This window comes from Panicum hallii, chromosome 9 (genome assembly GCF_002211085.1).
Source record: "Panicum hallii strain FIL2 chromosome 9, PHallii_v3.1, whole genome shotgun sequence".
Taxonomy (NCBI): domain Eukaryota; kingdom Viridiplantae; phylum Streptophyta; class Magnoliopsida; order Poales; family Poaceae; genus Panicum; species Panicum hallii.
Window position 1 is genome coordinate 5,091,307 of NC_038050.1, and position 120,594 is coordinate 5,211,900.

Genomic DNA, 120,594 nt, shown 5'->3' on the forward strand with positions numbered 1-120,594 from the left:
CGTTCGGCAGATGGACCGACCTCCTGCCGTGCGCCTCCGTCGTCGACTCGTCGGTGTTCGACAGACAACCCTGCTGCCCTGACGACGCTACACGCACGAACGCCGGCCGGCACGCGCGTTGGTTGGCATTGCCCGGGCTTAAACTAGCACTAGGTCCCACGTGAAGAGAGAGAAAGAGGGGGGGTTGCCGGTTGGGTTGGGCTTGGTCCAGGCGGGTGGTCAGTTCAGGGGCTTAGCAGGACGGGCCGTAGGTAATTTGGGTCCGGTTAGGGTTAGACACAGCTTATGTTTTATTATTTATTTGATTTACATGGGCAAACTGCAAATACATATGAAAACCAAATGAACTCCAACTCGATCATGCAAAGTGGTTAAATATTTTAGTGCACAATTCAATTTACTAGGAATATTTTGGAGGGAGCAATTCACTAATATTGCAGATCAATTTTATAGCTTCAGAACAAATCATTCAAAAACTTCGAAATCCAGATTTTTGCACATATTAGCATTCCACAGAAATGTGGGATCTAATGGGCCGTACGGTACTCTGTGTGGCCTGTCATGAAACGGGCTTCTACATATGTTATGGGGTTCAAGCCGAGAGCCCATCGGCCAACCAAGCCTTTCCGGTGTCGCAAGCCTTTTTATTTATTTATTATGAATGGTATGAAGAAGCCTTGATGAGTGCTGGAGATAAGGTTCTGGATCGTCAGAAGAGGCTCGAGGTGAACCAAGAACAAGGTACACCGATCGAAGCTACGCTCTCTACCCGCGAGTCGCGTTAATCAGCTCATGCCATCAATCCATCTCCACTAAGCGCGGCATCTGTTGCTGCTGCACTGCCAGTGGTCGTAGCTAGGATCAGCAATGCTTTCCCCTCCGCCGCCTCCGATGCCCACGCTGAGCAAGTGCTGCCGCTCGTCGCCGGCGCCGAAGCTGCAGCGAGCTGCGGAGACCGGGAAGAAGCCTACCTGTACGTGCCTGCCTTGCCGTCATCGCTCTCCCCCTACTCCTCGGTCGGGTGCTCTCGCATTTGATTGATTCCCGCGTGCCGTCGCGCAACAGAGCAGGCACCGGAGCAGCGAGGCTGCCGATCACAAGGAGAGCCCACGCCGCCTCCCTCCTCCTCGGCCTCGCGGGAATGGCGGTGGCGGCGCCGGCGCCGGCGCCGGTCAGGGCGGACGATGAGAGCAACGGCGGCGAGGAGGGCGTCCTCAGCGCCATCAAATCCATCTTCGACCCGAACGAGAAGACCAAGGCCGGGAAGGTGCTCCCCAAGGCGTACCTCAAGGCCGCCAGGGACGTGGTGCGCACGCTCCGGGAGTCGCTGGAGGAGGACGACGGCGGCGACATGGCCAAGTTCCGGCGGAACGCCGACGCCGCCAAGGAGTCCATCCGGGAGTTCCTGGGCGGGTGGAGAGGCCAGCAGACCGTCGCCGCCGAGGTACCTCGCGTTCATGTCCCGTCCATCCTTGCGTCTGTTGGCATTTCAGTTCAACTCTGCTGCCTCAGTTCAATGCGTGACAATCTGTAGTGATCCTCGTCCTCCATTTTCACCCTGCTTGTTGATCTGCACTTCTGCAGGAGTCGTACGTTGCGTTGGAGAAGGCGATCAGATCACTGGCGGAGTTCTACTCCAAAGCAGGGCCCTCCGCTCCGCTCCCACAGGATGTCAAGAACAAGATCCTCGATGACCTCAGTACAGCGGACGCCTACCTGTAGATTTTGCTTTCCACAACATTGTTCGTGCACATCTCAACGATGAGGAAGAAATGATTCTGCTCCACTATTTCTTTTTTACCTGCAAAGCTCCCTTTCACCCAAACAATAAACACATTCATGCACGATGCCCAGACATTTTTGCGGGGCATTGTGGCATGGTGTATGCACGCAAGCCACGTTCTTCCACACTTCCACGGGAACACAACAGGAATTTTGCAACCAATTTGGCATGATGGATCAGGCGGAAAATTTCTAGCTTGCGCATACATTAGTTTATCTTACAGACATGAGAATTATGTTACAGAAATGAGAGATGATTGCAGGAATGCGCCAGCAAAAAGCTTAAAACTATCAACTAAATAAAAACCGATTTAACATTTACGACTATTTGGTGGCTCCATTGGCCCTCGGAGTTAACGACCAGAAAGGAAAAAGGAACAGAACTATCATCCACATTCTACATGCTGAGTTTTCAGCTGCACATGAAGTTAGATGGTTGGAGTTAACGCTTTTCAGTACTGCACAGGCTGACTCTGAAGTCCAGGCCGACGAGTCAATCGAATCATCAATCTCTGGGCAAAACAACTGGGCTACCACTGCAAGGGATCTTCAAAAAAATCGCAAACCTCTTTCTGCCAACGGATGGGTGTCATGCTAACTGCTGAGCCAAAACTCAAAAGGTACAAAAAATATGGACGTTCATGGCTTCGTCCATGTAAGCTTGGGACCCTCTCTTGGGAAGCAAGCACACCGTTTGATTGGTCCAAGAAGTTGCAACCAGAGCTTACCCATCTGCAACAGAGATTAAAAATCATGAGACCTATACAAAGGTGGAGGGATTCAGTGAATATAAATTTATGGATATTTCCTAGGCAACAGACAAAGATATACTCTTATCTTAAACTATATCAATATGTCAACAAACATGTAAGCTTTGCTTGCGATTACCAAGGATGGGAAGATTGTTGTGAAACATCACCATTGCAAGTACCATCACCATTTGTGTCCATATGCTCTGTGACCCCAGAACCTAGGGGATCAGGACTTGCAATGGAGCAAAGAGAAGCTTCAATGGCCACATCAGATGGCTTCCCGCTCTTGTTTCCAGACAAAATGGCACCAGCTGTATAAATGGCTACTCACCATTAAATAAAAGGAAGACAAAAGAACTGGGATATCAATAAGGAATAAGTCATCTGTTCTGACCTCCTAGGGGGCATGGGTCTTCATCAGGTAAAGCCTTCTTCAGCAATGGCTTTTGGAGAAGACCTGTACCAGGAAAAACTAGCATGCTAATAGACTTCACTTCTTGTTTCTCAGAATCGTCAAGTGGACTAAAACCAAATTTAGATGTCCAGGTGTCCACAAGTTCTGATATCGCAGGAATGATCAACTTCTCAACATTGAGGGATCTGAGGATCTGAAATGGAAAAACGAAAGAAAATAACAATAACATCAGAAAAGTTCAATTAAGCAGGATATCAAGTTAAATCTATAGCCTATTATGGCCATCATCTATATAAGGTGCTTAGACAGGTTAAATATGCTATTGATAGCTGCCCACTCTTTTGAAAATAAAAGTATTAGTCCCCAATGGGTTCAACAGTGCAAGATGCACACTTGTACAGCAGTACGAGGATTGCACATGTTCGAACTTTGAAAAGGCACACATTAAGGGAACTATCCCTGAAAAATTAAGGGGCTCAGTGCACTTCAAATAAGCACTACATCCTACATTAGCAATAGCATCATGAAGAATGCAAACAAGGGTCTGGATTCTGGGCTCATAATCAAGATACCATTTCAATTCCATCTAGAAGCCGGCGGCACATTCCTTGACGCCTGTACATATTCCGGGTACCAATGAACGGCATCTCAGCTAACTTGGTTCCATGTATTCTGTTTCAGAATAAAAGATGGTAGCAATAAATCGTATCAAAGTAGCCAAAGCATGTCTGTTTATGTTTACTCATCCTATAATTCATGTAATAATAAGACAAAACAGCAATGCAAAGAAAAATAGAAGGTAAATAACATGTCCTGACAGATGTTAATTAGCAAGCTATAGAAAGTTCACACAAAGGTGTTATGAATTATGTAAGCTATAGATTCATCTAACAGACATTTTATGCACCTCCCTAAATGAAGCACTGCAGATGACTTTTGAGCACCATAAAGCAACTATATATATAACAAAACAATGGGCATTTCATTAAGGATATATTTTCCTTCAAATTTTGGAACATAAAATGGTTATACCAATCATGTAGTGTATTTAGTGTACATTGGTACTAAACCAAAAGGCATTTCGTTTAAAAATCAGAAATAAATTGATTCAAATAACAATGGTTCCTACTATGTTTGCTTTTAGGAGTATCTTTGTGCCTGGTATACTGAGACAAACTTTAGTCAGTTTAAGGGTTTTCTAGAGCACATTGTATGATTCTTATGATCTGCTGCAACACACTGGCATTCAGCTTCGATATATATCTGGCATATGCATCTCTCTGGATACAGCAATCAATTCCATATATATGCCTAGATAATCATAAGATATAGCAAGCAAAAGAAAACAAGAGGAGACAACTCACCTGACAGATGCTGCGGCTATCATTTCATCTCCACGTTCCAAAATAAAGATATAGAATCCATGGAAATCCAGTCGCACAAAATTTGATCTGCACGCACGAAATGACAAAAATAGAGAACAATCAAACATCAATAAGAAAAGTTGGCACAATAGTTTCTTATCGCATACAGAAAACAAGCTGTAACAAATGTACATAAAAACTAGGCCAATTTATAAAGAAACCAAAAAAATATTCCAACTTCCAAGAAATAATGCAGGCCACTAAATCAACATAACAGGAACTAGCCCCCCACTCAAACCACATTTATGCCCATGTAAGCATTAGTGATTAGTCCACCCGTCAATCACTTTTGAGAAATTACAATAAATCAGGGTTCCTGATGCCACTAATGACATGCTATATTGATCCTGTTTGTTACTTTATGTATGGATAGGGGAAGTTTTAATGCTTACATCCACTGCTTGCTATCGCCTATGTATGGTGTATGTTTGGCATATATCCCATGTCAGTATAGTAATAGTGGTTCCATGAAACTTTGTTTACGAGCTAATAGCATGCGTAAGGCCACATACCAGCACCAAGTGGTATGCACCCATAGCAAGCTAAACTTTCACATATTACCATATTAAGGGACTTCGTCCAATTAGGTCTGAGTCGAGCTGACACCCAGCCACACCTATTGCTGAGGCCATAAGAGAAGACAATGCAATGGATGGACTAGATGAGGAAACAATGCATTCAAAAGTTCTATGTAGGTCAACAGTGGTTAAAAGCACCAAAGGTGTTGTGTGCACTATATGCTAGTAAATATGGTTTACTACGATATGTACCTCTGAATATTTGTGCAAGGAAACTGGCTTAAATTATGGTCCCATGCTACTTCCTAACCATTTCATGATGACATGATCGAAGTCGTTCCAGGTGAAATTAATGAACATAATGAAGATGGTTTTATCATTAGATAAACTCAAATACCTAAATGTCTAAAATTGAAGGGACCAAATTTTTATTATCTCCAGAATATTATGACAACGGTTAAATTCATGCCGAGGAATCCCATTTAATGCACTCAAGGTCAATTTATGCCTTACGCAAAGATGGTAAGTTAACAATGATCACTGACTTCAGTAATAATGCCAAACCAGCTCATCACAATGGCCCCACCAACCAAAACACAAGCACCGAAATACCAAATACATAAAGGGAGGGAGGGCAGGAGAGAGTTGTGGAAAGGATTAAAAGGCCAAAGTAGTAACAACGATTTGCACGCTTTATAAATGATACTTCAAATTGCATGGACTATTGCGAGCTGGTAGAAAGAAGCATACCCACAGCTATACACAACATTGCGTATCAAGTTGATGCCAGTTCTCTGGTCAACAATCGGAAGAAAGCACTCATCCATTAACGAAAGCGCAACAGCAATCTTGGAGTTACACTCAACCCTTTCATCCAAAGCAATGACTGTTTCTGGTACATCTTCATGGATGCGCTGAACAACTCGGCATGAAAATTCTTGTTCAAGATCCTTTTTGACTCCTAGAAGATTCTGCAATTCCTCAAACAGCTGCATCACATAAATAATGATTTTAGATTCTATAAATATATCATGAGAACTCAATGGACAGGGTGGTGCTTGGGAGGAGGGTACACATCAATTAAACAAAAAACAAATTAAACGAGAAGATAGAGGGCATCTAAACAGGAAGTCTTAATGGTAAAAATAATGCAGATAATAGAGCACTTTTTGAAAGACTAAAAACCAAGTACGTGTTCATTTCCTCGGTGGTTTGGCATTTGACATTTCTTTAGACTAAATATCGATAGTCTAGTTTCAGAAAGTAAAAGATCAGCATGAAATTCAATAGTAGAGAAAAGCTTTTACTAGTTGAATTAAAAAGTACAAGATTCCCAAGCCACTAGATAAGAGTTTATATCACATTTGTACAGTGCCATACGATATGTAGCCGCATATGATTATGGAATTCAGGAAAATGAAGAAAAAACAGTTACTTGAATTTCCATACATTTTTTATGATAGTGATAATGTGATATCATATGAAGTAAAGATAGTCAGACATAGAAGGAAAGAGCATAATCAAAGGGAAACCCGACAGAACAAGCCCTGATAGATGACAGATTGTGCAAATATTTAATGGCTGAGTGCAAACTAGAAATAGAAGATGCAAATACCATCACAAGAACCATGCTCATAGAAAACTACAAGATAGTATATCAAGAAAAGAAAGAGGCCGTGGTGGGAAAAAGAACAGGAGTCAGAGAAGTAATACCAGTCTGCAACTTTGTTGGCAGAATAAATTGCATGATTGATCTGAATCGCTGGTTATGGAATCAATCTCAGGAGAGCAGGCTTGGTGATCTGCAGACATCATCATTATGGAGTACTCAAAAATAATATTAACCATAAAAAATACAGTAGAAAATAGTAATAAGAATCTGGTGTAAGAATTGTCAAATACTTTAAAGTTGAAAGAACTGTGAAGAAATAATAAAAAGAGATCACATACACTGTTCTTCGCACTGGGAACAACTACGCAATGAAGAATCAGCATCAGTAATGTCTTCAGCATCATCACTAGAATGTTCATGACAAAATTTACATGAGCAGTTTGCACAACACCAATCATCTGCGGGAAGTGCCTGAAAAATTGGAAGTTCATATCAATTAGAGAACATATCACTGAAAATATTTATCAATTCTATCAGTACAGAAAACTAAAGTACAATTATTTGTATTTCAAGTTTTCGATCATGTCCTAATGCAGGAACAGCCAATTTTTAAAAAAATGGGCACATGAAATAAAATGCTGTAAAATTTGCTGATTCAATCAAAAGAAATGTAACGGTTAGTAAAAAACAATTAAGCAAATGGCCTCTCACGATACTCATGTGAAAAATGAAAAGCAATAATATATACCTCCAGTCCTAGACAACTCATGTGGAACGTCGAGGGGCATCCATCACAGCAGATCAAATTGCCTCCATCACCGCAAATACCACATGTGTCATCATTGGGGTCATCACCCTCGATGCTAATAGGAAAGAAATCCTGCCTTTCAGAATCAGATTGCTTATTCCATGCATTAGTAAGACAGTGCAAAAGGTCGATGTCCAGCCCATCTACAACTATGTTTCTGTATGGCTTCTTCACTTCACCACCAGCATGAGCCACAAATTCAAGCACTGAAAGGACCTTACCACAGCAGCTGCAGTTAATCCCATCCCTAGTGACTATACCCTCCAGTAAAACTTCCAAGTGGCTTTCATCCATACATTTCAGCTTAGTGTTGACTGATATAACATCCAGGTCAATCAGCCAGGAGAAAATCGTACGTTTCCATTCATACGGAACAAAACCATCAGCGCTGCTGTCAGACTCCTTATTTGATCCACGAGCAAGTAGAGCACAGCCACCACGCTTTTTTCTTTCATTTCCTCTCGAATTTGTAATCTTATTCTTCTTTTCCTTTGATGTACCCTTTTTAAACGCTTTCTTTCTCAGCCTTTGAATCTCTACTTTGGTTGTTCGTCTGTTTACAACAACCCTTTTTAATTTGCTAAGGATGTCCTCTGTTAAAGTACAACCTGAAGAACTAGAGGCCTGCCTTTTGCCAGGGCTACCAACAGATTTTTTTGATAAACTCTGGACTTTAGAGCTGTCCTTTTGCTCAGATTCCATGGTTTCACGAAACGCATAATATGCTTTTGTGACTGACCAGTAAGATCCTTTGCCATTAGGAGGTATATACACAGAATCCATGTAATTTCTACCATTTCTGGGTCTCAAATCAATCGTCCAACCAGCATCTACAAGTATGGCCTTTATCTGATCACTTATTTTTTGCTTTTCTTCACGAAGAGTTCCTGTATTTGTCTGCCCACTTGGGCTTACAGTTTTCATAATCGGAGCCCTGTCTGACTTTCCCTTACCTTCAGCCACCTTCACTTTCCCCTTTCCTGCTGGCAGAGACAAGGGGCTAGATTCAGAACTGTTCAGAATAGATCTACCCAAACGGCCTGCTTTGGAAGGAGCAGAAGTATTCTTCAACTTAGATCCAGCTGTGCGATCAGATTTTTTCCTTTTTTGCCAATTCTTTTTCACGACAAAGTCTTCTTCTGAGTCACTAGAGTCCTCTTGTTCTGGCACGACAGGAGGAGGAGCATCACGGCTACGTCCTCTACGAGTTCTCCTGTAGGAAGTATCACAGCCGACCTCGTCATCATCAGATTGCTCCTGTGTCAGCTTGATAGCATTTTGATTAGTGTGGTCAGAAGATCTGCTTGACAAATTTGTTTGATTGCGACGCTGCCGTTCCCTCAGAACACGTTTATTTCCTGAATCACAGTTCTTCCCACCAAGCTTCTCTCCAGAAGACTTATTTAGTTGCTCTATATCTGGATCAGAAGATGTATTTCTTGTCTTTTTCATGGATGGCATGGCAATTGGTGACCTTCCAGCAATTTTGTCAAGCCCTGATTCCAATATCCTCTTCTTGCTAGCAACAATCTTCGCACCAACAGACATCACTGGTTTCTGCACAGGAGTCTTATTTTCAGATTTAACTCCATCAGAATCCGTATGCTCCGTATCATTTTTCTCAGTGATGGCTGAGCCAGAGATATTCTGATCCATCGCAGAAACAGCAGCTTCAGTTGTTTTCTTAACAATGCTGATGCTTCTCACAAGTGGTTGTGACTTCGAATTTACCTTCGTTTCATTTTCTGAATCCTTATTCTCTGTGGCATTTGCATGATTATCATTCTCAACCTTTCCTTTCACTGTTTGCTTCTTCGCATTGGTATTACGTTCTACCAGCGCAGCATGGTGAGGTTTCAGGGATACTGTACTGCTCACTTTCCTTGTATAGTGAGCAACAATATCTCCTTTCCTCCCTTTGCTTCCTAATGTAGCCTCATTTGCAGTAGCTTTGCATGAGCTCCCAGAAACTTCTCTCTGTCTAACTGTAGCTGACCTTGTAACTCGTTTCTCAAATCGCAACTCCTCTTTGCATTTCACCTGCTTTGACTCACATGCTTTTCTAGATTTCGACTTTCTCCTTGTAAAGACAATGTCATGTGGTGAAACATCATTGGTTTCATTCGCAAGGCTGCCCTTCTCATCCTGCTTAGAGCACTCGGTTAGATCAGTGTGGTTGTCTACTGTGCATCTTCCACTTTCAGTCAAAGATATCTCAGTTTCTGTACATACATCGTCAATGTGAGAATGCTTCTCGACTTCCTGATCTCCGCTGCGGAGTACCACTCCCTCAGTACAAACCACTGTATCCTCATGCTCAACACATTCTGATCCGCTGGTGGGGCTGATTCTTCCTAAATCTGTGCTCTTGTTGTCATCATTTGCAGCTGCTGAATCTATGACCTCACCCTGGAAAGGCCCATGGCTCACCTTGTTAGCTTGGGACTCATCAACACTCAAACTGCTTGTTCCAGCTCTAGACTCATTCTGCTCTTCACCAGTTCCAGCGGAGATCTTCTCATCTGACTTGACTCTCTTATCATCTAATTGTGCAATGCTACCTCTAGTGCCTAAGCCATCCCCTTGAGGAAATTCTGTCGCAGCAACACCAGACATTTCCATATTATTCTCAGGACGCCTAGCCGACTCTTCCGAGATATTGCCCACATTCCCATTAACCAATATGTTGCCTTCCTCACCATTGCAAGTATGTGTTGTCAGCACCCCGCTTTTGCAAGCCTCCACAACAGCCTCACGGTGTTTCTTGTTCAAACTGTCCGTTTTGCTAACCTCCACAGCCAGTCCACTGGCTGTCTCAGCTTCAGCACGCAGCCTCATGGCATCGGACCTCAACACCCTTTTTGTCACAGCCCCATTCTCATCAGCAGAACTCCTCGTCCAATCCTTCCTTTTCCTCCCAGTCAAAGCAGGCCCTCCGCCAAGATCATCATCACCAGAAGACTTGTTTGCCTCCAAGGAGGCAGGAACCTTCTTCAAATCTTTTGCCGTACCATCTTCCATTCCTGCCATTGGAGTTCCCTTAGAGCCGTTGTGGCCCATTCCAAGCCCCTGCAGAAGATCAAAAACCACATGAGATGATCAGACCGTGCTATCCCTCTCATCTACTGTTCACAAAATAGTAAACCAACTAAACAGCGCGATCTAGCCTAAACCCTAGTCTAAACCTACTCCGCCACCCCGACCTGATTAGGAAATTCCGGGCAATGCAAAACAAAATGGACCACAAGTGGCTACTTTAATTCGTTTCCCACAAAAAAAACCCTAGTCTGAAGCCAAGACCACGCACCAGCAACCCTACCGAGAGAAAGGAAGCTAGCTAGCAAAACATCCCCCAGATAAAAACGCATAATTCCTGGTGAAATTTCGGAGGGGAAGCAACTCACAGTGGCGTGGGGCATGGGAGTTCGGTTGAACCCCCAAAATTCCTGGGGAATTCGGCACCACGGAGCCCGGTGGCGTCAACTGCCGCCGCCTGCCGATCTCCAGCGGCGACGAGCAACCACCTAATCAAACCACCCAAACAGAGGAATGGGTCAGTACGGCACCAGCCGGCGCAAAAATCCGCGTCAAACCGAACGGGAGTAGAGGGAGATTTGGATTCCTCCCAGAACAAAGAGGGGGAAAAAATCACTCCTCGAAACAGAGAATCCATCCATCCACCCCCTCCCCAGCAGAAGGCCGGGACGAGCCACTCACCTGCGGGAGCAGGAGCGACCGGCCCGCCTCCGCCCTCCCGGCGGGCGGATCTCCGTGCAGGCGCCGCGGCGGGGGCGCGGAAGAGGAGGCGCGGCGGGCGGAGGATCCAGCGGCGAGCAGTGGGAAACTGGGAGGGAGAGAAGGGACCGGCGGCCTGGTGCTGTGCTCGCTCGCGTTTTCCCCTGAGGGGGGGGGGTGTGTTTATTTGTTTGTTTTTGGGATCATCCTGCGTTGATAGTGTGCGCGTCGGGTGGGCACCGGTAACTGACCCGCGGGGCCGGCGCGGCGCGGCGCGGCCGAGACGCGGGGCGGGCTGCGTGCCTGCGAGGCTGCGAGGGGTGGAGACGTTGGGTGGGGTTTGATCTGGGCTCGTGCCGGGGGTGCGAGAGGTCAGAGTCACGATGGGTTTTTGAATGTTTGGGGTGTGGGCTGGCATTTTCCCTCCAGTTTCTAGCTCTGCTGGCTGTCAGACTAGAGTGGCTTGGCGCTGGCTGGCCGGCTGCTGTGCAAGCAGTGGCGGCGGCTTGGCGAGTTGGCGAGGCTTGGAGGAAAAGATACGCGAGGATTCAGAACATGCTCGATTTGATGTCCGGGATTCCCTCTGCTGTGCGAGTGGGACCTTTTGAGCCTTCAGAAGCTATGCTGCCGATGGAAGTCGACGGCGCGGGAGTGTACCCTTCGTTGCTCCCATGTGCGGATTTGATTGAATTTAGATGGTTTGAATCATGTGGCGTTTGATAGGTTAGAAATTTCATCAGACTATGGATTTTCTAATTGGTGTTTAGTGACTTATAGATTGTATGAGATACGATTTTAGCCTGCTAGTGTTTAGCGACGTTGAGATTGCATGTCTGCATGGGATGGAGTTTTCGGAGTTTACCTACTTATAATATGGTTGTGCATGGATGAGTAAATGATGTTATACGTTAGATGCTCATTGAGAAGCTAAAAAATAACTACTTGCACGGTAGGCATGTAGGCATGCATGAATAGGTAACGGACCGTCACTTACTCATTTCAAATAGCTCAACGATTAACGGCTCACTCAAGTGTTTATGATTTTATATAGCGAGATATGCATGATTGAATAAATCTATAGGGAACATATTATGATTTTATAAATTTGTGTTATATCTTATCTTGTGGGAAAAATTGATTCAGCTAAGTTAATAATTGTTTTCATTTGGGTCTGTCTACCGCACACTCGGGTATATTTGAACCCCCTGACACCCGAGTGCCAGCAGGTGGAGAAACACCTGAAAACATAACCAGAAAAGATTCGGGTGTTTCTGGGTCTTTGGACACCCAAAATTAACACCATCTGATTGGAATATGATGGCTTGATCTGAACTAAGCAAATCTGAAAAACTGGCATGCTTTGATTGTCAGATTGTTAAAAGGCATTAATTCATACAAGAGTTATTTTTCCAAAGAACGCGTGGGGGAAACCAGGGAAACCAACACATGAGACTACATAAATGTTACAGACCACATCATAGGTAGCAGCATAGTGCATAAGTAGGATCACTATTGTACATTAGACATCAATAGAGTTTGCAATCCACATATATTTATTCCACAGTCAAGAGATGACAACAAAACGCCAAACCTCCTCAAAACTCTTGAATGTTCATTTCACTTCTGACACAGCTTAGAAATATACTGCTAGTAGGCATACAATAATTAGTGACATGCATGAAAAAACAATCATGTTATAGCAAAAAAGGTACAAATCATATTATGACAAAAGGTACAATAGTTAAAATAGAAGATAACTCAGTAGGCATGCAGGAAAAAATAGAAAAAACTCATGATCAGGAATATAACTAAGCAGAACAATTTAGCAAAAAAAGTTGATATTTAATTACTACGTGCAGAGTAATTTAACTAACAATTTAGCATATGCTTTAATTGAATTTAGGCTTACTATACCTAAACCTAAGAATAAAAACTACATAGAAAAGCTAGAGAAATAAATACAATTTGTTGATACATCAACTCCATTTATTAAAGTGAGACTGAAGACTAATTAATTAATTATGACACTTCGCATATCTATTACCGACAGTTGTATAACCTGGAAAATACAGTATGCAACACACTGTCAAATCCACTTATGCAAACTGTACTTTGAGTGTCATACGGCCAACTCAAGATCAGACTGATTAGACAAGCACAGAAGTGGAGCAGTTCATACAGTTTGGTTCATCTTGTAAATAAGTTGAAAAGGAAAGTAGGAGCGAGATCTAAGAGTAATCACCAACAAACACTAAAATAGACAAGTTCGAACGGAGAACAAGGCAAAGCTAGCATCGATTCACGCCTCAAATGAAACGCACATCCAAGTAAAAAAATAATCAAATAAACAGAGAGGGATGGGAGAAGCAAACAATCAAAGCAAACTCTTGTAGTGCCACTCGTCTGTATCCTTGTGTCACTCGCAGCTGGACGAAATGGGGAAGTAGCATACAAATCACACAAAAACGAGGGTGGAGGAGGATTCGATAGGCATAAACATCACCATATGAACTACTGCCCATGCCAGAGGGAAAATCGACGACAAAAAACTACATCTACTGCGATCAAACAACGAGGAAAAAGGATGTTGAAGAGAATCGACAAAGAAACAGATGGATTGAGATGGGGAGGAATCGACAAACCCTAGAATCGTCGTCGTCTTCTAACCTCAGACCGTCTGCTCGGCACTGGCTGGTGGAGATGAGCAAAATGAAAAGACCACAACGAGGCTTCCATGTCGGGCCAGTTTGTCAACAAAAACACACAGAGAGAGAAACCGCTGGCAGAGCAGCACCAAATCGGACGACGCAAAAATGAACGAGCCACGTGATCAGACGGACAAAATATCGAGTGCCGAGGAGGTCAGAAACACCCGGGTGTACTTTAGCTTTTCCCTTTTATTTAGATGTCTTTATTAGATGAATTGATAATATGTTCCTATTGGGTTTAAAAAGTTACGATTAATTAATCTGCGCGTATACTTGGAACAACACTCATCGTGTACAATAACTTAGGGCCTGTTCGTTTCCCACCCTCTAAACTTTAGACCCATCACATCAAAGAGAATCTTACTATTTAGAAGTATTAAATAAAATCTGTTTATAAAATTTTTTGCACAGCTGTGTGCTAATTCGCGAGACAAATTTAATGAGCATAATTAATCCATAATTTGCCACAGTGATGCTACAGTAATTATTCGCTAATCATGGACTAATATACCTCATTAGATTCGTCTCGCGAATTAGCACTAGAGTTCTGCAATTAGTTTTATAATTAGACTTTATTTAATATTTCTAAATGACAAGATTTTTTTTGATGTGACCCCTCTAAACTTTAGGTACCCGGAAACGAACACACCCTTAGATTTGTACAAAAGGTGCATTGCTCTTAAAAAGATGTGTTTAGGTGAGCAAAGAAGAGCTTCCAAATCTGCTATTTTGCATATGGAGTCCCTCTTACCATTGTCAGCAACCGATACGCTTGAGGAGCATATGTCTAGTCACTGTTAGAGGACGAGTAATGAATACGAGTATTATCTGATCTGATTTGAATTGCTATCATCGCTCATATCCACCGGTCGAAAGAGGTAACAGCGAGGGACTAACACAAATCCGCAAAAGGAAAACCATCCGGATTTGCAAGAAGGTGACGACGTTGAACTCCACGTGCCATTCCTTCGTTCACGTCACCGCTGAACTGCTGCGTCCTATAAAAACGGTGGCGCCGCCCGCCGCCGCCGCCGCCACAGTGGCGAAAGTGCGAAACCATCGGATCGGAGGCCACAGCGAGTAAGCGATGGAAGCCCGACCCAGCAGGATAGAATGCCCAGAGCCCTCCGAGCAGCCTGAGCCGACGAACCCCGGCCGGGTGTTCGACACCGAGCGCGTCGCCCCGAGGGACGCCACGGAGTCGATCACGGAGCAGCTCGGGCGAGGCGGCAGCCGCGACGACGGCGCCGTCGACGAGACGTACGACACCAGGGTCAAGATCGGGGAGGCGCTGGAGGGGTCGGCCAGGGCCATCGGGGACAAGCCCGTGGAGCGGTCCCACGCCGCGGCGATATGTGCAGCCGAGGCGTGCGCCGTCGGCGGCGGCGGCGCCGGGCGCGGCGCCATCCCCGGCGGGGTCGCCGAGCGGGCGCGGGCCGCGGTGGCGGCCAACGCACGCGCCGCCCGCGGCGAGGACAAGGTCACCATGGCCGATGTCCTGACGGTAACCACGCCCTGCACGTCAACTCGATCTGATCGAACTCGTCCATCGGTTAATTTTGATGTCGCGGCAACGACGTGGTCTCTTTTTTTTTCAGTGGGATTCTACGACGAAGCTGCCGACGGGCAAGGCGGTGACGAGCGAGGTCGCCGCGGCGGCGGCGGAGGCAGAGGCGGCGAACGACCCCCGAGGGAAGACGGATCCACGCGGGGTGAGCGCCGCGCTCGACATGGCGGCGAAGCACAACTCTGAGCACGAGCGCGCGGCTTGAATGGGGAGGTGGCCACGCATGGGCACGGCCATTCCGATCGGCGGCCGGGCAGCTTGATCATAGATCTTCCGACGAATTTCATGGTGAAAGCTTCACCACAGACCGTCCATGGACTAGACAATTAGCACTGAATTCACCGTGGAAAATCCGTGCTCTTGCACTGCTGCCATGGAACTTGTAATTGTTGCCCCGAAATGCTAAAACCGCCGTGGCTTTTATATTATGAACTCCGATTCTTATACCACATCTGGCCTGATGCAAACGCAATGCGCTGCAATGGATATCGCGCGTACACCGAGAGGCAAACGTGAAACCAAGCCGAAAGGCCGAGACGCCGGCCAAGCGCGCACCAGTGCACTACTGCGGCACGGCGATAGGAGCTAGCGGCGCTGCGGCGGAGCGCCACAACACGAGACGCGAGGGCATGGGCGCTTGTCCGCGCGCCGCTCGCCCACCTGCTTCTAGCTAGCGCGGGCGTTCTTCAAGGCTCCGCATGGATGGCACCTGCCGGTTTGCCGACCCCACCGCGCCAAGCAAAGGCAAGCACGGCCATGCCGTGGACGCGCCCCCCGGAGGCCGCTCCACGTAGCCGCGGCACCCTGCCTGTCCCCGCCACGCGCCTCCCAACCAGCCGCCGCTCGCGGCCTACGAGTAATCGTGTATAGATAGAGCGCGCCAACACGTTGACACGCACGCCGAGGGGTGACGAGCTCACATCCCAGCGAGACGCGCTAGCCACTAGGTAGCACTAAGCCAGGCAGCCATACGTACGTGGGAAAGATCGGCATGAGCCAGGGGCAGCCGAGGCGGCCGCAGGCGCAGGGCGAGGCCCTGCCGGACCAGCCCATCAGGTACGGCGACGTGTTCGACGTCTCGGGCGAGCTGGCCGGCCGGCCCGTGGCGCCCATGGACGCCGCGCTGCTGCAGTCGGCGGAGCAGGCCGTGCTGGGCCAGACGAAGAAGGGCGGGCCCGCCGCCGTCCTGCAGTCGGCCGCCGCGCTCAACGCGCGGGCCGGCCACGTCGGGAAGGGCCAGGTCACGGGGCCCACCGCCGACGCCGGCGCCACCGTCACCGAGGCCGAGCTCGCCGGCCGCCGCGTCGTCTCCGAGTCCGTCGGCGGGCAGGTGGTGGCGAGGTTCGTGACCCCGGCGGCGGTCGTGCTGGCGGACCCGCCGGACGCGCTGGACCAGGACGCCGTGACCATCGGCCGCGCGCTGGAGGCCGTGGCCGCGACGGCCGGGGACAAGCCGGTGGACCAGAGCGACGCGGCGGCCGTACAGGCCGCTGAGATGTGCGCCACGGGGGCCAGCGTCACCGCCCCCGGGGGCGTCTCCGCGGCGGCGCAGGCGGCGGCCGACCACAACGCCCGCGCCGCGCGCGACGAGGACAAGTTCAAGCTCCGCGACGTGCTCTCGGTGCGCTCTACTCTACTCAGACCTTGTCTTTTGATTCACACAGCTGCAGTGAGTGGTGACCGCGCTGACCTTGGATCGCGTTACCGCGCAGGACGCGAGGGAGAAGCTGCCGGCGGACAAGGGGGCGACGGCAGTGGACGCCGAGAGGGTCGTGTCCGCTGAGATACGGAACAAGCCGGACATGGCGACCACGCCGAGCGGCGTCGCGGAGGCGGTGACTGCCGCGGCGAGGCTCAACCAGGAGCGCCCGTAGCGAACGCCGCCGCGTCCACCGCGAACGAAAACGAATGCAGCGCCCGTGGATTAGGAATGAAGCCACCTACGTATGCAGGAGTAGTAGTACCCTTGTTCTGTCTTGTACTGTAAAAAGGTGTGTAAATCACTGTATCAGAAATGTAGCGGATATATGAGTTTCGTGAATTTTATCTGTTTCAGTGCGATCTGCGAGCTACTCGTAGAGAAGAAGTGAATCCGACTTGAGCAAGGGCTCACTGTAAGCATAGAACGAAACTACTACATGATGCATGATGCATCGTCTTAAAAGAAGAAATAATATGATGCAGTGTTTTCAATCAGGATGATGCAGGCGGCAGACCTGGTTCTCTCGATTGCTTTTATGGCGGATTCTATGAACAATTTTTTTTCAGTGTGAAATGAACCCGCTGTTCATTGCCCGGCAATGGGCACAGCATCCCAATGGGCAACTGAGAGAAGTGTACCCGACTTGAGCGCAGACTGTCAATTCAAGGCTTGAAGCATAGTAGAACGAAAGACCAAAAAAAAAATAGCAATTGATTGGCACATGCAGCTGGCCTCTCCTCGCCGCCGGTGCAACGACAACATGAAAATGACGGTGCTTGCTTGAGAGGCCAGAGGAGCATCTTCCTCTGGAGACCCAGGCGAAGCAACGAACCAAGACCTTCCTTCCCTCGATGAAATCAGGGGAAGGCTCGAGGTGTCGAGCAGGTTCATTCTCCTCATCCGTGAGCGGCACGGCCATCATCCGCGTGACCCGCAGCCCGTCCCCAGCGCGCTCCACCACCCGCATCAGCGTCCCGGGGGGCAACGCAGCGGTCCGTGGCGCGCCCTCCTCGCCGGCGGCAACACGGCAGACTGGAGCTCCACGTTGGGGATGGCGAGGCCGGGGCGGCAGTCGGTGATGAAGGGGATGGATCGGAGGCGGAGCTGGCGACCGAGAGGGTGTAGGTGAAGGTCGGGGTGGAGGAAGAATACGTGATGGCGGCGGTGGCGTCTTTGATGTCCCCGAAGTAGAGCCGCTCGCGAACGAGGTGCGGCATGGCGGCGGCAGCGGAAGAGACCGGTGAGAACCAGTGGAATCCGGCGAGTGGAGGAAGACCTCTATTTTTAGAAAAGATCCTTCTTTTTTACAAATAACCCCCTAATTCGGATCGCTATTAGTAATTGCGATCCGATTATTTACATTATACCCCCTACATTTTTCAAATAGACCTCTAATTTGGATCGCAATCCAAATATTTTCATAAAGACCCTTACAGTTTTCAAATAACCCCCTAATCTGGGTCCCGGTTCTTATCTAGCCGGGCGGCGGCCTTCCTCGGCGTCGGCGGCGATGGCAAGGCCCAGGCAGCAGTCGGTGATGAGGGATACGGAGGAGAAGACGCCGAAGAGGATGCCTCGGGTGAAACGCGAGGCGTCGGACGGTTGGAGCCTGCGTCGGCAGCGAGGACGGCCATTGCAACGTCGATTAATCTGCGCTGAAGAAGACGACTCGGGCGAAACGCGAGGCGTCGGAGCCTGCGTCGTCGACGAGGACGGCCATTGCAACGTCGATTAATCCGCGCTGAAGAGGAGGACTCGATCGACACGCAGGGCGTCCGAGCCTGCGTCGTCGGCGAGGACGGCCACGGCGTCGTCGATTAATATGCGCGAGGTACAGCTGCTGATGCGCGATGCGGCATGGCTGGGATTCCATCTTGCAACTATCAATCACTGAAGAACTCGAAGATTGCACTGCATTGCATTACAGATCTTAATCTCATGACTGAGTAGCGGTTCGTTATACTATACTGCAGTCTGCAATGGAGTTTCATGACTAGTTTGATTCATATTCCTGCCTCCGTTTCCGTTTTCTCTTCCTTCATAATCGCCAATCTTTCAGGTTGTTGAACTGTCACAGAAAGCAAGGACAAAGAATTAGTAACAGTTGTGCATGATTTTCTGCACTGTTCATCAGCAACTTAGTGAATCAATGGGATTCTCTACAAGAATTCAACATATCTTGACAAATCCAAGCGACATACGAATATGAATCAGAATCGGGAAACCAAATGTAAGGTGATGGGTTGATCGGCGTTGACATGGTCTCTTGCATTTAGCTTCATCCCCTGGTGAGATCATTACTAGTTTCTTTGGCTTGAGTTTGTTATAAAGAATCATAGTGATTATAAACAACTGCGTGCTGAGAGCGAAGTGGTTCTGAGCGGATTTCAGAAGGCATAGCATCAGGATACCATGACATTAGCAAACCACATGCATAAATAAAGCCAGACTTCAATGTACCCAAACGACTCAGAATTCATTACTCCTACTCTTAAAACTCGAAGTACATTGAGATATCAGCACAAATCCAGGTACTTCGAAGAGGATATCATGACATGGTGATGCCCATACACAATGGTTTTCAGGTTTTCACATCCAGAATGCCACCGGATTGCTGAGCAGAGGTACAGTCGACCCTCTTGGCACCCTGTAGTATCGAACTCGGCAGCTGCTGCCTGTTGTCAGGTCTCCACTCTTGTCACATTTCAAAGTGAAACTAGAGCCTGTTTAGATCAGGCCATAAAGGTAAATTTTTTTTGCAAAAATAGCGTTTTTGTCTTTACGCATCTAAACGGATCGGCGTATTTTTTTTTTGGCATTTGGACCCTGTAAACGCAAAAAAAATTTCGACGGAATCTTGCCAATTTAAAGTACTAAATGAAGTCTATTTACAAAACTTTTTGCACAGATGGGTTGTAAATCGCGAGACGAATCTAATGATGCTAATTAATCCATGATTAAGCAATAATTAGCGGATGGTTACTGTAGCATCACTGTTGCAAACATGGATTAAGTAGGCTCATTAGATTCGTCTCGCAATTTACAGCCCATCCATGCAAAAAGTTTTGTAAATAGACTTCATTTAGTACTTCAAATTGGCAAGATTTCTTCGAAAATTTTGCGTTTATAGTTTTTTTGCGTTTAAGGGGTGGGAGCTGTAAACGTAAAAATCTGTAAACTTTTACACCCCTTATTTTGCGTTTACACCTTTTTACGTTTACAGGTCATCTAAACAGCCCCCTAGTCAAACGAACCAGGTAGCGACGGTGCCGGGAGGTCACGTCTTGCTCGTCCTGTTTGCGGTCAGGGCCATCTTGCTTCTTGAGGTCGCAGTCCTTCCCCTCGTCAGATGCAGAGCCGCCGTCCTCCTCCATATCACCGACATCCAGTAGGTCATCATCGCAGTAGCAGTAGTATTCCTCAAGATGGCAGCCATTCCTCTCATCGGCGAGTCGTCTTCGTCATCCAGGTTGCAGTCACACCTCTCGTCGGCACGATCGCGGATCGCCGTCGATCGAGACGCACTGCACGAGGCAAAACTTGCTTCTGCCTCCCATGTACACGAGGGTGGCACCAACGTGCCTCTCGGTGGGGTCATTGCTGAACAGCTTCTCCTTGCTTAGCATCCGGGCTGGGCACTGCCCCATACAAACGCACGGCGAGCCCATGCAAAGGGCTTGGTTATCCTTGCCGTCGGCGTCGAGGTTGGCGGGCACCACATCGCAGGAGCAGAGGTGGCCGATGCTGTCCAGCTCCCCGGAAAGCCCAACCCAGGCGTCCAGCTCGCTGTCAAAGTGCGCGCAGCCGGTGAACGGCAGCGCCCACTTGCCGTGGCGGTGCCAGACGCCGCCATGCTCCTCCGTCTCGAACGAGAATGTCGCGGCAGAGGCGCCCTTCTTGATGCTGACGAAGATGGTCTGCCCGTCGGCGTGCATGGCATAGGAGGTGACGTCTGACATGCCTGCGCTCGAACGGCGGTCGGGGATCTCAAACCACGACCACTCCCTGGCCTCCTCGCCGTAGGCCGGCGTGCCAGGCGGCGGCGGCAGCGGGTCGAGCCAATCGAAGGTGCCGTCAGCGAGAGCAAAGAGCCTGCCGCCGGCGGGGATGTAGATGGGGTCGGGCCCGGACGTCTCCGGCCGAGGGGCAAAGAGGCAGCTCCGCGTGCGGACGTCGAAGACGTTGACGTGGTGCTCGAGCACAGAAGGAAGCGCCGTCCCGGCGGCTATGGGCTGCACAGCCAAGCGGCGGCGAAATACATGGGCAGCCCGCGATGTATCTCGAAGCGGAAGATGGCCGACGGCAGGCGCTGGCCGCCGGTGCAGACCATCTCCCATCCGCCTGAGACGCGGGCAGCCATCTGCCAACCTGGGGGTTCGCCGGAGCCGAAGTCATCGGGCGACAGATTTACCTTGCGGATACTGTAACCCCTCGGCCAGTCGTCGAAGAGAAGATAGAGGTGCCGTTCCTTAATCTTGTAAAAAAAGGAAATCAAATAAATCCCCAATCCAATTCGTCGACTCTAACCAAAATCTGAACTTTGGGGGAGGGGTGAAATGAAAATGAAAAATCTTACCTTAGGATCGAATGCAGATTCGTTCAACCTTCTTCGTTTCCGGCGAGCTCCCCTTCTTCTCCGGTGAGAGCCAACTCCGACGAACCCGGTTCTGGTTAGAGGGTTGCTTTGGGGTTGGAAGGTTTTATGGCTTGCGGCTAGAGAGGACATGGCCTGGGAGGCTGGGACTGGGAGCGGTCGCCGGGGCGGCGTCTTGGCGGCGGGGGCGGCCGGGCGCCGCCGGGGCGGGATGGCGGAGGAGGCGGGGGAGCGCGAGTGCCCGACGAAGCCGTTTCTTTCTTTCGTTTGAAATGACGAAGCCGTTTCAGCGCGCTGCTAGGTAGGTAGGGTTAAGAGGAGATCCATATCCAACGGTTAAAAAAACCTACAGATTTTTCCAATAGAAATCCGTCACAAAAAAAAATCTGAATCGGAAGGCCGAAAAGAGATCGAAATAACAGGTCCGTCCGCAGAAAGGAGAGGGGCCCGCTGCAAGTAGATTGGATGGTCCTGCTTCGTGAGTGTCAACGGATAAGGTTTTGACCCAATCACCAAACTCTTGCAAAAGATTCAAACAACGGTATTGGGAACTGTGAAGCAAAGTATCTGAAATGATATGTAAACTACGGGTAAAAGAATTGAACTCAAGAAGAGAGCAGAGGAATTTAGCATAACGCAAGTGCAGGACACTGTGAAAGATCAATACAATTATTCAAAACACCGAGCAGGAGTTAGCGGAGGATAAGTTGATGTATATTCACCATATGCTGTGCAACTTGATTTTGCTGTCTTTTACTCTTTACACGCTAACCAAGTAACCAGGGTCCAGGGCTCGCTGCTCCAAACTGTTAAAAAAAATTTGATGAACTTTTGGCTAAGGTTTCTAACACCAGTTTGTGAATTTCCTTCTCTTAATCTACACTGGGGAGGTAGCATTAACTCTTCGAGAACATGTCTACGAGTACACCAAAAGCTTGATGAAATGTCTAAACATCTGTCAGAATTATGGATGATACAATCATGACATAGGCCAGGAAGAAGAACATAACAATTTGGATGAAGAACTTCGGGTTGTCCCTCAAACTTGGTCCCGCCACTGATCTACTGCTTGAGAATACAAGAATAAACTTTCAGTCAAGTACACTCGGCAGTGAGCAAGAACAGTGCAATAGAAATATGGCATCTCATACCTAGCAATCCGCTGTGAGAGCCGCTGGAAGGGCAGACTCTGAAGGAAAACAACACCTGGTCCCGTGAGAGATGCTGTTAGTTGGTTGTCACCCTGCGTACAACGATGTTTCTCAATGCAAGGAAAATAATGAAATCTGAGCATGAGCAATTAACAAGGAAACATGAAGCATGGGGTGGAAGAAAAGGCACTCACCCCAAAGACTGCTCTTCTAAGTTGGTTAGGGCTCTTCAATTGGAAGTTAATGGTGGTTGTCATAGCCACAATACAAGCAGCATCAACAGTAATAACCTCTCGAGGAGCAAGGATTTTCTGCATGACTAGGAAAATTGACAGCAAAATCTTCCCAGTTAATAAGAGGATCTCCCATCCACATGTTACCAAAGTCAAGAATAACTTGATAGAGTAAAAAATTAGGGTATGAGATCACATCTTGTTCATGGAAAACAAACTGAGGTCTCGTGCCAAGTGGCTGGTCTGCTACTATAAAAGTTCTATGTTATTACCAGAGGATGTACACAGCAAGTATGTTAACAACATCTATATCTGTTAATGTAACATGCCAACCTAATGTTGCATGTAAAATTTACTACAAACCATATCATCTTTCAGCAGTGTATCCTAAACCATTTACAACATTAAAACTCATCTTTTAAAGTCCAATACCCAAAATTTCTTACACCCGTTCAATTTGCATTGTTAAAGTGCAGAATGACATTACATTTTCAAACACTGATATGCATCTCAGTATGTGCCACAAGTGTGAAACAGTCTGTACCTGATCCACCACCAACAAGAAAGGCCATCCCCTGGCCCCTAAGCTTTTGTTTAAGGATCATCTGGAGAAAAAATGTATGGCTTTCATATTACATTATGCAACTTAACAGGGAAACATAGAGAAAAGAACCGAAAAGGTACAGAATCATATCCAAAGTAACAATATAACTCCATAGTTAACCAACCTCTGCACCTATTTCAATATTCCGCGGTCGTGGCTCAACTGTACTAGTGACTGATACATCATTGACTGAACACAGAAAAGCGTCTGCCTGAAATGATAATTCAGTATATGAAGTTCTCTTGAGTTTCAAGCAAGGTTATCTTGAATTTCAAGCAAACTTTGCTAAGAACTCACCTGGCAAAGAAGTTCTCCACCAAAGTTTGCTAGATCTACCTGTAACAAACGCGATCAACTGCGATCAGACTAAGATAACAAAAACGTATTCACATTAATGCACAATTATAGTACTGATGCCTCTAGCACTGAGCACATGCCATAAATGCAGGTATGCTTTACATGTATAAGGTAAGAGGCAGCTAAATGGCTAACGTTAACCAAAAGTGTTCTTAAACTTTGTTAATTGGTACAACCTACCAGTAAGGTTAGTAAAGACTGGAAAACAATCTAACGATGGAATGTATTTAAGCAGATAGTTAAAATCGAACAAGAAAACTAACAGATCCTTGTTTGGCAGATAACAGTTCAAAAATTTCAAGCCACAGAGCAATCATGGAAATTTTCAACAACTAGCACATGCAATCTCAAACTTGTAAATGTATGAGGATAATAGTGATGTATTTCACATTAGAAATTATCAATTTTTTAGGCAGGGGAGCTAGGGTAGGGGTAGCAGCTCATAGTTACATTACAAAAGAAAAGGTGAAACTAAGAGGAATGCTAACAAACTACAAGAGAAAATACTAACCGGCAGTATCCTTCCAGGAAATGGTGCGGCAATCCCAACATATCCATCATCGGATCCAGGATTGAAGAAAACAGTGCTGCTTACGCTTCTCCCAAAAATCCACTGCCATACGCCTCCATCATTTTCAGGCAAGTAATTATTGTCCATCTGCATGTTCCCGGACATGTAGCACATTGTACCTAAAGAAAACAGCAACTATGAGAAAACCGCATGCTGACGGTCTCTAGGACTATATGATTATATGATACATTTTTCACAGCACAATATGTATGCAACAGATCGTTCACAGTAATCAACCAGAAGGTAATCCTTTGTGAATTACAGGCTGGGTTATGGCCAAAAATAAGTATTGAGTAGGACTGCAATATAAGATGACTCACAAAATAGACACTAGACTCACGTGCTTCTGTCCGAAGATACGTAAAACTTACAATTTCTGCTACATGATGACTAGTTTAGCACCTTATTTACTAATTTTAGTTTAATTGAAGGTCACATACAAAGATACTTCAGCAGGCAAGCTGCAGAGCAGGACTGATTTGAGTTACCTGGTTTTGCAGTCAACTTCTCCTGAGACTTCAACATCACCTAAAAATCATTCGCCCCAAACAATTTCAAAAGAGTACGGTTCAATTCGTGTGAAGAAAGGAACTGCGAGTGGGCAGAACAGATTTGAGCACCAGAAACTACCTGCAGGACCTGCACATCTCCTCCGGATATCTGGAACGCCGTCACAGATCCTTGCTGACTCTGAAACCGACCCACACAGTTCAAAGCGAATCAGACGGGACAAACACTATCGGTGCCCACGAGCATGGATCGGGTGGATCCAGCCCCACTAGCTCGAATCGAACCCTAACATCGTACTCCTACGCGAAGACGAGACCATCACGCGAAAAAGGGATAAGATCCTGCCGGTGAGGGGAGGAGCGCGGACCTGGTAGACGTAGGGCTGGAAAGGCGTGGAGAAGAAGGGTGCAGCCATGGCGGGGGACCTTCTGGAAGCTTCTCGAAGCGGTCACTGGGCGCCGGCTCGGAGAGTCGACGACGGGTTCGGGAAAGTTGCCATTCGGCGAAGACGGCGAGCTGTTCTTTGGGGTTCTCTCTTCTCGAGCGTCTTAATTACGAGAACTTTTTTAATTTTATTTCTGTGCCACGTAAGCTTATCTATGCCGTTAATTGTACGATGGGCGGTGGTTGGATGCGCCGTGCGCGAAAGGTGCTCCCCTGGCCTGTCCACGCAGGCTTCCTGTAAACGTGGCGGCATGCTGTTGGTTCGAGTGACTTGCCACGACGTGTCCAGTGTACGTACTGCTGCATTCTCATGTCGAACTTATGGATTTTTCTCGTTTATTAATGCAGAACATCGATATATATCTCGATTTCTGTCTCGGTAACAAAGTGAGTATAAAATGTAATGGTACGCATTGCAAACAAATATCGCTCATACTCAACGATTTGGTGAAAAATCATGTAGGCGAGGGATAAAGGTACTTGAAAAATCATATTCCATCCATTTTAAAATATATATCGTTTTGTAGGTTTACAGTATTTGATATGTACTTAGATATAATATATATTTAAATGCATAGCGAAATTCAAATTAAAATGATCTACATTTTGAAACGGATGAAGTATTTAAATTCTGGACTCAGTATGTCTACTCTAATTTTAATAATAAACGCAATATAACGGTTGATGCTGTGCTTGGTATGAGTTGGATTTCTATGGAGTTAAAAATGGTGCTTGAGTGGCATTACAGGACCGAAATATGATAAGGGAGAAGAAAGATATAGTACATGTGCCTTTCTAGGAGAGATAATAGAGAGAGAAAAGATGGATAAACCTCAAATATAAAGTCAGTGCTAATCCTTCATTTCAGCAAAACTGACTTAAATTGTACTTAGATTCTTATAAAAATAACTCGTAGGGAACTCGGCGTTCGATATGGAGTTGTCTAAATATTTGTTTTTTAAAATGAAAAATCTGATTTATGGTTAGAGAGAACTAAATAGGTGAAGTAAATAGTTAATGGGATAAGATGCCAAAATTCTCCTATCATTATTTGACTCCAGAAAAGAACATGTATTATGTCATTTGCATAATAATTTATGCAAGACTAGGATAAGCCCAACATGCAAAATTAGACGTCAAGCCCGGCCCAACGTATAATTTCAGTTTATTCAATAATATAAATTGTTTTCATAACTGATCGAGATCAGAAAAAATATTAGAACGATGAAACATCATATTAGCGGGCTAGGGGCCTGGACATCCAGCCAGCTCAGCCCAGATTGGCCCGGCTCGGATCATAACTCTGGTCACCCTATCCACACTATCACCTTGCCCCATCTCTATTTTCCCATCCCGTTCTACAGCGTAGCCCTGCCAAACAACTAATGCTGTCACCCTAATTAGCTATCTCGTCTACCTCCATCGTCTCTCTCCAAGTGCCAACTAATCCTCCGTCGGTCGCTCCTTCTGCCGGCGTGCGCCTCCTCCCTCGATTCCATGAAAGGGATTGGAGGTTCATCTGGCCGTCGATTGATTTTCTCTTTTCGATGGTGAGTAATCCTTAGTTTGTCTGTGCGAACTGTTCCGAGGACGAGTTAGTTTTGTTCAAGTTCTTCCATTTGGCAGATGCCGCATAGCTCACTACTAATCAATCCACGTGCCTGTGGTTCCGTATTTTTGTCTTCCTCAGCGTGTAGGATCAATATAGCTGAAGCTCAAACAGTGGCGGACCTAGACTTTAAAAATTTGGTGTACACGATCTCTAAAAATATTTTTTACTTAACCATATTCTAAATAAAAGTCATCATAGTTAGTTTGAAATATATATTAGCTAAAAATCATTACTTAAATATACATCCCATTCCTCTTTAGGCACTAGCTTCACAAGAGTAAATAATAAAGATTTCACATATCTTGTGTATGTTCTTCTAATACTTTATTTATAGATGATGTTAGTTGTTACATAGGTAACATACAAAATATCTATCAATGTGATATTTTGCTCCACTATATTATATGTTTTGAAGTGTTGTAGATATGTTTTCTAATACTTATGTAGAATAAGATTTTTTAGCTGGAAAAATTTGTTATAATCCTAGTAAATATATCCGTACGTTGCTACGGGTGATACATTGAAACATTTATTGATCTTATCGATTTAAATATCATTACGATATAAATAAATTTCGTATGATAATATTCGTTCAAAATTCTTTCAATTAAAGTTTTGATCTCTAGCACTTCTTAACACTTTCATACGTACCACCCATCCCCCTTCCTTAAAAAATCTCTCTAGTATTCTTCACGATGCTGACTGTCGCGACCTTGATTTTAGCAACGACGAGGATACTCACTATATTAGCATGAGTGCTCGTCCCAACACTATAGTCTCATGACCTGCTAATTTACACTTGCTGACCTGCTGAGCATTCACGGTTCACCTCTATCCCTGTCCTTGAACAGGGTTAACAGAAAAGCTTAAGACGTACGAGCTATTTATATTTAACTTGCTAAAAGCTCAATTAGTTAAGCTATATTTAAAATTAAGCCAAATTCGGACCTAACCTGGAGCTTGCGAGCTCCAATAATCAAGATTGAGTTATTTGATGAAGGTCGATTATTTCAGTTTTGCATGGCATGCACATGTACCTTGCTATCTCTATTAATTAAATTTCTAACCATCGAAAGTAAAATAATATAGCCAGAGGTTAGGGCTTGCAGTAGCTAGCGAGCTACTGTGTTGCACAAGCTATAAAATAATACTTCCTCGTTCTATTTCATCTTAGTATAATAATAAAGAAGAAAAACCATACGCATCATCTCATTAATCACGACTTCTCATTTTCTATATTATTATGTACACACATTAATCTTTTTTCGAGTGAAGTCCCTCTGCACAGGAATCGAACGACTATCAAAATAAATAATTCAATTTTAGAAATAGAACTATCAAAACAAAATAGAGAGAATAAAGTTAAATATCTAAATATGCTTCCTTTTTATTTATTTATTAAATTAAATACGGATCTCAGTGCATAGTTTTATTACACGGATAAAACTCATCACATGCGTCTCGTATCTCCTCAGGTTCGTCTCCTCCCTCTGTTTGTTAAACCTTGCCCTTCTCTCGGACTCTCTACTCCCTTGCTCTTCCTTCCCCGGCGGCGACGACGGGGCGAGCGGCGGCGCCATTTGTCCTGTCTTCGCCCAGCCCTTTGCCGGCGACGAGCGCATCCTCCAGGTATGCCCGCCGCTTCTCTTTCCTTCTGCTGTGCGAGACGGAGCACCCCAAACCCTAACAAAACTATTTGTATTCGGATTTGAATCCAGTTACAATATATTACCTACTAACTTCGATTTCGTTTGCAAGAATTATTGGGTGTACATGTGCATGTCCTATGCTGGGCCCGCCCCTGAGCTCAAACTGCCGGTGAAGTTTATTAAACCAAGAATTTGGGGGTTCAACGGAGTCCCCATGTCCTACATTAAACCCGGCCATGCTTCAGGTCGGGATGCGGTGTTCTGGTCGGATAAAATGAACGAATATCTTATCGATTCGCTGCTTCACCAGCAATCCATTGGGAACAGGGGTGAGGCCAGGTTCTTCTCGGCAGCATATGACAGCATCATCACTGGTGTTGGTGAAAGGTTTGGGGTGGCGATTGACCGGAACAATATAAAAAACCGCCTCAAGCATATCAAGGAAGCATTTTACGAGTGCAGGAACATCCTTGGCGAAGATACTCGGATTAAGTGGTGCCCAGAGAGCAGAAGATTCAATGCTGACCCAAATGTTTGGAGGGAGTTGATCCAGGTTCTTGTTCTATCAGTCAGTCAAGAATAGATGCTGACTTCTTTGCTTGAGAAAGAAAGACGTTGAAAGTCACTGACATGCTATAAACCATTTCCTCTGTTCTTGTAGAGAAAACCGGAGGCAAAAAAATGGATGACGAAGACAGTTGATCATTATGATAGGTTAATGGAGTTATTTGGTAAAGGCAGGGAGAAACGTCTTGCTGTCGAGAGTCCAAAAGATACTAAGAAAAAAGCGCGAACAGAACCACTAAAGGAGAGACTTCAACGTACTCCATTAAATGGCCGGGTGTTAGCTGGTGATGAAAGTTTAGATAAGATGGTGAACAAAAATGAGGTATCGATCTTTAAACCTTGTTAATTGTTAATCAAGTATGAGTTTGTTCTACTTATTCTCATTGGTTGACCAAGGAAGTGCCTTTGGCCGCCATGTCTCCGTATCCCAATGGTTTGCGTGCTACAAACCAAGTTGTTTTACTAACTATGCTGCAATCATGTGGTACTGGGGCAATTTGGTCGTGGCAGAGCATATGGCTTGCTACACTTTGCCTAGCATGTAAAGTTGGCTATGAACCAAGTAAGCGTGGAATCAAGCCCTTTTGCTTACTGGATGCTTATACAAATGCCAAAACATGTAAATATGATATCATCTTGTATCTGTTCTTGCATGATTGTGGTACATAGTTTGTTTGCTTACTTTTTTTTTACATGTCAATTTGTCCGGTTCACTTTTATGCGCTGCTTATTTTGATGCCTTTTATATACTAAAAAAGTAACACAACTGTTAGTGGTAATTTAGATGCCCTTTTATATGCTTGCTATTTTTTATTGATAAATGTATTATCTCTAATTTCTGGTTTCATTGTGAATACCAGTTTTCTTCAAACAGATAAAAGTTTAATTTAAGCACTACCTGTATGTCACCTGGTTTCATCTTACAAAAATTTCTAGCACTTTAAACCCTTTTTGATCGAAATATTCTATATGTTGATTGTTCTATTGATTTCATTCGCTCGGCCAGTGAAGGATCAATTAAATGCTTATCATAGCTCTGTAACTGTAATGTGAAATGGTTATCGGGACCATTGTATTTAGGGTTCACTTGGTGACTGAAATAAGTTCCCTTTACCCAGACTGTTGTATGAATTTCTAGTATTTATCCTTCTTTAATTATCATAGGAATTTTTAGCGAGATATTGACATAGTGGAAGTACGCACCATGTTGGCTCAATTTAGTGCGATTTTTACTTCGCTCTGATGAGTTCTTTTTTCCCCAGATGCCTGATGAGGCAATGGCACCTGTGGAGCTTGATTTGTCAGAATTGTGCAGAACTGAGAATGGCATTGTTGCCATACCTGTACGTGCCAATGCATATGGTAAAGGTTTGCCCTATGCTCCTGAAAATTGGCCACGTTCTGGAGATATATGGTACTGGAAAGTGGGAAGCAGGGCTTCTGGAGCGGGCCATTGGGCTGACAGGTGATGCTCTATCATGTCCGGTAGGTTAGATTTGAATTTTGGCAGCACCATGTAAAGAGGAAAATGAATAGAAGCTACTAATTCCTTAATTTTGTAGTTGAATATCCAAGTTTTGCTCTTAAATTATTCATTCTATATTGGCTGTGCCAAGAAAATGAAGTACATATATGCTGTTTGACTTTTGTGATGGATCAGGTATCTTGCGCCGCCATCACGTTTCCGTGAAGCTACTCGTAAGAGGTTAGGATTTGCAAGTAGAATACAAGTTGAAGAATTTGTTAAGAGAGAGTTTCCAGATGTTGATCCTAGCACATTCTTTTCTATGTTTATCTGGAAGATCCCTGCTGAAGGATACAGGATACAAAAAGGTTAAACCTTTCTGCTGCATCTTTATGTTGTTTAGTTTTCATGTAACTAGTGTTTAAATAGTAGTTCATTGAGGTTCTGACAGCTGTTATAAATAGCTGTTTTAGTGAGCATTTTAGTGACTTATAGTGAGGCCATTACAGCTCTTATAGGAAGTAAATATAGGTGCTCGTGTCGTGGCATGTGGAAGCTTTTTGGAAGCATTTTGTTTTATTTTTATTCTCTATACATCTGCGCAATATCAGCAATAGGTAATAGCGTTGTAGGTATGTTTTTGTTGGATCTTGTATCTGATTTCTCTAGCAGCAATTAACATGTAATACTACTTTCTGAATATGCCTGAGGACCTTCCATATTCCTTTGGACCAACTGATAACTTCTTCTGTTAATGGCTTCATATTAGTGTGCCTTTTCCATTGTTGTAGTGGCCTTAGTATATTAGACCTTATGTTTACAGGTGTATATATATTGATAGTGTCTTAGTGAACATCATTGTCCTGCAACTGTAGGCATCTGCAGTCTGTGGTTCAAAATATCATTTTTACTGTATAATGCAACCTGTTCATTTTGGTTCCTTGTTGTAGTATATCCTACCTTTTTTTTCCCTTTTGTATTTTGGTGGGCGATGGTTGTTGGTCACAGGATTAGTTCATTCCTGACCCTATCACTCCATTCTTCCTAGGAAAGATGACCCATTTTGGAATAGGCGGTTATTTGAGTGGATACTAAGATAAAAGGCACGAGTTCACATGAACATGTAGTATAACCATGCTTTTTGATACCGCTATTTTCTGACACCTTCCACATCTGCTGTTCCTGTGTATTGAATATCCTTTTACAATTACCTTTATTGGTGAACCCGATTTAGTGCCCTTGCCGTATAATTTAGTCAAAATCATGTCTGACTTCAGCTCCTTCATAAAATCTTCTGTGTTCACATCTTATATGACGAGTATTTAGATATTTAAATACTTTTTGGTTGCGGGCTTGTTTGGCCATATTTTTGTGCATGTATAAGTTTTAGGCGATACAACATTTCAGCGAACAAGGACATATCATGTTTCTATATATAGTGGTCTAGAGATCCATCCTTTACATCCCAGAATCCTCAAACCCTAGCTGCCAATCTATTTCACCCTCGCTTCCTGCCAACTCTTGGTGACGATGAATCCCTTCTCCCTAATGCGGCGCTGCGAACTGAGGCAGCACTATATCTGTCCCTGTCAGCCTCCACTCCACCAAATCCACCTCCATCGGCTCAGACTCCATCTTCCCTGGTGCTCCTGACGTGGGTGACTATGAGATATCGTCTCCTACATTAAGCAGCGTTTTCCCTAAATCCTGGTGCATACAGTAGGGATAATCATTTTGCCTTTTATGAAGCATCTGAACTAATTTTCCATCATGTTTCGTTCCTTCATATATCTAGTCTAGAAATTGCTTAGCATTACATCTGCTGATGTGGTGGTATACAGAAGCATTTTTTGGTTTCATCACTTGAGATGCTAGTTGTTCTGGCTTTACATGCTAATGGATCACAAGATACACCATATATATTGTTTTTGTAAACCATTTTTTTGGGTGGAGGGTATTTCATCACTTGAGATACTAATTGTTCTGGCTTTTACATGTTAATGGACCACAAGATAGAGCATATATTGTTACTGTTTTTGTGAACTATTTTTTGGGAGTGGAGGGTGTTATGTGGCTGCTAGGGTTGCGAGGGAGAAAAGGGGGGCCGGCCCCCGGTTCTTCCTTCTAATTCTTGCCTGATTAGATTGATACACCTCCTCTCCTTATATAGAGAGGTTTACTTGACCCCTAAGCAAGCGACCCTTATCTCTCATTAACCCTAACACTAACGGGCTATACCGCCAGCCCAGGCCCAATAGACCCATGACGTACTGTACCAGAGGGTATTTTGTCACTTGAGATGCTAATTGCTCTGGCTTTTACATGCTAATGGATCTCAAGATACATCATATATATTGTTTTTGTATGTTTCCTGCCTTTTCTTTTCTAGATTGCTTGCTTCGGGCTGCACTTTAATACCTGAGTATTTTCAGGCACCAAACAAGTCACTGAACAAGTGAGGCTCCATGAACCTGAACCTGATGTGGCTGATCCAGCTGGCCCATGTAAGGCTAGGAATAGCTTGTGCAACCTTGAAAGAGAAGGATTTATTGAATCATCACCAGCACAGGCTTGTAATATTTGTTGCACAGTGCCTGGTTTCTGTCGTGAGTGCTGCTGTATTCTCTGTAACAGGACCGTTGACTATTCTTTTGGAAGTTACAGCTGCATAAAATGTGAGGCAGTTGTGGAAGAGAACTACATATGTGGGCATGTTGCACACCTTGATTGTGCTCTTCGATGTTACATGGCTGGAACTGTTGGAGGAAGTATAGGCTTGGATGTCCAATATTACTGCAGACGCTGTGATAACAAAACTAACTTGATGATGCATGTGGAGAAACTCATGGAAACATGTCAATCTCTTGGGTCAAGGGATGAAATCGAACCTGTGCTGAATATGGGCTTATGCCTCTTGCGAGGCTCAAGACAAATGAGAGCAAAAAGCTTGGAGAACCGTTTGGGATCAGCGATGGCTAAGGTATAGTGTGATTCTGTGATGTAATTGATCATGTCTTGTCTTAATAGCACAGTGCTCTAGCTGTCATGGTTTTGTGCTCCTTTGATTGCTGCTGAACTGGTGATACCACACAACACATATTGTCCATTTTGGTGGTAGTTTACCCTAGTCGTCCTTCTTTTCAGTAATTTAAAGTCACTGGATGAAGCTTTTTAAAAAAAATAAAAAGAAAAATCATGGACCAATGATTTATTGCTTAATGCAGCTGAAATCTGGGGTTGACCTTGTTGAAGTTTGGAAAGTGGAGGACAATGAGGGCAGGGCAACTCCCAGTGGAGGTAAACTTATTTTTTTGAGTGGAAGTAATCATAGGAAGAGCAGAACTATATTTAGCCCCAATGCTGTTATAGGATTAGATGCCAGTCCAAAAATCTCAACCTAGTGTGGTGCCTTGGCCTTTGTTGTTCAATGTAATTCTTAAAAAACTTAACTCCTTTTCTCGAACATAAAAAAAACTTTGGTGCTCTATGTAATTCTTAAAACCTCCATTTTGTAGATTGCAGTGAACTTTGGGATCATACAGACAACCTGTCTGAGAATATCCTGCAGATATTATATATTAACATGTACTCCCTCCATCCTAGAAGAATGCAATCCTATTTATTTTTTTTTCAGACAGATTAGTGTTATTGGCAAATGACCACGCTACCCATAATAACTGTCTCAATCCCATTGATTAGGCATGGAAGGTGTTCAATTTTCACAGAGTTAGTTACAACATGCAGATAATTAAATCCTGAAAAATATATTGAAAGGATAAGACAGGTAGTTGTTGCTAGGATTGCACTCTTTTGTGCGATTTGTTTTTTAATCTCAGAATTGCACACTTCATGGGATGGAGGGAGTATGGCTCCTTTGGTTACCACATATGCTTGGCTCATTGCTGTAGAAATGACTATTCTTCATGTTTAAGCACACAATTTGAATTATGTCATATGATGAAACCATGGTGGCCTGACATAGCCCCACCTTTTGGGACTTGTTGCCCCATTTTTTTTTTTTGCATAATGGGGTTATTTTATTGATATGTACAATGCAGGAGAAAATTCCCCACCAACCAGTGGTGTGACTGTGCTTGGGATTCTGCAAATTCCAGAAGCGGGTGCACTTCCAGGGCATCCTGATCTAATAGATCCACTGGTTGATAATGATTTCCAAACGGCTGTTGAAAATCTTCCAGTGTACATTACTGGGGATCACAATGTCATGTCTGCCAAATTTGAGGATGAGATAGATCTTGCCCTTCAAGAACTGAAAAAATCTCAGGAAGTGGAACATACGGTGGCAGAACAGAGGCTTTATTCTCAAAAAGATCACATCCTTTGTCTGTATAGGCAGCTTGAGTCTGAAAGAGCTCAGCTTGCAGATCCCATGCCCTTAGCTGACACTTCAAATTATGGTGTGATGCTTGCCAATGTATTAAGCCGCGTGGACCAAGTAAAGCGTGAGGAGGAGAAGTTTAAATCCATGCTGAAAATTGCTGGTGGATTTGCAAAAGCACCAGAAAGCGTCACCAAGGAGTTCTTTGGGTTGGCTGCTGATAGGTAGTTAGAAATCTACTAGCTCAGGACTTGCAATTGGTAGGTTACCACAGAATCGAACTTAGCTGTGGTACTGCAGTTGTATGGGTTGTATAAATCCTAGCAAGGGGTCGCCCTTTTAGGGTTACCCCATCAGTCTGGTTTGGACGAAACTGTTAAGTGCTGTGGATGCGCAGGTTATCCGTGGACATGCCTTGCCTAAGAAACAGTCTTTCAATGAGATGTGAATCATAAATGTGCTCCCAGGTTTTCTGCGTCAGTTTACTAGATTCATGCGATCATAAATGTTTTAACTTGTGTTTTGCTGAGCATATATTGTTCACTGACAGGTTGGTGCAACACTTTTTCAGTGCAAATGTCAGCGAGGTTGCTGCCATAGTGCTGTTGTGCCGTTTTCAAAAATAATTTGAAAGGGGCGGATAGGTTGAGGTGATTTTACCATTTGCAACTGTTGCTTGTATGCTGTGTAATCTGGTGCTGTTTGAAATTGTGATAAAAAAATTTTTGTGGAGCTAGAGCCTAGAGGTGGAATGTGCGATTTTTTATAAAAAAGTAATTGTTTCAATCGACGTGTTAATACAATCAATAGTGTGGTAGATCATAGATCAATCCAATTTGGTGAGTCGTCACATCCAGTTCAGTGCGTGGCTTGCTTCCTAGCTTGGCCCAAGAGACCAGCTGCAGCTTGCAACAGACTCATACACGTATGTGCACTGACGAACAGCAATTTTTCTCTGACGACGATCATGTGTACACCGTGTGGAGAAAGGCAGCACGTAGAAAAGATGTAGCATCAGGCCATAAAGACGTACAGATCGTATATTTTCATAACAACATTCTGCAAAAACAGCAATAAGTACCTACGCTCGATGTCTCAGGAGTTCAGGGTTTGAATAACTGGCTGTAACTCTACAGAAATTTGCTAAGGTTGGGCCAAGCAACCGGGTATGTCTGTTAGACTAGCAAATGAAGGAAGATACACTTTAGCATTCAGTGAAATTATTTTTAATCCAATTGCTTGAAACTGTACAAAGTACCGGCCGTTTGTTTGAACTTTCTCATACTAATAGAAATTGAGGAGAATCCATCCTTGATAATCAACTGCCGCTTATGATTCTCTGTTGTTCGATAAGAAATTCAGGCACGGTAATCATATTTCAGATGTGAGCTGTGAAACCAAGGTTGCAAATAGCTGGCTATCGCTCTGCTATACCTCCGCTATTGCTTTTTCACAGGCATGGCGCTACGATATTACCAATTGTTCCGCTATTGCTGCTAACGACTCTTTAACACCGCTAAATACCGCTATTTGGTATAGCCGCTAAATTTTTATAACCCTAATGTTATTTTCCGGTACGAATACCGATGATACATTATTTCCTTGCATGGAAGGCCTGTAAGCCTATTACTGTAGGCTAAATATGCTGCCCGCTTAAAGTCCTAACTATATTCATGGTTATTAAGTAAGAGATATGAAGACTTATACTTATAGAGCCCAAAATATATATTCAAGTATTTGCATTCATATAAAAGTTACTTAATTCCAAGTTTCCATGCATAATTAATTGAAAATTTTTATTCTTTTTGCAAAATCGCTAAATGAAATAGTTGCTGCTATATCCGCTAGAGCTGCCTATAGCCTCTAGAGGAGTCCGGCGCTAAATGTTATATTTTCAACCTTGTGTGAAACAAAAGGTCATCAAGCACACATCCAATGGATCAAAGATTTACAGCAAAGTTTAATTCAAGAAAAGGACGCAGGAGGTGAGTGCGAGTGTGCAACTGCATTACACCATACAAATCATTGCCCTTTACTCGAGGACGATGAACATGTAGAAAGGCAATTCTACAGTGTTAAAGCACGCAACACGTTTAGCATATACAGATATGTCGAGTTTATGTCCAGCTACCAGGAGGCATCAATCATATTCACCAAATTCCTAAGAAGTTCCAATTCAGAACTTGTTGTAATACAGCGGAGTGAAACTTGTAACATTGCCGCCAGGAAAGGAGATAAAACCTGCAGCAGGTAGCACTCAGCTTGAAATGTAAAAGGGAAAAACTCCCAACTTCAGAATTATGTATAGTATTTTCTAAACTAAAAACGTCTGGTAGGACAAGCAGCACGTTTCAAGCTATTAGAAATGCATGCAGGGATCCGGGGTCCCGGCGGCCGCCGTCTCCAGCGCGGCGCCTCCCGCCGGCCGACTCCAGCACTTCTGCCTCCCTCAGATCTCCCGACTGCCCTCGACCTGTCTGCCTCCCTCCAACCTGCCCGCCGGCGCCCACCAAGCTGCCTCACTCCGACCAGCCGCCGGCCTGCACCAAGCAACCCGCCGCCGCCACAGCCCGGCCGCGCCGCCGCCTCAGGCCGAGCACGCCCCCGATCCAGATCCAGGTAACAGTTAGTCAGACCGTTGTTGGACGGATTTCTTGGACGCAGATCTGCCTCCTCTGCTTGGTTAGGAATACAAGTTCTATACTCGATTCAGGTGTCGCGCTAACTAAAGTCACAAATCATATCGTGAGGTCAAAACAACTTTGCATCTGTTTTAAACCAGATTACATCAGGCGAGGTTTGTGCAATTGAGATCCTGAGGACATTTTCTAGTTGATTTCGTTTCTTATTTAGCCACAAGATATGTGTACTACTAGTGTGCATAACATGGTTACCAGTCTGAAACATTTTGACCAATATTGACAGGCAGCACGTTTTGCATTTACTTTGTTGATTCTTAGAGTTTAGACTAGATACCATGTACGTGTTCTTGTCTTGTTCCTGAATTCATCCCATTCCTCGTCTCCTAAAGAGCAGATGGCTCGTGCTGTTTCTTACATACTATGATGATTGATTCTTAGTGGATATTATGCAAATTGTTCCTATCAGATTAAGTACTAGTGGATATTGTGCAAGCCTTTATGGCTGCTGTTGGTTTCTCATGATCATGTCACTTGCCACTTGTCAACGCCAACAAGTGGTACAGATTCAAATCATACTGATTTGCTCCTTCCTACCATCTTTATGCAGCATGTTTTTTTTGAACTATCCTTGCATGATAATGCTCCAATTGTCCTGATTTGTTCTATTTCCTGGAAATTTTTATATTATTCTGAAACAGATAAGGTGTAATGTAGCAACAATTTTGGAATGGTGTTAAATTGGTGCGTTGTCCCAAGCAAGATATTCTCAAGTCACCTTCCTCTTATTTTGTCTCGTGGTTTAATTTGTTACTGGTTCCAACTCAGCATGAGTATATTGCCTGTATGGCTGCCGGTGTGTGATCTTGTTAAATGCAAAGTGTTCAGCATCACAACCATAGTGATTGGTACCATTTATCCTCTTTTATGCTGTTTGAATTATACTCACATGATCTTATTGCAGTGTATTGTCATGTGTTTGTTATATTTGTAAAATTTCGTGTCATGGAAACATGAGGCATAATATTGGGTTGGTCACCTTGTTCTGTTTCTTCATTTTGCCACTGGATAAATGGATGGCAATGATCATTCCACATCCACTCACCTTCACAGTTTTATACTGAAAAGTATCTGCCCTCCACGCACTCTTTTTTTTTGGCTATCCTTGTGCTTGTTATTACATGCAATCCTTTTTTTTGTAATGCGAACTGCTCCCTACATGCACCTTTCTCTATACAAAAACCTTGACATTCAGTGCTACAGGTTACTTATGTCTTGTTTAAAAAGGTGCATAACATATTCAGTGTAACTGATAGATTTGTAATTACTGTCCGCACATTCTTGAAAGTAGTCAGCACATCACAAAATTGTAATTAATGAAACCCACCTAATTGCCTAGCAAATTCTTTATATTAATTTCAAGCATATGTCATCTAATTGTTGAATTGTACCGTCACTGATTCCTTTTTGGAGCTTTCATATCTCATAAGTTTAAGCATCTAGAGATGTAGTCTCACAATAGTTTCTGTTGCACCTGCGTCCTCTGCAGGGAACTACCTGTGCCCACACTGGCATCGTCATCCACTTCTTCGTGCTCTCCCCCTCGAGATGTGGACAGCCCTCCGAAAAAGAAGAGTGGCAGCTTGGTTCATGACAACCTAATCTTTGGCAATAAGGTCCGAGCACTGAAGAAGGAATGGAGAGCCATACGTGATCTCCAGATCAAGGAAACCGGATTGGGCCGTTCCTCTGATGGTTCTGTCAATGCTTCTGACCAATGGTGGGAAGAGAACAGCAAGGTGCACCATCTTCGTATGTGTACACAACTACTAAATTAGCTTTGTAGGTTTTCTGACAAACTCTATTCATTTGCGTTTGTTGCAGGACCAGCAGAAGGAGCTCAAGCATGGCCTTCCTGACTACCTCCCAGAAATGGACAAGATGTTCCAAGGCGTGTGTGTCACAGGGGAAACTTCATATGTTCCTGGCCGCCGCAAAGGGCCACAGACCATTAGCAGTGACGAAGATGAAGATGGCGGCGACACCACTCCACAGAGCACTCCACACAGCAGTGGCAGCAAGAGGAGCTTCAGCAGCCGCACTCGCAGCACCGGCAGCAGCCCAAGCAAGAAGTCCAGGAGCCCAGCAGTGCGTGCAATGCAGTCCAACATGAGGGAGCTCAACGTCATTCTGGAGAACAGGACTGCAGCACAGAACCAGATTTGGGCGGATAGGCAGAAAAGAGAGGAACAACTTGAGGAACAGAAGAGAGTCAGGAGGAAGCGAGTGAGGGAGATGGCTAGGCAGCTGGGGGTAGCTGGAGATAGCCGCCTTTGGGTTGGAGTTCTCAAGTTAGTCCGTTCTGATGAGGACATGGAGTCTTTTGAGGAAGCAGATGAAGAAGGAAGAAAATGCATCCTTGCACACCTATCTGGGGTCGGCAACTAGAACCTCTATTCCATGCATGCACCTGTGTGTGGTTGTGTGGGTGTTGAACCCTGTGATGTTCTTAAGTTTATTGTGTACGCTTGTGTTGTGCTAATTTGTTGTGTTGTGCAACTTTATTGTGGTGTTGCTTGTTGCTGAATATTTAAGTTATGTGGGTCCCTGTATGTGCGCTGTGTGCATGTGACAGTAGGTTACATAAGGCAAGGTTCTGCTGCATCATTCCTTTTCTATATGTGATTATGTACTGATTAGAGCTTTTTCTCTTTGTTTCATGTGTGCAGGAAGCTGACGAACCTTCAGCAGTGGTGGAGGCTGATGCTGGTAGGAAGCAGCTGTGGGAGCAGGATTTTTTTGGCATGCTGGCAGAGGAGGATCATGAAGACATTGCATTGATATATGGTATGTACTCTCAGTATGCCCTCCATTTGGACAAGTTCTACAATAGGGTAGAATACAGAGTGCCCAAGATGACTGGGTTGGAATGGGTAGAAGACAAACTAGCCAATGAAACCTCCTGCTACAACATGTTTAGAATGACCGCAGAGATGTTCTATAGTTTGCATACTCTGTTAGGAAATGAATATGGCCTGAAGGACACTGGAAAATCGACCTCTATTGAGGCTTTAGGGATGTTCCTCTGGATTGTAGGTACTCCACAATCAGCTAGGCAAGCCGAGGACAGATTTGAGAGGTCACTAGGCACAGTACACGCAATGTTCTATAGAGTGTTGGAGTGTGTGGTTAAGCTTGCGGACGATATCATTAGACCTCAGGACCCAGAGTTCAGCACTACGCATCCTAGGGTGCTTAACCCTCGGTTCAACCCTGAATTCAAGGACTGCATAGGAGCTATAGATGGCAGCCACATGCCTTGTGTAGTACCTACTGATAAATTTGTACAGCACTTATATCGCAAGGGCGTGACGACACAAAATGTCATGGCTGCTTGTGACTTTGACATGTTCTTTACATTTGTCCTTGCGGGATGGCCGGGATCTGTTCATGATACGAGAGTGTTTGATGATGCCATGACTACGTACAAGGATGAATTTCCTCACCCACCTGAAGGGAGAGTCTTAGGTGCTACTACATTTGGCATTTCTAATTCATGTACTTAACACTTACAGGTAGTTGCTGCTGTAGGGAAGTTCTATCTGGTGGACTCCGGATACCCCAACCGTCCAGGTTACCTGGTTCCGTACAAGGGAACCATGTACCATATTCAAGACTTCCAAAACGTCGCAGAACCACGAGGTAAAAAGGAGACTTTCAATTATGCCCATTCATCTCTTAGAAATGTCATTGAAAGGGCATTTGGTGTACTGAAAATGAAGTGGCGCATATTGATGCTAATCCCTTGCTATCCTCCCGGAACGCAAACGAAGATTATTGTTGCTTGTATGGCTTTGCATAATTTCATAAGATTGAGTGGGCTGGACGATAATGACTTTGGGCTGGTAGATCAACATGTGCATTATGTGCCGCCAGACGCCTCTATTGATCAGCTTGAAACTGTTGATGCCCCAGATATTGAAGATGTTGCACAGATGAATTCATTTCGTGATTATATTGCTGACCACCTGTACAATAGAGCCTGAGGACTTGTATTTGCATTAGTTTGCTGAGAACTTGTACTTTAGATTTATTTGTTCACAAACTGTAATAATGCTAGTTCTTTCGGATATTTGTTGATTGTATCAAATGTTTGCTCAGAAGTTGCATGCGGTGTGTAATATGGTCCAGTTTTCAAAACTTGTAATATTGTCTGTTCAGAGGATTTGAAAAAAAATCTGAGCTTGTGAGTAGTGTTGCATTTGATATAAACATGCAAGCAATGTGTGATGCTGTAACTGGCATCTTTTTGGCACAGAGGGGCATTCCAGACTTTCAGCAACCTCATTTAAAGCAATTCAAAGAGTTGGAATTTTTTGTTGCAAAGTTGGGGTTCAAAAGTTTCCAACCCATAGCTGTACTTGCAATTTGGGTTAGAAAAATTTGAAATCTAAACAAGGCCTATGTCAGAGACATCTCCAAAACCGTGGCCATGCGAAGCCAGAGACGCCTTAGCCGTGAGCAAGAGGAGGTGGATCTTGTGAAGCAGAGTTTAGAACAACACGGTATCGGGGAGGAGTCTGATCTGTACTGCATGGCAACAAATCTATGCAAGAATGCAGTGAATCGCCGGGTCTTCACGACGATGAAAACCAAAGAGGGCCGCCTGCATTGGATCCATTTCAATTGGAAGAACAAGTAGTCCCGTGGATCGGCATCTGCGCAGCCAAAACAAGAGCAGCCGAACAACTCGACATGAACTGCTCTGAAGTTTGAAATGAAACTTCTGCTTCATTGGGTGAAAAGTATGAACTGAAGCTTCTGCTTCCCTTGGTTGTTGAAAAGTGATCTTATCAAGCAATCTCACGGCTAAAATGAACGAATTCTCACATCTAAACCAGCAATATATTTCAAGGGAATGCTAAAGCTGGATAGGAAATTATTTAATTCCTGAAAAATTGGGGAGAAAATCCCAAGGGCCCTGTACCAAAGATTATTTGTGATCCTAAATAATACTCAAGACAAAAGATTTCCAGCGTTCTGATCCGGCTGTCTGCCTACACGTAACTGCAACCAACCAAAAAGAACACAGAAGTCCTGACCAATCTCACAGGAGATGAGATGAATCTAATAGAACTAGCTATAAGCATCCTAGACAGCAAATCGACCCCCGGCCAGGCCAAGTCAGGTTGGGCTCGCCTGTGCGCCACCGAAAAGCCGCCTCTTTGACTGCAGCCTTCGCCGCGCCATCGTCGAGCACCTGGACGCGAGCAGCTCCGCAGCGGCCGGTATCAGCCGCGTGCCCTCGAACAGCGCGCTCCTCTGGTACTCCAGCACCCACGTCTCTGGCTCCAGCCGCACCGCCGCCGCGCTCTTCCTCCGGTAGGCCCAGGAACTGCCGTTGCTCGCCCGCACCGTCGGCCACACCCTCCCGTCGGACCACTGCAAGCGAATGCGAGACGCCGGAGAGTTCAGCGACCTGATGGTGCGTTAGTCTGGGCAAAGAAGGGACTGGATGTTGGGGATTTAGTTACCTCGGTGATCTCGCCGGAGAGGAGGGTGAGGTGCCGCGCCGAGAGCGCGGCCGGGAGGAGGCCGGAGGTGCGGAGAGGGCTCCCCCAGACGCTGACCTCCTCGGCCACGGACTTGTACACCGTGCAGCGCCAGCGGAACACTTGCTGATCATTCTGTACAAACAAATTACAATTTTCTTATCAGCGGATTGTCTCTTCGACCAAACCAAGAATGTCAGGAGGCGCAAGAACAGCAGGAATGACGAACCTGGAGGAGTCGCCAGACGGAGTCTTGCGAGCTGCAATTGGCGGCTCTCTCGCCGCCGACGAGCTGCCCGACCCTTTGCTCCAGGACGCGGAGCTTGTGTTCCAGGCCGCCAGGCGCGAGTCGCGCGTCGGCCCCCACCCTCGCCACGGCCCCCGGCGACAGCTTGGGCCCAAACCCCCTCGCCGCGGCCTCCGGGACGAGTCCCGTGTCCACCCAGAGCAAGAGCAAGAACCCAAGAACCGTGGCCGCGTAGAGCGCCCAGTCATGCGGACTCCCGGCGGCCCTCGCCCCGCGGCCCGCGGCCGCCGTCTGCCCTGGCGGCAGCCTGGATTTGGCCGTGGACCGCATCGGCGGCGTCGACGGTGGCTCGGTGCGCTCGGACCCCGCCCCGGCGCCGCGGTCGCGGCAGAAGAGGGCGGGCCGCCGGCCCCTGCTGGCGGCGGCGGCGCCCGCGAAGAACCTGCGCGCGGAGGCCGCCTCGGGCGCGCGGACCAGGTCCCGCGTGGCGTCGATGCTGGCGAGGCACATCTCGCAGGCGCAGTTGGCGTCCTTGCGGCACCCGGGGTAGTAGCAGCTGTCCCCGGCGCGCGCGGCCCACGGCACGACGGCGGACGGCGGCGTCCCCGTGGAGGCGGGGGCAGACGGGTGGGAGTTGGAGGAGGAGGAGGAGGCCGTGCTGGAGCCGCGCGACGCGGTGGGCGTGCCGCCAGCGGCGGCCCTCCTGGGCGCCGCCGCCGCGGCCACCGGTGGGGGCGGATCCGTCTCCCTCCTCTCGGCGTCCATCGGTTCGTCGTCGGTAGGTTGGTGGGCTTGGTGGGTTGGGAATTTGGGATCGGTGTTATGCGGTGGCCCTGCGTGGGGTTCCAAATTTGAAGCGGCGTGGCGGCGCAACGGCATCTGCGAGCAACGGTCGACTCTGGGCAGGCTTCCCTTTATTTTCTTCTCGTGGCAGGCAGGGCCAGATCTGGACGGGAACTGGATGAACTCGTGTTGAATTGAACGGGATGGCCGATTGAGCAAGAGATGCGGCCCAGTAACCGCCGGCCTGTTAAGCTGTGGTACGATGCGAGTACAAAAGGCCCACGAACCATCTGCAGATGGCGGAACCAAATCGAACAGGCCAGGGATGCCGCCGCCTCTCCCCTCGACGACTGCGCCGGAGGGTGGCGGGGCCGGGATGGCCGCGAAGTCGCGACAAGGCACACGCGCTCCGCCCTGGCCGCCTCCGGTTGATCCGGCCGGCGCGGGGCGGCGGCAAGGCAGATCGTGTGGGCGTGGAGGACGGCTAACCGCCGGGGCCCTCCCCGGGGGGCGTGCACGCAACGCAACCAGAGCCATCTGCTGATCTGCCTCGCATCGCACTCGCACGGGTCCATGGGACACGGGCAGGAAAGCCAGAAAACCCCCTGCGTCTCTCCGTCGCGTCGGACGGGAGCGGGTGGGGAGGACAGCGCCTGGCCGGCGCACCGCGTCTCGTGGCGACCACGTGTGAGGTGTGACGCTCCAGGGGTGGGCCTGGCTGCTGGTTCCCTGGAACGAGCGAGGGTGACGCCGACCACGGAGTGTCGGCCCAATATCCTACGCTCCCGGCGTTCAGTGCCGAAGCGCCGGCTGCTCCTAGGTTGCGCGCCGCGCATGTGTCAGCAGGACCCGGACGAAGGGGCCCCGGGGGTTTATTTCTCAGCGTCGGTTTGGGTTGACGTCGATCCATCATCCATCGCATTGGAAGCTTCTGCATCCCTCTCTACGGATCATCGGAATGAACTTTAGTGCTTGTCACGATGTTGGACAGTAAGTAGAAGTGCTAAATATAGATTAATTATAAAACTAATTGCACAAACGTAGGCTAATTCACGAAATGGATCCATTAAAACTAATTAGGCATGATTTGATAATATTGTGCTACAGTAAACATATGCTAATGATGGATTAATTAGGTTTAGTAGATTCGTCTCGTAAATTAATATTTATTTATACAATTAATTTTATAATTGATCTATATTTAATATTTCTAATTGGTATCTGATGCGATGGAATTAAACGTCAGCCAAATTCAAATAGATCCTAGCATATCTGGCTAGCTTCTGAAACAAGTGTCCCTGTCGCTGTCAGTGGGGCACGCCGCTGCTTTTGCCGCGCAACAGCATGACTGGGATTATTAGATGAGCAGATAGACACTTTGCTCTGAAGGAAGCGATTACTTACGCACGTCTGACTGGAAAATGGTTACCTTAACCTCGGGATAAACAAATGGCGATGCGATACGTGCGCAGGACCGTGACCTGCTCACTGTCTCGACTCTCTCCAGGACTCCGCTCAGCATCAGATCGATTAGGCCGCCTCCAACAATGCTGTCGAAATCGACAGTCTTGGCGGAGTCAAGAAACAATAAAGAAAAGAAAATCTCTCCGGTGCTATTCCGCTCCCGCTGCTCCGGCAAATGCGCTCTCCTGGGATTTCGATGAGAGTGTCATGCGCTAGCGGGGAAACAAGCGCTAGCATAGTAACATTTGCAGGCTTTTCCTCCTCCACCTCAGCTTGGGCTGACGACGTCGTCGCCGCTGGAGGAGGCCTTATCGGTTGTTCAGAGTTCAGACGACCTGTTTCGTGTCGCCGATTACAGCTGCTCTGAAAGCTTTCCTGAGGTCGCAGTGAACGCAGGGCCTGCTGCTTCTGTTCAAAAAGCATTGTAGCCCTCCAGTATTAGCATGGTCGCATGGATGGTCTGTGTCTGTCTGGAGTCGTCAAAAGCGCGCGTGCACCCTCTGCACTCTGCAGGTTGTTACTGAAGAGCATGCCTTGAGTCTTCTATCAGGATCAGACAGGCTTGCAGCGCGCGCGCACATCATTTACAAATCCTCTCGTGCTTTTGGAAATCCTCCCATCAAGGAAATATAATTGGATGAACGTAGACGGTAGAAGAAGGATAGCGATCAGCGATAGAACTGAGCGAGTCATAATCTACTGGCTGTAAGTCTATAACACTTCAACTAGTTCATCATAACCAAAAAAAAAACATAAAGGTCTACTTTAATCTTTTCAGACGTTCTCTTGGACATCACCAGGAATATTTTCTTGAGAAAATCTGGCCACCTCTCTGTCTTGCCCATAGCTAGCCACACGTATGAAAGCAGTTGCCACTAAAAGAATGTTTATTTTGTTTCATTCAAACAACGGATCGAGATGGCCAGATGGGTGAGGTGTCATGGTGGACTGGTGGTGGTTGAGAACCTAGTCGAGGATAAGCCTATGGACTTTCCAATTTCTCCCAAAAGATTCAGGAATCAGCACCAACAAGAACCAAAAACAAAAGGATTGCATCTGCTATCTCAGTTTTTCTTTTTCGAAATGGATCCTCTCTCAGCTCATGTATGTCTCGGGGAAACTTGGGATCACCATTTTTCTGCACGTGCGTCGAGAGCGAGAACTCTGAAAACAACGGATGAAAACGCTGTGCTTGTTCTTGACTTTTGAGAGAGGTTGCGGGATGATCATTTAATCGATTTCCAGAAGAAACCAGCGCGATCTGTCTCAAGGACAGATTCGCGGGTGGAGGCGAGCGCCGAAGAGATTCTGAACAGATCAACAAACAGATACGATAGCAATATCTGGCCGGCGAGGAAAATCCGGAAACGAACGAACCACGTTGCCGTCGGCGACGAGGAAGGTGAGAGCCCAGCCATCCGAGCGACGATCAGGGCCGCCGGAACGTGACCCAACGGCTGATCCGGGAACCAGGTGGCGAGGCTCAACTCGGGGTGTAAATGCAAATGCAAATCGTTCGAGGGTGATTTGTCTTAAAAAAATATGCGGGTGTTTCCTCTCCGTCTAGGCCGAGGCTGGGCGAAGAACACGGACGTGCTCGCACGCCATGGCCACCACCATCGAGTGGACGGATCGACCGGGTCCGCTGCGGCCGCGGCATCAACTGCTCTCTGCGCCCGCGGCGTACGGAGAGAGTGTCACGGCGAACAACGCGCGTTCGACGCACAGGCCACCCGGCGGCGGAGGTGCAGTGCATGCCGCCGGCCGCCGGCGATGTCATCGTCGCGGGAGAAGACACAGACGATGGAGTTTAATCCAAGAACAACCAGCTCATTTGATATATCCGATGCAGAGTATAAGCTATTTGATAGCTCGATTGATCAAAGCCATAATCTCAAAGGCTTGGTTGATCCTTAATTCCTTGCATATATGTACAAACTGGTTCAAAAATCAAAGCTTACATAGAAGTCGCAAACACCCATGGGGCTCGACCTGACGAAGAACGCTAGCAACAGCGCCTAGCTAGTGATCGAGAGGAAGCCGAAGCTATAGAGTGCACCTCGATCCAGCGCCTGGCTAGAGAGCCTTTGAGCCAAGCACGATCAGAGCCCGATGGAGAGCGGCGACGAGCGGTGGTGTCCCCCCGCCGACCGCGACGGGGCCGCCGCCGCCGCCTTCTTCCAGGACGCGGTGCGCAGCATCTGGCGCATGCCGTCGGCGACGCGCCCCGCGGGCCCGCCGCTCTTGAGCGTGCGGCAGATGGCCATGTGCGCGCGCACGGCCTCCTCCACGCCGGGCGCCGCGCCGCCCGCGCACTTGCCGGCCTCGTACTTGACGCTCTCCGAGCACAGCCCGCACAGCCACCTTCCCCCAAAGTAGGCCCGCACGCCGGCGGTGTACTCGCCCGTGCACTCCTCCTCCAGCCCGCAGCACTCGCAGCTGACCGCCTCCACCTCCATGGCCGCTCGCACACCTCAAACAAATTCAGGCTCCCGATCTGTTCCTGGACCGCAAGAGCTTTCTGAATTCGTGTGATCCAAGATGCGAGCTTGATGAGAATTGGGGCCGTGCAGGCCGATGTTCTTGCTTGCGAAGTGGAGCTATGCGTTGTTTGTGCTTCTCCCGCTGGATTGGCTTGGCGTGTTTATATGGGTTCTTTGGAAGGGGAGGAGCGGCTCTGCTACAGCGCCTGACGCCGATGCTTGCATGGCACCTGTCGCTGTCCGACGACCGGCGCAATTAACCGCATTGTTTTCGCTGGGAAATACCGGCCATTTTGGCACATAGAGGGCGCCATCAGATGATCAAAAACTCTCACTTTCTAGTCCTCTGCGGGTAGTACGTGCAGGGCAGACTGCAGAGACAAGGTCCTGCCTGCAGCAGCCTGCTCGATCGATTCTGCCCTGAGCAGCAGGGAACGACAAGAAACATCAAAGACTGCTTCGTGCAGTAGGAGTACTGACTACTGAGTACCTACGCATTAGTCTGCTGATCGCGTCATTAGCATTGATTGTCCACATGGATACATGATGGCGCTTTTGTCAAAGGTGAATCCTGGCTTTTGGTCAAAGTATGAGGAAATTATGTGGTCGCTGCCCTTGCTCGTAGGGAAGGCCAGGCTGCTGCTGATATCTTCTACGCCGTTAGCTTGTAGCAAAGGGCATGTGGTGGCAGTGGAATCTAGCTCATCAAACGTGGAAACTTTTCAAAAAGCTGGACATGGCCTCCCTCGGAATTGATCAAGCATGCATGCAAGCAAATTGAACCCTGCTGCAGTTGCAAAGAAACATCATCTGCCGACTCCCGGCCATACATGCCGAGCTATCAGCAATTCAGTTTCAGTATGGCCAACAAATGCTACCGAGCAGCTGGTACAGGCGTACAGCCACCTAGCGGCGAGCGCTGCAGGACAGCACGGGCAGCCCCATGGATGGTTCACGACTCAGAGATGAGGCCAATGCCTGATGCCCTGAAGGCCTGAACCGTGCTTGACAACCGATGAGCAGTGCCAATCAGCGATGGCGAGACGAACGCCATGAGTCCATGACACTTGGCAGATGCTGTACATGTACAGTGATGTACAGGTTGGTCGCAACGGTTCACCAAAACCCTTTACACGACGGCCTCCGCCCGCCGTTTCTGTCGATCTTCTTCGCAGGGTCTGCATGCTTGGTTGGTTCATTGCATTGGCCTCGAGACAGGAAAGAGATACGGATAGGATCGGTGGACTCGATCGCCGCACCGAAACCCCGACATGATCCTGCAGCGAGCGCTATCCACCCGCCGTAATCGGTCGACGCGAGACGAGACACCGTATTTCCCTCTGGTCGGCTCGACAGCACGTATCGGGGTGACAAGGCGACACACGCTGGCATGGCGCTACCCGGACTACGCGGTGCTCGTACGCTCCGCCCATCCTCGAAGTGAAGCTTGCGATCGGCGTCGCCCCGGGCGTCGGGGTCGGGTCCCGTCACCGCGCTGGTCGGGGCCCGCGGGGACACGGCCAAGTCCAGGTGCCGGCGGGGGTCGCCGGTGACCGGTGCTCCGGCGTCGGCGTGGCTCAGAACGAAGCCGCGCGCGCCACCACCTACCAATCGATCACGTCTCGTGCATTCTCACGTACGCCGGCGAGCTGTAGATGATCTTCGCCTGCCCGTGTCAGGCACGTAGCGGCACGTCGCCGGCGCCGGACGTTCTGCCGGGATGGGCTCTGGATACGGCGCACTGTGCCTGGACGTGACCAGCTGACAGCACGAGGCTGCCAACACGCAGCGAACGAGATGTCCCAGCTCGTCGAGACGCCGACAAAACATGTACAACTGGCTGATCGACGCCGACCGCCTGAGACCTGACCGGCCGGCAGAGACATGGCCGTGGGCAACGCCTGCCCCGGAGGCCACCTCGTGTCTTCTGTCGCTCCATGGTATCCACCAGGTTCATCTGCAGAGTTTCAGGGGACTGTGTTTGTACGGTTCGGTTCGGGATTCAAATCGTGCGTGTGGTTCCCTGACATTTCTTCTCGGTTTATCGTTTTGGATAGGCAACGCTTTCTTTAACAGGGACAGTTTGGTTTGTGTTCAAAGAGGAACGAGAATATATGATACCAAAGATGTAAAATATGCGTTCAAAAGAATTTCGTGGACGCAAGAGAAAATTTTGCTACTCTAAAATGAGGCGCTAATTTGCTCCAAAATGGACTAGATGGTCAGACAAAATGACCGTGTTCTTACCAAACTATCAGCATCAAAACAAATTGTATCCAAATATCAGTAGGAAACATTCTATATATTGAAAATACAACATATCACCTTATGGTCAGATATGAAGGGATATACTTGCCAAGAATTCTAATATGATTCATATTCAAGTGGATAATAATAAGAACCAACAGGGCTAATGTTCATGGAGGCCCAAGACAAACAAATCACTGCTCTTTGGGCCGCAGCTTGAGCCGGGCCGCTCTACAATCCACGAACCAAGCACTCGCACCTTCATGACACTGGCCTCTGGGCCCACGGTCGAGCTTCCCGTAAACCCTAATCCCTCCTGAATCCCTCCCCGCCTCCATCTCGCGCTCGATTCGAATCCGAGCCCCCTCGCTTGCTGCTGCTGCTGCTGCAATGGAGGACACAGCTGTCGAGGAGGCCGAGGTGAGCGGCGCCGCAGAGTTCGCGCCGGCGCTTATCGCCGCCCACCCCCACGGAAACTCCGTCGCCGTCGCCATCGGGCCCGAGCTCCGCGTGTTTGATCTCAAGTAAATACCCTCTCCGGTATTCGCTTCAATCGCTGCTTCCTGATTAACACTGAACCTCGTATGTAGAAAGAGTTCGTGTTCTGATTACACTGTCGGTAGATTTTGGTGGAGGTTGTGTGTGCTTTTTTTGAACTGAGCCTAACTGCTCATCGTGCAGCTGTAGAGTTGTTTTTTATAATAAAACATTGGTAATGTTGTCATTGAGGCTGTGTAAATTGTTGTCAATGACATTTCATCTCCCGAAAACCTGAACAGTCAGTTTTGTACTGCCCAATTCACATGTCCTAGTGAGAAGTGGAGACATTATTTTGCATTTCACTTGGTAGAATGTGCAAATAATTATTTATTTTTGTGCATCCAGGGCTGGTTCTCCCGTTTTGTTGTCAGATGATTGTGACGGCCGTTCTCATTCAGACGCTATAAGAGCTATTTGCTTTAGTGTGAGTGGTGCTTTATTTGCATCCGCTGGTGATGACAAACTTGTGAAGGTTTGGAAGACTGATTCATGCCGCTGCATCCGGACTATGTAAGTTGCACACTTTGTTCATCCGCTCTCAATGTGACTAACATAATTGGCTCCGGAACAATGGGCTTTTAATTTTGCAGTATCCGTAGTCTGTGGAATCTGTTCCATTGCAATGATTATATATGTGTAATTGACATTATTTAACTGGGAAAGCCCTATATCAGCAGCTTGTTAATTTATTTCTGTTATGAAATTTCATCATATTACTAGTTCTTTCTATGAAATTCACACTTTTGACGATGTAATTTTGTGCAATATTTTCATTTGCAGAACATCGGAGAAGAGGGTCAGTGCAGTTGCTATTAGCAATGACGACCTGTATGTAACTTTTGCAGATAAATTCGGTGTTGTTTGGTTAGTCACTTTGGGGGAGGATGGTACAGAGCAGGTTTCAGTTGATAACAAACCTGTGTCAATTCTTGGTCACTACTGTAGTATCATCACTAGTATGGTATGAACAAGTTCTAAAATTCTATATTACCTGTGATATAGATTTGTATCCCCTACTGACGCCCACAAAGTGTGTTACACTTCGGTGTTGTCAGTTGCTCCTTTAATGTCCTGTACAATTAATCATGTTTATGTCATTTGCTTGGGATTGCAGAAGTTTTCGCCAGATGGGAGGTTCATTGCTACTGCTGATAGGGACTTCAAAATACGAGTATGATTTCTGTTCTTTGCACTAACTGCATCGATGGAGCATAATTTCAGAAAGACTTATTCTCTTATCGCGTTGCAATTAATTTTGTAGGTCACATCATTCCCAAAGAATCCTCTAAAGGGGGCCCACGAAATACAGAGCTTTTGCCTTGGACATACAGAGTATGTGTGGTGTACAATGCCATTGTTTAGAGTTTTATTCTGTTTTTAGGTTCTTTTAGTATCCATAGAAATTTGACATACAGAGTATGTGTGGTGTGCAATGCCATTATTTACAGTTCTATTCTGTTTTTAAGGTTCTTTTAATATCCATAGGAAATTGAGTTTTGGTCATGATTCTGATCGTAGAAGTTTCAGAGCTTAGTTGATGACTAATATGTTTGTGACTCTTCTTGCAGCTTTGTGTCATGCATTGCCTTCATAAGCATGTCTGAAAATCAGAGCTTTCTTATATCAGGAGGAGGTGATTCAACTGTGAGTATAGTCACTTTAGTATATTAACATTTACTTTTGTCTCAACAAGCTTCTCCTAATGTTGTTTCATTTGCTCAGGTTCGCCTGTGGGACTACATAAATGGATGTCTCCTTGATACATGCCAAGTCAGAGACAAGGTAGCATCTTGAAGATATCTCATAGCATCTTTTGTCAAAAGAACATAATATACAATCTTTCTGTTCTCAGCTTTCAACATTATTCAAATTACTTTTGCATACAACAGTTCGTATAACTACTTGCAGATGGGAGAACTCTTGGAACCAAATGAAACGGATGATAGCAGTCTAGCCATTGCAGATATATGTCCGAGTAATGATGGCTCGTTGGTTGCTGTAGCTATTCAAAGGTAAGCTTGACTTGTGGGGTGGTACTTCCCCAAGAAAGTGATAGTATTTATTGTGTTCTAACATGGTGCTCTTTTTTCATACTGCAGTTTCACTGGCGTAATGCTTTTAGCATGTGATGTAGTAGAAAAGAAGTTATCTTTCCTAAAGGTATGCCTATTGGTAGACAAAATTTGTGGCCTTGAAGATAACTTACATGACCTAGCTCTTGTTTGTAAACAAGATTTACCAATTACCATTAACACAGTTGATACTGGTCTGTGGTCAGTGCTGATGGATATTACTTCCTAGGTCCAGAACGTTTTTTTCATGTAGCTTATGCAGTTATAATGACCGGTATGCAAAGTAGTCTTACATAGTTACACTCTTATCAACTAGAAGTAGACTGTCTCGTTGAATACGGTAACTAATTTTTTTTCTCGAACGCAATATGGTAACTAATTGTAAAGCTCGGATAAGCATTTGGGTATTTGTGGCTCAATTATGTTAGAACTCTTCAATATCTCAATTGTTCGACAATTGCTTTCTCTGTACCCTATTGATGAGCCAATGCACCTTATCCCGTTGCAGGTGATTACAATGGAAAAGAGCTATATTCCTACTAGCTTAGCATCCAGCTTCTCATCAGAACTCCTATGGACTGTCATGGGCGCATCAAACATGCCCAACCAGGCTTCTTCCCAGTTATTAACCCGTTTAAGGATCGTTCCTTGCTTCCAAAAGGATCTAATATCATCCAATAACAGTCCTGCAATCCTTGAAGATAGTGAAGTACCGCACGGTGAGAAGTTCCTTCTGGCGCTGCAAGGAAGCCTCGACATTGTAAAGCAAGAGGAGGTCTTAGCTTCAGTTCTGGCTGCGCTGAAGGTTTCTATGCATAAGATGCTGGTGAAGAAGCACTACTCGGAAGAGAGGAGGGAGCAGAGGAAAAGGGGCAGGAACGACAAGAAGATCAGGAACTAGCTCAATTTCTGTTTTTTCAAGATCCAACAAAACAATAGAAAAGTTCCCGTGTTATGCCGTGCTGCACCATTGCTAGTTTGAAACACAGGAATTGAATTAACAACTGTAAGAGTAAATTTATCAGTGGCTTTCTTACTATGTACTAGCGTAGCAGTAATTTGATGCTGATCGCATCAGTAGAATTGCTGCAGTTTTCGCGTCTCCTTGTTTTGATCTTCTGCGGCCTGTGTGGCTTTAAACGCTAACCAAGCCAATAATTGCTTGAATCGTGTGGTCTCAGGAGATCGGCTCCTCAAGGAGTCAAGTTGCGGCTGATTGAACTGCACTCGGGTGGCTGATTGCGCCTCTGTTTGTCGCGATCTCAGCAGGCTGATGCCCGGGGGCTCAACCAATAATAAAGAGAGGGCGGGGATCATTCGGGCCCCGTTGTCTCCTTCCCGAGCCCTGGCGCGCGACGTGATCGCCGACGTGACGCCGGCGAGGACAAAGGGTTTCTGTTTCTCTCTGCTTTTGCGAAAGCTCCGGTGACGCGTCCGGTGGTTCCGCCGAGCTGGAGCCAACGGGCACCACACATGCGATGTTCGCCGTGGCAAGACGAATAGTTTTTTTTTGTTCTTTTTTCCCTCAGCCCCTCCAACCAACGGCCTGTTTGTCGCCTACACCTGATCGGCATAGATCTATCTTTAATATATTTGCAAGGAATTTTGCATCAAACAACACGATCGGTTACGTTCCAAGCCGGCGCTAGCTAGGGTTCCTTAGCTCGTGTGGCATTGTTCGTCCATGGACGAAACATGACAAACAATGGGGGGCTCTAGGAATTGATTCTTGACCCGATTGAAAAGGGCTAAACGAGGCAAGTTTGGGAACATATTCTGACCTAAAAAACTTATCCAGCGATCATTGAGATGCAAAGGCAGGCACGGTTGGTCAGATAGATTAGAGTTCTCCGCAAGAAAGTAAAGTTCGCCGGTCAACACCATGATGGCCGCCTGGCTGGTGGTGGCTGCCTTTGTGTGTGCTTCCCTCAGGCCTCAGATGCAACCGTCCACTGAAACATGGAGCTAGCTCATTCGCCCATCCTCTCCAAAGGCCTCAACGGACTTATCTTGTTTGGTCCGGCTGATGATCAGTCACCGCGGTAGTGCCGTGGTGATCACAGAAGCTACGTGCCACGGTGCCAAGTCCCCCATTGCTGCCAACCTTCTGATTGGTCCCTCCTCCTTCAACCATGCCACTGCAGCTTGGATTTGAGTGACCGTACCGCGTCTCGTCTCGCCCAATCCGAAGAGAGACGAACGGGAGCATTTTTCCTTCCCGAATGTGCGGGAGAGCAACATGACAAAGGACGGCAAATTTGAAGGATGACAGGGGGAAGTTCAGTTCGAACCGGATCAGAACAAACACGAAATATCTGATGAACAGGGCCTGTTCAAGATGTACGTCTAATAGCCTTCCATGAGAAGGCCAAACCGAGTTCACCGTCACGATTTGACGACCCGGCGACCCTGCTGCGATCGAACGCCTTGCTTTGGCAGTAACTTCACAGGCGCCGGATTGGCTTTTTTTTTTGTTTCCACCCCGACAGCTCCACATGAAGCTTCCATGGCGCAGCTTCAGTTTCAACCCACTGCTACCACAGCACTGTGCAGCCTTGGTCTCTTCTCCGCTTTGAGCTGATGCTTTCTCTCTTTTGTTGTTTTCTCCGCTTTGAGATGGGGCTTCTCGCTGAAGGCGAAAGGGAGGCAAGGCAGGCACGCGTGCTGGGCTGGATCCGTTTCACTGACCCCAGCGACAGCAACTGCCTGGTCTTTTTACCCTTGAGACTTTCTACCACTGCACAATGTAGTTGAGGTCACAGAAAGTCAGAAACAGCAGGCTTTACGATTATCATCCTAGCTGCTTTCTTCACGACTTTGTTTGAAATGAGACATGTCCAATCACTGCACTGTTGCAGCATGTGGAGTTGTAACGGCAAGCATCATCTTATGCATCGTCTGGTATTTCTGGTTTTCCATCGCTGCGTTTGGGTTCAGAGATGCATTTGTTTTCAGAGGGAAACAGTTATGGGAATGCATGGGTCAGGAGGGCATGCAGGTTAGGTATCCCTCCCTATCACCCCTTTGGGCAATGTCAATGGAGAAGAAATAAAGGCACATACATAGATTGCCCTCTAGAATCCTGGAGAGGAAAAAAAACTGATGAGAGAGAGAGAGAGAGAGAGAGATGGTTAACTGTATCTACAACGATGATGGTATGGGGTTGGTTGGTTTGTTAATTTGGGACAAGTACCGACGGAGAAACGGCCGTTCTTTACACCTGCAGTTCCACCCCCCTTCCAATGTGCCACTCCATCGCCGCCCACAAGCTTTTGCCTCACGGCGGCTGTTATTATCGGGACAAGTGCTGGAAATTTTTACCGACTGCCATTGACCTAAGCAGAAGCTTCCCTATCCAGCACCCATGGGCCATGGCCATCTCGTGCATGTACGATAGCCACACTACTGTTACTTGTACCAAAACAAACAGCAGTTACACTGGAAGAAGTCAGATGATTCGTCTCAAAAAAAGAAAAAAACAAAGAAGAAGAAGTCAGATGCTATGACGCATCAGATGATTTTAGCGTGTCAACGAATGTTTAATAAGCATAGAAAATCCTGAGCCAGTGTCAGCTCAGGATATCGTGCGCCGATCCTTTTCTGCTCGGATCACGAGCTTGTCGCCGTGCGAAACAAAAATTCCAAAAAAAAATGCTGTGAAATCACAGCTGATGCTTCAAGTCGTCCCATCACTCCCTTGTCAAACATGCAAACCAAATTACCCCAAACAAAAAAAAATTGTACAAATAAGTAATCGCACGGATTGATTGGCTAGTGTCAGCTCTCTAATGATTGGCTACGGCAAGCAGTTTGGGAGGCCCCGTGCAGTCGAAGGCATAAAATGATGATGCTCCGTCTGGTTGAGCTGGTCACAGGGTTTGCAGTACCGTTTTCTTCCAAAACCTTTTTTTCTCTCGCATGCTTCGGTTCTGGGGTTTTTCTTTTTGTTTGAAACGAACCGGCAGAATGATTGCGGTGTGGGTTTTAATGTTCAACCTCTTGGAAACCCAAACTTTAAACTAGATCTTACAAGCAAGTATATGCGTATTTTGTATGTAAGAATGATTTCACATGAGTGAACCAGGAGGGATGAACCGGGATGCTCGTGCACGCCGCAAAGCTGTGTTTTGCCTCAACTTTTCTCATTGTTTTTTTCTGGAGAACTTGACTAGACAAGCATTTTAATAGAAATTTGTCTCACTCTAAATGTGTGGGGTTCTCTTGCATTCCATTTCCCACATCCATTACGGTCTCCTGCTGAACCGTGAAAAGAATACAATGCTTGCACCGTTTGAAAATTCTGGCATAAATTCACAGCCACACGTCGTAATGATATTTTTTCCCAACAGTTTCAGCAAAATCCCTCTGATCAATCAGCATCCCTCCCCTTTTATGGGAGTAGTTTTCAACAGTTTGATTATTAGAGCAGGCCGGGGCCCCATCAGATCGTATTGAATTGGACCTTGAGTTATCCAAACAGCACAAGAGATGCTGCCACAAAGAAATATTCCTCAGATTTATTTTAATCCTCCGCACCTCCGGTTAGGTCCTCCTCCCAAGTTACTGTCTTATCTCTTGCGCGGCCTGCCTCTGACCCACGCTCTTTGCAGAGCCATTAACCCCCAATCTTTTTTTGAAGAAAAATTAGCCCCCAGATTAGGTAGGGTCAAACGGCTCATGATGCTGCCGTTTCTGTCACTGGGGGACGTGGCAGACGAACACTGGCGAGGCCTGCCGCAGCACGCGTTTGTGCGGGAGGCTGCCTGTGCAGGGCGATGCAGAAAAGGGGATGCAAACAAACGCAACGCAACGGCTCGCATACATCTCGCTGTCTTGTCTCGGTGGTGGACGGACGAACGGGGCAAAGGAACAATTTGGAATGAGCACTCGTTGTGTGTTTTGTTTGGAAGAAAAAGATCAAGCTTTGCTTTGGATATTTTTTACAAATAGTTAATCGGATTTCATGCATGTTTAGTGTAGAAAAAAATATACTATTATTAGACCAGTCAAAATACATACGGCTTGTATTTTTGAACAGAGAGATTGTTTCAGAGATTTCCGTGAAGTTCATGTGTTTCAGACACTTTTCAAAAATCTGAGAGGCCATTTCTTTACTGACAATGCTAGTCCCTTGGACGTAGATTTAACAAGTGATTTAACCAGGTGCATGATCGATCTACCTGCATTTTCTCTGTGCTGCTGATCTCGCAAGAAAAAGAAGAAGAGGTGTTCCTTCACGAGAAAGACGAATCGGCTCAACTCAATCATTGGATCATCTGCTCAGCAGGACGACAAGATCGCACTGCGCTCGCCAAGCACCGGTCGACAGCAAATCTACCCCCGCCGTGTGGCCAACGGAGGCCGGAATCTACCGCCGCGCGCATGGGCTCCGATGCCAGTGACGGACGGTAACACGGCACAAGGAGCTCGATCGCGAGCTGCGAGGGCGGGGCGGGGAAAGAGATGGGCAGTGATGAAGATAAGGACCTGCCCTTTGGAAGCACACACACACAAACCAACACTGACATCACAAGGGGAGGAGAGGGGGAGCCCTCTTTAAGATCACCACGCTCTCCCAACCCCCTCCTCCTCATTGCTCTCTCTCTCTCTCTCCGTGCATTGTGCCACCTCTAGAATCTACACCAGGTCGTAGGTAACTAGCAATCGAGGTCTTAAATTCTTGCTCGAGGTGCAGCAAGGCACGCTAGCTAGCTCAAGCAAAGCTGATGCATGAGCTGAATTGCAAGGTGCCTTGAGGGTCTTGTCTTGCCAAGGCTTGCGAGGTCCCATTTTGCTTCTCCCCCTGAGCTTGCAGTTGCGTTTGAGTGCACCTCTGACTCTGAGGCTTTTGATTGGCCCTCGCGCTCCGTACTTAAAGCTCACGGCCTCGTCCATGGCGCTGGGGCTTGCAAGACTCTAACCGGTTCTTGCTAGCTGCTGCTTCTTGTTCACCTAACTGAAGGTAGAATCAAGATCCGTTTGCGAATTCGTTAAAAATCACTTCTTTCTCTGCAATTCTGATCAGTTCAGTTCTGGAAATGAGCATCGCGAATTGACACTTCTTTCGTGCTTTTCTCTGTTCGTGCAGAGTGTTGTGGCTGTGCAGTTGGTCTTGGTCCAGTGTTCTGGGCATGTTCTTGAGATCGAAGATCCAGGAGATGATCCTGAGAAGGAGGTCCAGGTCGATGAACAGCAGTGCCGGCGCGCAGCGGGGCCACGTCCCCGATCAGCTCGCGAGCTCGTCGACGGCTTCATGCGACGGCGACGGCGGCAGCAAGAGTGCCACTGCGCGTGCCCTGTTCGCCTCGCCGAGGCTATCGCATTCTTCCTCCCTGCCCACCGGCACCGTCTTCGCCAAGAGCCCCGTGCTGGACACCGAGTCCGAGACGGCCTTCTCCATGAGCCCGACCTCCGTGCTCGACGCGGCGGCGTCCTTCAGGTCCGGCCCCGACGCCGTCGGAAGCAGCAAGCGCCGGCCGTGGCGGGACAACGGCCTGCACGGCCTCGCGGACGCGCTGGACTGCAGCGACCAGCAGCCGGAGCGGATCGTCCTCGCCGCGACATCGCCGTCCCTGCTGGTCAGGTCGTGCTCCCTGGACCGCCGCGTCGAGTTCGGCGTCAAGAACAAGAGCTCGTGGCTGCCCCTCCGCGCCTGCAGCGGTCGCGAGGCCACGTCGCCGGCGCCGGCTGACCCATGGGAGATGGAGCCGTCGTCGGAGGACTACACGTGCGTCATCTCCCGCGGGCCGAACCCCAGGACGGTGCACATCTTCGGCGACCGCGTCGTGGAGGCCGACGCCGCGGACGCGAGCGGCACGGAGACCTCGCCGCGGCCGATCAATCTGCCGGCGCGCGGCGACCGGGGCTTCTTGAGCCTGTGAACGATCGGTGCGCGCGTAGCCTGATGCCTAGGTAAAGAGATTTGAGTCTGCTGAGTGCTATTATTAAGTGCAGCCTTAATGCTGCTGTATTGTATTGGTTGTTCAATCTGATCAGATGATCATAGATGTTTTGTTGATCAGATGATGTACTAGACGTTTTGTTCAGGTTGAGCTGAAGCTGTCATATAAATTTGAGTGAATTTCATCATGTTTTTACAAGAGAAACTTGTAGATTCTCAACCTGTAAATTAGCTCCTGTTAGATGAACTGCTACTGTATGTGATAAATTTTACCTCCAAACTACTCAAGAGTCCTGACTCCTGAACTAGGTGTATGTCTGCAAACAGCACAGGGGAGCTTCAGAACACTTCCAGACCTTGACAGTAGTTCAGAACGCCTCTCCAATCCTGACAAAAACTCCAGAGCATTTCCCAGCAAATCCAGCACGAAACCATACCAAATTTTTTTCGTTTGAAACTACACTCTAGATTCTGGAGTATGCCCATGACCATGAGGCGAGTTCCCCAATCATTGATGGGTTCCCTGCGGCAATTAACCTATGGAAGCGAGCCCAATGATTGGTGTCTCTTGTGGCGAGGCCCTGCTCGCCCAGACCAGACGATCGATCGATCGGCCCCGGCCGGGCCAGTGGGGCGTCCGCGCCCACTTGAACGGTGCCTCGTCGCCGTCAAGGGCCCCGCGCGGGTTCATTCACTCAGCAAGCGGTCGCAGCTGATCCCCGTGGATCCGTGTCCCTGCCCCGTGGGGCCGGCCTCCCTTCGCCTCGCCATTTGATCTCATCTGATCCCCGAGAGTGTTTCGGTTTCTCTGTCAAGCTTCCTTTCCGCGACGGCGACCGGTTTGAAAGCGACGCCCATTTTATTTTTCTAGCGGCTGTTACGTATCATGCTGTCAGCGGAATGGCTGGTGGCCTGGTGTGACGGGCATTGCCTGGGCATTGAAACCTCTCTCTTTTCTTGCAGGCCATCATATTCGTGATGATGGATTGATGATGATGAGCCTGAGCACCGAGGCAATTTTTTTTATGAGTTTTAGCTTCAGTTGTGCAGCGAAATTGTTGTAAAATGGTTTGGCTAGATTAGTAGTAGTATAGTAGTGCCTTTTCAAGGGTGGTGACTCGGCAATGCAATTGTTTTATGATCTTTACAAGGGAAAAAAGGGATAATCAAGCTGTGGCAATATCCATCAAAAACTCGCAAATATTTGTCACTATCATTCCCTGCTGTAAGGCTTTGAAAGTTTGAAGTATGCACTTGTTCTTTGCTTACCATTCTGATTTTTTTTGTCTTGTTGTAATTTTGGAGTTTGGAACATAGCATGTGCTGCGAAATTAATGTGGTACACATTAAACATGTAGAGTACAAACGTATCTGTGTATGCACGTCCAGGCGAGTACATGACGTACAGATTTTGACCGGCACCATTGGCTCCTGTCTCCACGCTCGACACCACAATCCTCTGTTAAGTCAGGTGAAAAGAGCAAGTACAGGTGGTTTAATTGATATTCCCTGCATCAAGTGCTGGTGCAAGCAAGACAAACGCATAATTTCTTCAGATTTGTCTGTAATACCCTGATATAATTTTATAAAGTTAAGAACTATCAGGTTTCACAATGTATATCATGCCACAGAAGCAAGTCCAGAATACCTAACAGAACACAAGAAAGGATCATAGAGTATTTAACAAATTAATTTAAGCAAAACTTGTAAACAAAGCAGATTGAAAGTGGTTTGGAGAAACCATTCCTAAATCAATTCAATGTCATTTTTCCTTAATGTTGGATAATGGTTGCTGAGTTGACTGGCGGTTCATGAATTTACAGTTGAAGTAACGCCAAACTGAATCAGCAATAGCAAGAAAATCCTGCCATCAAAACCTTCTAAGCATTTCCACAGATGGTGAATTGAAGTAGTTGCTATGATAAACTGCCAATTTTGATATTTACAACGTTCAGAAACCAGCTAAGTCATTCACATGAAAACTAGTGTTATCAAGAAGGAAGAGAGCAAATATTAGCATATTGAAGTGAAACACTCCAGATCTTGGATTGGTCATTAATGAAATTGTAGATCTCTCAAGACCAGATATAAATATGATTTCTGTCTGAGGTGGCAAGGGGTCCTAGCCCACACCATGCACTCGCGAGAACCGGTGAAGAATGGCCCTGTAGGATGGTTGGCGTTTCGTTCTTCAATCTTGACCATATGTAAACAGATCCATCAGAAGAACCAGCAGTGATGCAATTTTCATCAGGGCTAATACAGGGTTTGCCAAAGCTGCCCACCACTCTGTTACCTGTGGCCCTGAATGTTCCACAAACCTCCAATGTTCTAACATCAAAAAGGTTGTGCACGTTATCTCTCCCACTTGTAAGAATAAAATTTTTGCTCCGTGACACGCAGACCGAGGTGACATCAAGATGAGCAGCTATCTGTGTAGTGCATTTCCCACTACGGATGTCCCATAGCCGAAGATTTCCATCCCTATGACCCGAGCAAATGATGTCACCATCAATGAAAGCTAGTGAGTTGGGGTTGCTTGCTGACATTATGGTGCTTTTGCAGAAACCTGTCTGGAGATCCCAAATCTTGATAGTACGATCGTTGGATGAACTAGCAACAACAAAGCTCTTCACCCAGCTTGCATCAACGGAAGAAACATTTTTCGTGTGACCAGTCAGAGTGTGACGAGGACGCCCCCCATTGACTTCCCACACAAACAGCTTATTGGAGCTACAGGCAGCAACCACAAACTTGTTATCGTTGGTCACAGCAAGATCATTAACAGAGCCCAAGACACCATGTAGAGTGGAGGTCAAGGCACCAGTACATGCACCCCATATCTTAACAGTTTGATCCTGACCGCCACTAATTAGCTTGTCTGAGTTATGCTCAAACATCAAAGATCCACATCCACCATCATGAGCACGAATAGTGATTGTGCATGTTGATGGGATTGGTGTTTCCATATAACCAGCTTCAGAACGCCGTATGATGCCATCAGCTTCTTGCTGTGCATTGTGTTGTATACCACCAACTCCGGCTGTCTTTAGCTTTAGAACCATCTCCTCATACATTGCATTGGCCTAGATAATTATTTTACAACTGTTAAAGCAGTAACTTACACATGCCAGAGCTATGTGTGCAGTTTTAGACAAATGAGGGGCAGATATTTCAAGAATGCTGTGAGAAGGTCACTTTTAAGTCAATGCAAAATTATTGAACTGAACTACAAAATTCTACCAAGATAAATACTGTGCTTGCAGTTGCAGCATTATGGTATGGAAAGCATGCTTGTTTTGCAATAATTTTGATTCTCCATTGGTTATTACAGGATTATTGCAACTATGTATTGCTAATAGTTAAAAAGAATTTCTCTATCACAGTTGCTCAGTAGGCAAGCCACAAGCATAATGCTTGAATAATCCCTGATTTCAGATATCGCATTATTCGCATATCGGAAACATGCATTTTTAGCAATAAAAGGAAAATAAAGTACCTCGTTGAGCCTCTCTGCATCCTTCATCTTCTCTAGCATCCATCTATCAATCAGACTCTGGTTCTCATCCTCTGCAGCTTTAAGTTTTGTTAATGCCTGCTCAAGTTCGGCTTTAACTGCCTGGTGTTCTTGAATAAGAAGATCTAAGGCTTTTGTTTTTTCGTCAAGTGATTGCTTTAGCTGCACATTCTCTTCGCTGCAAAAAAGCTTTGCACAAGCACTGAGTCCCATGTTCTCCAACTCTGAGCAAACTTAGCAAAAATGAATCACATTTAATACCTCGTCTTCTCAAGTTCAGCCTGCAAACTTGTAACTATTGCTTCCTTCTCTTTGAGCAGTGCTTTTGATGCTTTGCCCTCTTCTATTTCGATTACAAGCTGCTCAGATAGCCGGGATTGCGCTTTGTAGCACTGCTGCAGCTCCAACTCGTGCTTCTCAGCCTTCTCCTTCCACTCCAAAGCCTACAAGGAATTAAGAAACGAACTTTTCTTCAGTAAATACCCAAGACATCCTGCAAAATTCTTCCAAAAAAAAAACTGGGATGTTTCGGCGAGACCGACAGTTGAATTCAGTAGGCCCAGCAATACCATCAGTAAAATACATTTGATTGCAGACTCCAATGTTCGATCAATCAAGGAAGGAGTAAAGTGTAATATTGGGAAAAGGAGGGAGAGGAGAATAGGAGATCGGCCTTACGTGGGCGGCGAAGGGACGGGTGAGCGCCTCGATGGCCGGGCTGTGTGCCCCTTCCTCAGCGAGGTGCCTCCGTTTCAGCGACCGCAAGGCACGCCGGATCGCCGCCCTGCCGGCCTCGGCCTCCGCCATCGTCCTGCGCACACGGCAACAGCAGCAGAACCGCTCCCCCGTTGTCAGGCAAACACCAAAGAGGAAACTGAGCTACCCGCCAAGTTGAAGGGTTCCTCACATTCTCGCGCGAGGATTTCGGCGGCAGCGGGGGCGGGAGGAGGCCGCGCGTCCGGTGGCTTCAGTTCTCGGCAAGGGCGGCTCGGTTCTTCGGGCTTCGTTGGAAACTGACTAGGGGGAGAGGAAGACGATGACAGGGGGAGAGGAAAGCGTAGCGGCGTCCGGGCCGCGAGTTGGACTCGGACTCGTGCTGGGTAGCGTGGGCCGGGCTCAAGGAAGTTTGGGCTTGGACTCGAGGATTCGTTGATTTTTTTAGGGTAAAGGAATCGTTGACTTGTAACAGTAACGGGCCAGTATAATTCACATGGGCTTAGGATCAAGCCCAATATATGAATGAACTGGGCTGGGGAGCGAATGGAATATTCCGGGCTTGGAGGACACGCATGGTTTTCGTCTCCGCTTCCTCCGCCGCGACCTCGCTTTCCGGCGGAAGCCTCGGCCGCCGCCTCCTCCACCCTCACGGCCCCCACGGCCCCACCCCACGAGCGCATTGGTTGGTTGTTTCCTCTCCTGCCGCCCTGCGCTATCAACCTGGTCCGGGCGCCTCGCCGCCGTCGAGTTCTGAACCGTGCTGTGCCGCGGAGGAAAGTGTGGGAGAGAGGGGAAGATAAAATATAATCATATAATGGCGGTTGCCGCCTTGCTGCGCCGGAGGGTGCTCTCGTCGCCCCACGCTGTCTCCTCATGCCGAAATGGTTCGTGGTACCTTCTTTCTTGTTGGGCGGCTGGTCGGTTGGTTGTTCTTTTGTTGGGGTTCGTGTGCCATACTGCCATGTGCTCGGTGAAATGCCAAAACCAGGCGCGCCATCTCAGGGCACTAATGTCCACTGATCAGTGGTAATTTCCATTTGTAGGTCAATTTGTAGCATCAATTTTCATGTTTATTGTTTGATTGGAGAAATGAACAGCCAGAAAAGGCGATAATTTTCCTGTTGGGTTGTGATTGTTATTTGTTTCTGATGTGAACATACCTTTGCAGAAATTTACCCTGTTAGGGAACATGATTTTGGCCTCAGTATTGGTGCATCTTGCATGTATGTCGAGACAAGTGTTGTATCATAATTATTTTGTTGTTTTGTACTCCATACAACTCTGCCATGTGTTTTAAAATTTGTTTTCACACTTCAATTTTTTTTCAGCGTCAAAGCCGCTGGTGGGTCTGTTCATTATATCGTTGTTACATAACCAGAATTGCTTTAAACTGCTGTCTAACAAGCTCCATACTCTGTACAGCTATTTATGTTCGCTGCCCTTTCTCCAATTCTGATCCACATTCAGTGGTGAATTATACTAACTACAGATTTTGGAGGGGCTACCACAACTCTGGAAAGTTTGATTTGACTGATATGACGTAAGAATCAATTTGAATTCAATTCATTCATGTAAAATTCAAGTTTTTTTTCTTAATATTCTTGTTTGGTTAAACATAAGTTTCATGCATTTGTACCATTTCAAGACTTCTAAATAACTGTCCAGTTGGAATGCTGTCCCGAGACGTTATTCATCATAGCAGAAAATACTTACTCCAATAATTAATGTATTATGGTGGCTTGAAATATGGAAACTGTTGAAAATAACAAGGATGCACTTATATTTTAGGTCATTATATCCCCCTAGGAATGATCATACATTTCTGGAGGTGGATCAATGATTGTACTGAAGAGTAATGTGAATCTTAAGATTTATTACATGCTAACATGTAGCGGAGAAAGCTGCAGGTGTTCATTTATTACCCCATATATACTTCAATTGATTAGTATGATATCGTGAATAATAGGCATCCCCATATGTGGTACCCAAAAGCCCGAGAAAAGAAGCGCAATGTATATTTACATGTCGGTCCTACAAACAGTGGGAAAACTTATAGTGCTCTGAAGAGACTAGAAGCAAGCTCTTCAGGTACTATTTTGATCTACCCGGTGATACTAAAAGAACTTACTTTTACCATGGTTGCTCAGAATTGTCATCAAATATCATAGGTGTGTACTGCGGACCTCTGAGATTGTTAGCACGGGAGGTAGCCCAAAGGCTAAACAAAATTAATGTCCCTTGTAACTTGATTACTGGACAAGAAAGGGACGAAATTGAAGGCGCAAAGCACACCTCAGTGACAGTCGAGATGGCTGATGTGACTACTGAATATCAGTGTGCTGTTATTGATGAAATCCAGGTACTTAAAGTGAATGAATTTGTAGACTGCTAGGTTAGGGAGGTGTATATATACTGCGGATAGGAAGCTAGAGAGTCATGGAATTGATTTTTTTTTTAAAAAAGAAATGATCCAATCAACTGTGTTTCCCACTGTCAACATAGAGTTCTTTGGAATATCCCCCATCTTTTTAATCTTGTCTTCTTCCATGGAATAGATGGTTGGCTGTAAATCAAGGGGATTTTCATTCACACGTGCACTTCTGGGGCTTTGTTCAGATGAACTTCATGTTTGTGGTGACCCAGCTGCTGTTCCCCTTATTCAGCGAATTCTTGAAGCTACTGGTGATTTAGTTACGGTAATTAAGATGAACTAACAGAATGTATAATACTGCTACTGCATACTAATATAATATTTAATTCTTTTCCATATATGGTAGTTGAGAATTCGAAGTGTATTAGCTGCAGTGTTGCTCCACCAATATAGTACCATTATGAAGTTAGAATTTTTTCTGTTATGACACAGTTAATTTTTGTGTAAGGGAAAGAGATATAATGTGGTTACCGACTATAAGAGGAAAAAAATCAACAATATCACTATCCCATGTCTTGCAAGCATTAGCTGCCTTGAACATTAAGATTTTCAAATTTTCTCCACTTTGACTTAAGATATGCAACAATTTTCTGGAGTTCTCATATTTGCATATTATATATTCGAGTATCATATTTCGTGGATAACATCATCTACAGTGCTACTCAATTAGGCCGTTGCCCTACTTAGGTTGCAACCATCTTATCTAGTACATCCTGTGGTCACAGATAACTAGATAGGCGGCATGGACATCGTCATGTTCGCTAAAGGACAAGTCTTGATATCTAATTTATATTTAAATATATGTTTAAAATCTTGTAAGAGTATTTTTGAAGATATCATTTTCATACCTGATCTAAGTATTCATAAAGATATTGATGGTCAATATTAAAAAAATGTTGAATGTTCTGATTAAATATTACATGCATTCTTATGCAGCTTTTGTTGGTGATATGCTATGTGCTGTTGTTGTTTTATACTTGCAAAGAATGTCCTAAATGGAATTGAGAGGGCTTTGCTCAAATGAATTTGTTCTCTGTTGCCCAAATGAATTTCCTGCATAGTGTTTTTATTAGATAATGCTGAAGTACTGATGCAAGCTGCAAGCATCTACGGCATTTTGTCATCTAGCAAATATCCATATTTACAGATTATTTGTTGTTGAGCAGGTTCGATATTATGAGAGACTATCTCCTTTGGTTCCTCTGAAGTCTCCACTTGGATCTTTCTCTAACATCAAGGCAGGAGATTGTTTAGTAACATTCTCAAGACGTGGGATTTATACTCTCAAGGTTGGTATTGTTGAACTGGCCATTGCAGCATTGCTCTGTATCATACTCCTACATAGTATTTGTTTGTATTCCATATATATAAGAGAATAAATGTAGAATCTCCATCTAAATGTCTTGAAAAAGAAAAAAGAAAATCAGTAAAGAAAAGGTAACTTAGCGAAATCTGATCTGAGGATAGTTGTTTCTATTTAGCAACCCTTGAAATATGTTCTATTACCTTATTCTTTTTCATAAGACTTGCCAATTGAATACTACAGAAAAGTGAAGTCGTGAAACTGATAATGCAAATCCACAACCATCTGCAATAAAAAAAAACCCTATGAACTAATTTAGCCTGGAGCAGATCCAATGTACAAGGATGAAGGATCAAGGACCAGTAACCACAACAATGCCTACTAACTTTTTTCCTACATCTATGGACAAGAGATTACAATTCATATGAGATCATTAAAAAGTATTTTCCCAGTAGATGAAGTGAATATCAAGTTTCACTACCTTTTCATGTTGCAATTTTTTCATGCATTCAGAAAAGAATTGAAATGGAGGGAAAACATCTTTGCTCTGTGGTCTATGGCTCATTGCCACCAGAAACTCGGACAAAGCAGGTACGTTTTATATTTGGGTATTTACTATCATACTATTTTATCTTCTGCCTCATTGATGCCACATCTCCCATATGACCATATATTTACATGCATAGCAGCAAATGTAAGATGTTATTGGCGTAGTTCTCAACATTGATGCTGGACAAGGAAAACAGCCAACCACTTTTTTTTTCTCGGTTAGCATGAATAATGTCACAGCCCACAAGCTCATTGATTTGCCCAGGATTTCAAAATTTCTCTATTCATGGTTGTAGTCTTGGTTGCAGTAAAAGTAACCTTTCTGGTCGTTCATGAATTATTCTTTGTGATGCCATGATAATTTCTATGTCAAAATGAGGGAACTAACCTATTGCTTAAGCTTGCAGGCAACAATGTTCAATGATGATACCAGTGACCTTAATGTGCTAGTAGCTAGTGACGCTATTGGAATGGGTCTTAATCTGAACATTTCCAGAATTATTTTTTCTACAATGATGAAGTATGACGGCTTCAACTTCAGGGAACTAACTGTGTCTGAAATCAAACAGATTGCTGGTATTAAATTTTCTTTTTATCATCTTTACCCCCAGCAGTTTCCTTTCCACTCTTTAGTTTGCCCTTGATCCACAGGCTTTTGAGCTGCAGTTTGTGCACATTTTACGTGTTTTGACCTTTTTGTAGGCAGGGCTGGGAGATATGGGTCTAAGTTCCCAGTTGGAGAAGTGACCTGTCTAGACGCTGAAGATCTCCCACTGCTGCACTCATCTTTGAAGTCACCTTCCCCCATTATAGAGGTAACCTCTCATTATTCTCAGTAAATTGATTTCCAGCACTATGAAGGCAGCAAAAAGTTCTATAGATAATAAATAGCACAAACAACCACAGATGCTGACATGGCTTTTCTGCAGCGTGCTGGACTTTTCCCTACATTCGATTTGTTAGCTTTATATTCGCGATTGCATGGAACTGACTTTTTTCACCCTGTACTGGTAAGCTAAACAAACAATCTCTTGCTATGTTATATGGTAAAATGCCTCCATAAAAAATATATTGACTTTGGATGTTCATATCCAGTTATTTGTCAGCAGAAAATGTTTTACTAGACAAACAATTTAGTAGTAATACCATGATAGCTTTTTGGCTGGGACACTGTAAGTTGCTGTTCTATTTTTCAATAGCCACCAGAAGTTTCTAGCACTATAGCTACATCATAGTTCTACAAATGGTTGGTTCATTGAATTATGTCCTCATAATCTTTTGCATTAGCGTGAACTTAATTTCCTTTTCTGTAATTTATTTCTTTTGAGGTATCTGTGTACTTGTTCAGACTTCTACTGTTCAGCTTGAGTTGGCTTGTTCAGAACAATTTAAGTAGAGTTCGTTTGTGTCTATGTATTTCTCTTGAATAGCTTGTTATCATATTTAGTTTAAAAGTATATCTGTGCTTTCTTTCTATTTACAGATATTTTTTCTGGTCAGAAAACGTGCTAGTTTTCTTTTCGTTGTGTTGCAGGAACGTTTCTTGGAGAAGGCTAAACTATCTCCAGACTATTTTATTGCTGAATGTGAAGATATACTGGTAAGTCTTTCCATAAACCCTTTTTCTTTATTTGGTCAAATCTTCTACAAGGAACATTATAATAAATCAAAATCTGATCATATGGGCAGGAATTCAGTGAATGCGTGCTGAAAAACAATAATTTTGCATTATCTTTATAAGAATAACGAACTTTCTTGGGTCAATGTTTTCTCTTTGAGTTACATGGTGTAATATTTTGTTAAGGATTATTTTTCTTTTATTTTTAACAGAAGGTTGCTGCTATTGTTGATGATTTACCTCTTGGGTTGTATGATAAATACCTCTTCTGTATCAGGTGATCTGCATTACGGTGATGTTATACCAACCTATCCCATTTCATGCGCTATACCCTTTGAATTGACTTGCTCCACAACTCTTGTGAAATAATGTTATCTAATTATTTTCTGACACTTTGTATTGCAGTCCAGTGGACATGCGTGATGACATATCTGTCCAGGGATTAGTTCAGGCAAGCATTTCTATTTTACTATTTTTCCTTGCTATATTTTTGTGGAATTAGGACACAGTCTTTCTAATTTCTTCAATGTGCAGTTTGCTGAAAATTATGCAAGGAAAGGCATCGTTCGACTCAAAGAGATATTTACACCTGGAACATTACAGGTTCCTAAAACACACAATCAACTGAAGGAGCTTGAATCAGTTCACAAGGTTATTGCACCTAAATTTTTCTTAGATACTGTTAGTTGCTTGTCAGTCCATAGTCAATACTGCCATATGTTTTTTCAACATTCTTCTGAATGCAAATTCCTTTGTTCTTCAACTTTATATTCTGCATATCTTTTCAAAAAAACTTTATATTCTAGCCCTTGTTCTCCATATTCTGCAAATTCCTTTGTTCTCCATAGTCAATACTGCTTGTCAGTCCATAGTCAATACTGCCATATGTTTTTTCAACATTCTTCTGAATGCAAATTCCTTTGTTCTTCAACTTTATATTCTGCATATCTTTTCAAAAAAACTTTATATTCTGCAAATGCAGTTAACATGGACTTGAAGTTTTGAACATTATCTATTTGTTTCTAAAACAATCTTCAATCTATTGTACATGTATTCACACAAAAAAAATCATATTGGAAGTTCAACCTATGTTAGAGGAAGGAAACATAAAATCTTGATAGGCATTGTCCAGAAATTAAAGTCTTGTTTTTGTTGGTACCAGTGCAATTCGAATTTGGGTTCGAAATTTTAAATTTGATCCAAAATCTGTAGACTACCTTGAAAGTTCGTTCTGAGTTGATCTTATGCCACCTGCTTTTGCAAACCTGGTATATTTGTCGAGTTATTCTTATGCATAAATATATCCAAAATAACAATAAATATGTTGAGCAGTCTAAGCATTGATATATACCAGGTACAAAAGTTAAATTGTAATTAATTCATATAGCAGCTAGTATGAAGAATCTTAGGGTAGCCTAATACTGAATGGAAGTGCTGAATGTGGATCCATAATTTCATTTGTGGTATTTCTTGTGGTGATCACCTCAGGTCTTAGAGTTATATGTGTGGTTAAGCTTCAGAGTGGAGAATTCCTTTCCAGACCGTGAAGTTGCCGCTTCCCAAAAGTCAATCTGTAGCATGTAAGTGCTTAGATCCTTCTAGAGCTCTCTCTTCTTTTTTTTCTTCTTTTTTTCTTTTTTGCCATTCGGTATATCAATTCAGTGGATTTCTCATCGCTGGTATTATCAGGTTGATCGAAGAATATCTGGTAAGGTCAGGATGGCAGCCACAAGGACGAAAAAAGTTTTTGCATGGTCCACAAAAGCTGCTTCGAAAATATGATGCGTCGCAAATGTATGATATCTTTAATCTCCGGAAATGTCTGGTATTATTTTCAATAATGTCTGGGATGACTGTGCTAGTGGCATCTTTTAACCAAAATAAAGTCTATCATCTTTATCCCAATTCACTCCACCCTCATATACTCCCTCTGTCCAGATTGTAAGCATATTTTGTTTTGTTAGGACAAGACTTTGACTTACAATTACTCTGTTGGTATGTTATTTTTGTGATACAAAATATTAATCGTAAGTTAGTACGTTTGAGTATAAATGTAATCATACCAATTTTCTGTCCAAATCTTACATATTCACATAGTAATGGTTGGTCAAAGGCTTGTCAAAACGAAACAGAATGCATCTTACATTTGAAGGCAGAACACATCATAGGCTGTAGTGCTATATCACATGATGTGTGCACCATTCATGTTCAATTCTATGGTCTTCTTTTTTCTGATGTAATCTGTCTTCAATGCATCTTGACCTTATCATACGATCTTCAAAAGCCGCATCTGCTAAATTTTCCATTTTATTTTTATTTTCCTCCAAGATAGTGCCCATACATTGAATCATAATAACCGGTCCCCCTCTGGTTTTATGAACAGCTCTTTCCTGAGATAACCATGTTGAGTTTAATGAACAGGCACAAGTACTTTCAAGAAGTTGATGCAAGACCAAAATAGAAGGCCTGAACAAGAATAGGGTCTCACCAAATTCAGACCACATTTTGAGCAGCCCTCCAGAGCATGTTCTGCCTTTCTGATTGGTTACCGAATCATAATCGAAGAGCGAAACACCGCTTTGGATGACAAGAGATTCTTGGACTAATCCTTCACCACACCCATTTAGGTCAGACTAAGCAGTCAATTTGGCAGGGCATGTCACACATTCTCCATCCACCATACTATGGAATACACTCTATACTAGTTTGTAAGTAGTAAGAAAAGGAGGCATGGCAAAGCCACTTGTGAGACTTCTTACATATCATACGGAATGGTATTTGTAAGTAGTAAGAAAAGGAGGCATGGCAAAGCCACTTGTGAGACTTCTTACATATCATACGGAATGGTATTAACTTGTACATGGTAGTCTGAGTTCTAAAAGTAGCTGAAGTTTAAAAAGAGTAATAAAGTAGCTGCAATGGTGGTTGTAACCCGGTAAAGAGAAATGGATAGTTATGGCTTTCTTTTTCCATTTTATGAGACACAAAGGGGCAGTGTCGCTTCTCATGATGGGCAGTGTCGCTTCTCATGATGAAAAGGAGTGATTCCTAACGCAAAATCTCTATGTTGTCGTTGGCAGCTGTGCTTTCGCCATTTCTTTTGTGCCTGTGCTGTTCTCCGGTGAATGATTCTGGTTCCGTTTGATGTATGCAGAGCTTAATGAGTTGGGCATTTCACATTTACTTCCTGTCTTTCTCAATTAAGTGATGGCTCGTGATGAACCTACTTTGTTGAAGTTCTATTCTATTTTACTACTATTTGAACATCGATGCAAATGTACATGATAAATTGGTGGGTCATTACTCATTTTATCAAGATCCTGTTCTAAAAAACCCTTCATGATCATCAGTCCATCACTGTTATATTACTAGGTTCCTTTTTTTCACATATTCCAACATTCACCATTTTCATAAGCGTCTGACAATGCAGCACAATGTTGTCTACCCTCACCATCTTGTCTCATTGCTCTTACGCCTATTACCTGCTACCTGCACCCTGAGAAGCTGAATCTTTCTCATTGCTGAATGCATGTTCCTATTCTCCAGCTTGTCCAGCACAAGATCAAATGTCTCCTGCTTCGGGGCAAAACCTTTCGACACCATCTCCTCCAAGAACAAGCAAGACTGCACAAGCTTCCCATTTCGGCACAGCCAGCTCACCAGCAACGTGTAGGTGCTGAAATCAGGGGTGATGTCCTTCCTGAACATATGGCATATCAGGAACAGAAGCGTCCTCACCCACTGCCTTTTGCAGCACAGCTTCAGCAAGGGGGTGTACGTCTTGATGTCCGGCTTGCATGACTTCTCCTCCATCTGAACCAATAGCTTCAGCGCGTTCTCGGCCTGAGAGTGGTCACAGGCAGCAGAAATCAGGGTGTTGAACGTAGTCACGTTGGGTGATATACCAGTTCTGTGCATTTCTGCAACCACAAAATTTGCATCTAGAAACCTTCCAGCTCTGCCAAGTATGTATATCAGAGAGTTGTAGAATGAAGCATCTGGGGTGCATGCATCCTGCTTCACCTTCTCGAAAGTGTCCAGAGCTTCTTGTGTTCTCCCAGCCTTCCCTAGCGCGTGCATCACAATTGTGTATGTGATAATATTTGGAGGGCATCCTCTCCGCCGCATCTCACCCAAGATATTGTCAACTGTCTGAAAATCTTTCTCCATGCAGTATGCTTCTATGAGGCTTGTGTAAGTGACCACTGAAGGACTAAAACCATGCTCCTCCATTTGTTTCATTGTCTTGCGAGCCTCCTTCATCATCCTCGCGTTGCACCAGCCATGGACCAATGTGTTGAAGCTACTCTCGTCAGGAGGTATTGTCCCCATCAACTGTTGGAAGGCACCCATGGCACGCTTCACGCTCCTCTCCTTGCACAATGTATCCAATAGCACATTCATGGCCTTTGTGTCCTTTGCCACCCCAAACTGGTCCATTTTGTGGAAAGCATCAATAGCGTCGCTCCACCGGTTGGCCCCACAGAGCCTCCTCATCACCTTTGTCATGGTCACAAGCGACACCAAGCCCCCGACCTCGTGCATCTGGCTGATCAAACCACACATCAAATCGAACTGCTTGAACTTGCCAACTATGTCCACCATCGAGTCATATGAATTGGCACAATGGCGGTAGCCATCCTGGGTGCCTGCCCACATGAAGAAGCCGAATGCAGCCACCCAATCGCTGTTGAACCTGTGCAGGATCTTGTCAACAAGGCGTCCTGACACCCTGACGTGGCAACAGTCCATGGCAATCACGATGGCTTCAGGAGACGCGAACCGGGAGCTCAGAATTCGGCTAACCTCATCGAGGTCAGCCTCAAACTCGGCTTCTTCGTGGGATGCAGGACAGCCGGCGAGGATCGACAGAGGTTTGGTTCCACTACCAGTAGCAGTCTCTCTTCGCTCCTCCAAGGTTCCTGATTTGGCCGGGAGCACAAAGTCGTCATCGCCGTCGCCGCCCAACCCGGCGCAAGAACCACCGTCCTCTGGGTTCTTGAACCAGTCGGGCAGGTCGAACCCCGCGGTCGAAAAGCACGACGCCACGCGCTTTCCGCTGTGCAGCACGAATCCTCGCAGAGGTGCGCCTAGAGCCCGCAAACACAGGCGCATGCTTCAGCGCGAAAATCAGGAGGCAAACCGTCGAGCACCTCGCGTGCGCAACCGAACCACGCGTCGTTTGAGGTAGAGTGGCGGTTCCACCAATAGGCCAAGGTGGGGCGGCCGCCCTACCTACCTTCAACAGCGAGAGCCCCAACTCCAACACTTCCCCCAGAGCTCCAATACCCAGCCTGCCCGTTGCCTTGTTGCGCAGCCGGCTACTGCTGTGTGTTCTGTTCGTCAGAGACTCGGGCGAGAGGAGGAAGGAAGCAGCAGCAGCAACTCAGGGGAGCCAACGGCAATGGGCCACTCAATGAACGAGTATGGACTTTCGTGGGCCGGGCATTTGACTTAACTGCCTGCGTGGAAGAAAGAGGAGGAGACCCAGCGGCCCAACGCATCCGAGCCCTTGCGCGGTGGCGATGGGGCCTTGACGAGATGCCAAGCCCAAGCTTCAAGCAGCAGGAGCTCAAGCTTTAAGACACATAACCCTTTATTAAAATTTTAAAAAAGTATAAATGGCCTGGCTTTTAAAAAAGTATAAATTGTCTTATTCTAAAAAAAAGTATAGATGATCTTATTCTAATAAATATATAAATGGTCTTATTCTGAAAAAAGTATAATAAATGGTCTAAATCTGGTAGCTGTTAAAGCATCATCTATCGTACAAGTGCATAGTAATATTTTTCGTGTTTTGTAACTTTGAAGCGTTTAGTCAAGTAATGTCTACTAAGTAATAACCCAATCAAGAACAGGTTCCATGCCCGACGAACTACAGGTTACACCATTCCACGGCACTGCACGCGATCGACGCCGGCCGACGAGTCGGCTTGTTGTTGCTTAATTATTAGCTTAACTGAGGCGAGCTAGCTGATGAGAGCCAGCGTAGCTAGGAGCTGCGGTTGAAGCCGAAGCAGGAGCAGCCCTGCGCGACGTGGTCGTCGATGGGCGTCATGCCGCCCTTGCCGCTGCCGGTGTCGATCTTCTCCAGCAGCGCCACTACCTCCGACATCTCCGGCCGGTTGTCCGGGTTCCCGTCCCAGCACCGCATCATGATGTCCGACATCGCCCGGGGGCAGCACCGCGGGATGTCCGGCCGGATGCCCTGCGCACGCGACGACGGCACATCGTCCGTTGATCAGAAATCAGAACTTCAGAAGCGACGCCGCGGCCGATCGATCGAGCAGAGAGAAGGAAGGAAGGATCGAGTTGCAACAACAGCAAACGAACACACCAGCTTGACGACGTGGTAGGAGATGTCGGCGAGACTGTAGTTGGGGTAGGCCATGGCGCAGCAGTAGGTCTCCCAGAGCAGGATGCCGAAGCTGTAGACGTCGCACTTGTGGTCGTAGGGCTTCCCCTGCAGCACCTCCGGCGCCATGTACCCCAGCGTGCCCGTCTGCCCCGTCACCTCGCAGCTCGGCGCCTCCACGCGCGCCACCCCGAAGTCGGCGATCTTGAGCGTCCGCTTCCGGTCCAGCAGCATGTTCTCCGCCTTCACGTCGCGGTGCATGATCCGCTTCGAGTGCAGGTAGCTCAGCCTGCATCCAGCAGTTTACTACCATCTATCAGCAGGCAAAGCGAGATGGTGCTTGATCGTAACTGTATGCGCAGCAGAACGCCAGAACCTACACTGCTACTACTCACCCTCTGGCGAGGTCGAGCGCGAGGTGGACAACCTTCTTGTAGGACAGCTTCTTGTCGCGGTGGTTGTACAGCAGCGTCTTCAGGGTGCCGCCGTGCTGGAACTCGACCACCACGACACAGCACTCCTTGGGCACGGCGCGGGCGCCGCCCTTCTTGGGTATCTTCAGCTGGGACGTGCCCATCGACGCGCCCACGAACTGCAGCCAGGCAAGATTCAGACGCAGGGATTTCCGTCAGATGTGCAGCAGGATGGGCAAGGGCGTGCGACCCTCTGAAGAGGCGGTGTGCTATACTTTGGTGACGTTGGGGTGGTCAAGCTTCTGCCAGACGGCGACCTCCTTCTCGAAGGCCTCGCGGTGCTTCGCCGACGACTCCTGCCCGTCGTGGCCCCAGTCCAGCACCTTCACTGCATACATACAGAAACAATGTGTTTAGCGATACATACAGTATATTAGTTGTGAGAATGCAGGACGAAATCTGTATGGAGAATGGAGCCCGTTTTTTCAGTCTGTCTACAGAGACACGCCTGGCTGGAATTTTCACCACTCACTCTGATACTCTGTCCTCCTCCATCATGTTTTCTCCACTAGCTCTTGCTGCCGCTGACGCCCCACCCCTCTCCACCAGCCATCCTCCACCATCTTGGCCTTCCTGCTCTGGCTCTCCTAAGTTCCCAAATAAAACCTACATTTCCTTTCTCATTACACCCTCTTTTCTTCTTTTTCTTTTTTTTTGTTTGAAAAGGCCTCTGTTGTTCTGAATACTACGCACTTTTAATCATGGCTCGGATCCAGCTTTCTTGTTGCCCCGAATGACACAATGCCTACCTCAACCTCCCAAGTATATAATAGTAAGAAGTTTTCCCTAGCCTTTAACATAGAAGAGTCTTTAGCTATATGCTTTATTATCATATATTTCCCCCATTAGATACAATGTTCTAAAATGGATCCTTTAATCCTTTCTCCCCCAACGGTTTTAGTTAACATATCTTTAACAGTCATTGATGACATACTACTATCATTATGCTTAACGTATACTATGGCCACATCTAACGACTTTACATTTTCTTTATCAAATCAAATCTCTAAAATGCACAAAACATGGGGCATGCCAAATTTCAGATAGTCCTCCTTGATCCCCACCCGCTTCCATGCTAAAAAAAAAAAAGAAAAAGAATCCACGCTCCTTTGTTCCACCTTGCCCCTTCACTAAACGGACACAACATTACTACTGATGACTCCACCATAATTATAGCCAAGGTATCTCTAGTCATAAATACTTGGCGCTTTGACAAATATCCTGTCAAACATTTAAAACTTTGGCCATGAATAAACTTTTAAGACATTTTCTTGAAGCGGAACCAAACACCATTGAACCTCTAGCACAACCAAATCGCTGGCTACACGAGTGATTACAAAAGTCAGGGAAATGACCTAGCCATAGCTGTTACCGCCTAAGTTCCTAAGAGAATTTTTCTTTTTTGTAAAATCACGACCAGCGATGGTCTCGCCATCATGGAAAGTTGTACTTCACCGTCGCAACCTCGCCGGGGCGGCACCCTTTGATGCCCGCGGCGCCGGCCGGCGAGGTCTCATCGGCAGAATCACTCACTGATAGCAGTTGGAAGGCTATAGCTGACAGGGCAGCCATGTTTTCACATTGAACAAATCTAGGAGAAGACGCCACTCATTGTGCGCGCGCGCGTTCATCATGAACAAAACGTACCTGCGACGTCGAGGCCGTCGTAGGTGCCGCGGTAGACGACGCCGAAGGTGCCGTGCGCGATCTGGTTCTGGATGTCGAGCTTGGCGAGGTCGATCTCCCACTCGAGCAGCAGCGGCTCAGCCAGCGGCGACGCCGACCGCTGCGACCGCTGGTGCTCCATCCACGCGTGCGACCGCGTCCTCTCCAGCTGCATGTCCAGGTTCTTGAGGTCGATCATGTCCGCCCGCACGTACACCTCGTTGTCGGCCCCGGCCCTCACGAACACGTCGCCGCCGCTGGCGGCGGCGGCGGCGGCGGTTCTGCTGCTTCCGCCGAAGCTGTGCCTGCGGCCGCGAGCAGCGCCGCCGGCCATTGCGATCGGGCACGTCGCAAGATCAGATGGGGATTGGGGGTGATGTTCCCCTCGATCTCCTTACCAATTAAACTAATCCTCCCTCCCTGCTTGGATGAAGGATCTTTCTCCGCTTGTGTTAAAATCGAAGATGCATGGAGACAAATCTGGCTGCGCCTCGTTTTAATTGGGGAACAAATACTTTTTTTTGAGGAATCTGGGAACAAATACTTGGATGCGACGCATTTAGCAGCGCCAAAATTTGAGCCAGGATCCAGTCAAAAAAAAATGAGCGAGGATGCATGCTATTTATCAACCATGTCTGACCAAATCGATCAGCTTGAGCAAATTAAATCGCGGGTATGTCTAGAGTAACCAGATGGTAAAAAACAAGCAAAAAAAGAGCAACGAACACTCGCAACAGACAAAGAAAAACAAAGAATAAATCAACCGAGGATAGAAAAGACAGGTCAAACAAAAGAGAAAATCGATTAGGAAAAAGGAATAATTAAGGACTGCGCTAAAATAAAATCAAGGAGAAGGCTAATGAGATCAGCCGTCTTCTTGATCGATCGAGGAAAAGCTACGCTAAAACAGATAAGTTTGTTTGCAAAAAGAAAAATAAAATGTGCCTGGGTCTATAGTGATTAAATGGGATGGAATCACGGAGATATGTGTTGGGTGGCGAGCGCGAGGATTAGGGCGGACAAGTTTGTTGCCGAGGATTAAGGACTGGGACGCGTTCTTTTTTTTTCAGATAAAAGAATAACTGACGGCTGCTACTGGGCCATGGCCCGAGTATTGTACAATTGAGCGGCCAGATCGACCCACTGGGCCAGCCCAGTTTCATCCTTGTGCACTGTTTTTTGTTCTCTAGCACTAACCAGAAAGAAACCCCGGGAAGCTTCCATACATCCCCTCCCCTGCAACCCATTCTATCAAGCCTCCTCGCATTCATGCTTTGCTTTGCGCGGTGGACTATGAAAGAACAAGACAAGATTGCGTTTTGAGAGAGATGAGATGACAGATTGTACACCAGTTAGAAACTTGGAACTACTATGTTACATTAAACAATCTTTGCAGGCAAAGCAAAGAAAATCACATAGCCAAAAACAATTATTTCACTGTACAGGAGTATTCAGGCAGAAATCAGAGACAGGGCAAGGCAAGGCAATTAGGCAAAGCACATTCCAAGATCCTCCTCTCGCTGTCACCCGGCCGGGCCGGGCCGTGCCGTGGCGTGCTCACGAATCCGCCGCCCTGAAGAGCGTGAGGAGGGAGAGGAAGAGGTTGATGACGTCGAGGTAGAGCGCGACGGCGGCCCAGACGTACTCGTCGTAGGAGTAGCGCTTGATGAGGTTGTCGGTGTCGTAGATGATGTAGCCGCAGAAGACGAGCGCCGCCAGGCCGCCGTAGACCATGAGCGAGACGCGGCCGAGCGGGAAGAAGAGCTGGATGAGCGCGAACACCATGAGGATCATGACGGCGGCGAAGAGGAACGGGCCCAGGAAGCTGAAGTCGTGGCCGCGCCTGGCCGCCCAGAAGGTGTACGCCGTCAGGCTCACCACCACCACCGACGTGAGGATGGCCGACTCGAGGATCACCTCCCCCTTGGTGAAGGCGCAGGTGAGGCCGACGGCGAAGCTGATGGCGACGGTGAAGAGGCCCAGCAGCAGCAGGTTCACCGGGTGGTGCTGGTAGTAGTAGTACAGCGGGCACAGCACTGCAACGAGATCGAATCGGTTGTTAGTGCCATTCCGACCGCCAAGAGACCCGAAGGGAGAGCGAAATTAGTCGATCGAACGAAATCGAATCGTTGTTGTTTCGTACCGATGAACGGGAGGATGATGAGGAAGATGTAGAGCCCGAATCCGCCGGGCGTGGAGACGAAGAAGAGCGCGACGGGGCGGACGTAGACGACGATGGCGGCGACGGCGACGGTGAGCAGCATCTGGATGGAGAGGATGCTGTACACCTTCCGGATGAAGGCCCACCGCAGGCGCGGGTCCTCCAGCATCATCGGGTACAGCGGCCGCGCCGCCTGCCCCGCCTCCGCATCGCCGGCGTACCACTCGGGGCCTTTGGGCGGCGGCCGGAAGTACATCTTCCCCTCCTCTCTGTTTCCTCACTCACCCCTCTCCTTTTTCACAGCGGTGTACGGACACGCCGCGGGTGCTAGCGCTTCGCTCGGAGCAGGCGGCTTCTTCTTGGTCGCTGTCGTTGCGCGGTGGCTGCTGCGGTGACGGGCTCGCCGGGCGGGGGAGGTCTTAAGGAGGCGGGGAATGGGCCAATGGGGGAGAGCGGTGGATGGCGCGGGAGAGGGACTGAACGTTCGCGAAGATTCCGTCCTCGGGCCTCGGCCGGTGCGGTGCGGTCCGACGCGGCGGGGTACAGGTGGCTGACGCGTGGGCCCCATGCGCGCGAGCCGCGTTCTAGTCACGTCGCCCTCCGTCTGGTGGCGTCTGGAGGGGGGTTGACGGGAGAGGAGAGAGAGAGAGGAGAAGAACGGCCGCGGGAGAGATGCGTTGCTTTTGCTTAACGGCGGGGGGCATCGCCGCAATGCTGCGGTTTTTCTCTTCTGGGGTTTGCCTGCGCTCTTCCGCGCGTCCAGCAGAGCAGCCTCATGCCCTCGTCCCATTGGGATTTCTCTGGCCGAAGCAAAGCATGATTAATACTTGGGTCCATGTATATAGATGGGCAGATGCATGAGCCGAGTGCCCTGCTGTGATGACATGAAAATTCGTTTTTCTTGCACTTGGATGGTTGAAAATTAGGATTACGATGCGAAGAATTGTCACGAACAGCATCGTTTGAGTTGACAGCTTCCTCTTAGATGAACTTATCTGTCTTCAAATCGCAGCGGTGCGGTTTCATCATGTTCTTTTAATCGCATCATGCTTTTTACTAGCTGTGTGTTTCAGGCTCACCTATATACTACATTCTTGTGGAAAGCAAGTCCTGATGTGCAGTTATTCTAGATGTGAATTTGTACCGATACACATGCAGATCATGATATGTACGGTTAAATGACTAATCAAAGCCTCAGACTAAATCAATTATTTTCCCTACAAGATGCAAGAAAAAGTCACTTGCTGCTTGAAATTAGATACATGTATTTATCTACGAATATGTAACATACATAGTATATCATATCCTACCGCGCCACCGTCGCGCATTTGGCGAATCAATTGCATCAAGCACTAGATATATGCAGCTATGCACAAAAGCCCAATCTCCTAATATGGCAACTCCAAATTCCATGAGCTTAGGAAGAAATTCTGGTCTTCCAAGCCTGGTGTACTCTCGTTGAAGATAGCACACCACTGTGGCACTAAAAAAACACAAGCTCACAAGCGACTCTATGTAGCGAATCTGCATCTAGATCCCCGATTCCAGGCATCCTACATCTTGTTTACTTTGATCACCTGTAGACACTAAAAGGGGAAAAATATTTTAGGATACGTGGCTGCAAAATATACTCCTTTGGGACGTTTGAGGTAAAAAGATCATCAAACAATATTCTTTTTATCTTTATTTTCTCTCCAATAAGCTATCTTTATTTTAGGAGAGTTGGCGATGTCATGGAATAAATTGTCTTGCTTATAAGTCATTGGCTAGTGTAAAAATCTTTTTGACGGGTGTTTATTGTACGTGAACCTACAGATAAAGAGTGCAACAAAAAGTACCAATACTCAGGGGAGAAAAGGTGTCAGAAAAATAAATAAAATAGTCGTCCAACTGTTCGTTATCCGGTAGCTCCTTAAATGTTACAAACTTGTTCCAGTTTTAATTGAATGTTGAAACCCAATCCTCTTCTTTTGTTGGAGCGGGGGTTTACTTCAGAAACTTTCAAAATTTATTTCAAATTTACAGTAATATTGAGGATTTAGATCCATCCCTCCCTTGTGCCTTCTAAACAGGTAAACGCCCGTGAAGATTGGTCTATGCGTTTCAGAAAAGTCAATTAGTTGGTCAACTCACCGGTTGACGGTTGTTTAGAACTGTAGATTGCCGAGGGCGGACGACGGCAAACCGGCGGCGGGTTCCGATGGCCGAAGCGCACAGGTGCATGCTCGTTAGGCTGGCGTATGTGAATCGCACAAGTTTGCATCCACAATGGCTCGGCCCGTGTGCAGCCTACAATACGGGGCCAGAGAATGAAGGACGTTAACGAATGGGCCGGCCCAGGTTCACAACGAAATGAAACCTTCCATTGGAATTGGCCTTATACTGATTCCTGATTCTGTGCATTTAAGGTCTTTCAGAAATGTGGCTTGGATTTCAGTTGTTAAATTGACCGGTTTATGATGCATTTCCAATTGATATCGATTGCATTTGTGCTGATTTCTGAATATCATGTGCTTTTAAGGCCTTTCAGACACGTGCTTGGATTTCAGTACCTAATTTGTTCTGTTTATGATGCATTTCTAATAGATACCTATTGCATCTGTGCTTGTTCCTGATTATGATGTGCTTCGGGGCTAATCTCTTGCTGCTCCTGTCGCAGGTGTTCGGCAAGCAGAAGGTCGAGCCCGTGGTCAAGGATGAGACTCCGGAGGTGGCGAAGCCGGCAGCAGTTGAGTCTAGTTGAGTCTCGCTGAAGGGGCTGATCGTCTTTGTGGAAAACAAATGTAAATGATCTTTGGGCGTGTCCTACGGTGGCGAAAACTTGGGACTTCTTTGGTCTCGTCAAAAACTAGTATCATAGTATGTCTTGCTAGCTGTTTGAAGTGTGGGCATCATCGTTGGTCCTGTAACTTGTCATGAAAACTATGTGTTTCTGCATCAAGTTCTCAGAATCTGAACCTTAATCTGCCTGAAATGGAATGGTTACTCAGGCCATTTGTGATGATCCGGCATTATTGCTGCTTACGTTTGTGTTGAAGCCTATGCTTTGTCTTCGCATTGAGCTGTTATGATCTTTGGATTTAATATTTCCATTGGTGAGTATGACCTGTTATGATTATTGTTGAAGTATGAATTTGCACTCGCTCTGTGATCTTGTTCTATAGCAAGTTTGTGGAAAAAATGCAATTCTGATCCTTGGATTGTAGGAGACTTAGATGGTTCTTTTACATGCTTGACCATGATTGTTTCTTGTAAGAAAGTTCCCAGTTGCTGTTTGATTCATGCCCAATCTTTTTGAGATGTTCTTTTTTCATATACAAGAAGACAACGGATCCGGGAAAGATGGGAAACAACATTCTTCACCCCACCCCACCCTTTCTTGAAATCAATCAATTGTCTGTTGTGGATAACCTCAACACACCCTGAAGAAGATGAACCGTTTCAACTGCAGCAGTGAGCAGATCCGAGACTGAGGGGAGGCCGGAAGCCTGGAACAATGAACTTCCGGTGGTTTGTGTACCTGATTACCTAAGGTGAGTAAACTTGACACTTTGGCACACATGGGTACATCACCTACCCATATGCAAATGGAGTGACATGATTGCATATTTGCAGGAGTCGCGTTTTGTTATCATCAAAATATAATTCTTGCTTTAATCCGGGCATCCGGCCCGCCTATGCTTCTACTTGGCAGCCAAGTTTTGGGTTGGCCCTTGGAGCTTTCCTTCCTGGATGCATGCCGTTCGATCGCAGCGCTGGGCACAAGATCGGACGCTCCAGGAAACGCCCAGAGCCAGCTGTTAATCTGAGCAGTGTTTCTGTTTCCCGTCTGCCTTGGCACTGGCTTTTGCTCCTCCACTGGCTGCGGGATCGCCATTTTAACAATGGGTCCCAGTAGTCAGTGTCCGTAACGGTAGCCACGTGGCGTTGAAATCCTCTGGATGCTTCTGATCCCAAGAACTGCCCGGAGCCCAGCTCCCAAGGCTCCCAGCGAAGCAAGACTGCGGGCCCACGCACGTACGAAGCGTCTCCGCCGAGCAGGAAAACGACAGTGCATGCAGAATCCTCCCGCCCCACTCCCACTGGCCACCGTTGCCTCTGCAAATTCTTGCCCAAGAAATGGAAGGAAATGAAATGCCCGGGCCCGGAGCATGGACTCGGACCCACAGCTCAGTGTCATGTGTAGAACGCGCTCCTGTACGCCGCAAGAACAGGGGCATTTGTGATCCCACGTGTCGAAGACTACGTGGCCTCTCCCCTCCTTTTTTTTTTCGAAATTCCTTCCCTCCTCTTCCTGGACCCACGCGATGGACTCGCCCTCCTCCTCGCCAGCGTGGACAGGGGCAAATCCAGGGACCAAATAAGAACTATAGACATACCCAATCGCAAGAGTAAAGCAAAGAATTACATATAAGAATTAAACTCGGGTTGTTTTTTTGTTGATATTATCTTTGAGAGCTTTTCTCCCGGTTCAGGCGTTATAGTGGAGCATAAAAATGAAGATTGATACTCTTCTAAAATCAATAAAGTTTTGCTTATAGAAAATTCCTCATGTTCTTGTAAAAAAAGCAAGATGTTTTACTTTTAGATTTAATATTTAATGATGCTTCCATGATTATGCACAAAAAAATAATGATACTTTCATGATTAATACATAATTTATGTTTCTCACATTACATGGATTCAATATGTGCTTAGGAAGACGGAACAAACTGAATCTAAGATTTAGGAATAAGAATTGCTTACTATTCCTAACATAGATGTGCAATGTATATTTAGTTCCCGCTATACATTAATTTAGTCTAGGCACACTCGAGGCTTGGCCACTTAAAAAGCTAATCAACATAATTAAAGGGTCTAAAGCTGATTAGCTTGAAACATATACCTATTTTGCAATATACGCACGTAGGGATGAAGGATTCCTCAAGTGTCAAGATGGTGCGCACCCCCCCCCCCCCCGGGAGCCTGGGCCGCCGCGGCGAGAGTCCTCATGTCGTCGACCGCTCCGACCTCTACCACGCCAGCAAGCGGGAGGCGGGACACCCTGCAGCGGCGTCGACCTCCCCGAGCCTTACCGGCGTGACTAGGGCTGGAAAAAAAGCTCGCGGCTCGAAGCTCGGCTCGGGCTCGGAGCGGCTCGGCTCGGAGCGGCTCGCGAGCCTAGAACGAGCCGAGCCGAGCCTCTTTTCTCGGCTCGCTAAAACGCCGAGCCGAGCCGAGCCGGCTCGCTCCGGCTCGCGAGCCGGCTCGCGAGCTGAGGCCAAATCAATGAAAGTCTGCGTGTAGCTGTTGCCTGTTATGGATTTATGATGCCCTTTATGCATTTTTTTCTTGCTGTTAAACACTTAAGAGTCAGAAGTAAGTTAAACTAAGAGAACCTCGCTGTGGTCCTGTTAAAACCTTGCTGAGTTGCTGTTATGAATGCTTCTTATTGAAACCTTGCTGCTTTCTCCAAAACTTGATCTGTGATGCAATAACTAGTTGTGGCTCGCGAGCTGGCTCGAGCCGGCTCGCGAGCCGATAACGAGCCGAGCCGAGCCTCTTCCACCAGCTCGTGAAATTACCGAGCCGAGCCAGGCTCGGCTCGCTAGATGACCGAGCCAAGGCGAGCCGAGCCGAGCCTGGCTCGGCTCGGCTCGTTTCCAGCCCTAGGCGTGACCGCCTCGTCCTCGACCACGACCCCATCACAGGGCGAGGGTCAATCCTGCAATTCCTACCGAAGTCGGGTCTAGCAGGTTAGCTATGCCTATCTGCTTGTTAGCTTCTGATTGCTGCTTGCATTGCATGCTTAAATTGTCTTGTAGGAGCAAATTTCTACAGTAGTAGCAAGTTTGTACTTCAGAAAGTTGAGCAGCATTATTTGTAGACGTTCTGAACCTGAGTCTGACAATGGGTGCCACCAATCCTGTTTGTACTGAATACTGATGAAGACTCTCTGACCATAGGTGAAGCAGTTGGAGGTACATATGTTCTTCTTGCCATCCCTTGATTATGTTTCTTAGTTGATGTGGTTCTCCATTGCATGAGTGATGTTGCCCGGTTCACTGTGATAGTTTTAAGCAATTTATCAAAGGATAATGTGCTAATTAGTTAAACTAGTGGACAACCTGATAATTAACCTACAATAGTGAGCATCATATCAGAATCCCTGCTCCCGTCATTGTTGTAGAACAGTTACCTCGTTCTGTATGCAGCAAGTAAGTTTCATGCTTGGGATTGCTTTAGTTTCTATTTGACCTTGTTCTTGTCATGTTTGACATAATATCATTGATGTTTTACTGGACATTTAAGATAAGAAAATCAGAAACTCATTTCCAAAGGACGCGTGTGAATGTGATATGCATATGATGTAACATTTCAGCATTGACTACTAGGTTGATCGACTTGTATTGATCGTTTTTGAAGGTTCCGACTGTCTGAATCAAACGGCGACAGATCGAATGACAAGGCGACGCTTTGGGAGCTCAACAAGAATAGAGGACCTGTACAATTGATTCACTTGGGCTAAACAGTGGTAGTAACATGTGTGACGTTGGTGTGTACATGCGTGCTTCTAGCAGTCTTATCGGCGTGTAAATGGTAGAAAAATTCAAGCAAGGCTTGTTGCCTCTGCTCGCAGTCCAGATGTAGAAGTGTGTGGATAATCGGTGGTGGAGGGTAATGCGAGCCTGCCAATCGCTTCTGCTCTCTTCTTTTTTCTTCTTCTTCTTCTTTCAAACAAACGCTTCTGCGCTCTTATAATACCTTGCTCCTGTCATGTGTCATCTTTTGATTCACCCCTGATGTGCAGTTCTCATCTATATTGTTTACCAGCCTGTTTCAATCTTATTTTTTACGGACAAGGTGCTCCCCACCTGGTTTTCATTGATCAACCACATAGTGGCATGCAAAGGATGTTACAGCATTTGGGCTTGGAACTTTGGGTAGAGAGCGTTTTCTCGAGGTGGGCTTTACGTGGGAGATAAATCGATGGAGAATGCCATTCTGACGGAGCTACACACCTGACACTTCAGTGCATAGGAAACGTCCATGAAAAAAGAGTGAACTTCATCAGCTGTCTTTGACCAAAAAAATAAGGAGAAAACATTCTTATGCAGCTCCATAAGCGTTAAAAGACATTTTCGCGACCAAAGTTGTTCCGGGTTTTCAGCAGGCCCTCCTGGGTGATGGATAACTGACACATGGTAGCTGCAGAGAGTTCCTGGTTTTGGCGTTTTACCGGTGCCGTATGTTGTGGTGTGCTGGCTTTATTTTACCCCTTCGTCCAAGGCCGAGTTGATGTGAACATGAGATGCCACTGTGCAAGATGTTCTGTTACTACTCTAGGGGCTTGTTTAGATTCCAAAACTTTATAACTTTTGGTACTATAGCGCTTTCATTTGTATTTGACAAATTTTATCTAATCATGGACTAACTAGGCTTAAAAGATTCGTCTCGTGATGTATAATTAAACTGTGCAATTAGTTATTTTTTTACATATATTTACTGCTCCGTGCATGTGTTCTAAAAAATTGATGTGATGGAGAGAGAGCGTAAAAAGTTGGAATTTTGATGGTATCTAGGAGAAGGAGATGCTGCTGCCGGGGTACGTTCCAGAGGAGATTTGCCTCAGGTCCGCTCAAGCTCACGCTTACCTGTTGTACATATCGTTGAACCCCAGATTCTCGAGGGATTAGTAAATGTCACATCATCACTCAAATCTGCAGGTTCCATTCTCATGTTAAATTGTTAACCCACATTCAGCTATGCAATATTACAGTGCCTAAATTGCTGGTAATGAGTAGAAAAAATAGAATATGGTTACTCCGTCCGTGATTAATGATTTGCCAGTTGCACGGCAGAGCAAACAGTTTTTTTTATGAAAACTTGCATTAATATTAGTTAGAAACAGAATACATGGAGGAGATCCAAGTGATCCCAGTTGCAGGGCCTCTGATGAGAAAAAACTGGGCAACTGCTGTTCTGGCTCACATGAGAGCATGAGAAAGAGCAACCTACTGAAGTAGGGTGGTTCCTTCCTTCTGATCTTGCACACTGAAAATTGAAAGTAGGGAGGCCATGACGCCATCTTAATAACGGACGCCCTACCACCCACCAACCAATCTGACACTGTAATTTTACCGATCCATTCGCCGGCTTCCACGTGTCCTCCGAATTCAAAAGTTCGTTAATGCGCTCAACTACCAGCAGCTAAACCCTGCCTACCATCCCGCCTTAAATCTCCCCCCATCCTCATCCCAATCCTCCTCGCAAAGAGCTCCCTCGAGCAGTAGCGAGATCTCACCAGCACGCGAAATCCTCCACCCGGCGAGCTCTGTAGCGCGCGCGGATCGGCGATGCCTGCGGCGGCGACGACGGTGGCGGCGGGGCTGGCGACGGGGCCGGGCAGCCGCGTGACGCGGTTCGCCAAGTCCACGGCGGCGTCGGTGACCCCCGTGCGCCCCGGCAAGACGCACACGCTGTCGCCGCTGGACAACGCCATGGAGCGCCACACGGTGCACGTGGTGCTCTACTGCCGCGCCGCGCCGGGCCTGGACCGGGAGCAGCTTAAGGAGTCGCTCTCCGAGGTGCTCTCGCTGTACCCGGCCATGACCGGCCGGCTCACTCGCCGCGAGGGCGGCGAGGGGGCCCCCGCTGACGGCGAGCCGTCGCAGCGCGGGTGGGTCGTCAAGTGCAACGACGCCGGCGTTCGCATGGTGGACGCCAGGGCGGCGGCCACGCTCGACGAGTGGCTCGCCACGGCGACCGGCGACGAGGAGATGGATCTCCTCTACTACGAGCCCATGGGCCCCGAGCCTTACATCTGGTCGCCGTTCTACGTGCAGGTACAACTCATGACCTGCTTTTCTTGGTGGTTTAGCTTTGCTTGGTGGAATTTGGTGAGCTATACTAGCTAAACGGCAAGTAGGAGTAGGCAGCATGAGCGTCCGGTCTGGCCGTTGAGTTTGGGGATAGTGATGCAGTGGCATTTACTAATTTCGTACAGGTCCAGAATTAATGGCTTGTGCTCCACTTCGGGCCGTCAATTCAATGCATCACATGTCTGCGTCACTGATTGACTGACTGGTTCCAGTCCCACCATGTGCAGAGATTTTTTTTAAAAAAAACTACCATGTGCACTGCAGAGATGCAGATGCATTTTAGGACCAAAAAATCGATCCTTTCTTTGATCACTGTGATCGTGGTGATTTGTTGCCTAATTTGCCATGGTGGTGACGCGTATGGATGCAGCTGACGGAGTTCGCGGACAAGTCGTACGCGCTGGGGCTGAGCTGCACCCACATCCACAACGACCCCACCGCCGCCGCGCTCTTCTTCCAGGCGTGGGCCGCCGCTCACCGCCGGACCACCAGCACCTACCCTCCATTCCTCCACGCGCCGGCGTTCGAGGTCTCCCCGCCCTCGCTGCCGCCGCCCCCGCCTCTGCTCGCCGAGAAGTCCAGCGCCGCCTCCCCGGCCAGCGCCGATGCCGCCGCCATGTCCTCCGCCACGTTCCACTTCCCGGCGCCCGCGGTGCGCGCGCTGCTCTCCTCCCTCGAGCCCGGGACCACCCCGTTCGCGGCGCTCGCCGCGCTGTTCTGGCTCCGGGTCACCGGCGCCGCGAACGGGGAGCGGGAGCTCACGCTGGCGCTGGACTTCCGCAAGCGGATGTACGCGCCGCTGCCGTGGGGGTACTACGGCAGCGTCGTCCACTTCACGCGCGCGCGGGCCGACCTCGCCGCGGGGCTGCCCGCCGTCGCGGCGGCGCTAGACGCGCACGTGGCCGGCGTGCCGGAGGAGGATCTGTGGCGCGCCGTGGAGTGGCTTTACGCGCGGCAGCAGCAGCCGGAGGGCGGCGCCGCCGGGCCGTTCCAGATGTACGGGCCGGAGCTGACGTGCGTGGCGCTGGACCACGTGCCCATGTACGGCGCGGAGTTCGAGGCCGGCGCGCCCCCCGCGCGCGTGTCGTGCCGCGTGGGCGGGGCCGCCGGCGAGGGGCTGGTGATCGTCCTCCCCGCGGCCGAGGGCGGCGAGGCGCGGGACGTGGTGGTGACGCTGCCCGCGGAGGCGACGGCCAGGGTCTGCCGCGACGGCGAGGTGCTCCGGCACGGCGCCCAGGTGGTGTTCGGGACGAAGGCCGGAAAGGAGGCCTAGGCCCGGCGCCACGACGGAACAGCAAGAAGAAATCCCCTGCTCTGCTGTTGCTTGTTTCCCTGAACTTATCCCACGCTCTGCACTCCGTATCTGTGCCATTGGTTTGGTTTTGATGTACCCTTTTCCCCATGCATCTGTGTGATGGATGCTGCTATTGCTGCCGCTATATGCAACTGTAACACTTGATCTGTTGCCGTGAACTGCGAACGATACCTCTAACCCGTCCATGTTTGTACTCTGAGCACAAGCATGGAGGCGCTAATCGGCGATGTCATGCCATCGGATAGGACGTGTGCACATGGTCCCCACTTCTCAGCCCACGGCATGGTCGCCGGCGAGGGCAACTAACCGACATAGATCACGGAACCATTCACCTTCACCATGCATGCTATTCTTGGCGGCTTGGCAAGCAAAGATCGGATCAAAACGACACGCGTAGGTTGACAAGAAGCTACTGGCCATGCATCTGTGCGGGAGTATCGGACATCGGAGCGCGTCGCAGGGACAAACGGGCGCTGAGACACTCGACGCCGCACGTCCTAGCCTTCCACCCGTCGCGCTGCATGCCGAGTGTCCTGCAGCCTCCATGGTCACCACGCGCGACGACGGGGACACCGCCACCGCGTCGGACGCGGGCGCGGGCCGGAGGCTGAGGGTGTTCTTCCTGCCCTCCTTCGCGAGGGGGCACCTCATCCCGCAGACCGACCTGGCGTGCCTTATGGCCGCGGCGCGGCCGGGGGAGGTGGAGGCGACCATGGTCGTGACGCCGGCCAACGCGGCGCTCATCGCGCCCACGGTGGCGCTCGCCGCGGCCGCCGGGCACGCCGTGCGCGTCCTGCGCCACCCGTTCCCGGACGTCGGCCTCGGGGACGGGGTCGAGTGCCTCGCCACCGCCCCCGCGCAGGACGCGTGGCGGGTGTACCGCGCCATGGAGCTCGTGCAGACGTCCCACGAGTCGCTGCTCCGGGAGCACCGCCCCGACGCCATCGTGTCCGACGTGCCGTTCTGGTGGACCACCGTGGTCGCCGCCGAGCTCGGGGTGCCGCGCCTCACTTTCCACCCCGTCGGCGTCTTCCCGCAGCTCGCCATGAACAACCTGTTCAAGATGCGCGCCGACATCATCCGGATGAGCTCCGCGCCCGGGACGGTGGTGTCCGTGCCGAGCTTGCCCGGGAAGGAGATCACGATCCCGGTGTCCGAGCTCCCGAGCTTCTTGGTCCAGGACGACCACCTCTCCAAGTCGTGGGAGCAGATAAAGGCGTTCCAGCTCGCCGGCTTCGGCGTCATCGTCAACACCTTCGTCGACCTGGAGCTGCCCTACTGCGAAGAGTTCAGCCGCGTCGACGCCCGCCGCGCTTACTTCGTCGGGCCGCTAGCCCAGCCGTCGTGCTCCACCGTGCACCGCGGCGGCGACAGTGACGTGGACTGCCTGAGCTGGCTGTCCACCAAACCGAGCCGGTCGGTGGTGTTCGTCTGCTTCGGGAGCTGGGCCCACTTCTCAGCGACCCAGAGCAGGGAGCTCGCCCTGGGGCTCGAGGCGTCGAACCAGCCGTTCCTGTGGGTCGTCCGCTCCGACAATAGCCAATGGGCGCCGGAGGGGTGGGAGCAGCGCGTCGCCGGCAGGGGCATGGTCGTCCGCGGGTGGGCCCCGCAGGTGGCGGTGCTGGGCCACCCGTCGGTCGGCGCGTTCCTGACGCACTGCGGCTGGAACTCGGTCCTCGAGGCCGCGTCCGCCGGCGTGCCTGTGCTCACGTGGCCGCTGGTGTTCGAGCAGTTCATCAACGAGCGGCTGGTGACCGGGGTGGCCGCGTTCGGCGCGCGCGTGTGGGAGGGCGGCACCCGCGGCGAGAGGGCCGGGGAGGCCGAGACGGCCGTGCCGGCGGTGGCCATCGCGCGCGCCGTGGCCGGGTTCATGGAGCGCGGAGCGCAGCGCGACGGGGTGGAGGCCAGCGCGCGGGATCTGGCGGGGCGCGCGCGCGCGGCCGTCGATGAGAACGGCTCGTCGTGGCGCGACATCCACCGGCTGATCGATGATCTCGTGCAGGCGAGGGCCTCGGGGTTGCCGGAAGAGCGCCCCATCAAAGCTTAGTTTCGTTTTTGCACAAAATTCTGCTGTTGTTGTAATAATAAGGCTAGAAAATAAATAAAAAGGTTTTCAGTTCGGTAAGGCCCATCTTTATCTTGTTGTTGGCCTGTTCGGCCGGCCTTTGTACTGTATGCAGGCCGGCTCGCCGGCCTGCTGCCTGCAAGGCCCTCGTGCTGCTGGGCCCAATCTCCTTTTGCTTTCAGACAAGGCCAGGCCCCACTTGCTTGCCCTGCGCCCGCGGGTCACATCCGACATCAAGCATCCCTCTCGTCCAATCCGCGCGCGCACGCTCGGGGCGACGGCGCAGGCGCGCAGCCAACCAGCGTCAGCGTCGTCTCCCTCCCGCGACCCGGCTGGTCCCACGCGTCGCGCCCACGGATTTGGCCAAAAGCGTCAGCGCACCGGCAATAAACAAAGCTCGGGATGCCGAATCGGGAATGGGGGATGGGCGGACACTTCCAGAACTCTCCGCGGCGCCTTCGCGAACGTTCGCCGCCACGTCACCGCGCTCCCCCCCCCCCCTGCCGGTTCGATTAAACTTAACGCGCCCCCCGGCGAGGCGGGCGCCGAAGCCCCCTGCCCTTCCAGAAGCGTCTGGAACGTTCGGCGCCGACCCCGGGTTACGTGGTGGCCTCGCGCCGGGGCGTATAAGTTGGCGTGGCGGCCGCGTGTACTTGCCTACTGGTCCTCCGGTCCCGGCGAGCTCTGCTCACGCGGTCGCGCGCGCCACCCCGCAAGGACAAAAAGGGAGAGCGACACCCCGACTCAACTCGGCTCAGCTCGTAAGGGGACTGTACTTGCTGTCCCTGGTCCTTCACTCTGTCTCCCTCTGTTCATGCAGCGTCGCTGTCATCCGGTTCTCTTCTTCCTCCTCGTCTCTGCCAAGTCCTGCTTCTTGCAGCTGCATTTCTGCACTCATTTCTTTCCTTTTCGATTTGCAAAGGCTTCAGTTGAGTTCTGTAATTTGGGTCAGCTAACCGGATACCCTAGTTGGTTGCAAGCATTTGAGGCCCACTGAAAAGTTTCCCCCTTTCGTTTTCAACCAATCTTTGGTGGTCCTCGATTTCTTCCGGTCTTTGACATTCAGGAAGGCCATTTTCAGATTGAGCTAGTTCAGTGGGGTAGTTTTCTCAACCAAAGATCGCCTCCTTTTGACCCGTTCTTGATTCGTCGGGGATTCCTTTCCCCTCCTCCGTTAAGTGGAGCTTTCTTCTGCCATTGCTCGATCGCGTTTGTTGTTGGTTGGTGGGTGCCGCCATGGATCCCTTCCACGGCATTGTGAAGGAGGAGGAGTTCGACTTCGATTTCGACTTCACCGGCGCTCCGGCGGCGGAGGCATCGTCGTCCTCCTGGGCCGTTGGCGTGCCGGAGCTGCCCCGGCCGATGGAAGGGCTCGGCGAGGTGGGGCCTACTCCGTTCCTGACTAAGACCTACGACGTCGTGGACGACCCCAACACCGACACCGTCGTCTCCTGGGGGTTCGCCGGCCACAGCTTCGTCGTCTGGGATGCCAACGCCTTCGCCAACGTGATCCTCCCGCGCTACTTCAAGCACAGTAACTTCTCCAGCTTCGTCCGCCAGCTCAACACATACGTAAGTCCACTCTCTTCTCTTGTCCTCGTTGTTCAATGCTCGCGTCATCAATGGCGATCGATCGGCGGCACATATTTTCTTTTCTTTTCTTTTTCAATGGTCACCGGGGGGAGAGCATTATCCCCACCTGAATTGCATTCGTGGGCACGTTCTTGCATCGCAGGGGTTCAGGAAGGTTGACCCGGACAGGTGGGAGTTCGCGAACGAGGGCTTCCTCCGGGGCAAGAGGGAGCTCCTCAAAACGATCAAGCGCCGGCGGCCGCCGTCGAGCCCGTCGGCGCAGCAGGGGCAAGCGCAGCCGCCAGCAGCGTGCCTGGAGGTGGGGCAGTTCGGGCTCGAGGGCGAGGTGCAACGGCTGCAGCGCGACAAGGGGATCCTGCTGGCGGAGGTGGTGAAGCTGCGGCAGGAGCAGCAGGCGACGCGCGCGCAGATGCAGGCCATGGAGGATCGCATCACCACGGCGGAGCAGAAGCAGCAGCAGATGACGGTGTTCCTGGCGCGCGCCATGAAGAACCCGAGCTTCCTCCGGATGCTGGTCGACCGCCAGGGGCTGGCCGGCCGCCGGAGGGAGCTCGAGGACGCGCTCTCCAAGAAACGCCGCCGGCCCATCGAGTACCTCCCTCGGGACGGCGAGAGCAGCAGCAGTGCCGCCGCGGGGGCGGCGGTGGGTGACTACATTTCCGGCCTCCCGGTCGGCGTGAACGGCGTGGCTAGGCCGGACGACGACGAGGGCCGGCGGGACGACAGCGGCGGCGGCGGGGAGGACACGGAGAGCTTCTGGGTTGAGCTGCTGAAGCTCGGCCTGGAGGAGAAGCACCGTGAGGGCGGCGGCGAGGACGACGGCGGCGCTGGCGTGGACAACGACGTGGACGTGCTCGTGCAGAGCATCTACCACCTGAACCCGAACCCGGGCAGCCCCAGCGGCAAGTGAAAGTTCCAGAACATTCCAGAACCCACTATGGAAGCATCCAGGTGAGCGCTGCAAGTAGGGTTTAGTTTATCCTTTGCCCTGACTGACTTTTGTGTCGCGGGCTGCGCAAGTGGCAAAAGCGGTTGGCCAGTTGCCAAGGAAGGAATGTTCAGGAAGCTCGTCAGGCTGCGAAGCTTCTCGAAGTAGCGGTAGGCCTACTATCAGTGGCAAGTAGATTCCGACTAGACCCGGATGAAGCAGAGGCACTTTCCAAATATGGGTGCGGTGCCCATCCAAATGTGGATAAACCCTTTTCCTGGTGTGCATATCTTTCCTGAAGTAACTGACGTTGCCTGTCTGAAGGATGTCTGTCTTGTCTCATTCTGATGTTCCTCCAACTGCTGACAGTTTTTTGCGCACAAAGGAATGAAGGATCATGTCTCACCCGGTTCTATAATGAGAGGATGCATAGAATATTGAGCTCCATGGTTTCAGCAGGACGTACTCCTATGTTTTTTCTGTTCCTTAGAAAGCAAAATTGAGATCAGATCACATACAAACTGTCATGATTTCGCAACGAGCCAATGACCAAAATAGACTTTTTTGTTGCGGGTAGACCATAATAAACTATGATTCTGCATGGAGCCAGTAAGAGCTTGGACTTAGGTCATGCTATTTTTAGCTGGGCTATGGCATGACCTTTTGGGCTGTGCCTAAAATTTTAGGCTGTGCCTACAATCTCAACAGGCTATATGGCATGGTCCACATTTTAAGCCGTGGTTGGACCGGCAGGGCATGAAAATAATCCGTCGGCCCGCACATAGCCCGTCGTTCTATTATGATAGTTAATGTTGCTTCCTAATTAATAGTCATCGTGAAAGAAAAGATTCATTCAATAAAATCATGTAATTTTTTCTTACCATGCATGGTTTATGTTTTTCCTAGTTGAGATATGCTGCCTTTCATATGCAATGTACTAATGTAAAATAAAATTAATAAAATATGTTTTCCTCAATTTGTCTGTTCTCGTTCTTTATAAAGTTTACTTATTTTCTTATATTAGTTTGAAAAATTGTTTCACATACATTGTTGATAGTAGTAGCAACGCATACGGCGAGTATGTAAATCAAATGTAAGTATTTGGAGGGACGTGCTTGGGTTTAATAAAAGATTTGTCGTGCCAACATGGTACAACACGAGATGCTGAACGTGCCTAGAAGTTTATAGATCCGACACGGCACGAGGCACAATACGAGATGCCGAACGTGCCTAGAAGTTTATAGATCCGATACGGCACGAGGCACGAGAGGGCCGGGCCAAACCAGCACGGCTCGGCCCAAGTCCCACCTCTAAACCCAGTATTCAGCAGTCAGTACCAACTTGGTCAAGCATTGTGACAACAGAAAGTCCAGCATCTGATGAGGTCGGGTACAATGATGCAGGCATCATGCAAAGGATCATTTCTGCACCGGAAGATTTTTTTTTTAAAAAAAAGGATCCGGCAGCAGAAGAAAGCACATCAACTAGCTACACAGATTTTTCGCGGGAAGCCAAAACACTCATTTTCAGAGCCTGCTGGTGCTGGAGCTGGAGGTGCAGACCGCAGGCCGCCACACTCACCACATGCTTCTTCTCTCTCGTCATCTCGTACAACCGGATCGTCGTCGGACGAAGGGGAAAACAAAGACTCCCTTCCCTGGTGTCCTCTTGAAGATGAAGCGCTTGTTGTCTCCAACGTCTGTATGCGTGTGGTGGTTTAGCGTACCGTGTCCTTTCCTTTTGGTTTTGTCGTAGTTTTGCTGGTGTCGGTTTCTGTGCTTAACTGTTGAATGGTATCCCCATTCCCTGCGTTGTAAACGCTAATGGTGTGTTTGGCAACTGAATAGAAAGGAGTATGGAAATTAGGGGTTGGAGTTGATGAAGGAAATTCACTTAGAAGTTTGATTTTTAGTCCCAATCCTTTATTTGGTTCGTGTAGGGAACTAAGGAAGGGAATTGGAGAGGGAATTCATATCCTCAATTTGGTATGTGGGTTTTAATGTAGGAAATTATATTATAAGTCATGATAAAAGGTTACAATCATTTATTTTTATCTTAAAGTAAAATTGACTCCCAATTCCCACCCCTCCCTGTGGGAAGAGCCTTTTCCCATCCCAAATGAATTTCCCCCTTCCATAAAACAAGTAAGAAAAGTAAGAAACTTTTAGTCTCGTATCTCTAAATTCTCATTCCATTTCACCAATTACCCCCGACTGTAACGGTCTTGGCTTTTCAGTTAAGGCAGGGGTTGATCCCCTTAAACTCTAAGAAAAAAACAAAGACTTCGATGAAGCCCGGACTCAAAATTCGACCCAAGTCCGAACATGACGTGCCGTGCAGAGCGACGGGCATCATTTTCATTCTCCCCCGGCCCATTGTAGTTACTACGTGTTCGCAACACGTTCACGTAAAAAAGAGTAGGGAGACGCCTTCTTTGAGTTGACCGTCCGGCTCGAGCAAACGGCCCATGACCCGTGCCACGTCAGGACATGGGGAGCCAATCGCACCCACATGGCCACGCAGGCGGCACGAACCCGTTTCGTGCTCGCGCAATTACTCGTTTCGCAGGGTCCTTTATTGCAAAACCACGGCATCACCTCCCCCGTCGCCATCTGCGCTACCGTGAACCCGTCGCGTCTCGGCTTCCTCCTCACCGCCCCGCCGTGCACGAGCGGAGCTCGCCGTCGCCTCCCCTGCCGAGAGTCCCGGGACCTGATCCCCACGCCGAGAGCAGTGGTGGTGCTAGGAGATTAGCCATGGCGAGGTGGCGCCCGGCGGTGCTGCTGGTAGTGGCGCTGGCGGCGGTCCTGTCGGCGGCGCGGCGGGCGGACGCGCTGTCGGTGACGGTGACCGACACCGAGTGCATCCACGAGTTCGTGCCATACGAGGGCGACACCGTGTCCGGGAACTTCGTCGTCGTCGACCACGACATCTTCTGGAGCTCCGACCACCCCGGCATCGACCTCACGGTACCCGCCCGATCCCCTCGCCCCCCTGGCGTCCTCAGCTCCTGCGCGGTTAAATTGGATAGGAGGGCCGTGATTCGGATGGGTTTATGGGTTGTTTTTGGTAGGGATCTGGCCATCCGGTGGGTTTAATTGGGGATCGGGAGGCTTCGTGAGTCGTGATCCCCTGACGCGACCTCTAGTTTCCGTACAAAACTTTGGCGATCTAGAGTATTTCCTTATCACTGGCATATTGTTGTTATAGTTTAGCTTGATGAATTAGGAGTGCTCACTGTTTAGCACCAAATTCAGACCTTTTGGGGGGATTTCAGGGGATTGCCACCGTTTAGTTGTATGATCTACTGCAGGTGTATTGTGACCTGCGAGTGCACAATATCGGTTTGGATTGTTGGTTTTTCGGTAAGGGGTGTTTGGTAAAAATTTGATGCCAATTTCACGTCTGCCCAGTTGAAAGCATCAAGCAAAAGGCCCATTTGCAGTTCCACTGTCAACTGGGGATTCCTTGGCTCTGTTTGTGGGTTCTGCTTTTTGATTGTGTACGCGGCAATTTATGCTAATAAATTTATCCTTTTCTATTTATTTCTTATGATTCGATTGAGTAGACATTGTGCAGATACTGCAAATTGATTTGTATACCTCCTGCCCACTTAATCTGATTAGTTTTACCTTCCGTACAAGCAAGGTATTTCTATACTTTATTAACAGCTAAAGGGTCAGCGTCAGCTCTTGATTCTCTTCATTTACAAGCAAGCTTTGGACTCCCCCCCCCCCCCACCCCCTCTCTGCTAGTAGTAGTTTCATGGCACCATACTAAAAATTTGGGGTTCTCTGTTGTCCCTTTACATTTGCCCATATTTGGCCATCTGGTCTTTTACTGTTGAGGTGTGCACTGCTTTCGCATACTTACCACTGCAAAGTTCTTAAAATGCCTTGAGTAGAAGAGGAAATCATTTATCTCTTCAATTTTCAGTTCAGCAAAGTTATTTGAAAAATCTGATGCATGAAAAAAGCTAATTGAATTGGTACAACACTGTGGCTAACTAAAGTTGGTCATTCATGCACGTGATTTATGCGAGGAAAATTGAAGTTGTTTAACCTTAATGTCAGTTTCATAGATGAAATCAAATCGCTGAGGTTTTAATGTCACAGCAAACTCTATCAATTCCACCGAATGAAACCTCATGTGGTTTTTGAATGTGTTTCATTAATTGTATGGCCAGTGTAGACATTTGTTGCCCTGGTTTTATCTTGGAGTGCTCCTGTGGCCGATCTGCAGGTTGGATCTATGCCATATATAGTCAACTACTTGCTGCCCCTTACTCCTAACAAGGCAAATGATGTTTGTTACTTTTGGGAATGTCTGATTGAGCTAACTCATCCACTTGCAATTGGTTATTTTGTTATGCTCGTGCCTTCATGGTGCTTAATAATACTATTCGCGCTTTGTAAAACTGATATGGCATTACCTGCACATAGTATTTTCATTGTGCTCTACTGCACTGTAATGTGTGGGTAATGAATTACTTATTTGTATTACACAGTTGATCTCTTGGCCACCTTTTTTGATGCTCTATATTATTTTTCGCTTCGACGAATGCAGGTAACTTCACCAGGTGGCAACACTGTACATACGTTGAAGGGGAAATCTGGTGATAAATTTGAATTTAAAGCTCCAAGGGGTGGCATGTACAAGTTTTGCTTCCATAACCCATACGGAGCACCTGAAACTGTTTCTTTCTACATTCATGTTGGGCACATACCCAATGAACACAATCTGGCAAAAGATGGTTAGTGTACTGCCTTTGTATCTTAAGCTTCTCAGCGCTTGCTTATTCTGTGAAAATTAAGCCAATTCGCAAATATTGAACAGCTATCAATCTGATTGGCTCTGTGACCTTAAGTTTATTATTGTTCAGAGTTATGTGTCATTCATTCAGTTTTAACAATTTAGCACTGCAATATAAGCTATGTTTCATTTCTGTTGCAGAGCACTTGGACCCTATTAATGTTAAAATTGCGGAGCTGAAGGAAGCATTGGAATCCGTCACTGCTGAGCAGAAGTACCTAAAAGCACGTGAAGCTCGTCACCGGCACAGTAAGCTCAATGGACTTGCATGTGCTCTTATTACAACTCTGAAATGTTTACCTCATTATAGAGTTTATGTTTTTTTTCTCTTTTAAAAAATAACACCAGAAAGAAAGGGCCCTAGCACAGTTAAAAGTTAGAACACATTCATGCTGACATTTCTGAATACATTAGAGCACAGCTAATATCTTTGACTCGGTATTGAGCTTACTTTTCCTCAATCAATGCATTTCTCAGTGTGGAGAGGTGATGATCTTTGCTTAGGGAAATTATTCAACCTGTTCTGTTTTGCTTGCCTCTTTAGTTTTCCTTTTTAGTTGAAAGCCAAAAACATGCCTTGTGCTGAGATATTGATAAAATCTAGGTAACAAAACACTATTTACATAGCAGAGGAAAGGACATGGTGAATACATATTTTCTTCTCTGTCTTCTCACTTGTTTATTGTTACCATTTATGACAATGCGAAGTTAATTTCCTGACTCATTGAATCCAGCAAACGAGAGCACGAGAAAGCGCGTCATGTTCTACACAATGGCGGAGTACCTAGCTTTCATGGCAGCTAGCGCATTGCAAGTCGTCTACATCCGCCGCTTGTTCAGTAAAAATGTGGCATACAACAGAGTGTAGGATACAACTCTACTTTGAAGGCGTCAATGGAAGCAGCGTATGGTTGGAACGGGAAAACATTTTCTGTCAATTTGACAAATTGTAGCTCTGCACCCTCTTTTCTTCTTTTCGTAGCCTATAAGCAAAACTTTTTAATTTATCATGTACTTTTAGCAACTCTTGTGAGATGTGAAGTGCATTTGCTGTGAACATATATCCATAATTAATGCTCAGAGGATTGGTCGTGAAAGCTGTTGTCCTGGTACTACCAGATCCTGATTCTCTGTCATTCTGTGACGAAGGGGCTCTAAGGCCATTCATAATGGGAGTTTCATGGGGTGTTTCATGGCATTAATTAGCCTGCCACATCAGCAATTTGGATATTCATAATGGGAGTTTTATGGGGTGTTTCATGGTATTAATTAGCCTGCCACATCAGCAATTTGGATGATATGGCACATCATTTAAGAAGTAAGAGTTTCATGAAGTTTCATGAGGATGAAACTATGTTAACCCATTTCCAAGAACTTGGAAACCGTGTGAAACCTCTATTGAGACCTCTATTGAGAGTGTTTTGTTTCATCTTCACACAATTGAGTAAATCCTATTGGTTATTTATTTGCAGCATTTAAATAGTATGTTGGCATATGAAATAGTGAGATGAAACTCTCTATTGAGAGAGGGTGTTTCATCCTTCTACAAAGTTGACGTGGCATTCTTGAAAACATGGACATGAAACCCCCATTGTGATTAGACTAAGCAGAAGAGTGTTATCTTTCCTTACAATTGGAGGGTGGCTCTGTTCACATCTCAGATCAGAAATATTGATTATCATAGTACATTATTTAAAGAGAAATTAATGTCGGCAGACTTTACTGCTCAATTTCTAGCACCTGTACAGGACGGTTTATTTTTTCCATAAACCAATCACATTTTCAACTAGACAAAATGTTGCTGCAAAATGATTGGTAGCTATATTTTGAGGTGAGAATTCACGCAAGTCCAATCAAAAGTGGACAGGCACGTAACACACGGGCACACGGCACTAACAGGTAACAAATACTCCCTCCATCCTAAATTATTAGTCGATTTGGCATTTATTAGTCGATTTTGCGTTTCTAGATATATGCACATAGGCATAACATATACCTAGAAAAGTCAAAATGACTAATAATTTAGGATAGAGGGAGCATGCTACACTGTTCACTTTACCTCTACTACAGCAGCAAGGGATATTTAATCTGTAGATGAAGATAGAAATTTCCATACTTGTATTATCGAATACTTTACAATAATGAACATTTTTGTTTGGTGTACATCCGCCTGTTTTGACATTTGAGTTCAAATGAACAAGGAGCAGTATCATTCTTTACACCATTGAACTTGGACGGGGCCATTCGTTTGGTCAGGATAAAACTGAAGACCTTTGTCTGATCGAATTGCTTTCACTGAATCAAACTCTTGGCCACTGTGGGCTAACTTCCTGCATGGTGAATCCACAAAATCAGTGACAATGAGAATTTCAACTTTAACCTAGGTGTACATATTGGCAACACTGCTACAAACCTCTAATGTGCTGAAAACTAACTGCATCCGGCTAGCAACTACTGATGGTTTCTCTGAAGTTCCTGTGACAGCCATCTGTTCCAGCTGCAAGATTTTCACCGGTAACCTGCAGCATCAGTTTTAGTGACATGTATGAGATTCTGAGATATAAGAAGAACACTGTTGACGGAACTGCTCTTACCATGCCATTCCTTTGACATAGTAAGCGTCTGCGATTATAGCACAAAATCCTTTCCACTGATGCAACACATCAGCTGACACCGGCGGGGTAGGAGACCACCTGATAACTGTTGGTTGTGGTGTGCACAGTATTGTGATGAATACTATACCGAGCCACAGAATGCATTCACGAATCTGCATAAAATAGTATCACTGAGGCAAATAATGAAACTACAGAAGATCTTGTGGGGGACATTTAGAGGGATGTTATTCATAGCACGTGCAACTAGCCGCCGTATCATCGCACATGTCCGTTGGAGATAAAAATGTTCTGGAACATTTTATTTTGTTCTGGAACATTGTTATCTCCAGCGGACATGTGCGATGATACGGCGGCTAGTCGCACATGCGATGAATAACATCCCTAGGACATTTACATGATAAATATGCTCTCTACTGGACTCCATGATACCTTATATCAAGCTTCATATCTTGCCAATGAGAACTAGTGGACTTCATCTACTGATTTGAAAAGTTAACAAAAATAAAGATATTGCGTGAACAAATAAAAGCACATTTTTTGTTGAAGTAACAAGATCAAAGCAAAACTGCTTGGCTTGACTATAAAGCATACAATGTAAATTTAAGACAGACATACAGTAGATGATATTAAACAATGATGGTAAATTAAATGATGCAATTCATACTAGTTAGAGTATGCTGACCTCAAAGGAGTGGACTTTGAACTTCAAGCTGGTTCCACCACAGGACCCTAAGCCTTCAATCTCAAGACCAGAATCTTCTATATCCATAAGTTCCTTTCTAAGCCCCTCATCCGTACACCCTAGGGCATATGCATTCACTCCAGCACTGATGAATTCCTGATAACATTGATAGTCACAGTAATCGTTAGTTAGTGCATATAAGCTTATGCAAATAAGTATTATGAAGATTTCAACAAGAATCCATACTTTTAGGTTATCTCCACCTCCTCGATTAATAACATTCTTATACCGCTTAAAAAGACTGATTGCTATATTACGTGACGAGCGGAAGTCATCATCTGACGAAGCATTAACATGGAATCGATGCTGCATACAACAAAATGCTTTAAGAGGAAAAAGAAGTAGCGATCGAAATCATGAAATGGAGGACAACGAATACCAGCCTGTGCCTTGTAGTTCTTTCTTTTAAGCTTTTACACAGGTGATGGCTCACTCTAGTAAAGTTAACTTTGTAGCTATGAACAATGTGTGGCTTCTGTAGATGATGGCCTTCCACTGAATTGTAAACCGCACTGCATCCTAATTTACAACGTAAAACAGAAACGCTCTTTTCACACAGTTTTTTTAGGTCCCAGCAAGGACCGGGCCTCGCAAAAGGAACCGTTGTGCTCATCAGACTCCAAGTGATCAGCACATTTCTCCAAAAATAGGAGAGGACTTCAGAAGTGCCAGGCGATTCAACCTGCAATAGAGTATGTTTCAATCAGTTACTGAATCACTGAATAAGGATTAAGAGCACCACGGATCATCCTCAAATTATGCTATAATAGCAGCAGCAATCAGCTAGTCGCCCACTCTTTAGTGGTATATGATTTATGTGTCCCAAAAACAAAAAAAAACGAATATATTGATGAAGGTACTATTTCTCAATGGCATATATAGGTAATATTTCTTACACATCTTATTAAGTTTGGGGAAAAAAGGCAATGATAATGGAATATATCGGTGAAGAACAGACCAAGTGGGAAGTGTTATGACGCCACCAGTACGCTCAAAATAATTAAACCAAAAGATCCATGTTACTTGGCAAGAAAAAGGTATGTTATAAAATGTTGCGGCAATTGTTTCACGAACCAAGTTCAAACAACGAACTATCATGCCTAATAACGATTTCAAAATAAACTTTTGAATATCTTTGATACAAGATAATTGCCTTCAACAACCCACAAATATTCAATAAATAGATGAAAAATAAAGAATACTCCATTTGTGCGCATTAGGATTATTTCACTGGGCAATACTTCATATCGGAGGACCATCATTGAATTACAGAATAGCACTGAAAAATTGCAGGTGCGTTGCGTACAGAAGCAACTCATGGTTGGCAATGGGGGAAACAGTCAGTACTGGTAAATCAAAAATTGGCAATAGTCCCCTTTCACCAGCCCAACCAAATAAAACCGAAGATTCTAGCTCACAAACCCTAACCCAAACAAGGAACCCACCTACATAAACAAGATCCCAGGCCCTAACCGAAACGATGATCCAATCACGAGCGAGAGGGAGACGGAGCAGCAGGCTTTACCTCCCGAGGGGCAGCGGCCGGAAGCTGGCGCCTGGCGGAACATACAAGAGCGCGAGAGGAGGGGAAGGTGGAGCCGAGGCGACGTGGAAATGTAGATACGTGGAGGGGTTAAGTAGCTAAACATTGGCGAGAGAAATGTAAGGGAACAAAAAACTCGGGGGCCACAATAAAAAACGACTGGCGAGGCGAGAGGCGGGGGCAGCGCGAGGAGGGGAGCCCTCGGCCAGTCGGCCCGTCGCTCTCGCTGAATCTTCTGCAAGATGGCCCGGTTTAATGGCTTATGGACTGTGGTGGGAACCGGTCCAGCCTTCTCTTGTCTCGACAGAAAAATAGAAACGATAGCTAAATGCAGCCCAATAAGACAAGTGACGGCCCATTCTCGATTGTTTTTTTCCCTGTCATAATTCAGATCTTTGAAGGCTACAGTTGTTGTTGTATCTGTGGCCTTTATTTGTATTTTTGTTGCTGTTGTTGTTGTTGCAGCTGGCCCATAAGTTAACCCTGAGCACAGCAGGTATATTCCAACCGGGCTATTGCCGTCCTGACCCCGATGGTCTTGACCGAAACACCTCTCAGCTGAGCGCTGAACAACATTCAGATGTTCACAATTTTGTTCAGCAAGTAATGAAATCAGTGAACCGTTGTAACTGTACAAAACCCTGATGCTTAACAAAAACACTTAGATACATAAAGAACTGCTTGGATGTGGAGGCCTAGCGCATCTTCTTTCTTTTCAAGTGTGTGTATCTCATCTGACTGCTTTCATGGCCAACGACCTGTACGTACAGTCAGAAAGTCCAGAGAACTTGAGTGGATAAAATGTATAAACAACACCACGCAAAAGAAAAGCATTTAAAAAGATTAGCTTATACTGGCTGGCTGGCTAGAGCACCTCCCTCGATACATTAGTGTTTGCAACTTAAGCTTGGTGCATAAGTTGAATCAACGAAGCTCCTTACCTTCAGAGAAAATTGTCATGGCTGATGCTGAGACCCTCGTTGTCGCTGCAAACACAGCACACATGAAGGTGCTGCTGCGCACCTTTGATCCCTGCAATTCGAATTCAGATCCGTTGTAAAATTAAAATCAATCAGCCCCAGCTCTGACAACTCAGCTAAACAAAAACTGTTTGTAACCAAATCTGAATTCAGCGCAGCAATGCGAGCATTCATAAATTAAACCATTGAGAACAGACATATTCAGAATGTAACCATGAAGAACACACACATTGTTCAGAGAACAATGTGTGCAGATAGCAGCAGGTATTTAGGCTAATCAAATAAGATAAACAAAAGCATGCTCTACTGATCAAGATGGTTAAAAGAGACATTTTGCATATGTAGTTAGTGACATTCAGTCTATATTGTTCCAAAGATCAAAGTGCTGTAATGTAATTTGTATGTTCCATATTAGTATGTGTATGTACTAATGTAATTTATTGTTTTAGAGAAGAATTCCGAATTTTCTTAGTGATCCATTTGGCATGTCATGTGTGTGTGGAGCTTATTGCTGATTTGTTGTGGTCGCGGTGCACTGTAATACTATCAAATCAGTTCCCGATGTTAGACTTCAATAGTGTGCAAGTGCTTATGATGCTACATTGCTACCAACCGTAACATGCCATCAGAAGATGTGGATTATCTTCCAGTTGAAGCGTTTGCGCCTTCCATTAACTAAACTTAAATAACTGTACTTGGAAAGATGATGGCATACTTGAATTCGTGCATCACAGTGATAAATAAAGGGCTAAAGGCTCAGTGAAATTTATATGCTCAGCAAAATAAAAAATGTTCAATATGAGACACCATGTAAAGATCGAAGAATATACCAAATGAAAGAATTGACTGTGCTCTTTGGAAAGTAGCACCAGGTTTGGTTATTGAATATCACTTAGTCTGATAAAGGGGAAGCACACTTCCAAAGTAGTAATTATTCTACACAAAGAGACATTTTGCTCCAGCAATGGTAGAATTTATCAGATCCACCGTCATCATATCATTTTTCTTGGTGGTACATGACATACACCATCAAGTGCAATTGAGGTTTGGGTCCATATGAATAAATTATTGCCATATTACTGCTTTGAGAAAAGAATAACAAACCTAATAATGTTATTGCACAGTTAATGGAGAAAAATGGTAAGTAAAAAAAATGAAGATGACCATCATTGCTTGTACCTAACATTTCAGTTCAACATCTAAACAAAATTTCCAGTTCAAAATTGTGATGTACATTTTACTTTAATTGTATGCAATTGGTACTTCTAACACACTTGAAGTATTGTTATGTCAATCAAAGTATCCTGTTCCAGAAAATAGTTGTCATACATCAAAACTTGAGGTGAGCAAAACAGACTTTACTGTAATTTAAAAAAGATAAACTAGTTTTTTTGGGGAAATCGGATTGGTATCTCATTAATATAACATGAAGTTTACAAACCACCTGTTAGAAAGGAGGGTGCGGTTAGACATCACTTGAGGTGACAAATTTTCCAATCATCACATGAAGAGGTGCTAAAGATTCTCTCATGCGAAGTTAATTATTGGACCTAGCTAGCTAAACTAATGTTACAACATCCTGAGCAAAGTGATATGATGCATGTATACATGCAAAAGAAGACAATATTGACGACATCACCCACATGCAAGGAGCGTTTCAAATAAAAAATTATAAATCTTAAACCGTGAATCCAAATTAAATTATAATTGCACCATCGTATTTCCCGCGACACGACCTTTAAAACGTGACCACACTTGACTATATTTTAAATAATATTTTTTAACGAAATATTTATCTCAAGTTAAATACTTTTACCATTACGAACAAATACTTAAGCAATGAGAAGAAATTATTACTGTCGGTACATACAGATAGGGGTACCTCCTGCTAGGGTGTCCAAGCCCTGGTACTTCTCATAATCCACGCTCCCCCTCGCCTCTGGGCCACGTGGCATACGGCCTCCGGGCCTGACAGCTGGGGCCACGGTCTCCGGACCCTCCCCGAGCTCCGTGAGGTCCGGGACCTTTGCACACCCACGTGGGCGGGAGAGCTCTCGAGTAACCCCTGCGGACCCGGCCTCCCCTGGGAGGTCCGGGGCCGCCACGTGTGATGGCCAGACCATCACAGGTCAGCCCGCTCCGGCCGGCCACGGGGGCCCCGGACCCCTCTTTCCCCCGGGAAGGGGTCCGGTGCTGCCATGTGCTGCCCGGCGGGAGGAGCGGGGCTGACCCCGCCGCATGCCTGCGGCCGGAGGCCCCTTACGGGTCGCCTCTCCACCTACCAGCATTCAATGCGGTAGGTGAGTTGGGCGCGTCAAGGTCAAAAGGTGCGGCCTGCCACTGACACACGGGGCAGGTAAGCTGACACCACGGTAAGCCCGCCTGATCTGAAGGCGGCGCGTCGAATCACCGCGCACAGTGCGCGGACTGTGTGCAGTCCCGTCACGGTGCTGCGCGCGTGATGATGGTCTGTAACAGTGCGCATGGCACGAGTCAGCGCTGGCTCGCCCCCTGACTGGAGGTTCGATCCCAACAGTGACAGCACGGCTTCACTGTTGGGCAACGCTGACACCGAACACTGTACAAGACAAGGCTGTACACGGCCGTATCCCGACTGTGGATACGCACATCAACTCCCCGATCGGGAGGACTACGGAGAGGAGCTCGAGGAGATGACCTCCATATCTCTCGTAGAACAAGCTCCTGTTGGCCAGACCCACATGTCGGGGTCCCGCTCAGTGTAAGCATCCCCCTTGGACTATAAAAGGGAGAATGCACTCGTTAGAACACAGGATCAAATACACTCACACTAGACGTTCTGAGTTCCAGGTTGCATAAACACAAGCTATATGCTAGGCTTCATCCAAGCTTCTTCAAGCAATACAACACCAAAGTGGACGTAGGGTATTACGCTTCGGCGGCCCGAACCACTCTAAATCTCTGTGGTCTTCCTGCGTTCATCTGTTCACCGATCGAGCGCTCCTAAGTCTCCTCCAAACCCATCCTTAACTAGGGTTAGGCGGGTGCTTTCCGCCACCCGGCTGGAGAATTCCTCCGACAATTACTATTCTCAAACAAAAATATTAAACATAGCGAACAAATAATATTTTGTTTGCGTATTTTCTCATTTTCTATGGAATCCAATTCTAAAAGCATTCCTTAGAAAGCCACATAAAAGATGATTATCTTGTAGGCATTAAAGATATAGATCTAATCTGACTTCGCCCTCCTGAATGCATATATACTTGTATTAGTAATAAAATACTGAACATCGCAAACAGTTCTTTGAATAGAACAAACAATAAAAGTTGAACACCACTAATAAAATATTCCATGTAGAAACAAATTAGTATATGTAGTGAACTAGTTTAATGTTACAACAAATTAGTTTGCATAAGTTGATGGGTACACACTCGAACAAATAATTTTGGATGGAGAGCAAATATACCCACATCGTGAACAAATTATTTTCAACAACGAACAACTTATTTTCAAAAGTGAACAAAATATATTGATACCATGAATAATTATTTTTATGGCCCAACAATTTAATTTATGAATTAAACAAATTATATGAACTTATGGAATAAATACATGTTCACCTGAAGCAAACTATTCGAACTCAGAAAATAAAAATTTGTACACCTATAGCAAATATAAAGTGGATATGAAATTAATACCATGATACATGGAAAAGAAAGAAAGAGATAAATTAAGCATAGGGAGTAAGGGAAGAATAAAAAATAAATCAAAACTAAAGTAATAGTATATAAATCAAGAATAAATAAAATATAAGAAATAAAAGAAAGACAAATAAATTAGTGTACAATGTGACCCACGACGAACAAATTAGTGTGTAAAGAAAAATTAAGAAAATATAAGAATGGAATATTAGTATTACCAAATATCAAAGAAAAAAGAAAATAAAATAGAAGAATGAAATAATTACTAGAAAGAAAATAAATTGAATAAATGAAAACATGAAAGAAAAACATTTAATGTACTGAATAAGTTGGTATTAGTGGATTACTGAATTGAAAAGAATCTTTTAAGAAAAGAATTGAAAAGAAGAAAATAATAGGGAAAAATAATAGAGTAAGAAATACAAGAAAAAAATTAGTAGGAATGCAAAATAATGTTTAAAGGTATACAGAAATAATAAAAAAATAAAAGGATAAAATAAAGAATAAGAAAAGAAAAGAGAAGAAAAGGAAACAGTTTTATGGGCTGTAACGGCGCCATGTCCTCTCACTTGTTAGGCCGCGAGCCATATTCATGTAGCAGGCCAAAATATAGTTGGGCTGAACTCCATTATGTATGTAGCAGGCTATAAAGAAATATATGGGCCTATATCACCCTCACCTGTCCGTACGCGAGTTTGCTTCAGGTGATGAAAGTACGGAAGTCACGCGGGCGAAATATAGCTTTTCCCTAGAAAGGAAGGCCGGAAGACTGTACTGGTGCTTCTCGAACTCTGTTTCACCTTCGCTCCAAACATCTGGACTTGATAACATCGTCTCGCCAGAGTTGGAGCCCAAGGCCGATCCCTCAAACATCGAAGCCATAAGAGAAGCCCGTCAATTGCTTTAGCAGGCCTTGACATCGATGTACGAACGTGCTGTCACCAGTGCTGACGGCCCCGGGCTGACTGGCGACATCACAGTTGAGCCCACGGCGAACGGCGGAGGGAGGCGGACGGTCCGGCCCAGTACGCGTGTGTTCGGCCCGGATAGGACCCAGCAGTGTGTGCGTGCGCTCCTGCGTGAGCTATATCGGTGTGTCGTGTGCGCTCCGGCGTGACCATGCTTGAACTGGATGTAACAGAACACTCTTCTTCGATTTACCCTAACACGTGCTTCCATAAAACGGTCGTCCACCTTTACCTCGGGCCTGAGAAGGATAGAACGGATACTTTAGGGAGTGATTGGTTTCCGCACCAGCTCGCATCGCACGTGCAGGCTCACGCGTGCCAGGCCTACCAGATGCAGCAGTATTTTGTTTGGTTCAGTACACGCTCAGCCAGGCCAGTTAAACATTCCTCAAATTGTACTGAATTTTTTTAGCTCCCATGGTAACGCACGAATGCAGACCTAGTTTCAATCTGAGTCGTTTCCGATAAGGATTTGAGCACATTATTTCAAGTTTAGCGCATTTTTTTTCTTTTGACGTGATGCTTCTTTGGTAACGAGTTTACAATAACTACTTTAATACACTGTCGTGTTAGCAAATGGAAAGAGAAGATGCATCCGGGAAATACGCCTCCCTTCTTTTTAATTAAACCTCGAACATACGAATCTTAGTTCTTACATTACATCCAGAAAGCCACAGGATACTCCAGCAGGGCAGAGTCAGTAATTGCTTGGGGCACTTTGTAGTATCGAACTCGTTGGCTGTTGCCGGCCGTCAGGTGTCCATGCTTGTCAAACTTCAGAGAAAATGTCGTTAACCGAAACAGGTAGCGGCATGGCCGGATCTCACCCGACTCCTGGTCGTGCACGAACTCATGGAAATTCCTCTTCTTGTCGACGCAGTCATCGTCGATCGAGACGCACTGCACCACAGGCAGTACTTGCTTCTGCCTCCCATGTAGACGAGGGTGGCTCCGACGCGCTCCTCAACTGGATCCTCGCTTAACAGCTTCTCCTTGCTGAGCTTCCAGGCCAGGCGCTGCCCGTCCATGGACCCGGGGGTCGGAGGACACCACGTCGAAGGCGCATATGCCCACAATCTCGTCCGGATCTCCAATGAGACCAACCCAGGCGTCCAGCTCGCCGTCAAAATAAGCGCGGCCGGTGAAGGGCAGCGTCCACCTGCCGTGTCGCCTCCACTTGCGATGTACCTTCGCCGTGTCGAAGGTGAAGGTGGCGGCGGAGGTGCTCACGAAGATGGTCCGTCCATCGGGATGCACCGCGTAGGAGGTGACATCCATGCGGTCGAAGGGATGCTTCGGCAGCTCGCGCCACTCCCAGCACAGATCGCCGCCGGGTTCTTCTAGTGCCGCCGGCGGGTGAAGCAGCTGAAAGGAGCCGGAGGACAGAACGAAGAGCCCTTCGCCGACGGAGAAGTAGATAGGGTCGAACAGATTCATCTTGGGCCGAGGGGCGAAGGCGAACAGCCGCGTGCGGACGTCGAAGACGGGGACGACGCAGCTCGGCGCCAGGGGATGAGTGGCCGTCCCGTCCACGTTTGTGGGAGTCATGGCGATGATCTTGGTGCCGAAGGCGGCAGCGAAGTCGTTGGGATACCCAGGCGGGGCCTCCACGCGGAAGACGGCTGGTGGCAGGCGCCGCTCTGCGCCGTCCCCCGAGATGGCAGCGTCAATGCGTCATGCTGGTGCGGCGGCTCGTCGGAGTAAGAGTCGGATGACAGATCCACCTTGCGGATGCTGTAGCCCCACAACCAGTCATCGAAGACAAGGTAAAGGTGCCGGCGCCGGCGGTTCGCCGTACGGCCGCCGCCGAGCTCACCGGAACGCCGCTTTGGCATTCTTGTCGTCGCTTCCTTGTTCGCTTGGATGGCTCTTCTGAAGGCGACGGCGCTGACCCTTGATCCCTGCAACTCCAATTCAGATTCGTTTGTAAATTTGAGATGCAGTCGATCAGCCCCTAATTCTACTCCTGCTACAACTGCGGTAGACGAAATCGTAATGAAATCTGAATCGATCTCAGCAAAAAAAAAAGATTAGAGGAGGAAATCGCATTTACTACCGATGTGCACGTCTCCCACGAGAAGAAGAGCGGTGAATGGCGGCGGAGCCACACGGAGGCAGGACGGAGCAACGGAGACGTGGTGGCCTGATGGACGTGTTACGGGAGGAAACATCTCATGGGCCATTACTTGAAGGAAACATCTCATGGGCCGTTAGTCAGGGCCAGTTCCACCGAAGGCCCATGGGCATTTCGAGCGCATTCGCTTCTAGCCCACAAAACGGGCGAGGAGTTTTGCGAAATTAGTAGAGTTAGAAAAAAAAAAGCTAGGTTTTCACGTACATCTATTTGTAGTTTCCCAAAAAAAAACCGTACATCTATTTGCCAGAATATTCATCGTGGTGGACAGATTAAGCAAGACAAGTCAATCCACTATCTTCTCTGGAAGATTTTATATTTGATCAAAACTTTCAAGTCAACCGGCGTTTCGAGTAAAAAAAATTGAAAAAATGTTATATCCTGCCTTGCCTCCTGTCGATTGACCCGGTTTATATTATCCAAAGCGGCCCGTTATTCCATCCTGATTCCTGAGTCCTGACCCGATCTCTGGACACACGCGTGTGCGATACAAACGCCGCAGCATCAAAGCAAGTGTCCATCATGATCAGACCATGCTCGGGTCAAGCGTGACGAGGTGCTCGTGCTGCAAGCACCATTGACCGAGCTTAGATTTCGGGTCCAGGACAAACACTCCATGTCAAGACTATCTTATTCTTATGTCTCGTTTAGTAAGTTTACAGATCAGGAAAATGTTACGCGCGCGATTTATTAGCAAGAAAAGTGTATCTGTTCCAAAGTTCCAAAATTATAGATGTTTTTGGTAAAACAAAAGGTTCTTCTTCTTCTTCTTCTTGCTAATAAATCCATTCAGTTTATCCAAACCATACCTTCTGACCCAATCTCTGTGCAGTACCAACCGTCTAGCTCTAAAGGCTACAGCAGCAACTGTTCATGATCGATCATTATCACGCCCCCGTCAAAGATGAGATGACGAGGTGCTGCTCAGCATATGTGAAGCGCTGTTGACCGGTATCTAGGGACAGACGCTCCATGACAAGGCTCGCCCCTTCTCGCCCTCGTGATGCAGCGCCTTACAGCTCCTCCACTACTCTGTACTCTCCTCCTCCCCACGTCGATCATGATTGGACTGTGCTACTACTATACATGTCATACGCATGGACGCACATTTATTTCACTACCAAAACATTCATGGAATTGTCTAAAAAATTGCATAATGGAATGATCCCCTTTTCTTTGGGAAAAAAGAACAGAAAGAGACGCATTTGCAGAGAACAATAAAAAGTAATTCTTTTCATGGATTTTTCAGTACCATTTTAGTCAGAGGAATGATGCAATCGATTAGCTGATTAAGAAAGCCATCTAGATGAAATGCGAGGCATTGAGGGGCAGACCTCCTGTGATCATTTTCCAACAACAACAACAACACTTGAACGGACAAAAGGAAAAAGATCTCCAGCAGAATGGCCGGCGTGTCGCCACAGAGATCGCTCTCCCCTCGTGCTCACCCACCTAACGGTGATCACATGCGTAGATCGGTGTGCTATCAACAGGCGCGCGGCGGACCACGGAAAGCAGCAGGTTCCAATCGTGTGACGACGTTGCTTGGAGAAGAATGTTTGGCCTGTCTAGCACAAAGACTTCAACAGGTCGGTTAGGCTTGATGTATTGCAGTAAACGATGGACTTGAAAAGCTGCAAACTAACAAGCGAATTACTTTAAGCACCTGTCACACTTTTGCCAAGAGAATTGAGGGTAGTGAAGCACATGAGGCTTCATCATGGATCTAGTTCATCTAAATAGTTTGTCGACGCCTCGGATTAAAGACATGTAAAAAAATGTCTCGATGATTTATTCGGCTGACAAAATTAAAACTTTAATGTTCATGCACGTAGGTCCTCTAATTTTGCAAAATCAATACCAGTTTTCGACACTTTGGAGACGACACGGTGCTGCTCAAGTAGTACTTGTTCATCCACGACAAAGGTCTCCTGAAGAAATAGAGGCCTCTGTCATAGACAACGCCGGTTGCCAGGTAGCGCAGGTCCTGAATCCGGAACCCGGATGGATTGGTCAGGGTGGCCTTGACTTTGCCATTTGCTGTCCCGCTTTATGTTCCGCGACTTCCGCCCCCGCCGAAGACTTCCCGGCCGGACTTTTTCTGGCTCCTGTCATGCATCGTCGTCCATCCAATCGATGATGAAGCCAGTGGGGAAAAGCATAACTCCACTAGCGTGGCGGGGCCTTGGAAGAGCGCAAATGGTGATGGATGCAACAACCTTTAACGTGTCTAACTAAACATAGGGACCAACGCATACTCCTATATTGGAGCACAATGTAAAAGAAAAACTGCTATAGTGCCGGTGGCAGAGCTACATGCACAGAGCCACAGACGTAGGCAACATTGTACCGGGAGGTGACAGTGATTACTGGAGTCCGCCGGACCGGTCCCGCATGTCAGTATACCCAAGGCATGTGCATCTGAATTGTCAGTTCTTGAGAAAGCCCCGTACCAATTAATAGTATCATCAAACTACAAATTCAGAGCGTCTATAAAGTATGATAGGAACTCCAATATCTGCACATTAGACAGTGTAAAAGTGTAAATGATATTGCACATGTGATTTTTGCGAGTAGTATCTGGACTTCTTCCTGCACCTGGAAAGAAAAAAGACACATGCTTCATGCCCAAAATTTGCGCCTCGATCGCCTTGTCCAACCTTCCAAGGCACGGAAAAGGTACACTCCAAATTGTGAAAATTGTGCGGCTGCTACGGTTCAGCGCACGCTGCCGTGATCATCGTCGAAGCAATGGCCGTGATGATTTGCTCCATGTCTAACTACCCCCTGCCTGCTTCAGGCCTTCTTCAGAGGTGGTGTATCAGTTCAACTTTTAGTCTTTTGTTAGAACCTGGTGATCTACCACGACGGGTCAAATTTGGAACCGGTCCAGACTGATAAGCTCGACGATCTCGCACGTCTGCGCATGCTCATCCAGTATTTGACAGATTCCCGGTAAACCGTGGCAGAAATATTGGTCTCGTCAGGCAGACATCTTTTGGACGGCGCAGCAGCCTGTCCGCTTCCGAATGAATCCGCCGTGGATGCACGCGGTGGGTTCAGTCATTCAGAACACGAGATTGCAGTTCGGGAATCCACGCCGCTGGGTTCAGCTTCAGCAGCTTCCGGGATCTGGGATTCTGAACGCGAACGCCGCGCGCAGCCCCAGCGGCGACCTGGCGAGGTGTCGTGGGGCGAACAGGTCTGGCTGGAGCCGATCCGAGCTCTCGCCGCACGCCGCCGCCTCGTGCTTACCGGCGCGGGAGCGAGACGAACCGGTCCAGGGACAGGGACAGGGGTGTGCTCCGCTCTGACTCAGCATGAATCGTACGCAGACTGTACTTAAATGCTCAAGCTCGATCAGAAGAGCAGAGCGTCCTTCCTTGTTCCTAGACTCTGTCTGACATGCCTGATCTTTTTTTAAAACTTCAAACTCTAAAACTGGACAGCACTAGGGGTGTTTGATTCCCTGGGCTTACTCATCACATTGGATATTTAGATGCCAATTACAAGTATTAAATATAGATTAATAAAAAATTAAATTCCAAAATTCTAGATTTATCGCAAGATGAATCTATTAAGCCTAATTAGTTCGTGATTAGCCCATATGATGCTACAGTAAACATGTGCTAATCATGAATTGGTTAAAGTTAATAGATTCATATCGTGAATAAGTCTAGATTTATTTAGTTAGTTTTATGATTAGCTTATATTTAATCGTTCTAAGAATCTTTCTAATCTCATCTCTATGAACTGAATTTGGTATTCGTAGCTCGAGCGTAGGGAAAAAAAGGGGAGATCGTGTTATTCTGAACCTATGTAACGTCCGTCCCCTCTCGAAAAAGAAACAAGAATGCATGGGCCGTTAATGGAGTCCGTTCAGTTGCGGCCAAGCCGTGACGTGCCCGCGCGGTCAACCGCTCCATTCTCCAGCTCGAAGTGGCCGGGCATGTCATGGGCGCGAGAGCAGGGGCCCCCGGACACGGTCCGTGCGCGCACGTATCGGGCAAAAAGCGAGCTTGCTAGATCCTTGTCGCGAGTCGCGACCAGGATCCCTCTTCTCCTGTCCTCCATTTTCCTGTTCTCTCAGACAATTCTCGAGCCAATCATCGGCCCCGAAACGCTCCCCTAAAGATCTGACCTGCACGCATGGTCCCATGCACCCCCCTCAAACGAATAAGAAAAGGCCTTGCTGCTTGTGTAGCCGAGGCCGATCCATCCACGGACCGTGTCAAAACTCAAAAGCTCGTAACGAGGAACTGGCCTGGAACGATCGGATATGCTGGGACCGTGTGCCTACGCGATCGACCAGCCTGGTTGCACTAGAATTCGGGCGCCGTCGCCGTCTGGCGTCGGCGGCGCGGGCACTACGCGCGTCGTCCGCACCAGCCGCCGGCGTCGTCGTCGCTGGCCTTCGGGCGCGCGCACCGTGGGTTCACACGGATTTCCGGTCAGGGGGGCTCGGTCGGGGTCACCGGTCACGGCCCCGGAAACCATTGCGGCTCGTGTTGGCCGTGGTAGCAGCTAGCCTAGCTTAGATTATGATCGACCAGACCAGACCGGACCTTCCGGGGCCGTGTGCGGGGATCGGAGTACTCGCTTAGCCGTCACTGCAAAATTATTGCCGCCATGTGCGCCGCCGCGCCGGCCGCCGGCGCGCGGCGGTAGCATTCCGGCCTCGCCAACCACCGCGTCAGATCATGGGTGGATGACGGGTTCGTAGATTTAAAAAGTTGGTAGCCACACGAACTTCAAAACAAAATTGACACCGCGTGGATAAAAGTGCTCGAATTCAAACTAGAAACGAAGTTACAAAGATAATGCGTTTACAAGTAAAAGGCATTTTTGCGAGTACATACTTGGTAAACAAAGGGGAGGCAGCACGGAACCACGGACGACGGGATCAATGCATCGCTGTCCATGTTTGCCGGAGTCGCCCGGCGACGTCGGCGACCGCCGGCTGGGAGTAATTTACCGGCTAATCAGCAGCCTCCCCCGGCTTAATAATGCTACTATAATCCAAGCCCCAAACTCTCAATTCAAAAATCAGGGGGAGCCTCAGCCCTCAGCCGCCTCCGCGTGACACTGATGACACGGACCAGCGGGGGACCCACCGCCCACCGCCACCCTTCGTCTCCACGCCTGCGACGTCACGCGACGGGGATCCCGCATCCCGATCCCCTGCGCCGCCGCAGAACACGCGCGCGCCCGGCCACGGCCACGGGGGAGCGCCTCACCGCGCGCTTTGAGATTCGCGGGCGGGCGCGGCGCGGCGGATAAGATTTGGTGGGGGCGGGGAGGAGCGGGGTCCTGCCCGCGCCGCTGCGCGGATGGCGGTGGGCCGAGGACGGGGTGGGGCCCGCCTGGCGGTGTGCGAAGGAGAGGCCCGCACGTCTGACCCTGGGGCGCCACGTGGGACAGGCCAGACGGTCCGACGTGGTAAGCGGCCGGGACCGGGACAGGGCGCCCGGGGCTCCGGGCGGCCGTCGATTGTTTCTTGTAGCAAAGCCAAATGGAGCGCGCGCTGCCTCAAGGACATCAATGCTCAGTGGATGTTTTGGGCGTCGGGATGTCATGAGAGAGTTTTGACAGGATTCACGGATAATAATCCCTAACAATCAATGGCTTTTTCTTGTGATGGATCTCCAACTTTCCAGTTGCATATCAAATGGATTTCCCTCTGACATCACTAGAAAGTGAGTGAATATTTGGAATGAATCCCTACATGCCATCGGAAGTTATTGAAATCATTAATCTGCAACCGAAACAATCAATTACATTTCCAGTGGTGCATGTCCTTCCTCTACTCGTATAAGAAATTAAGAATGATTCTCTTGTACCGTCAGTGAAATAAATAAATATTAGGAGCTAGTACTGCCTAGATGCACTCTGAAGTTGTCGAAACCATTACTCTTTTAGCCAAAAAGAAAGCTATACATAACCAATTTGATTTTTTGTTCGCCATCATAATTGAGTCAATTTTAGTGGCAATGACAACAGATACTGCGTAGGTAATGGAAAATTTTACGGCCGTAAGGGATTTGATATATTTGAATTGGATGATGCGTACACAAACTATCTTTAAAATCCTTTTACAGTAAAATTTGTTGAATGAAGGTTAACACCGGTAACCTGAAAATTGCACATGCCCACATATTTGCTCTTCATATAGAATTCTTATAAATGGATTGATGTCTCATATTTCTAAAGGATTTTTCAGACATACGATAAATTCATCCAGATATTAGGAGGGGAGGGAAGCTCATTCTAACATTTGCCTAAAAAGATGTCACAAGCCATTAATTTTATATTTACCTAATGGAGCCACTATTTCATATTTCCGTACCTCAATGTATAGCTAGTGCACAACCTCATTTCTTCTTCGGTGACCACCGTGTCACCACTTACTCAAGTGTCATATAAGGTGTGCAATCCTCGATCTAGATTTAGATCAAAGAGCAATGACATCCAATCTAAATTTAAGATCAAAATGAGCGCTAATGATTAACCTAGAAGTAAGGTAGAACTGGTGAGAGATCTCTTGATTCCTCGTTCCGATCTATTTTCGATAACTCTCATATTACAATTTAAGATCAAAATGAGCGCTAATGATTAACCTAGAAGTAAGGTAGAACTGGTGAGAGATCTCTTGATTCCTCGTTCCGATCTATTTTCGATAACTCTCATATTACAATTGAAGAATAAGATAATGGTGAAAGAAAATAGGTCTGCGTGCTCTTATCTCTTTTCGACGTCGGTGCAGGTACTATTAAGTCACTTTAAGTTTAATTTTCAAGTATCATTTTTGTAAATAATTCTCTACATTGACGACATGTATCAACAAAAGTCCTCGCAAAAAAGGTAAATTTTTTAAAAATAAAAGGTAAATAAACTATTTTTTCCATCAACAACTATTATTTATTTTGTTTGCCAATGCGACCATTCCTAATTTTCCACTTACACCAAACATATGAGGGATCCAGGGACTAATTTTTTAGTTCGGATTACATCAGACATTTGGATGTCAATTAGGGGTACTAAATATGAGCTAACTATAAAACTAATTGCATAAATGGAGACTAGTTCATAAGATGAATCTATTAAACTTAAATAATTCATCATTAATATATATTTACTATAGCACAACATTATCAAATCATGGACTAGATAGGTTTAATGAATCCGTCTCGCGAATTAGACTCCGTTTATGCAATAAATTTTTATAATTAGTCTATATTTAATATTTCTAATTACTATCAAATATTCGATGTGACGAGATTGAAATTCTTAATCTCGAGTAACTTAAATAGATCCTAACACGACACCCTCACAAAAGGGGAAAAACGTCACGGTTGGAGCCAGGAGCATATAGCTCTCCCCTAGCAAAGTCGTAAAGGTAAAAAGTAAACACGCATGCAAAAAAAAGTCAGTAGTCAGACGAGGTCATAGTATTGTTGTTACGATGTTATCTACAAGAAACAAACTTAAAATAAAAAAAGAGAAAATAAATAAAAATTCT

General features: G+C 47.0%; 22 protein-coding genes across 33 annotated transcripts; 12 read left to right on the plus strand and 10 right to left on the minus strand.

Moving 5' to 3' along the window:
* Positions 1 to 641: 641 nt before the first annotated feature.
* Positions 642 to 1,800, plus strand: LOC112874281 (photosystem II D1 precursor processing protein PSB27-H2, chloroplastic). 2 transcript variants are annotated; one of them, XM_025937513.1, is made up of 4 exons: positions 642 to 741; positions 847 to 973; positions 1,066 to 1,444; positions 1,585 to 1,800. In XM_025937513.1, exons 1-4 carry the CDS (start codon positions 681 to 683, stop codon positions 1,720 to 1,722), a joined length of 705 nt encoding a protein of 234 aa, XP_025793298.1. In that variant the 5' UTR covers positions 642 to 680; the 3' UTR covers positions 1,723 to 1,800. The 2 variants fall into 2 exon arrangements, with proteins under 2 accessions (XP_025793298.1, XP_025793299.1); XM_025937514.1 differs by having other exon boundaries at positions 662 to 973; positions 1,071 to 1,444.
* Positions 1,801 to 1,938: 138 nt separating this feature from the next.
* Positions 1,939 to 11,204, minus strand: LOC112874279. Of its 2 annotated transcripts, XM_025937511.1 has the most exons (11): positions 11,029 to 11,204; positions 10,716 to 10,835; positions 7,252 to 10,380; positions 6,842 to 6,974; positions 6,605 to 6,693; positions 5,642 to 5,880; positions 4,314 to 4,400; positions 3,522 to 3,621; positions 2,929 to 3,142; positions 2,671 to 2,845; positions 1,939 to 2,514 (listed from the first exon to the last, which is right to left on the minus strand). In XM_025937511.1, coding segments are annotated over exons 2-11 (4,182 nt in total). In that variant the 5' UTR covers positions 10,731 to 10,835; positions 11,029 to 11,204; the 3' UTR covers positions 1,939 to 2,513. The 2 variants fall into 2 exon arrangements, with proteins under 2 accessions (XP_025793296.1, XP_025793297.1); XM_025937512.1 differs by lacking the exon at positions 10,716 to 10,835.
* A 3,637-nt stretch (positions 11,205 to 14,841) lies between these two features.
* Positions 14,842 to 15,526, plus strand: LOC112877019 (late embryogenesis abundant protein 3-like). The gene is made up of 2 exons (XM_025941218.1): positions 14,842 to 15,258; positions 15,353 to 15,526. The coding sequence occupies exons 1-2, from the start codon at positions 14,842 to 14,844 to the stop codon at positions 15,524 to 15,526; spliced, it is 591 nt and encodes a 196-aa protein (XP_025797003.1).
* Positions 15,527 to 16,312: 786 nt separating this feature from the next.
* LOC112877027 (late embryogenesis abundant protein D-34-like) lies at positions 16,313 to 17,195 on the plus strand. The gene is made up of 2 exons (XM_025941227.1): positions 16,313 to 16,942; positions 17,034 to 17,195. Exons 1-2 carry the CDS (start codon positions 16,313 to 16,315, stop codon positions 17,193 to 17,195), a joined length of 792 nt encoding a protein of 263 aa, XP_025797012.1.
* Positions 17,196 to 20,150: 2,955 nt separating this feature from the next.
* On the minus strand, positions 20,151 to 22,181 carry LOC112874124. Its single transcript, XM_025937300.1, has 2 exons — positions 21,600 to 22,181; positions 20,151 to 21,497 (listed from the first exon to the last, which is right to left on the minus strand). The coding sequence occupies exon 2, from the start codon at positions 21,358 to 21,360 to the stop codon at positions 20,500 to 20,502; it is 861 nt and encodes a 286-aa protein (XP_025793085.1). The 5' UTR covers positions 21,361 to 21,497; positions 21,600 to 22,181; the 3' UTR covers positions 20,151 to 20,499.
* Positions 22,182 to 22,315: 134 nt separating this feature from the next.
* Positions 22,316 to 25,593, minus strand: LOC112874126. Of its 2 annotated transcripts, none has more exons than XM_025937302.1 (10): positions 25,411 to 25,593; positions 25,164 to 25,223; positions 25,022 to 25,061; positions 24,474 to 24,652; positions 23,903 to 23,941; positions 23,730 to 23,816; positions 23,546 to 23,606; positions 22,963 to 23,087; positions 22,769 to 22,860; positions 22,316 to 22,682 (listed from the first exon to the last, which is right to left on the minus strand). In XM_025937302.1, exons 1-10 carry the CDS (start codon positions 25,456 to 25,458, stop codon positions 22,565 to 22,567), a joined length of 849 nt encoding a protein of 282 aa, XP_025793087.1. In that variant the 5' UTR covers positions 25,459 to 25,593; the 3' UTR covers positions 22,316 to 22,564. The 2 variants fall into 2 exon arrangements, with proteins under 2 accessions (XP_025793087.1, XP_025793086.1); XM_025937301.1 differs by having other exon boundaries at positions 22,316 to 22,685.
* Positions 25,594 to 28,557: 2,964 nt separating this feature from the next.
* Positions 28,558 to 35,599, plus strand: LOC112874123. The gene is made up of 8 exons (XM_025937299.1): positions 28,558 to 28,728; positions 28,858 to 29,301; positions 29,410 to 29,637; positions 30,578 to 30,780; positions 30,976 to 31,148; positions 33,213 to 33,760; positions 34,005 to 34,077; positions 34,839 to 35,599. The coding sequence occupies exons 2-8, from the start codon at positions 28,873 to 28,875 to the stop codon at positions 35,345 to 35,347; spliced, it is 2,163 nt and encodes a 720-aa protein (XP_025793084.1). The 5' UTR covers positions 28,558 to 28,728; positions 28,858 to 28,872; the 3' UTR covers positions 35,348 to 35,599.
* Positions 35,600 to 37,439: 1,840 nt separating this feature from the next.
* Positions 37,440 to 42,030, plus strand: LOC112877689. Of its 4 annotated transcripts, none has more exons than XM_025942045.1 (6): positions 37,440 to 37,738; positions 39,308 to 39,557; positions 39,643 to 40,194; positions 40,488 to 40,605; positions 41,350 to 41,460; positions 41,734 to 42,030. In XM_025942045.1, exons 1-6 carry the CDS (start codon positions 37,485 to 37,487, stop codon positions 41,802 to 41,804), a joined length of 1,356 nt encoding a protein of 451 aa, XP_025797830.1. In that variant the 5' UTR covers positions 37,440 to 37,484; the 3' UTR covers positions 41,805 to 42,030. The 4 variants fall into 4 exon arrangements, with proteins under 4 accessions (XP_025797830.1, XP_025797829.1, XP_025797831.1 ...); XM_025942046.1 differs by having other exon boundaries at positions 37,441 to 37,738; positions 41,334 to 41,460; positions 41,734 to 41,960; XM_025942044.1 differs by having other exon boundaries at positions 41,350 to 42,030.
* A 614-nt stretch (positions 42,031 to 42,644) lies between these two features.
* Positions 42,645 to 44,587, minus strand: LOC112877687. Its single transcript, XM_025942043.1, has 3 exons — positions 43,540 to 44,587; positions 43,293 to 43,445; positions 42,645 to 43,200 (listed from the first exon to the last, which is right to left on the minus strand). Exons 1-3 carry the CDS (start codon positions 44,434 to 44,436, stop codon positions 42,943 to 42,945), a joined length of 1,308 nt encoding a protein of 435 aa, XP_025797828.1. The 5' UTR covers positions 44,437 to 44,587; the 3' UTR covers positions 42,645 to 42,942.
* A 3,026-nt stretch (positions 44,588 to 47,613) lies between these two features.
* Positions 47,614 to 48,430, minus strand: LOC112876837. Its single transcript, XM_025941018.1, has one exon. The coding sequence runs from the start codon at positions 48,261 to 48,263 to the stop codon at positions 47,907 to 47,909; it is 357 nt and encodes a 118-aa protein (XP_025796803.1). The 5' UTR covers positions 48,264 to 48,430; the 3' UTR covers positions 47,614 to 47,906.
* Positions 48,431 to 50,816: 2,386 nt separating this feature from the next.
* On the plus strand, positions 50,817 to 54,220 carry LOC112875503 (tRNA (guanine-N(7)-)-methyltransferase non-catalytic subunit wdr4). The gene is made up of 10 exons (XM_025939379.1): positions 50,817 to 51,058; positions 51,420 to 51,584; positions 51,855 to 52,035; positions 52,189 to 52,245; positions 52,336 to 52,406; positions 52,643 to 52,718; positions 52,797 to 52,856; positions 52,983 to 53,086; positions 53,174 to 53,234; positions 53,655 to 54,220. Exons 1-10 carry the CDS (start codon positions 50,925 to 50,927, stop codon positions 54,045 to 54,047), a joined length of 1,302 nt encoding a protein of 433 aa, XP_025795164.1. The 5' UTR covers positions 50,817 to 50,924; the 3' UTR covers positions 54,048 to 54,220.
* Positions 54,221 to 58,672: 4,452 nt separating this feature from the next.
* LOC112878079 lies at positions 58,673 to 60,330 on the plus strand. The gene is made up of 2 exons (XM_025942479.1): positions 58,673 to 59,108; positions 59,235 to 60,330. Exon 2 carries the CDS (start codon positions 59,278 to 59,280, stop codon positions 60,025 to 60,027), a length of 750 nt encoding a protein of 249 aa, XP_025798264.1. The 5' UTR covers positions 58,673 to 59,108; positions 59,235 to 59,277; the 3' UTR covers positions 60,028 to 60,330.
* A 1,557-nt stretch (positions 60,331 to 61,887) lies between these two features.
* Positions 61,888 to 64,610, minus strand: LOC112878246 (autophagy-related protein 16). 3 transcript variants are annotated; one of them, XM_025942686.1, is made up of 5 exons: positions 64,472 to 64,610; positions 64,243 to 64,375; positions 63,826 to 64,007; positions 63,547 to 63,742; positions 61,888 to 63,133 (listed from the first exon to the last, which is right to left on the minus strand). In XM_025942686.1, coding segments are annotated over exons 1-5 (1,524 nt in total). In that variant the 5' UTR covers positions 64,474 to 64,610; the 3' UTR covers positions 61,888 to 62,122. The 3 variants fall into 3 exon arrangements, with proteins under 3 accessions (XP_025798471.1, XP_025798473.1, XP_025798472.1); XM_025942688.1 differs by having other exon boundaries at positions 64,243 to 64,387; positions 64,472 to 64,579; XM_025942687.1 differs by having other exon boundaries at positions 64,243 to 64,585.
* A 237-nt stretch (positions 64,611 to 64,847) lies between these two features.
* Positions 64,848 to 73,365, plus strand: LOC112875966 (ATP-dependent RNA helicase SUV3, mitochondrial). 3 transcript variants are annotated; one of them, XM_025939980.1, is made up of 18 exons: positions 64,848 to 65,165; positions 65,450 to 65,504; positions 65,771 to 65,821; positions 66,248 to 66,369; positions 66,450 to 66,640; positions 66,837 to 66,977; positions 67,879 to 68,001; positions 68,529 to 68,606; positions 68,972 to 69,140; positions 69,267 to 69,379; positions 69,494 to 69,574; positions 70,099 to 70,164; positions 70,395 to 70,459; positions 70,588 to 70,633; positions 70,717 to 70,833; positions 71,671 to 71,762; positions 71,872 to 71,976; positions 72,604 to 73,365. In XM_025939980.1, the coding sequence occupies exons 1-18, from the start codon at positions 65,096 to 65,098 to the stop codon at positions 72,641 to 72,643; spliced, it is 1,725 nt and encodes a 574-aa protein (XP_025795765.1). In that variant the 5' UTR covers positions 64,848 to 65,095; the 3' UTR covers positions 72,644 to 73,365. The 3 variants fall into 3 exon arrangements, with proteins under 3 accessions (XP_025795765.1, XP_025795764.1, XP_025795763.1); XM_025939979.1 differs by lacking the exon at positions 65,450 to 65,504 and having other exon boundaries at positions 65,704 to 65,821; XM_025939978.1 differs by lacking the exon at positions 64,848 to 65,165 and having other exon boundaries at positions 65,470 to 65,821.
* Positions 73,366 to 73,483: 118 nt separating this feature from the next.
* Positions 73,484 to 75,529, minus strand: LOC112875967 (pentatricopeptide repeat-containing protein At3g22670, mitochondrial-like). The gene has a single exon (XM_025939981.1). The coding sequence runs from the start codon at positions 75,295 to 75,297 to the stop codon at positions 73,630 to 73,632; it is 1,668 nt and encodes a 555-aa protein (XP_025795766.1). The 5' UTR covers positions 75,298 to 75,529; the 3' UTR covers positions 73,484 to 73,629.
* A 645-nt stretch (positions 75,530 to 76,174) lies between these two features.
* On the minus strand, positions 76,175 to 79,009 carry LOC112877037 (serine/threonine-protein kinase STY13-like). Its single transcript, XM_025941234.1, has 5 exons — positions 78,658 to 79,009; positions 77,226 to 77,338; positions 76,933 to 77,129; positions 76,520 to 76,826; positions 76,175 to 76,390 (listed from the first exon to the last, which is right to left on the minus strand). The coding sequence occupies exons 1-5, from the start codon at positions 79,007 to 79,009 to the stop codon at positions 76,175 to 76,177; spliced, it is 1,185 nt and encodes a 394-aa protein (XP_025797019.1).
* Positions 79,010 to 80,032: 1,023 nt separating this feature from the next.
* LOC112875866 (protein LIFEGUARD 2-like) lies at positions 80,033 to 81,292 on the minus strand. Its single transcript, XM_025939866.1, has 2 exons — positions 80,819 to 81,292; positions 80,033 to 80,711 (listed from the first exon to the last, which is right to left on the minus strand). The coding sequence occupies exons 1-2, from the start codon at positions 81,090 to 81,092 to the stop codon at positions 80,233 to 80,235; spliced, it is 753 nt and encodes a 250-aa protein (XP_025795651.1). The 5' UTR covers positions 81,093 to 81,292; the 3' UTR covers positions 80,033 to 80,232.
* A 7,794-nt stretch (positions 81,293 to 89,086) lies between these two features.
* On the plus strand, positions 89,087 to 91,087 carry LOC112875659 (protein ECERIFERUM 26-like). The gene is made up of 2 exons (XM_025939590.1): positions 89,087 to 89,661; positions 90,068 to 91,087. The coding sequence occupies exons 1-2, from the start codon at positions 89,173 to 89,175 to the stop codon at positions 90,968 to 90,970; spliced, it is 1,392 nt and encodes a 463-aa protein (XP_025795375.1). The 5' UTR covers positions 89,087 to 89,172; the 3' UTR covers positions 90,971 to 91,087.
* Positions 91,088 to 91,556: 469 nt separating this feature from the next.
* On the plus strand, positions 91,557 to 93,059 carry LOC112877045 (scopoletin glucosyltransferase-like). The gene has a single exon (XM_025941244.1). It carries the CDS (start codon positions 91,557 to 91,559, stop codon positions 93,057 to 93,059), a length of 1,503 nt encoding a protein of 500 aa, XP_025797029.1.
* Positions 93,060 to 94,313: 1,254 nt separating this feature from the next.
* On the plus strand, positions 94,314 to 95,580 carry LOC112875660 (heat stress transcription factor A-2a-like). The gene is made up of 2 exons (XM_025939591.1): positions 94,314 to 94,649; positions 94,813 to 95,580. The coding sequence occupies exons 1-2, from the start codon at positions 94,314 to 94,316 to the stop codon at positions 95,578 to 95,580; spliced, it is 1,104 nt and encodes a 367-aa protein (XP_025795376.1).
* A 2,574-nt stretch (positions 95,581 to 98,154) lies between these two features.
* On the plus strand, positions 98,155 to 101,507 carry LOC112878101 (transmembrane emp24 domain-containing protein p24beta3). Its single transcript, XM_025942504.1, has 4 exons — positions 98,155 to 98,567; positions 100,165 to 100,351; positions 100,552 to 100,659; positions 101,145 to 101,507. The coding sequence occupies exons 1-4, from the start codon at positions 98,355 to 98,357 to the stop codon at positions 101,276 to 101,278; spliced, it is 642 nt and encodes a 213-aa protein (XP_025798289.1). The 5' UTR covers positions 98,155 to 98,354; the 3' UTR covers positions 101,279 to 101,507.
* A 985-nt stretch (positions 101,508 to 102,492) lies between these two features.
* Positions 102,493 to 105,444, minus strand: LOC112876809. Of its 2 annotated transcripts, none has more exons than XM_025940987.1 (7): positions 105,293 to 105,444; positions 104,147 to 104,449; positions 103,954 to 104,073; positions 103,708 to 103,863; positions 103,005 to 103,177; positions 102,824 to 102,929; positions 102,493 to 102,740 (listed from the first exon to the last, which is right to left on the minus strand). In XM_025940987.1, exons 2-7 carry the CDS (start codon positions 104,378 to 104,380, stop codon positions 102,711 to 102,713), a joined length of 819 nt encoding a protein of 272 aa, XP_025796772.1. In that variant the 5' UTR covers positions 104,381 to 104,449; positions 105,293 to 105,444; the 3' UTR covers positions 102,493 to 102,710. The 2 variants fall into 2 exon arrangements, with proteins under 2 accessions (XP_025796772.1, XP_025796773.1); XM_025940988.1 differs by lacking the exon at positions 105,293 to 105,444 and adding an exon at positions 105,213 to 105,236.
* Between the last annotated feature and the right edge of the window lie 15,150 nt (positions 105,445 to 120,594).

Excerpts from the sequence above, each read along its gene's own strand:
- LOC112876837 (XM_025941018.1), bottom strand. The coding sequence starts at position 48,263 with ATGGAGGTGGAGGCGGTCAGCTGCGAGTGCTGCGGGCTGGAGGAGGAG.
- LOC112874124 (XM_025937300.1), bottom strand. The coding sequence starts at position 21,360 with ATGGGAGATGGTCTGCACCGGCGGCCAGCGCCTGCCGTCGGCCATCTT.
- LOC112878246 (XM_025942686.1), bottom strand. Across the intron at positions 64,008-64,242 it reads CCCGTCCCTTCGCCGCCCAC|GCTTTGGAGTGGAAGGAGAA; the intron begins GTAAGGCCGATC and ends AATTCCTTGTAG. Across the intron at positions 63,134-63,546 it reads ATGCAGAGAGGCTCAACGAG|GCCAATGCAATGTATGAGGA; the intron begins GTACTTTATTTT and ends ATAATTATCTAG.
- LOC112878079 (XM_025942479.1), top strand. The coding sequence starts at position 59,278 with ATGTTCTTGAGATCGAAGATCCAGGAGATGATCCTGAGAAGGAGGTCC.
- LOC112875866 (XM_025939866.1), bottom strand. The coding sequence starts at position 81,092 with ATGTACTTCCGGCCGCCGCCCAAAGGCCCCGAGTGGTACGCCGGCGAT. Across the intron at positions 80,712-80,818 it reads CATCATCCTCCCGTTCATCG|TGCTGTGCCCGCTGTACTAC; the intron begins GTACGAAACAAC and ends ATCTCGTTGCAG.
- LOC112876809 (XM_025940987.1), bottom strand. The coding sequence starts at position 104,380 with ATGAGCACAACGGTTCCTTTTGCGAGGCCCGGTCCTTGCTGGGACCTA. Across the intron at positions 103,864-103,953 it reads GAGGTGGAGATAACCTAAAA|GAATTCATCAGTGCTGGAGT; the intron begins GTATGGATTCTT and ends CAATGTTATCAG. Across the intron at positions 102,930-103,004 it reads TATGTCAAAGGAATGGCATG|GTTACCGGTGAAAATCTTGC; the intron begins GTAAGAGCAGTT and ends CTGATGCTGCAG.
- LOC112875966 (XM_025939978.1), top strand. The coding sequence starts at position 65,568 with ATGTGTTTTAAAATTTGTTTTCACACTTCAATTTTTTTTCAGCGTCAA. Across the intron at positions 66,370-66,449 it reads ACTAGAAGCAAGCTCTTCAG|GTGTGTACTGCGGACCTCTG; the intron begins GTACTATTTTGA and ends CAAATATCATAG. Across the intron at positions 66,978-67,878 it reads CTACTGGTGATTTAGTTACG|GTTCGATATTATGAGAGACT; the intron begins GTAATTAAGATG and ends GTTGTTGAGCAG.
- LOC112875503 (XM_025939379.1), top strand. The coding sequence starts at position 50,925 with ATGGAGGACACAGCTGTCGAGGAGGCCGAGGTGAGCGGCGCCGCAGAG. Across the intron at positions 52,407-52,642 it reads TTTTGCCTTGGACATACAGA|CTTTGTGTCATGCATTGCCT; the intron begins GTATGTGTGGTG and ends CTCTTCTTGCAG. Across the intron at positions 52,857-52,982 it reads CATGCCAAGTCAGAGACAAG|ATGGGAGAACTCTTGGAACC; the intron begins GTAGCATCTTGA and ends AACTACTTGCAG.
- LOC112877037 (XM_025941234.1), bottom strand. The coding sequence starts at position 79,009 with ATGGCCGGCGGCGCTGCTCGCGGCCGCAGGCACAGCTTCGGCGGAAGC. Across the intron at positions 77,130-77,225 it reads ACCACCCCAACGTCACCAAA|TTCGTGGGCGCGTCGATGGG; the intron begins GTATAGCACACC and ends GCCTGGCTGCAG. Across the intron at positions 76,827-76,932 it reads GCGCTCGACCTCGCCAGAGG|GCTGAGCTACCTGCACTCGA; the intron begins GTGAGTAGTAGC and ends TGCTGGATGCAG.
- LOC112878101 (XM_025942504.1), top strand. The coding sequence starts at position 98,355 with ATGGCGAGGTGGCGCCCGGCGGTGCTGCTGGTAGTGGCGCTGGCGGCG. Across the intron at positions 98,568-100,164 it reads ACCCCGGCATCGACCTCACG|GTAACTTCACCAGGTGGCAA; the intron begins GTACCCGCCCGA and ends CGACGAATGCAG. Across the intron at positions 100,660-101,144 it reads TGAAGCTCGTCACCGGCACA|CAAACGAGAGCACGAGAAAG; the intron begins GTAAGCTCAATG and ends CATTGAATCCAG.
- LOC112875659 (XM_025939590.1), top strand. The coding sequence starts at position 89,173 with ATGCCTGCGGCGGCGACGACGGTGGCGGCGGGGCTGGCGACGGGGCCG. Across the intron at positions 89,662-90,067 it reads GGTCGCCGTTCTACGTGCAG|CTGACGGAGTTCGCGGACAA; the intron begins GTACAACTCATG and ends GTATGGATGCAG.
- LOC112875967 (XM_025939981.1), bottom strand. The coding sequence starts at position 75,297 with ATGCGCCTGTGTTTGCGGGCTCTAGGCGCACCTCTGCGAGGATTCGTG.
- LOC112874126 (XM_025937301.1), bottom strand. The coding sequence starts at position 25,458 with ATGGCTGCACCCTTCTTCTCCACGCCTTTCCAGCCCTACGTCTACCAG. Across the intron at positions 25,062-25,163 it reads GAGATGTGCAGGTCCTGCAG|GTGATGTTGAAGTCTCAGGA; the intron begins GTAGTTTCTGGT and ends AATGATTTTTAG. Across the intron at positions 23,817-23,902 it reads GTGGAGAACTTCTTTGCCAG|GCAGACGCTTTTCTGTGTTC; the intron begins GTGAGTTCTTAG and ends TTATCATTTCAG.
- LOC112877045 (XM_025941244.1), top strand. The coding sequence starts at position 91,557 with ATGGTCACCACGCGCGACGACGGGGACACCGCCACCGCGTCGGACGCG.
- LOC112877689 (XM_025942044.1), top strand. The coding sequence starts at position 37,485 with ATGCATGCAGGGATCCGGGGTCCCGGCGGCCGCCGTCTCCAGCGCGGC. Across the intron at positions 37,739-39,307 it reads CGCCCCCGATCCAGATCCAG|GGAACTACCTGTGCCCACAC; the intron begins GTAACAGTTAGT and ends CGTCCTCTGCAG. Across the intron at positions 39,558-39,642 it reads GGTGGGAAGAGAACAGCAAG|GACCAGCAGAAGGAGCTCAA; the intron begins GTGCACCATCTT and ends CGTTTGTTGCAG.
- LOC112877687 (XM_025942043.1), bottom strand. The coding sequence starts at position 44,436 with ATGCCGTTGCGCCGCCACGCCGCTTCAAATTTGGAACCCCACGCAGGG. Across the intron at positions 43,446-43,539 it reads CCGTCTGGCGACTCCTCCAG|AATGATCAGCAAGTGTTCCG; the intron begins GTTCGTCATTCC and ends TTGTTTGTACAG. Across the intron at positions 43,201-43,292 it reads TCTCCGGCGAGATCACCGAG|TGGTCCGACGGGAGGGTGTG; the intron begins GTAACTAAATCC and ends ATTCGCTTGCAG.
- LOC112874123 (XM_025937299.1), top strand. The coding sequence starts at position 28,873 with ATGTGCATGTCCTATGCTGGGCCCGCCCCTGAGCTCAAACTGCCGGTG. Across the intron at positions 30,781-30,975 it reads GCGGGCCATTGGGCTGACAG|GTATCTTGCGCCGCCATCAC; the intron begins GTGATGCTCTAT and ends GTGATGGATCAG. Across the intron at positions 34,078-34,838 it reads CAGGGCAACTCCCAGTGGAG|GAGAAAATTCCCCACCAACC; the intron begins GTAAACTTATTT and ends TGTACAATGCAG.
- LOC112874279 (XM_025937511.1), bottom strand. Across the intron at positions 6,975-7,251 it reads TGAGTTGTCTAGGACTGGAG|GCACTTCCCGCAGATGATTG; the intron begins GTATATATTATT and ends CCAATTTTTCAG. Across the intron at positions 3,143-3,521 it reads TTCTAGATGGAATTGAAATG|ATCCTCAGATCCCTCAATGT; the intron begins GTATCTTGATTA and ends TTTCCATTTCAG.
- LOC112877027 (XM_025941227.1), top strand. The coding sequence starts at position 16,313 with ATGAGCCAGGGGCAGCCGAGGCGGCCGCAGGCGCAGGGCGAGGCCCTG. Across the intron at positions 16,943-17,033 it reads AGCTCCGCGACGTGCTCTCG|GACGCGAGGGAGAAGCTGCC; the intron begins GTGCGCTCTACT and ends GTTACCGCGCAG.
- LOC112874281 (XM_025937513.1), top strand. The coding sequence starts at position 681 with ATGAGTGCTGGAGATAAGGTTCTGGATCGTCAGAAGAGGCTCGAGGTG. Across the intron at positions 742-846 it reads CGAGGTGAACCAAGAACAAG|TGGTCGTAGCTAGGATCAGC; the intron begins GTACACCGATCG and ends CTGCACTGCCAG. Across the intron at positions 1,445-1,584 it reads AGCAGACCGTCGCCGCCGAG|GAGTCGTACGTTGCGTTGGA; the intron begins GTACCTCGCGTT and ends GCACTTCTGCAG.
- LOC112877019 (XM_025941218.1), top strand. The coding sequence starts at position 14,842 with ATGGAAGCCCGACCCAGCAGGATAGAATGCCCAGAGCCCTCCGAGCAG. Across the intron at positions 15,259-15,352 it reads CCATGGCCGATGTCCTGACG|TGGGATTCTACGACGAAGCT; the intron begins GTAACCACGCCC and ends TTTTTTTTTCAG.
- LOC112875660 (XM_025939591.1), top strand. The coding sequence starts at position 94,314 with ATGGATCCCTTCCACGGCATTGTGAAGGAGGAGGAGTTCGACTTCGAT. Across the intron at positions 94,650-94,812 it reads TCCGCCAGCTCAACACATAC|GGGTTCAGGAAGGTTGACCC; the intron begins GTAAGTCCACTC and ends CTTGCATCGCAG.